The sequence below is a fragment of the Etheostoma spectabile genome, chromosome 17 (assembly GCF_008692095.1).
Source record: "Etheostoma spectabile isolate EspeVRDwgs_2016 chromosome 17, UIUC_Espe_1.0, whole genome shotgun sequence".
Lineage (NCBI taxonomy): Eukaryota > Metazoa > Chordata > Actinopteri > Perciformes > Percidae > Etheostoma > Etheostoma spectabile.
Genome location: NC_045749.1, coordinates 21,011,543 through 21,120,225, shown reverse-complemented (window position 1 = coordinate 21,120,225; position 108,683 = coordinate 21,011,543). Strand labels below are relative to the sequence as shown.

General features: G+C 41.2%; 5 protein-coding genes across 5 annotated transcripts in view; 3 read left to right on the top strand and 2 right to left on the bottom strand.

Moving 5' to 3' along the window:
- calm2a (calmodulin 2a (phosphorylase kinase, delta)) overlaps positions 1-4,014 on the top strand; it is a 4,536-nt gene extending 522 nt beyond the window's left edge. The window contains exons 2-6 of the mRNA XM_032542157.1: positions 772-802; positions 2,113-2,256; positions 2,348-2,454; positions 2,540-2,675; positions 2,784-4,014. Of these exons, the coding sequence (XP_032398048.1) occupies positions 772-802; positions 2,113-2,256; positions 2,348-2,454; positions 2,540-2,675; positions 2,784-2,812 (447 nt within the window). The 3' untranslated portion in view covers positions 2,813-4,014. The remainder of the gene's footprint in view (positions 1-771; positions 803-2,112; positions 2,257-2,347; positions 2,455-2,539; positions 2,676-2,783) is intronic.
- Positions 4,015-6,132: 2,118 nt separating this feature from the next.
- Positions 6,133-17,499, top strand: stpg4 (sperm-tail PG-rich repeat containing 4). Its single transcript, XM_032541696.1, has 7 exons — positions 6,133-6,222; positions 6,341-6,433; positions 8,544-8,798; positions 9,624-9,688; positions 9,951-9,996; positions 16,736-16,840; positions 17,311-17,499. Exons 1-7 carry the CDS (start codon positions 6,133-6,135, stop codon positions 17,416-17,418), a joined length of 762 nt encoding a protein of 253 aa, XP_032397587.1. The 3' UTR covers positions 17,419-17,499.
- A 9,630-nt stretch (positions 17,500-27,129) lies between these two features.
- ttc7a (tetratricopeptide repeat domain 7A) lies at positions 27,130-87,255 on the bottom strand. The gene is given in 21 exon segments (XM_032541694.1): positions 27,130-28,028; positions 43,297-43,499; positions 47,762-47,896; positions 48,656-48,768; positions 49,835-49,869; positions 49,871-49,949; positions 58,847-58,916; positions 58,919-58,939; positions 60,276-60,393; positions 63,651-63,755; positions 64,809-64,892; positions 68,747-68,884; positions 69,106-69,169; positions 71,465-71,634; positions 71,944-72,022; positions 72,988-73,115; positions 74,060-74,190; positions 80,301-80,469; positions 80,633-80,796; positions 85,627-85,813; positions 87,124-87,255. Coding segments are annotated over 21 exon segments (2,469 nt in total). The 5' UTR covers positions 87,181-87,255; the 3' UTR covers positions 27,130-27,809.
- Positions 87,256-88,846: 1,591 nt separating this feature from the next.
- On the top strand, positions 88,847-91,773 carry mcfd2 (multiple coagulation factor deficiency 2, ER cargo receptor complex subunit). Its single transcript, XM_032542154.1, is given in 4 exon segments — positions 88,847-88,932; positions 88,935-89,028; positions 89,160-89,319; positions 91,018-91,773. Coding segments are annotated over 4 exon segments (471 nt in total). The 5' UTR covers position 88,847; the 3' UTR covers positions 91,150-91,773.
- A 4,486-nt stretch (positions 91,774-96,259) lies between these two features.
- prop1 (PROP paired-like homeobox 1) lies at positions 96,260-98,386 on the bottom strand. The gene is made up of 3 exons (XM_032542160.1): positions 98,270-98,386; positions 97,234-97,463; positions 96,260-96,648 (listed from the first exon to the last, which is right to left on the bottom strand). Exons 1-3 carry the CDS (start codon positions 98,355-98,357, stop codon positions 96,277-96,279), a joined length of 690 nt encoding a protein of 229 aa, XP_032398051.1. The 5' UTR covers positions 98,358-98,386; the 3' UTR covers positions 96,260-96,276.
- Between the last annotated feature and the right edge of the window lie 10,297 nt (positions 98,387-108,683).

Below are 108,683 nucleotides of genomic sequence, written 5' to 3'. Positions count from 1 at the left end.
CTCTTTTTTTTTTTTTTTTTTTTAAGTGCAGTCATACTTAGCTAATACAGCATCAGTTAACAGTTAGGCAAGTATCCTAATGTCTGTAGAAGCCTATCAGCATTCTATCTTTCGTCAGCGTTGATTTTTGGCTTTGCTAAATTGTGATGGTGGCCGAAAATTCGTCATTTTTGTCAAATACTTAAGCTACTAACGTTACCACCTTAGGTGCTGATTGGGAAGTAGCGAATGTTTTGATTATCTGCCAACCGATGCCTTGCTTGTGAAGACTGCTAACGTAACTGCTAAATTTGTGTGTGTGTGTGTGTATATATATACACACACACACACTTTCTGCTGAACGCGTACGTTGTGTTACTTTAAACCAGCATATAACGGTAGCTAGCCTTTCCCAGCTAACATTTACCGCCAAATTGTAAGTCGACCATTATAGGTGACGTTGGCGTCATCATTCAAATGTAGCTAGATATCTTCCTTAACGTGCGAAAGGCACGTCGTAACGTTGATGTTTCCCTTTTTGATATTTATGTGGTCCTCCAAGTTCAGTCACAGTTAACAAGATTGTTAGCTAACCCACACGAAAACGCCTCTTTAGTGTAACGTTAGTTACGGATGGTGACATAGCTAACATTATTGCAACCTCCAGAATAATAATTACCAGCGTAGAAAGCTGTTTGAAATTAGTGGCGGCCCTAACTTTGATGCCATTGAGGTTGTACTAAGATGGTAAAGCTAATTATGGATATGTGTACATCATCTTGTATTTTACAGGCTGATCAGCTTACAGAAGAGCAGATTGCTGGTAAGACATCGCTACCTTGATCTACTACTTTCCCCATGTCCTGCAAAGTGGCCTGCGTTATGGATCCTTGCATCCCTTGCAGTGGATTTATACTTTTTGCCTTTTAAGGCGTTCCACTGGACAGCCTACTGGTCATAAAACAGGAATGAATGAAACTGCTGTTACTTGTTGGCTCTGAAGTGCAGAAGGACTCCCTCATGGAAAACTTTGCATTTTCATGGTTGCCATGTAACATATGATGTAATCTGAAATGGTAGTGTATTCTGGCTGGATGTTGGCAGTCACCTTTTTTACATACTGTGCATGATGTGACCTTTGCCCTGGGTGTGTTCTCATGAGACGGAATAATTCAAGAACTGCAGTAGCAACGTTGGCTTTGTGTACTGAAATCTCACAATATCCCAACATGAGACCTAGATGTTGTAATCTAAATCGCACAGGAATGTGTGTCAAGACATTACGCCACTATGTGATCAGGGCCACTTGCTGTTATATACATCTAAAATGTAGCACACTTGTAGTGGTTTCCCAGATTATATCTCTCGGCTTTTTACTTCAGTTTAGGTCTCAGGTTTCACAATGTGCTGATAGAACTCTGTGTGCTGTATTTCAGTGAGATCAGCTTTTAGTTGCTTGATGTTCTGCTGACATGTTTGTACAAACTGCATGACATGAACATGCACTACAGTGATTTTTAAAGTGCAGTAAGTGACTGCAGTGATGTGGAGTTTTAATGGCCTGTACCAAAGGGATTAGCTGCTCTGCTGCAACCCCCCCCCAACATTTTCTGTAGTTGATGCAGGCCTTTCCTCATAACAACAAAAAGGGTGTTGCCCTTTGTGTTTGACCCTATAAATTGTAGGGCAGGTTGTAGTTTTATGACACTTGAGCTACTGCATACCACTACACATTGCCCATAGGTCTCATCACATTTGATGTGTTATCGTTCCTTGTCTCTTACGGCTCCACCAAACAACACACTGCCATGCTGCTTGATCTTGTTGTTGCTACCCTTGTTTAGCCAGAAACGACTACAGTTGAAACTCAAAACAGAAGGCCTGTACGCTGTGGCTAGTTTATAACTGAAACATAAGTGATGTAATGCCCTGGACTATTGAGCCAGTTCAGGGTTTGGTTCAATTGGTTGACTTCAGGATGAGAAGTTTGTTATGCAAGAAATGTAGTTGACTCTGCCTTTTGTCTTAGTGTTTATTTTACAGCCACTATCTTGCCACTTCTTTTTTTTAGCTATAGGTTTGATACCTCTGCCTAAAAATAAAAGAAGCCATCTACTTTTTTTCAATCATCAGAGTTCAAGGAGGCATTTTCGCTCTTTGACAAGGATGGAGATGGCACCATCACCACCAAAGAGCTGGGAACTGTCATGCGCTCTCTGGGCCAGAACCCCACAGAGGCAGAGCTGCAGGACATGATCAATGAAGTGGATGCTGATGGTGAGAACTCAATCTAGCTTTAAATCGCACACCAATTACATTTGCTGTTCTAGATGGCAATCCCTCATTAATGTTGGTTGCTTTTCTTCAGGAAATGGAACGATAGACTTCCCAGAGTTTCTGACCATGATGGCCAGGAAGATGAAGGACACAGACAGTGAGGAGGAGATCAGAGAAGCATTCCGTGTCTTTGACAAGGTAAATCCTGTCTGCGCTCCTACTTGCACATTTGCATGTATGCTGCAGTTTTTAAAATGTGCTTACTGACTGATGTCATTTTCAGGATGGCAATGGCTACATCAGTGCTGCTGAGCTACGCCACGTGATGACAAACCTTGGGGAGAAGCTGACTGATGAGGAAGTGGACGAGATGATCAGAGAAGCAGACATTGATGGAGATGGACAGGTCAACTATGAAGGTTGGTAGATGTTTTTTTCTATTTTTAATGTTTTGGTCACTCATTGGATACAATGTCACAATATATATATTTTTTTCTTCCACCCCCCCCCCCCCCCCCCCCCTACAGAGTTCGTACAAATGATGACGGCGAAGTGAAGGGCTTGTACAGATTTCTTATATAAATAATTTGCCTTTTTTTTCTTTGTGTAATTTATCTGTAAAATCTTAATAGCCCCCTTCGTCCCTGCCCCTTCTGCTGTCCAAAGGAACTGCATGTAAACTGCATAGGCTCTTGTCCCCATGTCCCTTTCTTTTGCTGTCATGGTGTTTTGGAGTGACGGAATGGTCATACAACCAGATGCCTGTGGAGGCCCTTGGGAGCCGGGGAACTTTGAATCTTCCCGTCTTGTGTGCTCAGGGCCACTCCACGCATGGCGACATTGGAAACCTGTCAGCTGGTTGTCACTTGGCAACACTGTTGGCATGGAAACAATGTAGAGGAGTTTAAACTCTGCATGGACTATGGACAAAGTATATATGGAAATCTCTCAGCATTGCACTACTGCAAAAAAATGACACGGGTGTATCTCCTAGGTACTCGTACAAACTCTTTTTGTATCTGCTGTTCTATATACCAGAAAACAACTAATCTTACCATGCTTTTTAATGTTTTACTCACTACTTTTACTTATTTTTTATTTTAATGACTTCTGGTCATGCCTCAAATAATCCATTCCAAGTTGTATATTTTTGTTTTCCAATAAAAATTACAATCTACCCGGTTTTGAAAATTGTCTTTTCTCAGTTATAATGGATCCTTGAGTTTGTATACCCTGTAATAATTCCCATTTTTGTATTGAGAACAGGATGCTCCATTTTTGATAGGAATTTTTTTCTTGTTAGAATACATTTGAAATGTTTACCATTTTTAAATTTAAATGTCCCCCTGTTAATTTCCAAAAGCACTGAGGAGCATCAGCCAATGCCTCTTAATGTTCAGATAAGCTCAGATCAAATCTGTATTGTCATAAATTAAAGCACTGAGTGGGATCAAAGGCTTCTCTTTGAAGTGCACACAATGGTTTAGCCTTGTACTGTCCATTCTGACTACGTAGGCCATGTGTTGTCTGCTACTGTTGGCACAGCACCATGTAGAAGCTGACTGCCTCATGTCTTACTTGGCATTTGCCCCCGAGGTGCGGGTGATTGAGCGTGCATCAGAAACCATGGTGTAAATAGAGGTGTACCTGTTTTATTTTTTGTTATCTTCTGATTATTGAGTTTGTTACAGTAGCTTGCAGAGATACTAAGTTTGTTATTTTGATGAATGACAAAATAAAGCTCTATTGTGGACCTCAGCTCTGTCTTGTGTGAATGTTTGCTGCTTTTAGGTCGTGCTCTTGACACTACGCAGTGGTTGGACTCGTGCTTTGTGAAAGTTCTGTGTGTTGTCTATCCATTGGGAGTAACCAGGGCTGCAGTTGTTTGTGGCTTGGTCACTCATGCATAGCTAGGTGTCCCTGTGGAAACACCTTGAAACATTTAGAGCATTATAAAAGCACAAGTAACACAATGGCCTATATTGTAAAGAGTGCAATCTACTTAAGTAACCCAGATTTGATTCTCAATCTTGTGTGTAGTTAAAATAAATAATAAATCTCTTTATCGGAGTCTGCGTAGGAACCGCTTCAGTTTTCAAGACGGAACACCACGATCCAGAGCAATTTCAGGTGTGACTCGATAAGTTATCTTGTCAAAACTAATTATCACAAGACTTTAAAAAAAACAACTCATAACTGTTCATCACAGTCTACTTATAAAAAGCTGTTAATTGCACAACACATGTAACACACTAGTCTTGGCTCTCCTGCGTTCATATTGTCCAAATAAAAGTGTCAATGTACATCAGGTACTTTGTTTCCAGTTTCTAGAATCGTTGAGTACTTTTAATTTTTACACTTTAAGGTACATTTTCATGATTCCACTTTTACTTAAAGGATCTGAGTACTTCTTCTGCCACTGATGAATTCTTGGCTCAATCGGACCATGTGTTCCATGTAGCCTAGCAACGAGGCCGAATGTTGTGCTTTTGCACCCAGAGCGTGATGTTCACTTCAGGTTATGGTCTTTAGTTCTGCTCAGAGAGACCCTGCGTTCCAATACCCATACTACTATACTAGCAGTATGCCAAAAAGACATTTAGTATACAATACCTAGTATGTCAAATGCAGTATGCCGCAGGTCCTACTGCCTCTGTTCTGATTTTGCAGTAGGCAAGAAGGCCCCCAAGTGCACCGGAAGCCAATTTGAAAAGAGACATCTGTCTATCAGTGGACTTTTTTTGAAAAGATTTGTTTCATTATCAGAATTTGATCCATTCGGTCTGAAACATTTGAAGAGCTGCACGATTAAATCATTTAATCCCCATTCAAGCTAGCGGAGCGCTAAACCTGAAGTAGCATACGGGTCGTTTTATACGAGCAAGTTGAACTTTTTTCGGCTTCATGCTCTACTGAGCAACGAATGAACGGGGCTCCGCCTCAAACCCTCTATCCATGTTGTAATACATTTCCATAAATGCAAGCCGGCATTCTTTTCTGGCTCTTCTGACCAAGGGGGTAAGCTCCTATGGCGCCATTTTGATGCTACAAAGCTCTCACCCGCATTACCATTCCATTGACTGCCATTCATTTTGGCACTTTAACAGCGTGTGTGTGTGTGCTTGTACCTCACACTCCAGCCTAGTATACCACAAGAGCTAAGAAACTTTAAACGTCAGAGAGAAGGGAGTGAGTTTGAAAGAAATTCTCAGGGTAACTATCGCACTTTAAAACCTGCAATGATCCTTAATTGCCTTATTTTCGGAACCCACTCATCCTAGATATTCATAACTACACTACACCTGGTAGCCTCGGCCACCTCTGTATAAATGTGTGTGTGAATGTGTGTGTGTGTGTGTATGGGCCAACTTGTGTTGCAAAGCGCCTTAAGTGGTTGCTGAGAGTAGAAAAGCGCTTTATAAATGCAGTCCATTGACCATTTACACACACATCTACACTGGAGGTGCAGTACTTAGAAGAAGCCGAATGATGGTATTTTATGTTCTCTTATAATTGAAATATTCCTCACTTCTCACCCTGGTTGGTCCTTAGACACTAGTTTGTCAATTGACATGTATTCATGTGTTGTCTTGCACTCTAATGGCAACTTTTGATCTGCATATTCTAATTAATATCATAGTATCTCTCCAAATATCAAATGCTGGTGGTTGAGGATAACGAGGACTAAGTACCTCAGCGTGCACCTTGGTGCTTCTTACTCTCAGTCAAACTAGTCGGCGAGTCTAAACTTAGCCCTCCACTAGGCCAGCTTGTTTAAAAATTGATCGATGGTGGAGTTGCTGCCATGGTAACAATCCCAGTTTTAATGGTGGTCAGGTGTCACTGGATCTCCAGTCGAGCAGACAGTGAGCGACAATGAGTACGGTGCAGGACACTGCCACATGGAAAAACAAAGCTGTCTCTAAAGTCGGTGACATGTCCAGGGGTGGGAATAAAACAGATAAGGTAAGGTTCTGTACAGCCCTCGTATCTGTGTGTGGTTAATGAGGACATGCTGGACTGGTAAAGAGCAAGACGACACGTGGAGGTGCATCACGTCGTTGGCATTGCTGTGTCATCATAGCCGAAACAATCAACCGTGTGTTGTTCTTATCTGCAGGGTGATGACAAGGTGGACCTGTGTGGCCGGGGGAGCTGGTGGCTGGGGACACTGAAAGTAGGTGTCACGCGGTATGGTTTCATAGCGTGTCTACGGAGGACAGGCTGCTCCATTGACTTCCATCCAGACCCGAAAAACTGGCTCATTAGCTCATGTGTAAATACAGTAGATTTTCAGTTAATGGCTTTTATTGCATAACACCATCCCATTGTCTGTGTCCAAAGTGTGCTATCTGCCCGAAATATATTCAAACACTTACAGTGCAGTGAACCCACTCTCTAAGTGCCTCACAGTGCATTTGTGGTAATAACTCATATACCTAATTAATGATCAGTTTATCTTAATGTAATCCCAGCTCTCAGGCTCCATTAACTGAAATTATAGCTTGTTTGTGGTACATTTGCAGTACAGTACATTTATGGAACACTTACTTGCTCTGCTTATAGAAACCGACATTTGGTTATTACATTGTTGTACCATCACCAAGATATTGCTTGTGATTCAGTCAAATTGGTTTTAGTCATTTTTTATGTATATAAAAAAAAAAAAATATCTGATTCCAGCTTCTTAAATGTGAATATTTTCTATTTTCTTCACTCCCCTGTGCTGAAACAAGAACTTTGAGGACGTCATCTTGGGCTTTGGGAAGCACTGAACGACATTTTTCACCATTTTCTGGCATTTTCTAGACCAAACAACTTTGACTAATCAATAATGAAAATAACCGTTAGTTGCAGCCCTAATTAGAAATAACCATTATATGATTGTAATGTAGATTGAAAAATAGAGTGAAACCCCCAATGCTAGTGTTCCAGTTGCTAGAGCTGATAGCCAAGAGCTGATTTGAGCTCTCATGGCCAACAGTCCAGGCTACAACGTGCTATTCTCGCTTTGCCAGACCTTCCTCCACAGCACTGCGGAGGAGGGGCTGGCTAGTCCACACAGCATTCCAACATGGGAGAGAAATGTGGTTCTCTGGTTTATTGGAATTTCTAGAAACCAATCACAATTGTCTTCTGCAAAATGCTTCAGGAAGGAACTTGTTTTTGTGGAACACGTGTACAAAGGACAGATAGAGCTAGCTGTCTGGATTCACCCTGCAGAGATCTGAGGAGTTAATCATATCATATTAATCAAATCATGACATGATGCTTTTTGGATGCTTTTATATATACCTCAGTGGTCCCCTAATACTGTATCTGAAGTCTCTTTTATATAGACCTTAGTGGTCCCCTAATACTGTATCCAAAGTCTCTTTTATATAGACCTTAGTGGTCCCCTAATACTGTATCTGAAGTCTCTTATATAGACCTTAGTGGTCCCTAATACTGTGTCTGAAGTCTCTTTTATATAGACCTTAGTGGTCCCCTAATACTGTATCTGAAGTCTCTTTTATATAGACCTTAGTGGTCCCCTAATACTGTGTCTGAAGTCTCTTTTATATAGACCTTAGTGGTCCCCTAATACTGTATCTGAAGTCTCTTTTATATAGACCTTAGTGGTCCCCTAATACTGTATCCAAAGTCTCTTTTATATAGACCTTAGTGGTCCCCTAATACTGTATCTGAAGTCTCTTTTATATAGACCTTAGTGGTCCCCTAATACTGTATCTGAAGTCTCCTATATAGACCTTGGTGGTCCCCTAATACTGTATCTGAAGTCTCCTATATAGACCTTAGTGGTCCCTAATACTGTATCTGAAGTCTCTTTTATAAAGACCTTAGTGGTCCCCTAAGACTGTATCTGAAGTCTCTTTCCCAAAATTCAGCCTTGATCCAGCCACTAGAGCCAGCCCCCAATGAGCTTTCCTGAGTATGTGCCATTTCTGGGTCTGTAGCTTTTGAGGAGGGGGGGGGCCTTGACCAACTGCCACTTTGCTCGTTTGAAAGCCATGATGTCTCTCTCTGATGGGTGGGCCAAATTCTCTGGGCGGGCAAAGCAGAGAAAGGGGAGGTGACCTTGCCCCTTATGACCTCATAAGGGGCCAAATTCCAGATCGGCCCATCTGAGCTTTAATTTTCTCAAACCCAGTGCTGGGTTTACACCTATCTCCGTTTCTAGCCACAGGGGGACCATAGGCAGGCTGGGGGAACTCATATTAATGTTAAAAAACTCAAAGTGAAATTTTCATTCAACACATCCCCAACCTTCTCTCCCCTTCTTTCAGGACACACCCGTCCCAGGTGTCTATCACATCCGAGACTTCCTCGAAGAGGCGGAACTGAACCCGGTGAGGAAGACCTACGGGTTCAAAGGCGTTGGCAGAGAAGCTCACCCTCTGGGCGTACGGAAGGGGGATCTGCTTCTCCCCGGGGCGTATGACTACCCCGACTCCATCCAGGAGGTCTTAAAGCACCAGGCGTCCTATTCTTTCAAAAACTGCCCACGACCCGACATCATCACCCTGGGCATCAGGGACAAGGTGGGATTTACTTATGACCACCACTGACACATGCAATCGACCTAATATTAAAGAAATAGTTCACCATTTTGAAAAATAACCTTATTTTCTTTCTTTCTTTCTCAGTTTGTTTTTCCAAAATCTCAAACGTGTTATGCCATTATTAATTTGTCGCTTTCCAAACTCAATGCTATTGGTACGGAAGCATTCACAAAAGAAAAAAAAATTGACACCTTATCTCCTAAATGACAAGATCTTTTCGCATAATAGTAACTACGACATAAGGTGTCTTATTATTTTTAGTTTGTGAATGCAACACGCTTCCATAGCATTGGTCAGCGTTTCCATCTGTCTGTGGGATTTACAAATATTGAAACAGTGACGAGGCGATTTCGTTCGACTTTGTCTGAGGTAAATAGAACAATAAAAAAAAATTCAATTTTTTTTAATTTCCTGAAAAACAACAATTTCAATAAAAAAGCGATGAAAAAAAGCTACAATGTTATTTATGTTTTATTCAGAGTTATTACTAGCATGACGTGTTGTTAACTCCTAGCCCTCTACACCACCTATTTAATTATGCATTTCTTAGCTAAATGGTGTAACTTACTCATCAACACAATATCACGGGGCGGGAGGTGCAGGAGGTGCAGGAGGTGCAGGTGCTGCAGCAGGCTAACTGAAAACACAAAATGTGTAGGAAACACAAGCCAGCTGTTGGTGATGTAACCCAGCCATAGCCTGTATAGATAGAACACCGCAGGCAAAAAAAAGAAAATAACAAAAATACTCATGCTGACAATCATAGATATTTAATTCCTTCTTTATCTTTATTCCCTGTGCCAGCATATAAACACTTCACCGTGCGACTACGATGTGACAGCGAAACCAGTGGAGAAGATTCCCTGCAAGTAAGCCCTCGAACAAACAGCCTCTCTTTAACTCTCAGATCCCAGCGGAGCCCATGAATCACCCCTTGATCGCCGAATCCTTCCCCTTTCAATACAGCGTGTCCTTCCCTCTCTCATCTCCTCCCAGCACAAAGATGGAGGAGCAATCACAAACCCGCTCTCTCATTTTCTCGCCTCAGATCATGCATGGCCTTCTTCTTTTCTTCTCTCACTCTTTTTTTTCTCTGACAGCCACTCTGTTTTTTTTCTCCTCTCCTTGCAGGCACGTGATGTTTCGGTCGACCGTGCAGCGGATCGGCTTTCCTCCTGTAAGTATCTGGTCACCAAGACTAGTTATTAGGACCGTTCGGTCTTTCCATTGCCCGCAAAAAGGCTTCATTACAATACACTTACAATAGGTTTTAGTTACAAGCTATGACCCTAATGAGTATCAGTTGCTGAACAAGAGCTAGTTATGACAACCACAAGGGTCAAAGAAAACCGATCCCACAGGCTGTCTGATTATATCATTTTCTCCATTTGAGGACCTGTTATGGCACTGTACTAGGCGACCCGTCAGCTGGGGTTCATATTGCAGCGTTGCAGCCATGCTGACGGATATTTGAGCCGTGCTGCTGAGTGTTGACACAGAAGGAGAGGTGCTAAGAAGAGGGTGTTATTACGGCGGAGTTGGGAGTAGTTTTTCGGCTGTTAGCGGTGTGACGGCGACTCAAAGACAAGTTGGTTGTCAAAGGTCAAGCACCTACACCAATCCTACGGCGCAGTAAACACTGCTGACCTGGCGTAGGCCGGCAGATATTAGCGGATCAGGATTGAAGCGTCTCGTGGTTTACACTGGGGACTCCTGGTCCACCCTGAGACGGCAGGAATTTCAGATTTGGCCAAGAATGAAAAAAATAGATTATGAAAGATATGAAGCAGATTTTCACACATCCAACAACCTCCAGTAAGCGGAAGATAAGAAGAAGAAGATGTACTGTGTATTCTCTTTTTCTGATTTGACTTTAATTTCTCCATCCTGGGGCTACTTTGTGTCCTAGAGTTACATGTTTTTGTTGCAATATCAATTTGTTGCACATGCTACCCGGAAGGAACAAATCCTCCCATAAAATTCGAGCCCGTTTGCATTAAATTTCAAAATCCCAGGACTTTTCAAATGAATACATGTCCTCATCTCTGTTGCTTCAGCAAAGAAGTGATTCAACCTGTAACTATTGCATCAAAACTAGCTGCATGGCTCTATGGATGGCAACTTCGGCCTGTCGGTCGGCTCATATTGAAATATCTCTATTGAATCATAAATATTGGAGAGCCACAGAACTGTGAAGGGGCATCCGTGGTCCCTGAGGATGACTCATAAGAAGAACTTTGGTGATTCCATGACTTTTCCTCCATGACTTTTTTAACCCTAAGGAATACCTCCAGAGAAATACCTCTGAAATACCTCCAGCGCTTGGCTGCGGACCTATATTGGTGTCAAAATAATATATACTGTATATATATATATATATATATATATCCCTAAGGGTAGACATTGGTTACAACAACAGTTATTGGATATATTGCCATGAAACGTAATACAGATAAGGTCAAGATCCTCACAGGATGACTTGTAATATCGTTGGTCATATCTTCACTTTTCATCCAGTGCAGCCTTTAGCTCAAAATAAAAATCTGTCTGGTTCTTTGGTTTGTGCTAATTTGCATATGTTGCATTAACAATCTGAACTAAAATGACTAATGTGGTAAACATTATGCCTAGCATTTAGCTCCAAGCTCCGTGCTAGCTCCAAGAGCAGCTAGCATGGCTGTAGCATCTTTTTGTTTGCTCCCCTTTAAAATCAATGTTTTCTATTTGTGTTTTTGGAGGCAAAAAGAATATGTCAAGTTTCAATTTGATTTAAAGAGAACTATATAGCAAGGTCTTCTTGGATGCACCAATTAAAAACAGGTTAACGTTTTCACAGACATTCCCAGAATGTGCCAGTTACCTCCGCCATGCAGGTGAACGTATCTGATTTGCTGTGCCATAGTAGGAAAGTAGGCCAGGTGCTTTGGCTCAAACACACATGCGCACATACAGTCATGTGTAAGAGAGTTTCACCACTGTGCACCGGCTCCCCTGAAATACACCTGCAGCACCTCTGGGAACATCAGGCAAGCGCGCGGGGGCCAAGCAGGCCAGTTGCCCATGAGCAAGTGGGATCAAACGGCATCAAATGGCACGTAATGGTAGCAGTCATCCCTCCAAGGAGCAGAGGAGAGGAAAATACATCTTCCTGCCTCCCTCCCCCCCCCTCTGTCAGAATCAGAGAGCAGATGAAAATGAAAGGCTGGTGCTGTGTTCAGGGACAAGGAGACAGTTTTGTGTCTAAAGGAGGAGGGTAAAGGAGGGCTGATGCTATTTCTGCATGGCACGCCGCTGGTGATGACCAGTATGTGTGTTACTGGGTAAGAGGAAAGGAGAAGTGAAAGGCAAGGAGAGAGAGAGGGTGAGAGACTATCGCCAGAGGCTAACACAGATCACATGGGCGGAAAGAATACGACACAACCAGAGACCAGCAAAGGCCATAAAGACAGGAGTCAAAGGATATGTCATAGGTCTTAACTATATGGGTATGGGGTCCTAAAATAGATCTAATGTGTAGCCTATTGTTGTATCTTACAGATGACTTGGGTATCAGCAGTATAACAGTAGGTTTAAATGAGCTTATAGGTCCATAGGGGAGAGAATGCATCTCTCACTTGGCTCTGAAAATGTTAGAGGTCATGATAGTTAGATTTGTTAGAGGTAAGATATATGGGGGGGACAGTGGGGGAATGCTTACACCATCACGTTTGGCTTGACTGGACTCGGTAGGGCAAGTTTTGTTGGGACGCTTAAGAATAATACCAATTGAACTTTCATGACATCATAAAAATGAAGGTCTAGGTTCTCCTCCTGAAAAACAGGGCTGTTCTTGAACCCTTGTGTTGTCTTCCCTTCAAGAAAAAAAAATCAACCCTTTTGTTGAGACAATGTTTTCTACTTTTTCTTACGTTTTTGTCCCTTTTTCATCACTTTTGATGCTTTTCCCCCCAATGTTTGTCACTTTTTTAGACGTTTCCAACACTACGTAAGCCTAACTTGTTGAGTTAGAAAAGCCGAAATTAGGAATTATTTAGACAAAAATGAAAGGAATGGATGTTGATGGATAATCACGGACTGGAATATGTCAACTTTTAATCAATACTATTTCAAAACCACTTCAATTTGTTTTTCAAATGCTATAAAATTGAGTAAGACGCCCCAAAATGAATGAAAGTAGAGAAGAGTGTTGTGTGGAATAAATCATGTTATTTTGGGTAATAAAAAGAACATTTATACAGGTCAAAGGGTCAATTTGACCCGAGGACAACATGAGGGTTAAAGGTGCTTGTAGTAATCCAAAATAACATCTTGACATTATCCATCCATCTTCATCCGCTTATCCGGTATCGGGTCGCGGGGGCAGCAGCTCCAGTAGGGGACCCCAAACTTCCCTTTCCCGAGCCACATCAACCAGCTCCGACTGGGGGATCCCGAGGCGTTCCCAGGCCAGGTTGGAGATATAATCTCTCCACCTAGTCCTAGGTCTTCCCCGGGGCCTCCTCCCAGCTGGACGTGCCTGGAACACCTCCCTAGGGAGGCGCCCAGGAGGCATCCTTACCAAATGCCCGAACCACCTCAACTGGCTCCTTTCGACACGAAGGAGCAGCGGCTCTACTCCGAGCTCCTCTCGGATGACTGTGCTTCTCACCCTATCTCTAAGGGAGACACCAGCCACCCTCCTGAGGAAACCCATTTCGGCCGCTTGTACCCTAGATCTCATTCCTTTGGTCATGACCCAACCTTCATGACCATAGGTGAGGGTAGGAACGAAAATTGCCCGGTAGATCGAGAGCTTTGCCTTCTGGCTCAGCTCTCTTTTCGTCACAACGGTGCGATAAACAGAATGTAATACCGCACCAGCTGCTCCGATTCTCCGACCAATCTCACGCTCCATAGTCCCCTCACTCGCGAACAAAACCCCAAGGTACTTAAACTCCTTCACTTGGGGTAAGGACTCACTCCCTACCCGAAGAAAGCACTCCATCGGTTTCCTGCTGAGAACCATGGCCTCAGATTTAGAGGTGCTGATCCTCATCCCAGCCGCTTCACACTCGGCTGCGAACCGATCCAGAGAGTGCTGAAGGTCACAGACCGATGATGCCATCAGGACCACATCATCTGCAAAAAGCAGCGATGAGATCCTAAGCCCACCGAACTGCAACCCCTCCCCCGCCCGACTACGCCTCAATATCCTGTCCATAAATATTATAAACAGGATTGGTGACAAAGCGCAGCCCTGGCGGAGGCCAACCTCACCTGGAACGAGTCCGACTTACTGCCGAGAACCCGGACACAGCTCTCGCTTTGGTCATACAGAGATTGGATGGCCCTAAGAAGGGACCCCCTCACTCCATACTCCCGCAGCACCTCCCACAGTTTCTCCCGGGGACCCGGTCATACGCCTTCTCCAGATCCACAAAACACATGTAGACTGGTTGGGCATACTCCCAGGCTCCCTCCAGGATCCTTGCGAGAGTAAAGATCTGGTCGTTGTTCCACGACCAGGACGGAATCCGCATTGTTCCTCTTCAATCAGAGGTTCGACTATCGGCCGAACCCTCCTTTCCAGCACCTTGGAGTAGACTTTACCAGGGAGGCTGAGAAGTGTGATACCCCTGTAATTGGCACACACCCTCTGGTCCCCCTTTTTGAAGAGGGGAACCACCACCCCAGTCTGCCACTCCTTCGGCACTGTCCCAGACTTCCACGCAATGTTGAAAAGGCGTGACAGGGAAGCCGTCCGACTGAAGAAGGAGTCCTTCCGGGATATGTTATCCCAGAGGACTCCGGACGCAGTTGCAAGGTACCGACGGGCCCGAAGGGCTGCAGCCTCTGCCGTGACAGAGGCAAAGCAGCGGGTGTGGGAGAAGTTCGGAGAGGACATGGAGAAGGACTTTCGGTCGGCACCAAGGTGCTTCTGGAAAACCGTTCGCCACCTCAGGAGGGGGAAACGGGGACTCATCCAAGCTGTATACAGTAAGGATGGGACGTTGTTGACCTCAACTGGGGAGGTAATAGAGCGGTGGAAGGAGCACTTTGAGGAACTCCTAAATCCAGCTGACACGTCCTCTGTGGTGGAGGCAGAGCTGGAGGATGATGGGGGATTATCGTCAATTTCCCTGGTGGAGGTCGCTGAGGTAGTCAAACAACTCCACAGCGGCAAAGCCCCAGGGATTGATGAGATCCGTCCAGAAATGCTGAAGGCTCTGGGTGTGGAGGGGCTGTCTTGGTTGACAGTCAGTTGCATGTCAGTAATCCTGACATTAGTTACAACAAAACTGCTCATATTGTGTGCCCTACCCTAAATAACTATGAGTGCACAACACCTGTTTATGAAGTCACAGGGACTGTTAAGCAGTTGATTTAACTGATGTGTTACCTGCAAGCTAATGACACAAAACAATAGAGGGTAGAGGGCGTGACAATGAACTTTTAGGTGGCAAAATACAGTTTCCTACCTAATCAAAGGAAGGAAATCCCATTTATTACATGCTATTAATTTCATGCTAGCCTTGGCCTGCAACATAATGACGGTAAGGTTAGCTAAAGTTATGGTGATTACTTGTTTTAACCCGCTGCGTTACCAAACGCCCATCCAAAACAAGCTACTTGCTACAAGCTAAAGGCTACTGCTAACTGACATTTTCAAGGTGGATAATAGCTAGCAACATGCTCAACATACAAAAAATACAGCAAAAAATTAAAAATACGACATGCTAATTACGACATGCTAGGCTTGGTCTGCAACATGTGAGGTTGAGGTACAGCATGGTTCAGTCAGGAACACTCTCGTCATAGATTTAACCATTTATTGCAACAAATGGAAATGCAGTTATACTCGGCGATGAAGGCTCGGTTCTGATGAGGCTCCCTGGATGAGCCAAGCCGCATGCTAAGATGACACACTGCACACTGCTGAGACCCTAGAGTAGGCCCAATCCGATAGGGTGACCATATTTTGATTTCCAAAAAAAGAGAACACTGTATATGACCTATTCTTCAAAATCCAGCTCCAACTAAATACCTCTTAAAACCTTTTCAGTGTAATAAGATGAGGTTTTTCGGTGTCCATGTGAGCTTTGAGATCTCCAGCACTTAGACGCTGAAACAAATGTTCAAGGCAAGGCAAGGCAAGGCAGCTTTATTTGTATAGCACATTTCAGCAACAAGGCAATTCAAAGTGCTTTACAGAAAATCAGTTAAACAGATAAAACACAAGTAAAAACAGTTAAAAATCACAAGCATTAAAAACCGGTAAAACACATGAATAGACAGTTAAAAACAAAGAGAAACATAAAACACAAGAATAAAATTTACAGTGCAGCATAAGAAATTTAAAGAAATGATTAGTCATTTAAAGAAAGGCAGCATCAAGGCAGCATTCAAGCATAATATATAATAAAATATAATGTACAAGGCAGCTTCTCTGGAATTTCGTCACGCAACAAAGTACAGTAGTCTTGTGTGCATAGCGCTAGTCAATTGAAGTACACACTTAATGCTAATGGTCCCCTGAAAAACAGTGAAACTAGATATTTTCATGAATTTATAAAAATATATATATACAGTATATATTTATTTGGTTGTGACTGGCTGGAATGATAATTCAATTAGTGTGCCTATGACTGCTGTGTCCTGCATGAGCTTACGCAATGCTTAATTTAGCTTAAGTTTATCCAGTTGTTTTTTACTTCCAATAGTGGGTTACCAAACCTCTGTCCAATAACTAAAGTGTGTTTTCTTTGATATTTTCTCTTCATGTCTTAACTGACCAAAGGTAAGGAACCCAATGTGTGCACATTATCACATGATAATGATTACGTGCTATCCTTGGTCAACAGCACATTAAGGCCTGATCACAAAATCCATAAACCAATCCATCCATCAGTACTAGCTTCTGTCTCTGACCCCCTTAGAAAGACGGACCTGCTCCATGCCACTACAATCCACAGACCAGACCAGGAAAAGGCATCACTTCCTGCTTCAAGTCCACATTGCCTCGGCTCCATAGTGTGCAATCTGTAAGTCTAGTAGGCTACTTCACAGCTGCATCATGTCCTCTATAGCACACAGGTCGCAAGTGAACATGGCCAACATTACCATCATTATTATTATTAGTAGTATTTTACAGTTTTATACCCTTTCACTTGAGAAGTGAAATGCAATATAATAATGTTTCCATGGATTCAGTTGTGACCTCATATCGGTTTTGATGAGAATCCTGCAAAGTTTAAAGAAATAAGATGATTTAGTTATGATTAAGATAATTCCTGTAAGTGAAATGGAACATCACAGCATTACATAAGAGAATGCAGCAAAGAATAATAATAAGCACAGATATCCAATGGCTGTACTTTAACAATGCGATTGGCAATTTCTTAACACTAAAGCGAGAACTAAGAAGCAAATAAACGAAAGGGGTCTGCCTTTTTCATAATTTAAATGAAAAGTGCGTGTGTGTGTGTGTGTGTGTGTGCATTGTCTTCCACAGAAGACCCCAGGACCAGGGGCCTACGAACCTTGCTGGAAGTTGGGCGATCCTGTGAACACAGAAGCCATAGACCCATCATTCAGCCTCTTTTTCCGCAACATTCTCTAGTGTGGACTCACTACATTCCCTCAAAAACTTGATCCCTGCACCATCTCCCCATCCTGTCAGCTTCATGGCAGATCACTACCCTATTATTAATAAAAAAAATTGTGCAAAAGAAAGAAATATTCCAGTCTCTTGCATGTCTTGCATGTCAGTGAGGGATTCTGTGGTCTGCCAAAGACATAATAAGCTGCATTTGTTGTGCTCAAATCGCTTTAGTGATGCCGGCCAGGGGAGCAGAATGATCTTATCTGCAACAAAGGGTAATTCATTCCACTTAACTACATGTTCCCGGTATTGCTCTCTCCCTTCATCTCTCCTCTCCTGCTCCTCTTTCCCTCTCTGTCAGCAGTCAAGTTGCTTTGCCTTCCTCCTATCTCTGCCCCGCGATGCACTCGGAAGGAGGAATGCTGCTCAGCCATGCGTCACATGCACATAGCTTAGCGTGGCATTCTGCACCCTCAGATAACACGTTCAGTACCGAGGCAGTGGCACACAATAAAGCAGCTATTCTTATCGCTACCTACTCCACATGCTCGTTCTTTTCGCCAAACAAACACGGCCAATGATGTAGGGACACAGAGAACGGCAGCGGTAGCAATCACCTCCGTGCGGAACCTAATGAGGTGGTGTAGATTACCGTGCTACAGATGATAAGTCCACATACAAACACAATGCCGATTTGTGTGATCCTGGACAGGGTTTCTTTTGTCATTTATTTACTCAGAGAAGGGGTTTGCTGAGCATGCATGCACTTTGTCAGCACTGTTTTCTAGTCATAGATAGATAGAGATAGAAGAGCAGCCAATTAGACAGTTGTTGATGGAGTGGAGACGTTTATCCGTCCATTATGCCCAGCCAGAGGATGGAAATATGTCCAATGATAATTACAGCCCACGCAATCCCTCATAGCAACAAAGAGTTGTCATAACATTAACAAACAATAGCACAGCATCTTCATTGATCAGAAAAACCAGTCGTATAACTTTGATGGATGCTTCTTTTTAGATCATTTGGATGGAGACACTCAACTAATGTACTGTATCTACAAATGCCCTTCTTCATCAGTGGAGCAGCTTGTTGTATTAAAGGCACATCTGTGACCTGTTTTCACTACAAACATGGCTCAGCTCGCCTCCTCTTCTTCTCTGGATCATTAAAGCGGCACCAGCAGATGTTGCACTTCCTGCGACAGCTAGTTTAATCTGCCCGAGGAGCTGCGGACCGCTTTCTACTCAGGCATCACAACGGGACAGGGCCAGACTGCAACGGACAATTAGGGCTGCAAAGAGGATCATTGGGGCTGACCCGCCCTCCATCCAGGACCTGGGTCCAGGGTCAGAAAAAGGGCCGCAAAAACTCTGCTTGCCCCATTTCTTTCCCCTAGCAGCCTGCTAAACCCTTAGAAATAGCCCCCCCCCCCCCCCCACACACACACACACACACACACTAAACAAAGTCAATCAACACTATTCTGCATCTCTACCTCACGTATATTTCAATCTGACAATTACAATATTATTTATATTTTACTATTGCATCAAATGGCCATTCATTTGTTTATTTATATTTAAATCTTAAATCTCTGACTAAATTTGTTAATTCTTTGCATTGTTCTACAGTACATATATTTTCATATTTCTTACTGTCCTTTCTGTTTTTACTCTTTATTTGTTAAGTGAGTGTTGTACTTTGAGACTTAAGAACAACCAAAGGGAAATTCCTTGTTTGTTTATGCACACCTGGCCAATTTTTCCCTTCTGCCCTATTATCATTGCACACAGTCTACCATAGTACCTCACCTTATCATGGTCAATGCATTTCTGGGGTGAATTTTATTTTCAGTGTTACGTATGTGTGAAATGTGTGTATATGTGTTTGTTGCGTTATGGTTGTCTTGCTCCTAAAATGTCCTTCCGGCCATAACAGTTGACGTAGCATAAAGCTCGTACAGTGGACATAGAGAGACAAGCGGGGCCATGTTTGTTGTCATGTTACTAAAACTCCTGGGGTGTTTTGTGGAAAACACCGGGTTAGATGCTGGTTTGAACTGTGGAAAACACTGGCTCATTTTGGACAGACGGTAGTGTATACATGCTGCTCGGTAACAGGTGCCTCTTTTACACAGGTTTGAGTTGGGAAGCCATGTGACAGAATAGTGGAGTGATGAGGTCACAGGGACTGGATTTTGGCTTTGGTGAAGACCACCTTTGCTGAAGTGCCCTGTTGAGCAAGAAACCGCAGACGCCATATTTTTTGTTTTCTGTTATTTTGAAAGTGTAAATGATGGAAATAAAATCGTACTTTTTGTGACATGTAATATAAATCTGTCATTTGATGCCTTTTGAGAGATTTTTCCATCTATTCTTGGCTTCTTAATGCACGTTAATAGACATTTAATACCTGGGGTGCCCATATTTTCGAACCCCACTGTAAGCAATGTTTCCATCCACACGTTTTTATCCGAATTAAGTGATATCGAAGAAAAAAATGCCTTATGGAAACAGTCAAATTCAATGGAATTTCATGAATGTTGACTCACATGAAATATCGGTCCGGTCTCATCTGATTTTATCTTGATCGATATTTGGCTTATGCGATAACTGCTGATGGGAATGTCATTTGCCAAATAAATGATGAATTACGATTAAGTTTTAGGTCATTTTATAGTTGCAACCCGCCACAAAACAAAGAAAAAGAAGTTTTAGTTCATTTACGCCCAGCATTTCCTCTCTGTGGACATGGGGGGCATCAACAAAGACAGATGGACGTGGACGGACGAGGAGACGAGAGACTTTCTGAATTTAATTTATCAGGGACTCGCGAAGGAAATGGCCGACAAAGGTTAGGACAAGCCGTGGGACGTCCTGCGGAGTCAATGGAAGGCACTCAAACAGCGAGACATGTCTCAAAAAGGGTCTCTCAGCGGTGTCGGAGGGACAATAAAAGACAAGTTGAATCTGCATCGTCCTAGCGATGCGTTGTTTTCTTGTTATATCTTGATATGACGCTATCAGCTGGCACATAAGCACTTACTTGACCGACATTAATCACGTGTTGGTAGACTAGAAAAACTTCCCAAAAGTTAGCTTGAATGTTGTGGGATTCAGTGTGAAAATGAATGGAAACACTTTAAAACGTCTAAAATCAATGTGATGTACCAATTTGATCGCAAAACAGCATGTGACGTCATCACCACAGGTTTTATTGGCCTTAAAGCCGTTGGATGGATTTTTACAGAAATTCAGATAATTTGATTGAAAAGGGGATGGAACCTTGGTATGGAGGATGGAAGCTAAAGGCTCAACTACAACTTCTCATTTCAACGGTTTGTTAGTGATAATGGGATTGTGGAACCCGTGACATACTGCACATGTTGAGGCATTTACACTTCCACGCATTGACATCAGTGATGTGTTCTGTTTGGTGTTACTGTACGACGTTATCTCGACACATCGACATGGCCGACCTTCAGCAGTCATCCCCACCAGGCCGCCACTCTGTTTTCCTTAAGTTGCAGACACTTAAGAGCTTGAGGAGGTTCAAGAGCCAAGCTTTTATTCTCCCTGTCATTATTCTGGAGACAAAGGAGGCGGACACTCCCACCCGGAGAGGAAGGCACTTCATATTAACACAGGGCTTTACATGCATCCTCTGGAGAGCTGGGCATGAGTATCCATTTATTGTGAGGAAGACGCAATGAGATGTGTGTGTGTGTGTGTGTTTGTGTGTGGGATGAACAGCCATTCTGCCTGTGGTCAAGGCACCAAGCCCCCCAGTAATCTCTGTCCCTCTCAACCCTGCAGCCCTCTTCCTCTATTCTCATCTCAGTGATCTCCGCAGTCCAGCACTGATCTCCGACATATGCCTCATACTGACGACTTAACACCATCTATCTCCCACAGCCTGCCTCCACCACAGGCACGGCTAGGCACCTGCTCTTTCGCTGTCAATCAACCCCCCCCCCCCCCCCCCCCCCCCCCTCGTTGACACACATTGCTTCGAATACGCACGTAGCCGCACAGTTAATGCATTTGTAAAACTTAAAGAGACTACTACAACAAAACCCTTCATTTTTGTATGGAAGAGGATTAGGGCCAATATGCAAAATGTATTTGAGTACTAAATTTAAAGTCAGAATTCTGACTTTTTTTCTCAGAATTCTCAGAAATCGGCATCCCCAAAGTTGACATTTGTATTTTTCAGTGTAAAATTTTAACCATTTGTAAATCTATTGCCATGAGATGTAATACAGACATTCTCATTCCTATTTTAAAATCTGAATGTTAACGGAAAAACACAAAAACCGTCCGCTAAATTCAGCAGACTTTCACCATTGAAAACTGTAAAAAAGAAGAAGAAAAAAATAGTATTAATAATCTGCAGATTTCATTTAGGTCTGATCATTACTTGACTTTTTTACATTTGTCTGGTACTTTTCTCCATGTTTTGTGCCAAACTGCATGTGTTGCATTCTAACAAACTAAACTATTGAATGTGGTGTTTATTCCCAGAATTCTCACTTCTTTTCAGAATTCAAATACATTTTTCCCATGCGGCCCTAATCCTCTTCCATATTTTTGCTATGAGTACGAATAATTAAAACCTCTACTGAAAGATGAAAGTGGACCTTTGGTGTCAACGCTCTGCAGCGAAAATGAACAGGAGGGTACTCCACAAAGCCTACACACACACACACACACACACGCACACACACACACACACACACACACACACAAAATCTTTTCATCTGTGGTAGTGTTTCAAGTCAAGAGTGGTAAGAGGGCGGCTTAAGTGCGATTTAAGATGCGAGTTGTGCTGGCACAGTGGAATTATATCATTTAAAGGTCATGGGAACATCTGGTGTCAGGACAGGTCAGCCCAAATATCAACTTCAGTTCTCGGGAATGGCTTAATGAGATCCGGTCAACATTCAGGAAGCAGTGGGGTCGGGAGTAAATCTGTGTTTCTGGCAGCTTAGAACCGAAGCTACTGACCCTGCTACTCAGCGGTACAGCCGGGCCACAGTCAAAGACGTCAAATTAACGGCTAACGCGGTGCAACATGCTGAGAAAATGTGACCCTGCTCCGGAATGATGACGAAGGCAGGCTGCTGGAATTTCCTAAGAATGTGAGGTTACCCAAAAATACCCTTAATCAAACACTGGTGTGGGACAAATGCCATTATCAGTTGCTGGGTCCCAGCTGAAGGTTGCCAAACAAACAACCCCTCAAACAGAGAAGCCTTTGTCATTGACATTGCGCTGAGCTAAAATGGCCTCCCAGTATCACACAAGTGGCCAAGCTGTCTCCCTGTCTCCCTCGCTGTATCACATGAGCACCTTGACAGACTCCAGCCGGCCGATAGGGGGTCAAATAAAGAGGCGACAGGTTCAGAGGTGCTGCTTCCCTCGTGTCCCCTTTAAGTCCCGGTCACATTCACTCTCATCGCCACATCCCACACTAAGCGTGATGACTAGCCAGCTGAAGAATTTAGCAGGCGGTGTGACACACCAGGATGTTGACCAGGTATCCCTTTACCCCCCCTCAAGCTGCTGACAGATGCATGGGAGCAACATTACGCTTCTATTAAATGACATTTAAAAGTTTAATCAGCTCCAATGAGCGACTGTTAGCGAACACATGGGTCATTGTTTAAGTGGGTAATGGTGTGTATGTCCGTGTGTGTGTCCGTGTGTGTGTGTGGAAACGGATCAGGAGCGCTGGAGTGATTGATGAAAGAGAACACACCTGTTACAAGGCATGGTGCTTGACCATGAACCTTATAAATGAGCATCAGAGCCAAAAATGATGGTGGTGTTTATCAGAGCTGCGTGTGGTTTGCACAACAAACGGCCGCGTTTTGTTTTGGAAAGCGTGACCTTTTGCCCTTATTTTGTGTTATTTACAGTTTAAAACTAGCTGTTTTTCCGTTTGTGCTAAGCTAAGCTAACTGGCTGTAACTTTATAGTTAATGTAAATGAACATGGAAAAAAGAAGCATTTTCCCACAATGTCAAAAGATTCTTTTCTATTATTTTTTGCTATTAATCAATTAGTTGTGTTTAATGTCAAACAATAGTGATAAATGTCCATCAGTGTTAAGTCCAAAATGACGTCCTCAAATGTCTCGTTTTGTCCCCAGCTCAAACGTATTCAGCTTACTGTCCCAGATGAGTGACGAAAATAGAAAATATTCACATTTAAGAAGCTGGAATCAGAGTCATTTTTACTTTATTCCCAACCGATTAGTCGATTATCAAAATAATAACATCAAAAAAAAATATTTTTTGGATATGTTTAAGAAACACAAGTGACAAAGAATACACTGAGCAAAGACCGCGTCTCAGGGTTGTTAATTAAATAGCTGATCTTGAATATTTGATTCATCTTTGCAGGTGTAATTTCACATGCATGCAAAATTACATGCATATTATTATGTATTAAAGTCTGTATCGATTAAGGTGGAGCAAATATAGCCATAAACATCGGCTATAAGGCAAGGCTATGAAATTACTGTGAAAAACATTTGACTTCAACGTCAATTCCCGTCAGATTATAAATCTTAAAATAAAGTATTTCTGGGAATACACGGTATTTACGCCTCACTTCAATCCTTACAGCATTTTGAATGCATTCTTTCATCAACATGTTCTTTGAACTCTGCTGGGACACATTTGCCCCTTGGCGATGAATTATGTATAGGTCTAGCGTACCAGTCCTTTTATTTATACATGAGATTATGGAACCGCATCTGATCCTCATAACCTCCGTCGCACCCCTCGCCCATCCGTGACGCTGTGGCCTTGTTTGGAAATCACAATGGTGGTTTATGGTTTCCTTGTTGGCGCCGCGCACCGTCAACACCCGGCCCGTGCCCTCCATGTGCCCCTGCAGGGTTGGCACCCACGCACACACCTGGCCGTGACCTGAATACCAGGCCCACACACACACACACACACACACACACACACCACCTTTGATTGTCAGTTGTTTGTTCATTATTGATGACTTTTGTCCCAGTACGGCTGATTTCATGATGCTATGTATGGAGTACAACTTACAATTATTTCCAATTGTTTGGTCTATATCTATTACAGATATTTAGTGTACTGTCATAGAGGAGTGAGGAAACATTTTCAGGAGCTGGAATCATAATTCTTTCCTTTTTTCTCTCAAAATATGACTTGAAACAAGTAATCGACTATTAAAATAGTTGGCGATTGATTTAGTAGCTCTAGTACGGAGGGTGTGTGTGTGTGTGTCTACGGCAACCATAAATGTACAGTAAGGGAACACTTGACACCAGTTGCTCTCCCCCCCCCCCCCCCATCCTCAAATATCCCACACACAGACGGTCTTAATGCTCGGGCGTAACCAGAGCGACACGCCTGGGTGCATTGACATCAAGTTGACGCAGACGCTAGTACACGACAAGACCTGCTCATTGATCCCAGGTGTATATAGTGTACACATTTGTGTGTGTGTGTGTGTGTGTGTGTGTGTGTGTGGTGACACTAGGCCAATGCTTGCTGTCATTAAAGAGGCCTTACATCAGGACGCACCCTCCATTTATCTTTCTTCTTTTGCAAGAGCTGTCAAGGATATAGAACCATGATGTGTGTTGTGGTGTGTGGTGTGTGTGTGTGTGTGTGTGTGTGTGTGTGTGGTGTGTGTGTTGTTTGTGTGAACCAAGAGTACTGTCCCACACAATGTATTCATGTGCCTATTATTCCCGGTGTGCGTATGTGCGAGCACACCGTGTAATATTTCACTTCTTACCGACAGGGACTAGACCATTCATCTCCCGAAGCCCCTGTGTAGGTGTCACACACAGCGCTAATGAGGAGAGGATGGAACAAGGGAGAGCCGAGGTGGGAAAAAGTAAAATTAGATTTTTTTTTTCTTCTCTCGGACAGCAGAAAAGAAGCGATAGTGATCGATAATTCCTACGCAAAAATCGAAGTATTGATGAACGGGGCATTTTCATGCCAAGCGAGGGGAATGTGGGCGATTGTGGAGTTTTGAGAAAAGACAGAGAAGGCCAGGATTAGTGTTTGTAGCTGTGCAGGAAGGGAAAGGGTTAAGAAATAGGGGGGGCTGAGAGCAAATGCAGTGACTCTTCCCATATCACAAATCAATTTACACCATCCTGAGACATTGATTATAGCTGGCTCATACCTCACATGGTAACAGCAGACATCAAACAGACACTGTCAAGCCTGTAAAACCACACAACGAGGGCATTATCTGCCTCTCACTGTGTGTGTGTGTGTGTGTGTGTGTGTGTGTGTGCATGTGTGTGTGCGCGTGTGTGTGTGTGTTGTTCGGCAGATATCTCTCCGCTTCCCCAGTTACTCAAACAAGGGGCTGGCTGCTAGGCAACCAAGCCACATCACATCACATCAGCCAAGCTGGGAGAGAGCGAGAGACATAGAGAGAGAGGAAAGAGAGAGAGAGAGAGAGAGAGAGAGAGATAGGAGGAGGAGGAGGGAGTTTGGAGGCAGAAAACTGTGCTGGCAGTATTACATAAGCCGGCAGCCCAGTCCCACTGCTCACATTAATGTGGTTAGACACTCGGAAGTGATGTCCATTAGTCACAAGTGACAGGGCAGGTGAAGACGCGGCGTCCAGCTGGGACTTTTTAAAAAAAAAGCCATTGTTGTTTATAATGGAGAGCATTACAGACAGATGAGTCAAAAAAAACAAAACACACACATTATGAGCGGATGAGCCGCGTACTGTACTGTTCAAACAGACAGGGACAGAGGGTTAGTTTACAACACACACACATGCATGATACATAACACAAAGACCTTCTGTATGAAGACATATATGCATGCACGTATACTGTAGGTACACAAATACATAATAATGATATATGGAATGATCTGTAAGTGCCCCTTATAGAAAATATATGGGCTCTCTTTTGAAGATGAGATGGTGGGGGTGTTTGTGCGTGCATGTGTGTGTGTGTGTGCATATGAAAGCTGCGTCAATCAACATGATCATCAAAAATACATCAAAGGCTAAAGTAAAGATGAAGTGGAGCTGCTGGCGTTAATGACAGCCTTTACATAATCTATGTGTCTGCAGTTTCACATAATAACACACCAACATACATTCTATCTCAAGATGTAACCAGCACATCTCTCGGATTTATGAATCATTACGGCGATAGCCAATGATTCAGATTTTTTTTTAAAGGTGCCCTGCCACACATATTTTATTACTTTGTGGTAATGTCTGAAGGCCTACCATGGACTCTGTAACTTGGTTACCTGGGTTACCTTGTTTCAAGCCCTTCTAGCGAGGTATAGAAAGCCTGCAAGAAGACTCCGCTCCATTTGGGCCAGTTCTCATTAATATTCAATGAGCTAAGCTGCTTGACTCTGATTGGCTAACAGCTAGCCAATGAGAGCCTGGCTACCAGTTTCCTTTACTCAACGCAACTGGGCGAGCTCATGAATAGTAATGAGCTCAGGCAACATGACATCAGACTGACCAGCTGTTGTGATTGGCTGATTTCTCCTCTTATTTTTTCTTAGTGGCTAGAGCTGACAGAGGACCACATAACACACACACACACACACACACACACACACACACACACACACACACACACACACACACACACACACACCACACACACACACACATATGGACATAACATATTTCCAAAAATGCAAGTTAAAATGGTTTTGTGTACCAGGGCACCTTTAAATATTACTAATTTGTCGCTAATTGCCAAATAGCTATACTTCTGTACTTATAACTCCATAGGAGATGTACAGTACATTGTTACAATACAGTATTATAACGATATTCTAATATTATCTGCAATAATCTGAATGCCTCTGTTGCTTCTTTTGCACAAAAACAGCGTTGATTCCAATATTAATGCCACTGTTTTTACGTAAATATGCAACACTGACAAATAAAAAAATTTTTCTACATTTTTTTGATCTGATAACTTATCAAGAATGGATGCTAGGCATGCTCATTTATATTACTTGGACAATTAGATAATTAAGAGGGTGATAACGAAAGTCACTGACATTGAGAACAATAGTTAAAGGAATACTTATTAAAGAGATACTTTAGATTTTAGGATCACTTTCTTGCTAGAATTTAGATGACAAAATTGATACCATATTCATATTAGCTTAGGTTATCTTATCTTAGCATAACGACAGGAGACAAGGGGAAAAAGCTCTGTCTAAAGATTACAAACAAAAATGTGCCTACCGTAAACTCTTTTGTTCACTTATTATATTATATTTTGTTTGTTTAATATGTCCAATGTATGAAATAACAATTGTAGCTTTACAGAGGGTTATGAATTAGACTTTTCCTTATGCTAAGCTAACCATCCCGAGGCTGAAGCTTGTGAGCCCCTCAAAGCTCCCTGGGGATGATGGTGAAGGGCCGGATGGGGCAGGAGGCCTCCAGCTCCAGGGCTGTCAAGAAGCAGTCGGGAGCCTGGCTAGAGCCCCGAGACTGCAGGGCCTCGCCCAGGCCGCTCCACGCCTCGTGGGAGGTGCTGTGGACCTGAACCGCGTCACGCAGGACCTTTTCCCCAAGGTGGACACGGCCGGTTTTCACCAGCAGACAGCCCTGGATGGACAGATGGATGAAAAAAAAGAGAAATACAAATGGTCATCAAGCAGAATTAGCCCCAAATTCGAATCCGCTCCGGAATGGTGTCAAGGTGTGCATTTCCACAGACTGCGGAACGCCAGCACCGGCGATCCCCTACCCTCCAGAGCAGATAACTAGAGCTTCTATTTTTGCCGGACGCTGGGATTTTCGCAACTATCTGGACATGGCAGATAGTTAGATAATTTTTAAAATAAAGTAGAACGTGCTCACGGCGGATCATATCTCCCTGCACTACACCTTGAAAACACAGCGCAGAGTTGTTTCCCCTCTACTTCTCTGGATGGAAACAAACTGTTGTCGGTTTTGGGGTTCTATTCTACGTGATCTCGCGAGATCTCGTGCGTCCTCGTGACTTCAGTTGTCAACCATGGCCACAGCCGTGCTGCATACCGGGGAATCCCTGGGTTACAGTGTGAGTAATGTTGGTAACTTAAAATTTACAGAACAACACTCGTGGCTTCTATCATGAACAGACAGGCTAGCTAGCTAGTATATTGGCGACGCCAATTTGTAATTCATGTCCCTCACGGTGGGCGGAACTTGTTACAAAGTTAGCTCTAGTCTATATCCACGATGTTCCACTTCCACATGGAGACAGTAATTCCGCTACCATCTCCTTTACCTACCGCTTTCTTTGTGTTGCAATGTAAAAACTCAAGTGGTTTTATGAAGACTATGGTTGACTGCTCCTCCGAAATCCAGACAGCTAGCTAGACTATCTGTGTGGACTATACAGACCCGCCTCCACAGCGCTGAGAAAGAGGGTCTGGCACTGCGAGACTACAGCCATAACAAAGCCCGCCCATTTAGAGTGAAGATATGATCGGTCATTTGAAATTAGTCTCTTATTTGAAAATATTGCTCGGCCCTCTGTTGATTGACAGCTGGACCACCGATCACAGAACTGAGTCTTGTTCCAAGCTAAATTCTGTTTGGTCGACAATTTATTTAACCCTTCACATTCCAACACAAACTCAATAGGCATGTTTGATGGGTTTTTATTTCCTCAAAAACGTTTTGTTTAGATGTTCATTGTCAAATTCTGAATTGACATAATACAATTACAACTGATGACTTAAAAATATATATTGTTAGAGCCCCACTGGGGTCAGGAGGTCATGTAAAGTATTTTACAGAAGAGGAGGATTTATGTAGTTCTTGAAGAGTAATAAGACAGACTGGGTTTAACTGGAACAAAGTGTAAATTATTGATTAATGATACTTGCTGGATTAACCCAATTTCTGAGGTAAATTACAGGCTAAAGGTTGACCTACTTTTGCATGCTCTCATTTTCACTACACAGAATGGGGATATTCCATTTAACTTCAGTAACCGGTCCCTAATATTGTTTTATCCCAAATATCTACTGTTAAAACATGGCACGATAACATCAAGGAAGCAGATGGTGGCTTTTTACAAAAAAAAAAAAAATCAAAATCTTGGATTATAATGCCTGCTGTCCTGTGGACTAGTTTAGTATGACAAAAGAACAACAACAACCAATTGTACTAAGGTCACATTCAACAGGGATTGCACAAATGAACTGAGAAAATCCACAAATCGTGAGATTAGGAGCAGTTCTCTGCTGTAAAATGATGCAGTATGTTTCGCAGTAAGAAAAGTCGATGCTGTGTTTAACCTGCAGAAGAGAAGGGACTGCTAAAGGAACCATTTACGCGTAATCATGTTTTTTTCCCACCTTCATACAAAGGGAAAGGTTTCTGGTTTTAGGGGCTCAACTGATGAAAAGTAAATAGAGAATAAAAGTCAACTTCCAGCGACTTAAATCCTGTTATTGCTAATGATATTACACTGCACTCTCTTTTTGTGTTACAGTTCTGTTATTGTTGCACTAATCTTGTTGGGAAAAGAGGGTCAAAAAGCAGCTGCAAGCAACACAATTACACGCAACTGTCGCAGAAAGTCAAACCCAGAAGATAGACATTCAGCTTCCTGCTGTTTGGTTGAAATTTTATTATTAGCCCCATTTTTCTGTTCTAAATATGTTTTGCTGACCTGGAAGCTTGTTTTCAATCTGTATGATCGCCTCACTGCTCGCCAGCTGGACCTATCTTTAGCAATGTTGGCCCAGATCTCAGGAATGAACTTGGTTATCATAACCGATAGACCCCAAAGAACAAAAATAAAACCCAAGGGACATCAAAACACAGGAAAGTGTTGGGCCAGCTATTAGTCGCTGAGAAAGTCAAAGGTAATTTGCTAAATTACATCCCTGGAACATAAAGGCCTCCACACTCACTCACACATACAGTATTCTTATTTCACATCAGGTGTAAAAAAATATAAAATGACACTGGTGCAAGCAGCCAGGACATTTTCAACCATCGGCAGTGGGTGTAACATCAGCCACAGCGACTGCACACATCTTTTCAGAAGCTCCATCCTCGAAGTGAACACGTAAGGTTCACACCTCCAACTGAACCAAGCGATTCCATTGGCTTACGTTAGCCAGCCAGCTAAGAACACACACACATGTACTGTAAATAAGACAACTATGTGGGGACCTCAAGGTGCATTTAACCCAAATAGTAGAGGCTAGCTGTATGGGGAATACTTAATTCATTGTAATTAATGAATTTCAAATTGTAATCCATTACAGTATTCATCACTGAAAAAAAGCAATTGCATAACTTTTATGAGTTAACTAACGTGGTACTGCCTTACAGCGCTCATCACTCTTGTCAAGCCAGTTTCAAAACTGAAAATGATTTTTCTTAAATATTGAAATGAATTGCAGTAACTCAACAGCTATACTGGAAGACAGAGACATCTCCTCAAATAATATAAATTCGGTTGTTACTAATGGGTTTACACAGTTTGTGCAAAAAGCCCAAAACATAAAAAACATTGGTATGTTTTTTTTTAGAGGACATGTTATATCAAAGTCTTCATTTGCAGTGAGTACTGCCCTGGGCTCGGCCAGCAAGAGTGGTGGGTATGCATGTAATCTCACTCACTGATTTATATATACTATATATATATACTGTACATGTACTATATGTGTGTGTGGCATAAAAAGCTGAGGAAGGAGGGACTGAGAAGTAAGTAACTGGCATTTCATGTACACTCTATGAATGTATGAATTGAATAAAGCTGATGTGTAGAAAAAAGTAAGTGTACGCTGTTAGTGTGTGTGTGTGTGTGTGTGTGTGTGTGTGTGTGTGTTCTTGTTTAACTACATATGTGGTTTCCAAAAACCAGGAATACAGTATACTTGTGGGGTCCGGACAGCTTTGCTGGACCCCACGACTTTAACGGGCTGTTTGAGGGTTAAGACTTGGTTTTAGGATCAGGGTTAGAATTAGGTTATGGTTAGGGTGAGGGTAAGGGTTAAGGTTAGGCATTTAGTTGTGATGGATAAGGTTAAGGTAAGGGGCTCTGGAATGCATTATTCCAATGAAGGTCCCCACAAAGATAGTGAGACGAACTATGTGTGTGTGTGTGATTGTGAGTGTGTGTAAAAACAGTGTACATGTGAGACAGAGAAGGATATTATGGATGATATGTGCTGTCACCATGTTAAAGGTCATGCAGAACTATGTGTGTGAATGTGTAAGCGTGTTTTGTCTCAGCTCAGCTCAGTTGGGGTGCGGTGAGTTTGAGAGCCCAGCAGAAAAGGCTGTCATGCAACTGACACACACACACACACACACACACACACACATACATACATACAAGCGACAGTGTCACATGCACACTCAAGGTGACAACAGACAGCCTCTCTTGCACAATATCATCCCCTTACTTTGACTACCTGTTACACACACACACACACACACACACACACACACACACACACACACACTGAGTAGGCCTGAGGTCAGACAGACGAGTCTTGTTATGCAGTCGCTGCTCACAAGCTCCAGATTAATTGGGCTGAAATTCACATAGCTGGCTAGGGGCTCTGATGCAACTTTCAATAAAAGCACACCACACACACACACACACACACCACACACACACACACACACACACACACACACACACACTGTGACTCTCTCTCTCCCTCTTTCTTCCTCCCTTCCTCCGTTCTCCTTTTCCTCACTGCTGTTGTGAGGAAACCACAGAGGAAGATCAGAACTCTTGGGTACGGAGAAAACCTGTCACAGGATGTGCAAACAGGCTTACAAGCTTGTGTGTGTGTGTGTGTATTGTATGTGTCTATAATAAGTGTGTGTATGTGTGCACGAGGTGTATGATGTATTCCTTGCAACTAGTTTGACCACAAGCTTCAACATCTTACTGTGCTCCTATTGTCTCCAGAATCATAGGGGTTATATTGTTCCAATGTTTCTAGCATAAACAAGTCGGCTCCTGTGATAGCACACACACACACACACACACACACACACACACACACACACACACACCACACACACACACACACACACACACACACACTTCCATCTGTGCCACATGTCAGTTATGCCGGTTACCATGGAAAAGTTTATCCTTCTAGGCCAGCAGCTCAATCAAATAAACACTACTGTATATACTGGGGTCTAAACAGGAGAGGATGAACAGACAAGCTGACAGAAAGACCACACACCACACACACACACACACACACACACACACACACACACAACACACACACACACACACACACACACACACACACACATTGGCTAACATTTTCTTTTTGAGAGTGAGATGTTCAGCAATCTCACATCTGTGCATTACTGTAAGTACAGCTGGTTAAGGGATGTGGTTAGCCTAGCTTAGCAGGAGGAAAACAGCTAGTCTGGCTCTTTTGTTAGTAAAAAAAAAAAATTAAAATAGTAAAAAATGATACAAATAAAAAATAAAATAAAATAAAATAAATAAAATAAAATAAAATAAAATAAAAAAACAAAATAAAATAAAAAATATGAAAATAATAATAATAAAAAAATTATATACATATTTTTTTGCAGCACTATAATTCCAGGGAATCACTGCAATTATTGGATTTGGATTTGGATAAAGATGTTAACTAATAGCTCACCCTTTTTAACGGTGCTGACCTTTGAGGTAATGAATGTCCCAATGTCCAAAATGGAGGAAGCTCTCACAACTTAGGTGTGTTGCGCCATCCATTTTTATTTAACCTTCTCTGTCAAAGTATAAACTTCTCCGCAAAAGAGACATGGTTAAAAGACAGTTATGGGGCAGTAGTCAATGATACAAACCAATTATGTCTTTATGGATAAACTGTGTTAACTTCATGCTAGCCTTCACGTGACAGTTACAGCGGTCGAGACAGTTAGGGTTAGCCACAAAAACGTGACTATGAAACATTTGAAAAGAGAATTTTTTTTGTGGTTTTGGGTTTAAAGATTAGTCCCCGGCCTGAGTAGTACTGTCTGGCTGTCTGGCTGTGTGGGGTCCGTGCATGTGTGAAACTATAAGTCCCTGTCCAAGTTTTACAGACCTTAGTCTTTGACGCAGTGGCATCCATGACGTCACATTATGTCCTTCATGTACTGTAGTAGTCTTGACTGACACATGTTAAGCAAATCCTGTGTTTTTACTAACCCAAACTAAGATTTTTTCTTATTTGCTAATCTTAACTAGTTCGTCTTATCTCACCTTTGGGACCCATTTGCCACCATGACCTCCTCCCTATGCATGTCATATCTAATGCTCCGGCCATAAGACTATGGCCATTAGCTGTTGCTGCCTTAAAGTGGGGCTTACAGTAAAAATATGCAATAACTTTGCAAAAACATGCAAATTAATTTGCATGTCCGCACATAAAGAAAAAGTTCTAGCATGTGACGTCTCCACGCCAAATGTATGTTTTTTCCATTTTTTCTTTTTGTACTGGATAAATAAACTAAATACAACATGTGAGTAAGCTTTAGAGGTTTTGATGGGTGTTTTTTTGATTTTGAACATAACCAGGATAGCTGTTTCCTCCTGCCTCGAGTCTTAATGCTAAGCTAGGCTAGCAGCGTCCTGATTTTAGCTTGGTACCTAACCCACAGACATGAGATTGACATCAGTCTTCATATCTAGAATAAAATAGCAAAAGTGTAGGTAAGGAGGTAGCAGTTCATTTTTACAAACACACATATGGACCTAACATATATTTTAAAAAAATGCATGTTTTGTGTGGCAGGGCACCTTTAAGACAAAAGGGTATCAGAGAAAGTTAAAAAAAAAAAAAGACAAAGAGGCATTATGAGAAAGATGTTGAACGGGTATGACAACTGAAAATTAGTACAAATAACACAACAAGGAATGAAATGTCTGAGGGAGAAGGAGGAAGAAGGAACATTTGAGAGTTTCTGGCATTACGCTGATAATACTGGTGTCGGTTTTTGCTTTAATTACTCCCAGCCATCTGTCTCCAGTTTTACCTCAGCTGATCCCATGGTGCTTGGCAGCCCAGGTTTGTTTCTTGTCATGCCATTAAAGCGCAACTGAGCCGAGCCGAGCCAAACGGAGTGAGTGGGCAGTGGTGTTGTCGTCCATCTTTCAAGTTAAAATGAAGCAAACTTTTTGAAATGCTGCGAACAATGAACGTTCAATCGAGTGGATTTCCATCAGCTGGACTGAAGAGACTGAGGAAAGCTTCCTGGATGTAACACCCAGCAGAGATTTGATTTTGGAATTGATTAGCACTGGGGAAATTTTGTTTTTCAGCGTGAGCTGACATTATTCAAATGGCACACAAAAAGAGAACTTTGTAATATTTTTACACACATCTAAGCAGCCACCACGGAGATTTATTCCTAGGAATAATATTCATTGAACTTTTTTATTACCAAAAACATTTTTCAGCTTCAAGCGAGCATTAGTATTTTTATATAGTATTTTATCGTCATGGATAACCATTTGCCACCACTTGCATTAATTTTGGGGTGTCTTATTCAAAAATTGAAGTGGTTTTGAACATACTTTCCTTTAATTTTAGTCTAAATAATTCCTAAATTCTGCTTTTCTAACTCAAACATTAGGTATAATTTCCTATAAATGAGGTTTATTTACAATAAATTCGAAAAGTAACTGTAAAACTAAAGTTAATGAGTCAGTGTTACGTAGTGTTCAACGTCAAAAAAAGTGACAAACATTGAAAAAAGCGTCAGAAGAGTTGAAAAAAGGGGACAAACACATAAGAAAAAGTTAAAAACATCGATAAAAAGCATCAAGAAAAGTGTTGATTTTTAATTTTAACGGGAGGACAACACAAGGGATAATTTGTATGGCGTTAGAACAGTGACAGTAACCTGGAAAAATAAAATTTGGCTCTGAAAAATGTTGAACTGATATGTAAAACACAAACATCAAAAAGTAAAAATCTCAAAATCCAATGATATTATTACACTTTGACATTTGCATTATGATAGGTTTTTCAATGTCAATATTTTCTTGACATCTGTGTCTTTTCAGTGGGTTTTTTTTTAGGCTGTTGAGATTTTTTAGGCGTAATATCAACTGCCAAAATATACATTTGGCGAAAGACACGTAGAGATTTTTCTATGTTAGGACAGTAGGAAACTGTAAAATCATTGTTATTGTGCTTTTTGTATTCAATTTGTTCAATTAAAGAACATTTTCCTTTCATTTGTTTTAAATTCAACAGCAATTTGTTGTATTTTATCAAAATTCTGACAGCAGCTGTATTGAGTTCACCTTAACATGTGGTTATTGGGGGCCCGGGTGGCTTGGTTGGTAGAGCGTGCGCCCATATGATGCATAGGCCCAGGGTTCGGGTCCGACCTGCAGCGGTTTCCTGCATGTCTCCCACCTCGCAAGCAAGTAAGTATCGCATATCGCACATTCTCATATCAAGCAGCCCTACTTTTTATTAGGTCAAAATTTGCATATTAATACTAAGAACCAAATCCAGCCAATTAAAAGCTACAGTATAGGCTTTACATGACTGTGGGATTCTATGTTGATGCAAAGGGAACTGTTCAGCTATCGACCAGACTGCTGGTTAGCTAGATACACACAAACACAAAATCAATGGGTGACAAAATGGTCATATGGATTAGCTCCCAGAAATGGATGTCTACTAGACAGAACAGAGACAGCTGAACTCTAAATTTAGACTTGCAATCTGCTGTTGTCAGCCATGCTGCCTAAAGAGCTGAAGAGCTACATGACCAGACGAACTTGAAAAATAAGAATAAAGTTATAAATAATGAATTGGAGCTACCAAGTTAGAAATTGTAATTGTACAGTAGTTCTAGTGAGTTTGGAGTGATATGGTGCATGTTATGGTTCAGGTCCATAAGGGTCATGATTATGCAACGCGGAAGCCATAGGGCATGTTATGTCATCCAAAAATGCTGTCTATAGGCCAGCATCTACACACAAACACACAGTGTAACCCAGTGGCCTAATGCCCAGCTATTAAAAGAGTAAGAGTGGCTTTACCTGAACCTTTGGTGAACCAAGGCTCTTTACCTCGGCCATGTTGGCTTTGGCTGTCTCTACTTACCCACTCCTTACAATACAGATTCCCTTTTTTATTAATAGCTTGATATTTTAGGAAGTAGCCTATGCTAAGTCACGTCAATTCTTAAAGTTACTGTAGATAGCAAAATCGATACAACGCAAAACCTTATTATCAGTTCACGCTGAAATCCATTTTGTGTTCCCGAGCAGCTCCACTCATGAAAAGAAAAGAACACACAACGTGAGCAACAATCACAAATATAGTACGAAACATGAAAACACATCAACAGCCATGACAAAGAAACATGTGTCATGATATCCTCGGATCCAGATCTTAACCCTCATGTTGTCCTCGGATCAAATTAACCCGTTTTCCTATATCAATGTTTTTTTTAATTCCCCAAAATAACATGATCACACTCTTTGGCAAGTACAAATCTCTACTTATCTCTCCTTGCATTAATGCTTGGGTGTCTTATTCAATTTAATGGCAAAAAAAACATACTTTCCTTTAATTTTAGTCTAAATAATTCCTAATTCCTGCTTTTCTAACTCAAACATTAGGTATAATTTCCTATAAATGAGGTGTATTTACTATAAATTCCAAAAGTAACTGTAAAACTAAAGTTAATGAGTTAGTGTTACGTAGTGTTCAACGTCAAAAAAAGTGACAAACATTGAAAAAAGCGTTGAAAGTGTTGAAAAAAGGGACAAAAATGTAAGAAAAGGTTAAAAAAAATCGATAAAAAGTATCAAGAAAAGTGTTAATTTTCAATTTTTATGTGAAGACAACACAAGGGTTAATTTGTATGGAGTTAGAACAGTAAAACACAAAAATCCAAAAGTAATAAGCTCAAAATCCTATGATATTATTGCACTTTGACATTTGCATTGTGATAGGTTTTTTCAATGTCAATATTTTCTTGATGTCTTTTCAGTGACAGTTTTTTTTTCACGCTGTCAGGATTTTTACAATGTCACTGGTTTTCAGTTTCAACTTTCTGTCACTGTTCTGGCGTAGGGAGGCGGGGCCTGAGGGGAGGGACAAAGAGGGTTTATGGGTAATTTACACAGGCTACTGACGAGAGACCGCACCCCCACAGGAATCCTCACAGATGTGTAAAAACAGTTAGGATCTCCACTAAAATTCAAAATAAAGTCCTCTGGGTGTGTAATGACTGACCCACATGCCAAAGTGAGATATATAATAAGAAGGTAAAACCCTTTCAATGAGCCAAATGTGTACAGTATGTTTTGTTTTTGTCAGAATATGATATTGACTATGCTGACCTTGCATGGTAAATAGTCTGTGTATATGTATATATGTATATGTACCTACAGTATTCTTGTGGTGTATGTGTGTGTGAACATGAAATAGCATATACAGTTTGTCTAGAATAAATTCCTCCATTGCAAAGATAAATATATAATATATAATAGTATAAAAGTCAACATGGCACATGCACACACATAATTGCATGCATACGCTAACAGGAAGGAAAAGGAAGAAGGAATGAAAGAAAGAGGTGATAGAGGAGCCACAGAGGAGTGGAAAAGGAAGAAACGAGGGAGAGGGTGTGAGTGAGCAAGAAAGAGCTAAACTGGGACCAATGAATAGAAAGAGAGAGGGTGGGGGGGGTGGAGAGAGAAAAAAAGATAGAGGTGTCAAAGAAAACGGAAAAAATAAGTGAGCCCAGATGAGCCATACATAGCAACGGAGGCACCAGCCAACTCCCAATCGTCTTTTCTTCCTCTTCCTCTCTCACACGCTCCTTTCCTCTCTCTCCATCTCTCTCTCTCTCTCTCTCCCTCTCCGTGGTTATCAGAGGTCTTGCTCAATAGAATATATTTCCCTGGTTGCTAGGCAATCCAATAAAGCAGGCAGAACGTGCAAAGTGTTATAAATAATGTATTTGCATTATCTAATCAGCTGACAACCACCCCCATCCACACAGAGGAGAGAGACAGAAAGAGAGAGAGCGAGAGACACTATGAGACACTAGCGATTTTACTGTATATTGATACACTGTTGTTGCTTTCCTGTTTTATGTTTTTATTTTTAAATGTATATATTTTAGCTTACTCAGTGAATTGTATGTATGTATTTCTTCTCACTGTATTATCCCTGATGCTTTGGCAATATTGTTATTTCTGATATTGTTGCCAATAAAGCAATTTGAATTGAATTGAACTGAGAAAGAGAGACAGAAAGAGAGAGAGAGAGAGAGAGAGGAGAGAGAGAGAGAGAGAGAGAGAGAGAGAGAGATGGAGGGCATTTGATAATTAGAACGTGATTAATTTAATGAGCACAAGTCCTCGTCCTTGAGAGTATACATGCATATGTGAAGCGGTGTATGAATATGCTTCTGTTGTAGAGGAGAAAAAGTAAAATGTGTGTTAACCGTGTATGTGTGTTTGTGTGTGTGTGTGTGTGTGTGTGTGTGTGTGTGTGGTGTGTGTGTGTGTGTGGGGCTGACTCAGAGCAGGAGGGATGAGATGTGGAGGATGTTGGGAGTGGGTCAGATTCATTTCATGCCATCGCCAGAAGCAAGGCTGGGCCGTGTTTCAGGATCAGCTACCCGTCAGAACACACACACACACACACACACAAACACACACACATGCATACACACATGCACCACATGCCACACATACACACACGTCAACCCAGCGCTTAGCATAATGAGGTTAACAGCACAGACAGACAAATGTGTTAAAGCTGACATTGCTAATACTGTGATAGATGAACAAAATAGACACTTAGATTCACCCTGTGGACTGCTAACCACACACACGCACGCACACGCACACGCACACGCACACGCACACGCACACGCACACACACACACCAAAATCCTATACTGGGTTCCCTCACTAACACACCCTCATCAATCCAAAAATACTCTGAAACCAGCAGCTGACAGCAGAGCTGTGAGTCACTGTCTGATCACTGCATTTCTCTACCTCTTTCACACACACGCACGCACACACACGCACACACACACACACACACACACACACACACACACACACCACACACACACACACACACACACACACACACACAAAACCATGTGGAGACGGTTGAAGCTAAAATGTAAATTGAGTAAAGTGCTGTGTGGTGAATAAGGGAAGATGGTGCTGGTGTGTTATTATGAACCACACAGCAGGGCCTGCTGAGCCCATAGTTTTTTTTCTTTAATCACATTTCTTTAAACCTCATCTGCTGTGGCTTCAGTGGAGAAAATTACAACTCCACTCCACTCTGGTTGGCTTGAGTACGACCATGCAACGCTGTCCTACTGTAGACCTCAACAAATGATTGGGTCCTAAAACAAAGCACTTTCACCTGTGGTGTCCCAGAAGTACTACTGGTGTTTTAACTGTAACCATCATTTTGTTGGCTTTACTTAAGTGTCACAAAGGCCTTGCCGTCATTTCGTAAGATCGCATACAAACTCGTTGATGTGAATTTATTGCAGTAAAACAACAAATTGCTCTCCATATAGACAATGACCCTGGTGTCTAGGCAACTAGAACCCCCCCCCCAAGCAGTAGCTTGTAGCAGAGTAGCTGTTTTGTTTGTTTTCGTTTTTGTTGTTGTTGGTTTTACATGATTTTATTATTATCAACATATTTTATTAGTTTTATTTTTGTATTTTTTTAATTATTTGTTTGTCTTTGTGAGCATGTGAGCATTCATGTTCCGTGTGTTAGTGTAAATATGTAAAGGCATACACAGCCTATATCAGACTATTATTGCCCTCCTTACCTGTATCATGACCATTTTACCTTATTTCATTTAACCTCAAGGATGTCTCTTTAACACCTGTTAATACCTTGGGTCACAGATTGACTCTCTGCACTGGTTTCATTCTATAGATGAGGTGTATTATGTATCTGTTATGTTCAAAATCCCATAAATAAATCATGCAAAGGAAACAACAACAACAAATTGCCAGGCCAGCGGTTTCCCAGTACTTCCATAATCTAAACAAAATGTCATTATCTAAAGCTCTGGAGGCTTCACATTAGTAATACTGTCTCATACTATGTCAAAAATATTCCAGGATGTCATTGTGAAGCCACATTAGGATCTTCTATTATGCCTTCACAAAACATCTTAAGCACATTCAGGGAAAGTACAGTATGTACTGTACTTTTTCAGAATAAGAGCTCAAGTGTAAGAATATCAACTATGAATACCATCAGTGTTCTCCTTAAGGCAGAAGCATAATAAATGGGCCACCGGCACACAGTGTCCACAGCAGATACAGTGTAAAAAGAAATGGCTGAATCCAGAGCCACAGAGTAGCAGTAACTGTAGGTTGTAGTCTGGCAGGCTGATGCGAGCCAGAAATATAGGTAGCGCTCCAAATAAAAATGTCCCACACAGTGTCCCACTTAGGCTCCATCACAATGCAAAGATGCAAGTATTTACAACACTGATCCATTAGCATGTCTAATATTCACAGTCTTCTGTATTTGGGTCTATTAGTGCATACTACATGTGCTTTCATCCAAGTACATGCATACAAAAATGGTCCGAATAGTCCATATGTGCGCCAAATCCATGGAGGAAGGCAAAACCACTGCACACACACACTTTCACACTGAGAACACATCTGCCCTGTAAGAGACCCGGAGTAGACGCTGCCAGCTGGCTTCGGTTCAAATCCTCACCCCCTGGGATTGGTTCTCCCACAGGCCAAATATGGGAGAGATGTGGTACCTCTGTCTGCCCCAATGGGACTGCAACACACACACCATACACACATACACACACACACACACACAAAACAGTAGGAGCCAAATGGTTAGCCTTATGTGGTCACAAGGTACTTAAGCTAAAGAGATGTCAACCAGCACTTTTATAGTCACTATGGAGACCACGGACATTGGGTGTGTACTACTATGTAAGTTAGGAATATCCCCCTATGGTCCCTTCACCATGACAACAGAGAAAGTTCAAATGTTAAAGCAGCTGTGGATAATCCAGTGGATCATCCGGAAGACAGACTGAGCGAGGGAGTGGGTGGAAGTGGGTGAGAGACAGTTTTTCTACTGTGGAAGAGAGAGAGAGAGAGAGAGAGAGAGAGAGGATATGCTCGGATGAAAGAAACGTGGGGGAGTGATGGAAAGAGAGAGAGAGAAGGCGAGTCTTTGAGCAGTATTTGTCATTTGTTGGTCATGGACCAAGGTTCATTTGTTTCTATTTTCTGAAATTTGAAGTTTGCCCACAACAAATAAATACATCTCCGAATGCCACTGAGTCATAATGTGATAATTAAGACTACAATAACTTCAATCCTGACACAGACACAACATCATTTAATCTGAATTCTAATTTGATTTAGTACATTTATGAAAAAACATTCACGTTTATTTGCATTTATACATCCTTCTAAAGTTTTGCATCACATGCAGTGCAATGTAATTAAAGGTCATTTTTATATAGACCTTAGTGGTCCCCTAATACTGTATCTGAAGTCTCTTTTATATAGACCTTAGTGGTCCCCTAATACTGAATCTGAAGTCTCTTTTATATAGACCTTAGTGGTCCCCTAATACTGTATCTGAAGTCTCTCTTATATAGACCTTAGTGGTCCCCTAATACTGTATCTGAAGTCTCTTTTATATAGACCTTAGTGGTCCCCTAATACTGTATCTGAAGTCTCTTTTATATAGACCTTAGTGGTCCCCTAATACTGTATCTGTCTCTTTTAGATAGTCTCTTTTATTATAACCTTGGCCCTTATGACCTCATAAGGGGCAACATTCCAGATTGGCCCATCTGAGCTTTCATTTTCTCAAAGAGTCAGGATACCCAGGGCTTGGTTTACACCTGTCACCATTTCTAGCCACTGGAGGGACCATAGGCAGGCTGGGGGAACTCATATTAATGTTAAAAAACCTCATAAAGTGAATATTTTATGCCATGGGACCTTTAAGTTAATACAAGTTAAGCATTTAAAATGTGTAGTTCTGTCAGTTAAACACCTTATTAACGCAAACCCATTTTAACGGCGTTCATATTTTGTCCGTGAGATTAACGTTATTTTTGGCCTAGCATGCATCCTAGCCTTTCAAATGCTGTAGCAACACCTAGTAACGTTAGAAAAACTACATCTAGCTAGACCGGAAACAAAACAACAGGCACACCGCACACTAGTCATTTCATTACTTACTGAACCGGAATCCCCCCCCGAAATGACCGACAACTGAACCACTGAGCTGAAGGAGCACCATGCAGCTAATAGGCGGTGTTGAGGAACTCTTTTGCAGCTCAACACATCACATTTGTTTTTACTGCTAGTTACAACAAAGGAGCTTGCTTCAGGTATTCTACATTCAAGGGACCATGGGTTGTCAATGTACATTACTCTACACTTACCGGGTGAAAATAGGGCCAAGGTTGCAAAGTAACGTTAAAATGATTTTTTAACTTTTCACGCAGCCCTAACATTTAGAATACGTAAAAATGTGGGATTAATCACGATTGATTGTGAGTTAACTATGACATTAACGCAATTAAATATGTTAATCGTTTGACCGCATTAAAAACCTGTGCATTGATGTGTGTATGCAGTCATATGTAGGTTGCATCTTTGTGTATGCACATGTTCAGCCTGCATCTTACATCAGTGGTAATTGAATAAGATTCAAGTACAGGAATTAAAGTGTATTAGTGTAGCCATGCATGATGTGTGTGTGTGTGTGTGTGTGTGTGTGTCTCAGCATACTGACCACAGAGCATAATGCAATATTACTTCTAATTTAGGAGCCTCTAAAGCTTTCACTGCCTCTCACCATGTGCACAAGTATGCGCTCTCCCGTGGGATGGATGGCCAGGGCCTCGTCATACAGGTTTTTGGCTTCATCCAGTTGGCCCCTGAGCTCAGCCAGGTGGCCCCGCTGCAGCAGCACTGAGTGCGAGTTGGGGAAGAGCGCGCTGGCCTCGGCTATGCAGAACTGGGCCTCCTTTGGCCGACCATCCGCCATGAACAACTCCCCTGGAGGAGGAGACGGAGAAAGAGGAAGGAGGTAGAATGGTATGAATGGTGAGAGGGAGGAGGGGATGGGAAGTAGGGAGAAAAAGGTGATAAAAGAGAGAAGGAAAAGAAAGGGGAGGTACAGGAGGGAGAAAGGAAAAGACAGCGATGCAGGGAGGATGGAGCAAAGGGAACAAGGGTAGTAAGGGGCATAGCGCAGAGAAAGGGAGTCAAAGGAAGGAAAAGTTGATGAGAAAATGAGAGATGAAGGACAGATGAAGAAAGGATAACAGGGAGGGAGGGAGAGAGAGAGAGAGAGAGAGAGAGTGAGAGAGAGAGAGAGAGAGAATGGAGAGAAATGTATTAATCCCATTGGCACATGAGAATAACAGAGAGGACTTAACGGAGTTCAGCAGCATTATGTTAAAATGTAAACTGTGCAGCGCTCAAATAATAACACAAAACACTGTACTTGGATGAACCCCTCCAACCCACGTGCACGCGCACACACACACACACACACACACACACACACACACACATACACACACACACACACACACACACACACACACACACATCATGACATTGTGAAAGAGAGCGTTGAGTGGGAGCAATGAAGTTCCTGGGAAGTCATGAAAGTCTTGCCTAAATATGGCCATCGCACACTAATGCTGCCTGCCTCCTTTCTTTGCTGCAGCTGGGAAGACGAGGACAAACGCCAGACACACACACACACACACACACACACACACACACACACACACACACACACACACACACACACACACACACACACACAGACACACAATCACGCCTTTAAGGACGTCATTGTCCAATAAGCCTACACAGAGCTGACCAAAGGACCCGCCCCTGGGACTGGAGAAGACCAATATCTGGACGGGATGCTGACACAGGGAGCTGTCAATCATTCACATGAGTGGACGCTGGGACAACCCCCAGAGAAACCCTGAGAAAGAAACTCTTCAGCCCTAAACACTGACAGCCCTGTGTGTGTGTGTGTGTGTGTGTATGTGCGTGTCACAGAGAGAGAGATTGAACTGTGTGCAAATTTGTTGTACACACGCCGTCTGCTCCTGAGCGCTGTGTTAACCCATGTGTGTGTTTGGTAGCTGATGTTTTGTTTGTTTACCTGTGTCTCATAGATGCACAGATGGGAAATAGTTAGTGCATGCATGCTAGAGATGAAAAAGAGCCATTTCCCAGCCTCGGGCTTCCTTTTCATAGCTACACTTCGGGGAAAAAAGGATTCAGTGGATGCTCTTTGGTTATGTAAGGCCTTTTCCGGCTCCTCACCTGAGCTCTCAGAAAAATTGCTTATTTTATGTATGCATACAGTCCATTTATACATTTGCAGGTATGTATGTGTGTTTGTTTGTATGCGTGTGTGTTATATATCCATTTTAAAGAGCCCTGTTTGTGTTTTTTTTACCCACTGTGAGCCGATGAGGAAGTGAGATTGAGAGAGGAAGTGACCGATGAAAAGAGGAATGCTGGGAAACACCCCTGGTCTCTCACACACATACACACACACATACACACACAAACCCACTCACACGCATATTTGAGTTCAAATCAGCAGCGAGCAGATTCTATTTTGCCTGTTCTCAGCAGAGGAATAGCAGAGGTTAAAGGCTGGACTTAAAAAAATGACCTTTGAAATACAGTAGGCCACAGGGGACATGCCCCCCCGGCCCATCCAGCCATCCCATCCTGTACTGTGGCACACTGGTATGCACTGGTTGCATCATTGCATTCATTCGATTGCTGTACTGTATGGATTCCTGTTCCTGTTCTCATGCCTCATCCACTCCAGCTGAGTGGATGGATGGAGTGTTGTTTGTGCGGAGCATCTCTGTACTCCTCTCCCTTCACTTCCTGCTAATGGTCTGCTCTCCTGTAAACTCCAGCAGGCAGACTGAGGCTGAAGGGGCGGAAGTAATAGCGGTATGCATCACTGCCGTTCTGCCCTTAATAGAACAGTGGCCACATGTATGCAGGAACCGCACACACTCCTACATAAGGTATGCAGTCTTTAACAAGACTGAAATAGTTCTACCCACTGAAGAAAAATGAAAATGTCTGCAGTAATTACATTAAATGATGTTGTTTTACCCAATAACAAGCTTACAAATACATCATCTCCGGCGGAAATTGTTTTGTTATGTATCTACATCCTTTCATTACACAGGGTTTTCCAGCCGACTATAGGTGACCTGGAGTAAATTTGTGTGACTGCAGTGCTTAAAACGTGAAGAAAATGTGCTCTCACGTTGGACCAAGTGAATCAACGATATCTCACTCCCCAGAGGGATTAAAATTCAACTGAGCTTGTAAACAGGTTAGCAAGCTGCGTTAAGACAGCCAGGCTGCACAGCTTCCACAGCAGCATCTGCACAGCACATTCAGTGTGTGGAGAAGATTCTTATTCAAAAGTTGCTATCAGATATTCTAATTTGGATTCTAGTTTGATCTAAATTTGTTAAGGAGATTATTCCTAACATGGAGGGTTGAGGTTTCAATCGTTATGGAATAACTGTCGGGATAGATTTGATCAATAAAGTATGCTTAACCTAGCCTTAGATTGCAGATGCAAACCTCTCAGTTCATTTTCGATTTCCAGGGGGCGTCATAAATGGCCGTAGACCAAAATGCCTGATTACATGTTTCATCAGACATGAAACATGTAATGTAAACAGACAAAATTGACATCATCAAGCATTTTGCATAATGCGTCATCGTACTTCTCTGACATCTCTCAATTTAGTGCATGTATAGGTACTGAGCATGTGTGTGTAATTCAGGCCTGTGTGTAATGTGTGTAATAACAACAGAGTATAAATTATAATTTCCCCTTGTGGGACTAATAAAAGATACATTAATCTTAATACATTAATCTTAATTAAACTTAATCTTATCAAACCCCGGAATTGATCCATGAGGTACACCACATGTTTCCCCTCTAGCTTTACTGTCGAAATAAGGAGGAAAAGAAAGCAAGACCAGTATAAACTAACTAACTAAAATGTCAATCCTTCACATGGACCCAAAAATTGGATTCTTTCAATTTTTGTTTTAAGCATTTGAGGATGGCAATAGCTGTCCACTACTTAGCCAAGACTGACACCTATGATATCTTGTTTACACATTCCCAGTCCCCCCTGAGTATTCTTCTAGCGCCTTAACTTTTCATTTCATTCATCCAGTGAAATATCTCTACATTTGCATTCATGATTCCCAGAAGATAAATCCTAATGACGTTGGAGATGCCTTGACTTTTACCTCTAGAGCCACCATGAGGTTGACATTTGTTCTGACTATTGAACTAATTGTCATGACATTTGGTGCAGACATTCACATCCCCCCTCATGTTAAATTTGAATTACTTTGTCGATCCCCTGAGTTTTCATTAATCAGTTTTCCATCATCAGTTCAAAATTTAAAATACTTCAGTACTTTGGTTTCTGAGGCTCAGCTGCACTTGTTTCCATGCTATCACGCTAAACTCATATGGTTCAACATGGTTACTATTATAGCTGCTAAAAATGGTCACGTTAACATTTTACTGTGAGCGGCTGTGGCTCAGTGGTAGAGCGGTTGCCTGCCAATCGGAAGATTGGTGGCCCTGCAGTCCCGCGTCGAAGTGTCCTTGGGCAAGACACTGAACCCAGAGTTGCCCCTGGTGCTGCGCATGTCATGTGTGTGAGTGTTTATCTGATGAGCAGGTGGCACCTTGTATGGCAGCCTCGGTCACAATATGTGTGAATGGTGAATGTATCCTGTATGATGTAAAAGCGCTTTGAGTCGTCGTTAAGACTGGAAAAGCGCTATATAAATACAGTACATTTACATATTAGCATACGTCACTACGTCTTAAGTAGCATGCCTGTGGACTCTCAGTCTTGGAGAACTGGGAAGTTTTGATTGCCTGAAATTAATACCTTATCCATTGTGCACTTGCCAAGCTCAATGGTGTTTTGACCCTAACCCTAATTGCCTAATCCTAGTGTTTGCTAGGCAGCGCTGCCTGGAAGGCGACGTTGGGGGCTTAAAACACTAAACAAGACTTGCCAATAGGATTACTATTCATAAAGCTTAACAACAACGGGAAACACAAACCCATGGAATCAGATTACTGTCGATCACCAGTTAACAAAAACCCTTTTTTCATGGTCAAGTTTTTGGCGATTGAGTAAGGGACAGAACATAAAAATCAAATTTTCCAAGCAGTTTCAACCCCGATGTAGGTGCGGTTGCCATACCAGCCTGCAGCCAAATGCACTCCAGGGTGGCCCAGATGTAGGTGGGTCCTTGGCGACGGGAGGAGCTGAGGTCCGACACCTCCGAGAGCGCCGCTTCCAGACGAGACGCTGCAACTGACGACGGGCTCTGGGAACCTGTGAAAGGTAGGAAAGGGATCAGAAATACCAACAATTAGGGCTGAAAATTATCGTATTTTTTTAACCCTCATGTTGTCCTCGGGTCAAATTGACCCGTTTTCCTATATCGATGTTCTTTTCAATTCCCCAAAATAACATGATTGATTCCACACGACGCTCTTTGGCAAGTACAAATCTCTACTTTTATTAATTTTGGGACGTGTTATTCAATTTTATAGCATTTGAAAAAAATAATTAGAGTGGTTTGGAAATAGTTTTGAGTAAAAGTTGACATATTCCAGTCTGTGATTATCCATCAACATCCATTCCTTTAATTTTAGTCTAAATAATCCCTAATTTTTGCTTTTCTAACTCAAACATCAGGTATAATTTCCTATAAATTAGGTCCATTGACCATAAATTCCAAAAATGACTGTAACTGGTTCCAGAGCTAAAGTTAACAAGTTAGTGTTACATACTGTTGAAAACATCAAAAAAACATTGAAAAAAAAGTGTCAAAAGTGTTGAAAAAAGGAACAAAAAAGTTAAAAACATTGATAAACAGCGTCAACAAAAGTGTCGATTTTCAATTTTGACGGGAAGACAACACAAGTGGCTGTAACCCTGGTTAGCAAAGTGACTACACTTTAACACAATTACTACTTTGATAGGTTACAGATACTGAATGACAAACACATGGAAAAGGAAATATCCCAAATATGTACTGTACAGTGGCAGTCCCCAATTAGAAATACTTGAACCAGTGAGAGAGCAGACCTGTGGAGGCCTCCTGGAAGTCAGGCAGGGTGAGGTGGATGGAGGGTTTCCTGGCTCCAGAGCTGACCTCCACCCTCTCAGCCATCGGTATACTGCTGCTGTCATCTGTCTCACTGCAACACACATGGGCACAGTACAGTATAATATAATAATAATATAATCAACAAACAGAATCAGCCTTGGCAAACAAGGAATTTGACTTTGGTTGCAGTAATATTTGCTCTCAAAGTACAACACTCACTTACTGTGAGTGCTTACTTACTATAAAGAATACTGTAAAAACAGATGGTCATGCACTTGAAAGAATCTCAACAGCTGAGTGTGTTTCCTAGACAGGAATCAGCTGTTATTGATCTATTTGCAAAACTTCAATCTGCTGCTTTTCTTATTGGAATACATGTAAAATGCAGAGGATGTACAGTATTTGTATTTCAATTTATAATATGAACTGCTGTTCACTTTGACTTTAGCCTAAGTTAGGGATAGAACATGATGTTATCTGTTCTGACATACAGTGTGAAATTTCCATTGTTTCAAGCATTTCAAATTTGTGTTAACTGTATGCATTTTGTGTCATAGCAACAAGAAATGTGTTAATTGTATAGCCTGCTCAGACAGATGTTGTGCTAACTGCGTTAAGAGTTTAGGAAAGTTGTTAAAATTATTGTAATTAATCGTAAAAAACTGTAAAGAGGCAGAACTCGATATACTGTACAATAAAAAAAAAGGAAAATCACTGCTTTTTGATACGGCGTAATAGATGGACAGCAAAACTACTTAGTGTATATAGTATAGTATATATATATATATATATATATATATATATATATATATATAGTTTACTTCTGTTATAGTGTGGATTAGAGTGTCAAATGTCAGCTCACAAATAGAATCACGGTAATGATATATCAGAAATGCATTATGCATGAACACACACACACAACCACACAAACAAACACACACCAACACACACACACAACACACCACACACACACACACACACACACAACACACACACACACACACACTCTCTAACACACACGCACACCCAACACAAGGTTTCTCCTGCCTGCTTCATGCATGCATCTACAGTAAAAAGCGCTTGAGCAATGACGTTTATACAATACATGATAGGCAAGGTAACACATGCACACATCTCGCACACACACACACACTCACCTGGAGCGGCTGACATCATAGCGGCTCAGCCAGTGGTTGCAGCATCTCTTCACAGTCTGGAGGGCTGTGGCCGGGCGAAAAGGGCTCTTCAAGCTTCACCTTTGTGAACAGCAGACTGGACCAGAAAGGAAAAACACAACACACCACACACACACACACACACACACACACACACACACACACACACACATTACTCCTCTTAGTTTACAGTAATCTCATGCTGCTTTTCATGTTTTATTACCACACCACATACTTGTGTACCCTCGTTACACATGAAAGTGGACCAAAAACAGTATTTGCTGTTTTTGTACCTGTAGAGATATCAAACTGTAAACTGAGTAGCCTGGAATAATGAATGTTTATGTGGGCCCAATCCCACTCTAACCTGTTCTTATTATCACTGATCACATTCACTACTGTGTCAACACACACCATGATATTCAATTGTACTTTATGACCTATGGCTTTCAATACTATTAATAACTCTCACCTGCAAACTGCTCTGTGGAAGGCACTGGAAACTACCTGATATTATGCCAAGCAGCTGACAGTTGCTGACATGGTTCTTATAATAAAGAGACTTATACATATTCGTACATGAACACTCATGTCCATGCGTAAGGGTTTGACCTTCTAAAGTATAAAATCTCGCAGATGCATGAGGACTGAGGCACACGTGGATCGATTAAATAAGGAGGTGGTGAAGATAGTCATCAACAACAAGCTCTGTGTGTGTATGTGTTGTGTGTGTCTGTGTGTGGGTGTGTGTGTGTGTGTGTGTGTGTGTGTGTTTCTGTGTGTGAGAGGTTGACGAGTAGGGACTATAGACTGTTTCCGCTCAGGCCTTTGTTGAAGACAATGGTTAAGTGATTTCGGGGTCTTGGTAGCATGTGAGCTTTGGGTGGGTGTGTGTTGTGTGTGGTGGGTTTTGGTGGAAATTGCCAAAGGGCTCCAGAGGATTAAATTGCAGGGGCTTTTCACTCTCCCTTTGGGTGTGAGAAGGGAAGGGGGCGGAGAAGACCCCTCCCAGGGCGGGCTGTCCACGGCCTCCTTTTAAAGGGCCCTCCAGTTCCGGGGGGGGGGGGGGGGGGGGTTAGGGGGGAAAAGGGGAATTTTTTAAAAAAATCGGGCTTAAAGGGGTTTGGGGGGAGGATGAGTATAAATGGGCAGACAAGGGGTCAGGGGGGGGGGAAATGGGGCCTCTTTCCCGTCAGGGGTTCGGTGGATGTTTTCGGGGGTGGGTGTGTGAAAGGGGAGGGTTTTTGAGGCAAAGATGGAGGGAGGCGGGGAAAAAAAGGAAAAAATGTTTCCAGTTTTGTGGGGGAGGAAAGGGGGTTGGTTTTCTGATGTGCGGATGAAAATTTTGTTGCTGAGGGCCGGTGGCAAGGGTTTAAGCCTGCCAGTAGGGGCCATAGAGTGTTTTATTGTGTCTTTTCTCTGGGCTCCCTTACCGTGGGGAAAAAATTTCATTTAGAAGATTTTTGTGGATGGTAAAAACCCAAATCATGAAAATGTGACAAGGTATATGTGTGTGGGTGTATTTCATGCCTACAAGGTCTTTTTGTGCAGTTTTAAAAAACAAAACCTCCAAAAAAAACCACGGGTTAAATTTACAAATTTAATTAAAAAGAAATCAGCATTGCCGTTTTTTTCTGTGTTCCCACAAAAGTCCCGTAATAAATTAAACAACTTCCTGTGTTTTGTTTTGTTTCAAAACTTTAAAAGGTGAAAGCTTGTTTTAATAAACATTCAGTTTAGGCAGTTAACTAAAATTTTTCCAAGGGGTTTTCGGCAGAAATAGCCACCCGGGTTTAAAGGGTTAACGAGGGGAGGAGGAAAAATTGGGGGGTTTGTTATTGACCCCTAAAGAAAACTGGTTTTAATAAAAAAATGTGCCTGCCTCCGGGGAAATTTTAACTTTGTGTGTGTTACGGCCCCCTGTTTTAAAAGGAAAGAAATTTATTATTATATTTTTTTATTCCCCAAAAAAAATTTGCTGCCCAAAAAAGGTTGGTTTTTCCTTATTTTTTTTAAATTAAGCCCTTTAAAGATAAATTTTCAAAAAGGTTGTTTTTTTTTCCCTTTTTTTAAATAAATTTATCCTGGGTGTGTAAACTTTCTCAAGCCACTGTACATAATAAATTTGAGGAGACAGCTACAGCCATTATTAAACTTATGCAGGTGTTTGGTCCCTTGTCTTATGTCCGTCTGTGTGTGTGTCTGTTTGTTTTGTCTCCCTCCCTCCCGTCTTTCCTCTCTATGTGTTTTGGCCCTGGGACGCATTTGTCTCTGTGTATTGTTTGTCACTGTTTGTAATTTCTAAATATATAAAAAAAATATCTTTATAATAATCTTATTGAATCGTTGACGGGATAATCGTAATGAATTGAATCGTGAGACCAGTGAAGATTCCCACCCCTAATGCCAAGTGTAATAGTGGACATATGGAGGAAGACTTAAGTTTGCATTAAGTATTGTCAGGTAGCAAATCCGAAAACGGGTTAGGTTGAACTAAAATGTATCATAATGAGATATACAACTGGAATAATTATGAATAAAGCTGGATCTCTAATTTAAGGCAGTTGCAACTAAAGCCCTATTCTTATCATGCTATTTAAGCAGTGGCACATTTTTGTATTCCCAACTAGTATATATTAAAATATTTGTTGTATTGTATCCTATTATTATTGCATGTATATTGTATGTATGTATATTGTATCCTAGTATTTCATTTGCATTTATATCCTGTGCTGTGTGACTGATATTTTGCTGCTGTAACACTATTTTTTTAACACTATATTTTTTATAATTTCCCATTTTATTGGGATCAATTAGTATCTATCTATCTACTATCTATCTATCTATCTATCTATCTATCTATATCTATCTATCTATCTATATATATTCTCAGTGCAAGTTAGAATAGTGGTTAGTGGCCACTATTTAAGAATGTACACATTTGCAATTAAATCCCATTTGAAACCATTTTGAGTCTTTATAAAATGGTTTCACTGTGTACATACATTATAGTAAATAATAGCAAAGTGATCTATGTGCTCCAGGTATAGAGTGTTTTCCACCTTGTTATTCCCCACTTGATCAGAGACAGCGTTTCCCTTGCATCTTCATAAAAGACAGATTTCATTAAGATTACAGCATTCAGAACTACACATCAGATATCAAACGATGTCATTTCCCGGCTCCTGGGAATCAGCTCGGTGTGTGCAGAGCGTAGTGTTTGAGGAGGGATGGCAGCGAGCGGTGGAGCTCGGTGTAAAAGTTCAGCGGCAGCCAGCTAAGAGCGGTGAGTGCCAGCGTAAACTCCGTATAAAAATAGCAAATAATGTTTGCTTGAAAAAAGTGCTACAGCTACAGTACTACTCCTTCTGCACTCCCACAGATCAGTGTGTGTATTCTCTCCAGGCACATGGCAGCATGCAGACAAACAAGTGCATGCACACATTATACTTGAGTACATTTAAATATATACATTATACATGTATATAGTATATACTGTATATACAGTATATATAAATACATCTATATTACAGTACATACAGTGCATGCATAGATTACCACACACAAGCCTGTGCAGAAATGCCTGCTTTGTGTAGCAAGGCATAAGCCAGGCATGCACGTGCACGCTAATACACACACTCATACAGATGCACACGCACACACACACACACACACACACACACACACACACACACACACACACACCACTTGCTCATGCTACAACATCCCATTAGATGAATGCAGAATCAAGGGCTGGGATCAAACATTCCCTTGTACAAACTGCAAGAACACGATCACTCACTCTCTCTTTTTATAACACACACACACGCACGCACGCACGCACGCACGCACGCACGCACACGAACAACCCTCCCCCTCTCTCCCTCTCTTGCCTCAGCTCTCTCAATCTGTAGAAGAATCCTATTTCCCATTAAAATGCATGCCTGTTTACTGGGTGATTAAAATTTCAAATAAAAGGGAGAAATGGAGACAGAGAGATAAAAAAAGATGAGAGGCAAGGAGCGAAAGAGAGGGTGAGAAAGAAAGAGTGAGAGGAGAAGAGTTGGAGAAGGACAGAGAGAGAGAGAGAGAGAGAGAGAGAGAGAGGAGAGAAAGACAGGAGCCGGGGGTAGAGGATGTGGGAGAAAAGGAGGAAGAAGAAATCCAGTGTGCTACAGTGAGCTGACAGTTTGCTCTGGTGCAGAGACGCAGTGGCTAACAAGAATCACATACATGCACGCACACGCACACACACACACACACACACACACACACACACACACACACTCACACTCACACTCACACACGCACACACAAGCACATACAAATATACACACACACACAGTGACACACAAACATGTATGTGCCAGATTACGATCTGGCACACACGTACACCCACACAACCCCCATTTCAACATCACACAAGTACACACACACACACACACACACAAGACACACACACACACACACACACACACACACACACACACACACACACAACACACACTGGCATGGCATGCCCAGCTCCATGCACGATACAAGCTTTGATCTGTTATGCTCGCTCACACGTCCAAAGCAAATGATATTCACTGAGCTTGTTACTGAGAGAAAACACCTCTCTCTCTCTCTCTCTCTCTCTCTCTCTTTCTCTCTTATTCTCTCATTCTCAGAGCTCTGTAACTCAGCTTCAGCCCAACAGGTCCGGAGGGCATTGATATATTCATTTTCACGTGCATATCGGATGTATCTCCCTTGGAACATTCTTCTCTGTTTGCATGTGTTGCTGACTTGACATCTGGGAAAAACTGACCAAGTCAATTGATGGATCTCATGACATCTTGCCAAAGGACTACAGTTGAAAATTAGCCGGCTGGCTAACACTGGCACATTTACAGAAATGTTAATGAATGTGCGCTGTCCTTATAAATAAATGAAATGAAGCAACCATTCCCAGGTGTCTTTTGCAGACCATTAAGTAGCTGTTTTATGCTATACTTTAGCATAGGAAGTTGTATCAACTAACTAACTAGCTAACGATGTTGAGTGTGTGCTGTTAAGAGTCTAAAGAATAATTAAAGAATAAAGATTTGTCAGTTTTTACTGTTCGAGAAAACAGTCAGCTGGCAAAGATTTGAGTAACTATCGCTCAATATTGTTCTAGTGATCTTCTTAATAAAAGGTGCATTATTTGCTAATGGTTGATGTGTTGGCAAACATTTTCCTATTGACACAAATAGCAGACCCAAAGCAACATAGGCACTAATTAAAGTTGTGCCTATATCTATCTTGAGCTTGCCTCTCACCTAATGAATGAGACATCATTTATGTACTCCTTTTGTTGCTCTGTTTTGGTCTCCACCAACTCCTGAGGGAAAACTCTGTCTCAGAAGGTGCTGTTTGATGATTCATGCTGGGCATGAAGTGTAAAACGGGTTTGTTCCAGTCCGCTGTTTCCGACAACGAGGTTGATAAAAGCCTTGAGAATGCTAGAAATCTAAAACAATGAGCTGAAAGATGCTAAAACACACAGAGTCCAATTATTATTATGCATGGGTTTCACATTACACATTTAATCCATTGCTAATATAAAACTATTGATTAGAGCAGCTTTGAGTGCTGGGAACCACATTTTTATGATCGATTTCAGGCATCCTTAAGGAGAGATGTTTGCTAACTAACACTTGATGAGAACTGTAACATTACCCTGGTTAGGTTTCCATATTATACATAACAATATCACGTTTCCAGTAATATTACTTCATTATTACGGGTCGATTGGTATAGCATCAGGCTACGCTGTGTGTTTCTTACACTGCTACACTCAACCCAGCACTCCTACTTTTTGAGAGACTGATAGAGGGATGAGTGTGTTAGCTGCCGGTCCCAGGCCACTTGGGCCCAAATGAATTGGGCCAGGTCAGGCTAGGGCTAACATTTCAGATCGGTGTAGAACACTACGGTCTGTCTCTCTTTAGCTTTTAGTTGGCTCAGTTAAAATATGCTTTACTGGCAGCACAGACCAACAAAAGTATTATTGAAAACATAGATCAATAAATATCAGAGCAGTAAATAGACATTCAGTAAGAATCCATTTTAAATCAGCCGTTCCATTCAGTAAACTACCGGGTTATTTATTTGTATCTCACTTTCTCTCTGAGACAATGTCTCTCTACCGCTCCATAACAACAGTTTAGGAACAACAACCGATGCTGTCTGCGCTACCCATATGACCTCATGGTTACCGGGGCGATGGGGATTCCTGGCGCAGAAAGCTATGTGATTGGCTGAGCCTGGAAAGAGCTCTTAAATGGGTCAAAGCAGTCAAGCGTCTCTATAGAGGAGGTGTGTGTGTGTGTCTCTGAGTGTTAGCATCTAAACATAGAGACAACATATTTCATCTTCAAATTGTACATTGGGATCAGTAAAGCTTGTGTAATTATAAAGTCACCGTCTTTTGAACATCCACCCACTTTTCCTGTCCTTGTCAGGCTCTTACATTCTTCCTTCCCTTCCCAATTTTTTGTGTTTTTCTGCATTTCCTCTCTCTTCCTCTGCCTCCTGATGTATGGATGTACCCCATCTGTTTGTACCGGGACCATGGAGGCCAACACTGACCCCAAATGGCTGTGTTATGAAATGCTTTACAACGCATTGAAATGGAGAGAAAACACATCAGAAAGCTGATGTAACATGCTACCATGGTTAGTGGGAAATAATTGGCCTGGATAGTGAACGTTATGCAGCTTCCTCCACAGCTAATGCATGTTTTAATGTGTTTGTTCAGGACGACAGACTGGAATCCTTCCTGTACTGTAAGCTAATGATTGCAATGGTAAGCAATGATTTTGGTTGCTGCTGACCTATTTTATTTCATTTCAAGCTGGATTCTTATTAAAAAGATTTGGGATGTCAAACTTGAATTCTTTGTTGGCTGAGACAAGAATCATTTTTGGGGGGAACACATGTCAGGGTCTTTTTTGTTATGAAATTAAATTCAAAGATAAAATTGTAAGATATCACAACAAAATGTTAGTGTAAGTTCGAAAGTCTTTTGTACATTAAAAAAAGCAATAAATCATATCTTGTTAGTAACTCTGATATATTTAGAAAGAGTTATCTAATAGGAAGTGCATTATAAAGATAGAGAGATTGATAGATAGATATTTATTGATCCCAAAAAATGGGAAATTACGGTGTTACAGCAGCACACGAAACATTAGTCACACAACACAGAATATAGATATAAATGAGATACTAGTAAAAAACATGCATACATACAGTATAAAGTGCCCATATTATGAAAAAAAAACCCTTTTTTTCTGGATTTGGGTTTTATTTTGGTCTTGGGTGTTCCCCCCTAAAAGCTTGGAAAAGAAACCATCCTGGTTTTCAGTGAGTTGGGTTTTTCTAAATGTCCCTGCTTCATCTCCGGGTCGTCTTTAAAATCGCACGGGTTTTACATCCCAGCCAGACAGGGTGGCTACCTAGCTGCTACTCGTTCTCAATGGGAAAACCATCTACAACACCCCCTAGTTGACCAAATCTCCCAAAAAACTTCCTGTCCCCGTTGTGAGATATTTCCCAAATGGCCCCGGGCTAGAAGAATCCCCCACTGCCTGCCTTGGGCTGACCAAAGCTGGGAAGGGGGTTTTCTAGCTAGGGGTCTTACCCCCTGACATGGCAGCTCCCAACCAAAAATAGGATAGACCCCTGAGATGTCTCACTCTGGGTAAAAAAAGATTAAAAAACCCCAGGGTGAAAAAGGATCTGCACAAAATTTCGTACACCAAAAATAGGTTTTTTTGAAAATTAAACCATGTAAAAACCCATTCTGGTACAAAAAAAAAAAATCAGAAAAACAAATTTTGAACCTGAAAAAGGCATGATAAAGGGCGCTTTAAACAGGTCATGCTTAACCCCTTTTTTGTCTTCCCGTCAAAATTTAAAAACAAAAACTTTTATTGAGCTTTTTTTCAAAATTTTTCAAAAAAAAAAATTTTTTTACATTTTTGTCCCACTTTTATTAACTTTAGTTTTACATTTTTTTTTTGGAATTTTAGGGTTTCATAACCCTCATTTATGGGAAATTATACCTAATTTTTGAGTTGGGAAAAGCAGAAATTGGAAATTATTAGACAAAATTTAAAAGGAAAGGGAAACGTTGAGGGTTAATCAAAAGACTGGAAATGTCACTTTTACTAAATAACATTTCAAAAAATTTCCCTTTTTGTTTTTTAAAATGCAAAAAATTTTAATAAGACGCCCCAAAATTAAAAAAGTAGAGTTTGGGATTTCCAAAGAGCCAATCATTCTTTTTGGATCCTTAAAAAAAAATTAAATGGGAAAAGGGGCCCTTTTTGACCCCTTTTTAGGGAAAACCCTGGGGTTGACAAAAAGCAAAAGGGGTTGGTTTATTGGGGAAATTTGGTAAAAATATGGAAACCCTTTTTTAAACCCGAAACATTTCCCAATCAAATCAGGGGACCCCCCCAAATTGATTATAGTGAAAAGGGCCCGGTCAGGGTTTTTAAGTTTAATGTAAAAAAGGGGGGGGGTTATGTTTTGGGGACAAAAATTTAATTTAAGGGAAACAGCACTAGGGCTCGGGGTCGAGCTGCAGTGTTAAAAGGGTAAGGGGTATTAGGGATGGGTACCGAAATCCCAGACCTCCCTCTGGTACGTTAAAAAAAGGCCCCAAAGGGGTTTGTGGGGTTTTGTGTGTGCTGCGTGGGCGTGTGGTGTGGGTGTGTGCGTTTAGGCCTAAAACCAAGCCCAGTTAGACCCCTACCCCTATAAAGAGCCCATTTTTGGGCGGGGCCCTGGGGGCCATCCCCTGAAAACTACTTCCCACCAAACCCCCCCGCCACACCACCCCACCACCCCCAAGAACTCCCAAAGTCATTAAAATCTCTTCCCCAAAAAAAACTTTTCCCCCCCAGATTTATTTTTCCCTGGGGAGGGGGAGGTTTTGTAGGGGTTTTTACTAAAGGTTGCGGGGGGTGCTGGCTGAGAGCCAGGCAAAGGGTTTCCAGGGCTTTGAGGTGGTTTTTTCTGGGCATCAGCCCAGAGTCAGCAGGGGAGGGATTGTAAGTCACCCCCAGGGGAGATAAAGTGCCTGCAGGGGCTCAAGGCTGTGATACCTGCCAGACACACACCTTACTCGGTTTAAAATCTCCCAAAATTTTTCTAATGATTGTGTCGGGGGTGTTATTAACAAAAAATAGGACACCTTCCCTTTCCCCCCCCCTTTTACCGGGGCCCCCAATTTCCGCTGCAGACCGGGTTTACTTTGGCAATCTGGCATCCGGGGGTCAAATAAAGGACCCTGTGCAGGAGAGAAACAAAACCCAAAGGGGTTTTCACATGTGTTTAGCCTGGAGATCCACACTAGCAACTCTTTGATGCTGTTTGTAGGCCCCCTTGTTGTTTTTACTAGGGTCCCAACCCAACGTTAACACCTAAACCATACTTTTCCAGCCAAATGCCATGTTTCCCCCTTTTTAATTTTACCCCATAGCACCCAAGCTAAAAAAAATTTAAATGTTAAGTGCTACATTTTCATGTATTTTCATTGTTTAGGGGCCCAAAACTAAAAACAACCATAAAACAGAGAAACACATGTGAGGGGGAAAATAGTAAAGCAAAAACCTCTTGTCAAAGCTTTATGCTTTTTTTTTTAAAAATTCACCCGATCCCCTTTAAAGAGGGCTAGAGAGAGGGGAAGAGAAAAGAGAGAGAAAAGAGGGCCCACAGTTTCAGCTTTGCTGTATTTCAGCAGCAAAAGTATATGTCTTCAAATAAAATGTCCAACTGTGCCCTTAAGGTCTGGATAACTTTAGCAAAAATACTTCAGATCGCGATTATGAAACAAATAGTGGACATCATTCACCACATGGTTCACCAAGAGGTTCAATCCACAACAGGTTTTACCGGCCTCCACCTTTGCTTCTGAGTGTCATTAATCGCATACTCATTGTCAGAAACGTGGAAAGTCTGTTGTGTTCAACATGTCAAAAAATGCATGATACACTGTAAATAATAGCTGTGAAATCTCCAGTTATTTCCTTTAGATTTCACAGTAACACTACTGTATATTTGTACAGTAGAATGCTGTAAAGTTACATTACAACCTTGTCGACATGACAAAATCACTGAGGATTACAGTTGAAATCACAGTAATCAAAGCATTACTGTAAAAAGAAAAATCACAATAAAGCCACAATAAATAGTAAAGTAACTACTGTATCTTATGTTTAATTGCTTTGTATTTTACAACGAATACATGAAATACTGTAAATGGAAGTACAGTACCTTTACTGTAAAAAGATTTCACAGTATCTTGCTGGCTAATTGTTGCCAGTAAGTTACTGTAAATGTGATGTTAAATTTGTTACAGTGTATATTTGTCCATTTGTGTCCTTACCATCAGAGGCCTGTAAACTGCAGCAGAGTCCCAGGGACAGGTAGGCCCGAGGTAGAAATTCTTCGGCTTCTTCGCCCATGGACACCACAGTCCGCGACAGAGCCTCGGCCTCCTCAAACTGGACACACACACACACACACACACACACACACATATACACTCACATCAGAGATTCTCACATCACTTAACCAGTTGTCTTCGGGCCAAGTGGAAACAGTCTATAGCCCCTATTTATCAACCTCTCATCACACACACAAGAGTCCATACACACTTAGAGCTTGTTGATGACTATCTTCACCACCTCTCTGCTTGTATCGATCCACGTGTGCCACAGTCCTCATGCATCAGTGAGATTTTGGAATGAAGAACTTTTATTGTTTATTCTTCAATGGCCAGGTGCAATACTGAATTATTCTGCTCATGAAACCAATGAACTATAATGTAAAAAAATTAGAAGTGTGAGGGTACTGTACTGTAAAGCAGGACATCCTCTCTTTTGTGTGTGTGTGTGTGTGTGTGTGTGTGTGTGAGAGGAACAACTTTGCAGCCCTGAGACGTAAATGAGGCTGAGGTGCAGCAGGGGAGTGGAGTATTGATGGCTGAGCCCGCTGTGAGTTTAGTGTGAGGACAGTCCGAGTAGATTCAAGGACAACGCAGAGTTTTCTGAAGGACACACACACACACACACACACACACACACACACACCACACACACACACACACACACACACACACGTTCACCCACACATGCTGCAGGCAGTGTGTGGCTGAGCCGAGGTGCACTGAGCTGAGTGAAAGTGTGTCACTCGGTGTGAGGTATGGCTGGTGGCGGGCAGGCAGGCAGGTATGCGTAGAGGGGTAATTCCTTTGACGGCACGCCAGCGTAACAGCAAGCTCTAACACCCTCCCCCTCTTCTTCTTCTTCTTCTTCTTCCCTTCATCCTCCCCCTCTGCTCTCTCTCTCTATCTCTGCCTCTGAATCCAGGCCCTTGCGAGTTCAAAGCCTGCACACAATAGCTAGTCATTTAAACACACAGCCCCTCCACGCACATCTTAGGAGGATTACGTCTTTTTTTTTTTCCCCTCTCCCTTGACTGATGTAAAAGAAAAACGTGTCACTGTTGTCGGGTGAAAACCTCGCGTTTTGCAAAGGCAGCTTTGCTTTCAGATGGCCAGTCGTGCAGTTAGCGATGCCGGAATAAGTTTGGAGAGGATTTCATGTGCCCTCAGATCCTTTTTTTTATCAACATGTATAGGAACTCTCTTAAAAAAATTTGAAGCCATTGTCATGACATTTTGGTCTGGTCTGTGGGTTAGTCTTCCACAAAAAATAAAGGTTCCTGGCTAAAAGATAGTTCAGACTGTCCAGTGGAACTGATAGTGGATGATGGTGGCCCATTTATGTAATGCTCCACTGCACTATGGCCATAGCGTCCCATTGTGATTAAGGCTGTAAGCTCCTTAGTGTCTCCGGCCTGCCATGATCTCCAGCCACCGACAGATGTGCGCTCTCCATTCGCTACTGTTAACTCCTCTTTTCTAATCTCTGACCCCTTTCTCTCTTTCTCTCACTCACTCATTCTCTCTCTCCCCCTCCATTCTAAATACCACTGTTGATGGGACTTTTCCCCTCCTGCCCGGATCAGGAACAGCAGGACTATCCAAGCTGGCCGGCTTCACAGTGATGCGTGTGCGCCACCTGGTCTACCACCAGTGACACCTGTGTCAATCCCGAAACATTAGCGACACAGCTCTATTATGACTCTCTACGTTAGCCTACACAGTAAATATTCGACAAAGCTACTGTGCAGAATATGACGACTTTCAACCTTTCAACTTATGATTTTATGAGTGTTCGCTGAAGCTGAGGGGGCACGTGTGACTGAAAATAAACATGCATGGATTACAAAATTGATTGTCCGCTACACTGCGCTCTGATGCAGATGTGTGATATCTCATTAGTTCCAAATGAAGAATGAATCAGACCGGACAAAGAAAAGACTTTTTTTTCCCTAAGTGTTGCAATCACCCACCTACAGCTCATAGCCTACTAATGTCATACACCTTGAAACCTACGCCCTCTAATTTGCAGATAGACTTTAGACCTTGATACCTCCACAGTGGCTGAATGACATTTACAATTTAAAATGGATCTGACACATATACATACATATACATCTGCAATACTGTACTTTAACTGTAATATGCAATTACTTTCCACTGCACTTTAATTTGGATAGCTTCTGCCCAAACTTTATTTGTACTACCTTTAAATCCATTGTTATACTGCTCATTTTAGCCTAACTTATTACATAGATCTATCTGTAAAAATTCTGTTTATAGTAATAGCCATCTGTATATATATTCATAGTGCATATTCACCTGTAAATCTTGTTCAAAATATTTGTTGTCTATATATCATATTATAGGACAAATCTATCTGTAAATTCGGTTTATAATAGTATTCATTTCTATTTATTCAGTACATCCAGTCCTGCACTTATGGAACTATTGTTATCCTGCCTTACTGCTATTGCACTTCTGTTAGACCTAAATGCATTTCGTTGCCTTGTCCGAAAAGTGTAATGAAAATAAGTTGAATCTAATCTAATCTAATCTATCTAACATCCATCAATCTGGATAAAGAGGTGAACCAAACCAAGACCACGGACAGACGACCTGCCCTATTAGGCCCTAGGGGCTGCTGCATGGCTAAAAAAGAGCAAATATTAGATAAATAATTAAAAAGAAATGACATGTCACTCATCATCTCATGACCCTAGGTCTGTAACCACTGCTTTACGGGGTTAATGCACATGACTTGTGAGCAGTTTAAGCAAATATTGTTTCATTTGAAGGATTACAGAGGGATGAAGAGGTGAAAGTGTCATTTCAATTTTAACATTAACAAGTCAGAAATGTTTTTGTACTGCAGCAATAAATATTGTCCGTGTAATCATTTGGATCGTCACATGACCCCTCGAAATGATATAGAGACCTCTTAATGGGGATGTAAACATCTGCTGCTCTGGATCGACTATATCTCAAAATAGAGGAGTTAGCAGAGAGTCAAAAGCCACCACGTGGCTGAATCGACAAGGAAAACAGCTCCACCTACAGAAACTTATCCATAAAAAAATTCAAAGAATTCACTGCAACAAGAATCTCTGGGAAATGACGAGAAAAAGCATCACAGCACACGAGCAATAAAAGCATAAAAAAATATCCATAGCTAATCATTCTACTCCTAATGTCTGTATTTCTTCAGGCTCACAGACCTGACTTCATGTGTACTGTTTGTATTTGAGTCCAGGTGTGTGTGTAATGTGTATTACGTTGTATACAAGTGCATGTGAATGTTTTGTGTGTATTCACCCAGTGAAGTTGACCAATGCAGATTTTAGCAGCCAAAAGGGGCAATGAAGGGTCCTCTGGTTTCATCCTGGCACACTCTTTAAATACAGACACAGCACCAACGCCCTGGAAGGAACACACACACACACACACACACACACACAGACACAGATACAAATGTCACTGACAAATTGTGATTCATGTGCACGCAGCCGCCACAGATGACATGGATCGCTTCAAGCGAGTGAATCAAACACGCATCAACTTCCTTACACAGCCTTAATAGACTAATTTAGGCACACAGTCCTTTACCCTGTAGGTCAATCATTATTGGGCCACGTGCACATGCGCTCACACCACACACACACACACAACCACACACACCAACACCACACACCACACAACACCCCACACACACGGCTGGCCTAAATAGAAGCGGATCTGACGAAAACCGAGGCGGCCCCTTCTCCTTCTAGGGAACTGCCTATTTCTAGAGCTCCCATTGTCTGCAGTGTCACTTATCCTGCAAGCCAGATCATTTTTGTTTGTGTCACACATACACGCACGCACACACACACACACACAGCCACAGAGAAAGAGAGACTAAGGGAGTAGGAGGGAGGGAGAGAGAGAGAGAGAGGAAGAGAGAGAGAGTGGTGGTGGGTGGTGGGTGGGTGGGTAGGTGGGTGGGGGGCGGGGGTGTAAGCTATTCCAGCTCCTTTTGAGGACTCCCATTTGAAGAATGTGCTTTTTTTTTTAACATGACACCAATATGAATTAATTTTTATTTAGCGGCAAATGAATTCCTGAGGATTTCCCAATCTTTATTTTTGTCATTTTGACATTTTGTACTATGTGGTTTGGACTACTACTGTAGTTGCATGGCCTTTATTGTACCTTTGTTGCAATTACTTCACTTAAATATTATAGTATCAAAATCTATATTCAATATTTGAATTGTCCACATTAAATACAACTCAACCCCTCTGCTCTTCCAAGCAGACTGCACACCTACAGTATGTGTGAATACTATTTGTAGCATGTCTGGATGTGAGGGAGAGGAAGGAGCGCAGCAGTGTACAGAGGATAGAGGTATGGCAGGAGATGGATGTCGCCTTTGGGTGGGGCACGTTGCGTACGGGGGGGCCGTTGCTGGTATAAAAGCAGAAACGAGCTCACCTTCCCAGCCGCCATGAGTGACAGGCCCAGCTGGTGCCAGAGGTGGAACTCGTTGAAAGAAAACTTCATGGCTCGCTCCAGACACTGCGAGGAGAAATGCAGACACACAAATATGTTCAAGTGGTATAATTGATACAAGTGGGATGCGTTCAGGCAGAGTCTGGCCAGTTTGACCCAGACTGTGCCAAAAAAAAAGATGAAATGGATGAAAAATATTTGCTAAATGCTTCACAGCCATTACAGGAAACAATTCAATAATGACAGAGTTGGGAACAATAAATGTATTCCCTTATTTCCTTTTGTAAATGATGTCCCTTAACTGAATGGCCGCTCTCCTTGACTTCATTTTTCTAGCTTGAAATGACTGTCAGTCACCTCTCACCACCCACTCAGCGCCACGTCAGTCCATAATGATGTGATTGATGTGTGTGTGGATGAGCAGAGGATGGCGTCAGTCGTGCACTTGTGAGCTTAACCGGGAAAAAGGTCTGCCCAATGGTCTGATTCAACAATGTGCACTTATAAGAAAGGCTGCATTTACTGCTGTCCTGCTCATCATAGCTAATTGTATTTCAATCAGGAGAGACATGTTTGCAGATATGTAAATAAGATTATTGTACAGCTCAGATAAAATGTACAAAGTCTTTGGCAATTAGACTCCATCGCTATATGAATACTTCTATATCTATATAGGGGTAGAGAACCATCATAACCCTGATGGAATCTAGACACTGGTGGACTGGAGGTGCAAGGGGGGGTGGAGGGTTGCACTCTTTGCCTGCAATGACAGCCGAATAGCAAAGAGAGAAACGATTATTTAAAGCGGGGTTGTGACTCTGTGATTGGCCCTTGCCATTGTGTAACAATGCTGATTGGTTAATCTCAGACACTTGAACACTTGAGACACCTGAAAAAACATGCTTTTCTTGCCTAAAAAAAAAAATGAGACAGTTCCCATATACTTTGGCCCTCTGGGATGTGCCTGAGGTCATTGGGAAGTTCACACTCATTTTTTTGTTCCAAGTGTCAGTGTAATTCTAGGCCTTAATCAAATCACGAGACGTTAAGCTTTCAAATGGTGTGCTGCATGAGCGTGTTCATGAAGATTTAATGCTTGCAATTTATGAAAACTTATGAGTGGAGAAAATAGCTTCGCTGCAGTGGAGAAAACGTCCCGTCACCGGGATGGTGTCTCTAAAGAGCAGGAAGGTGAACGCCTCCAACAGCTGATTGGAGTCAGGTAGAGCATTGATTAAGAGTGCTACTTTTCAATCAGGAGAGACTACTTGCAGATATGCGACAGTTATATACACAGCATGATAAAATATACATTTATTAGGATAACGGTTGAATTGATTTAGGAGAGCATTGATTACAATCACAAACATACATACATACACACATACATACATACATACATACACACATACATACATACATACATACATACACACATACATACATACACACATACATACAGACATACATACAGACATACATACAACATACGACATACACATACATACATACATACATACACACATACATACATACATACATACATACATACAGACATACAGACATACATACATACAGACATACATACATACACACATACATACATACAGACATACATACATACAGACATACATACATACATACAGACATACATACATACATACAGACATACATACAGTACACATACATACATACATACATACATACAGTACACATACATACATACATACATACATACATACATACATACAGTACACATACATACATACATACATACATACATACATACATGCACACCTGGACGTAAATTCACACCTGGTCACTTTATCACTTTAACACTGGACTAAACACTGTCACTTTAATAATAATGTATGGTCTTTTCTTTGTTTATTTGACTAATGTTCTTATTGTTGTTATTATTATTATTGTTATTTTGTTGTCTTTATACTGTCTTTTTTATCTATTTTTTATTTCTTTTTCTTGCTAAAACCGCTGCTGGAACTTTCAATTTCCTCGCGGGAGTCATCCCAAAAGGATCAATAAAGAGAAGTCTAAGTCTAAGTCTATTAATAGTTAGGTCTTCCTGAAGGAATTTACGCTGAGCTACTGTACATTAACAACGCCATGAATGAACTAGGATGAGCATCAAATACGGGAACACTTGTAAAGTCGCTATTTTAAAACTGCAACTGTCACTGCTGCTGCTGCATATGTAATAGTGCTGACCCTTGTTAACCCTACTAAATTAGGCCGCCACACATAACAATCCCAATTTAACCCCTGGTTATGGAGTTAATATAACATGCAGAGCTGGCGTTTAGACAAATTGGCATGTAAGAAACTGCTAAGCACACTGACTCGACTACCGTGCTTGGTGTAAGTATAATTATATATGCTTCTGCCCCACTGATTTCAGAGGGAAACATTTCACTCCATATTTTACTACCATTATACTTCTTACTTTCCTGATTCAAATTTGAAAATATAATGCATTTCCATGGTTTGACAACCCACAACTACACAGTTTACCATGTTAGCATATGCATTTATATGTTAGCTAATTAGGTTTTAGAAGAAATTACAGCTTAAGCTGATGGGAATGTCATTTGTTCTGCAGGTATGTAATAAAAATAATAATAATAATGTATCCTTTATTAGTCCCACAAGGGGAAATTTCAATTTACACACTGTTGTTATTACACACACATGCTCAGTACGTATACATGCACGAATGGAGAGATATCAGAGTGGGGGGGGGCTGCCCACGGAAAGGCGCCCCCAGCAGTTGGGGGTTCGGCGCCTTGCTCATGAGCACCTTGGCAGTGCCCAGTTGTCATAATTTATGTGTTCATAAACCTACATATTGAACAAATAGAAATGTTGCCCTGAAGATGTCGCTAGATTTAGAGAACATTTATGGGATCTCTAAAGTTATTACATTTGAATTTGTAGGAAACATTAATGTGTGTACCCAATTGCATGGGAACCTGTCAAGTTACTGTAACACTATTGAAATCAACGGTGAAATTCCAACCTCAGGGTGGCGCTGGATAAAAAGTAAAAGCATCACCCAAGTCATTAGTTGTCATTTACTGGACAGGTTGAATATCTTTATAAAATGTCATGACAATCCATCCAATAGACCAATAGATAGTAATATTAATCCAATCCAAAAATGTCAAATCATTGAATTTTTTTCCACACAAGCCACTTTTCCGGGATTATATTCTTACAAAGATGTAAACTGCAACCTGTGTATCCTCCAACTGGAATTTGATATTAGGATTGATTAATGCTTCAGTAAGGCTGTAATCAATCAATGGGAATCTTATTCATCCCATCAGAGATGGATGGCGCTGACCGTCTGACGTCTAATTCCTAATAAATGGCCCATACTGGCCTCATATATCACCAAACTGATCCACTGGTCTGAGTGGAAATACCTCAGTTTGTATGTGTGTGGGTGTGTGTGTGTGTGTGTGTGTGTGGTCCTCCTTATAAGATGACTGATGCTATCTATGAATCAGTCAGACAGGTAGACAAACCTAATTTTAGACAACCCCTCTAACCTCCGCCTCCCCAACTTCCTCCACCTGAGGTCACATTTGCGGAGTAACAGAGTTTGCAGGACAAAAAAGAGAAATTAGAGCAGGCATTTGAAATGTGAGATTTGAGAGAAAGAATGTAGGAGGAAGAAGAAAAAGACAACAAATCCCTTTGCCCAAAGTGATAAAGACATTAATTAAAAAGTTTTGCAAAGGCAAAGCTCTCACTAACACATCTCATCTCTTACACTATTGTTCTCCTCCCCTCAGACCTCCATGGACTGTGTCTCTGTTTGTATGTGTGTGTGTGCATGTGTGCGCGTGTGCGTCTGTGTGTGTGTGTGTGTGTGTGTGTGTGTGTGTGTGTCACCACACCTCAGATAGCATGCCGTACTGCCCTCTCCTGGCCATGCCAATGGTGAGCAGGTCATAAACAGAGGTGGCATCCTGCAGGCTGGCCTGACGAGCTTCCGCCTGGTCTGGCAGACGGCTGATCACCGCCTCGCCGCTGGCCTGGAGGGACAGAGACGCTGAGTGAGGAAGAGGAGGAGGAAGGAGGAAAGAGGAAAGAGGAAAGAGGAGAAAAACTAAGGGAGGGAAAGGTGGTGATACTGATACCGTCAACAGCAGAAAGGACCTCTGTTTAAGGGAGTATACAAGAGAACGCAAGAATGTGTGTGTGTGTGTGTGTGTGTGTGTGTGTGTGTGTGTGTGTGTGTGTGTGTGTGTCTCACCATGGACTCTGTGATGAGCAGCAGCAGCACAGCTTCCTCCACCACGTCCTGAGGACAGAAGCAACTGCCAGGACACAGGAAACAGGAAATAGCACCGGGAAATAATACCAGGAAGTCTACCCTTCTCTCTCACACACACACACACCACACACACACACACACACACACACGCACGCACGCAAACAACACACACGGCTTGTCCTGAGGTTGATTGCCTGATTGCTGGGAGTGTCCAGTTTCTGTCTCACTTGTGGTGCTGTAACACAACACGGACCACCCCGAGTGTATCACTACACAGCACCATCTCAGATGTCTCTCACACAAACACACACACACACACACACACCACACACACACACACACACCACACACACACACACACGTTCATTTCTTCCATCTCTACCTGTTCCATCCCTCTCATTCATCACTTTCTTTGCTTCTCCTCCCTCTCGACACATTTACCACACACTGTCGTGACCTTTTCAAAAGTGGTAACTGATGACAAAAGCCATGAACAATACTAAGCGATTCCTCAGGGTGAAGTCTCCTGTTCCTCCTTTCCTTCTAATCTCAGACACAGTACAGTAGTAGATCTTCACTTATGATAGTGTGGGCAGAATTAGTCATGTGGCGGTGACTAAGTATGCTTCGCAAGGCCTGAGCAACGAGCGCAGGATCCCTGGGCACAGGGAAACGCAGAATATGTTGAAGTTTGCTGATGCAGATAACCACATTGTCATGTCAACGTCAACCTTTTCTGCCTTTCTGTATGTTACAGTGTCTTACTTGACATGATAATGATTGTTTGTAGGACCATAATTGAAAAATCATTGCCCCATGCACATTCACAGGTGTATTACAGTAGGCGGGCTGTTTAGTAGGTTTGTTTTCTGCTTCTTCAGATGAGTTCGATTCTAGACTACACTCATAAGAGGAGGAGAGGTGTGTGAGATCATTTGGGTACGCTGGGATTCCTCACATTAAAAGACCCGGTGTAGCCTACGAGCACCCTCAGGGAAAGTCTGTTACCTGACTTTCCGTGTGAAAATGTGTCCTTTCACTTTGTAGAGACGTGACTCAGATTCCCGCCTCCCTGATGATGAGTCAGTCTCTAGTGCAAAAAAAACACTTGGACACTTGGCCCCCGACTGCCAAATGCTACAGTTGTTGGGAGGATAGTATCTTGGACAAAAACTGATACCACATTGGCTGAAAGTGCAACTGTGACAATGGAAATAGACTCCTAGAGATAACTGGTGTGGGCACAATGACACAAATAAGTAAGAAAACACAATCCCAGGAGGCATAACACTTCTTGAACTTGAGTGTAAATGCCCTTACTACACGGACATTTGGATCTAGAGTGACTAGATAAGAATGGGTGAAATTAAGTATAGGGGGAGTTGGGGATGGCCGTGGCCTCCAGTACGTTACTTAAAAGTCACACAAATTACAAAAGTCAACACTAAAATGGGAGCATGAAGTGTCTGTCAAAAGACAAAAATACATTGACTGTTTTGAATGTAAGAGTGATGGCTCCCCACCATGCAAAAATGCCAAATTCTTTCCTGCAGACTTTGCAAAACGCTTTGTTTGGATCTTGTAAGGCATCTTACATCTAAGGGTATTTCCTTCTCCACTCCTCCCAGTACCTGCAGTAACATTTTGGCTTTTTGGCTTCCCTCTGTACATGTTGTAATTCATCCGTCATAGCTATGTATCAATTCGTGGCACTTCTCTACACGGGCTACCGAAAAAGAAAAAAACTACAACATTCATGTAGGCAATGGATATAATCAGTCTAACTTTCAAGACAAGCAGGACAGGATTTGGGACAATTGCTTGTAATTCAGGACTGTCCTGAATGTTTTGGGATAGAATAGAAAGCCTTTATTGTCATTATACACAAGTGCAGTACCTGTGCAACCAGATTGAAGCAACCCCTTTACGGTGTCAACACAAAATATAAAAATATACAAAATATGCTAAATATACAAAATTTAAAATCTAAAATGTAAGTAGAAAAAAAAGAGAAGGAGGAACGTGGTGCATAGTTCCTGACAGTAACTATATACTGTACATATATAAGATAGTAAGAAAGATAAAGGGTTTGTATACACAATGCAAATATATAGTTTGGTGTATCAAAAGTCCAGAGTATTAAATATTGCACAGTAATGAGATTAAGTGATTGAGTATTAAATATTGAACTGTAATGAAATTAAGTGGTTAAATATGAAATATTGCCTGGTTAATATTGGCCTGGTAACCCTAGTTGGACCGCATGGATAAGAGAATCGAGAGGATTAGGACAGGTAAAGTGAAAAACGTTAGTGACGTAGAAATGAACCAAACGAACCCGTCGGTGCTGTAACGTTGGGGGGGTTTAACAGTGGGGTAGATGGCGTCTTTGGAGGCCGCGGCTCCCTCCCTGAGAAGCCAGGCTGAGGGTGGGGGGCCCAGCGGGGGCCAGTAGCTGTCCTCACTGACGGAGCTCAGCAGCACCTCAGCTAGCTTTCTCGCTGCAGACTGAGGAAACAGGACACTGTAAATACTGCTTGGATGGGCATGAGCATACAGATGAAAGTACATGTAAAGCTATAATAATCTAATCTCAAGAGTAGTCCTAAGTGTTCAAAGCAGTATTAGTATTAATGTAGTATGTATTATAATTATTCCATCCTATTTTGTAGCTACCAATCTGCACTTGCGCTGCTACACTATAGACTAAGGACTGCTAAGCAGCTAGCAGTACAAACTACAGCAGCTATGTGTGTGTGTGTGTGTGTGTGCGTGCATGTGTGTGTGTGTGTGTGTGTGTGTGTGTGTGCACCTCACCTTCTTGAAGTTCTGAGACCCTCGTGACTCCACCACCCTGAGGACCCTACGCAGCTGATGAGCACCCTGTGCTAGATGGCTAACACACACACACCACACACACACACACACACACACACATGCACGCGCGCACACACACACAGACACACACACACACACACACACACAGTAGGCGTATGTACCTGTGATGTATAGGTTGTGAAGGTGCAACATTGAAAAAAACAATATGCAGAAGAAGAAGCTAACATACACATTATATTATGGATAGAAGAACAAATAACCCACCCATATCAAACTGGTTACAGTAGTATGTGAAAGATAGCTCTGATATTCCGACTGCATACTGCTTCACATACCCAGGGCCACATAGAAACAACAGAGAGACGGTACACCCTGTTGCAAGTGTTTCTATTATTTTGTCCACCCTATTTACATTAGCTATGGTAGAAAAAAAACGCCACTCCGTAACAGTTCTATGAAAAACTCAACATTGCAACCTTTATGAATTGGTGAGTTACTGCTGCATTAGTTTCAGCTATTTGTACCTAGAACTGGAAACTGAGTGTATTTTGTTCAAAGACTACTTTGCTTTCCTGACACTGACACCTGCTGGTCACAAATTAAAATGCATCTCTGCTGCACTGAGGTCAAGTGGTGCTTCAAAGCTTTTCCTTGATTTCCCCTCCTACACACTTTTCTAAAACAGAAGATAAAAGCTGATTTCTTTTGCTTTCTAAAACAGCAGAAAAGCCCAAGGTTTTCCTCCATTACTCCATGTCAGATTAGCCGAGACTGCAGCCATTAATCAGCCATTAATCAGTGCATAACCAGTGAATTAGGACTTCCAGGTGGAAACTATAAAAGGCTAACAACCAACAATGTAAAAAAAATATCAATTTGAAGACTTTCTTTTACAACCCCAGGTGCTTTTTTTGCTTTTTGAGTACCTTTAACGGAACATGCCAATGGTTTACGGAGCAACTTTGCATAAAAGAAGCCAGGCACTGTGTATGAGTTATGTGTAAGTAAGGTAGGTGGACTCACCCCCTCTGCAGCAGACAAAGGTAAGCACTTTGTAAGGAAGCCTGTAGGAAGTAGCCCAGGTCGATATCCACTGGTGATGGAGCCAGACTGGCTTTGGCTGTTTTGGTGTGGGGTGTTGTCACTGAAATCTGAAAATACATGCACAACAAAGTGTATTTTCACTGTATTTACACCTTTCAATTCATATACATAAATACATAAATACATACATACATACAGTACATACAGTACATACATACATACATACATACAGTACATGCATACATACGTACATACATACATTTATGCATGCATGCATGAATGCATGCATGCATGCATACATCCATGCATACATCCATGCATACATACATGCATGCATACATGCATACATGCATACATACATACATGCAAATATTACAAGTAAATGCCCTGCATTCAAAACTTTACACCAAGTAAAAGTACAGATGTACAACAAAACATACAGTGTCAATTATGCAGAATTACCCTTATTATTATGTTATTGGATCATAACTATAGCATGTTAATAAGGTAAAGCTAATTATAACCACTCTATATTCTTTTGTGTCGTTTAATCCATTAGAATGCATCATATTTCATACACTGATCACATTTTAGTCTGAAAAGTAACCAGCAGCTATACAGTACATAACTGGGATTTCATACTTGACTTCATGTATTTATGAAGTCAAGTTACAATGTGAAATGGAACTACAAGTAAAGTACAAGTACCAAATGAAATGTGCTTTGCTACTTTACACGACAGATACAGAACCACTAAATATGACCAAATACTACATACCGTATATGTGACGTAAAATGTTGAAAGAACTTAAAGTATAAAATATATTGAAATAAACAGAGCTGGGAACCAGTAAATAAGAGATAAATTGTAAACTCAAGCATGAAGAAAATAGGGGAACACACACAATCTCCTCTGACAGAGCTGTACTTCATTCATGCACGCACACACAGATTTCTACTTTCAACGCCAGTGACGTTATGAACACACACACACACACACTCATAAAGTATGCACACATAGAATGCATGTTCAACAAGTATGTAGTTCCACCTTATCGAGCTCCTGCAGGTAGGACAGGGCCGCGTCACAAGCCCTGAGGTAACAGGACAGACACTCCTCCTCCCTCTCTGACAGGCGGACACGGGACGATGCAGAAACTGTCTGGTGGTCCAGAGACAGACCTGGACAAGGAGAGACCATGGGCACCATCATACCCTTAAACCATTAGACCACTATCCAACATCAAACACATGGGGAATTGTGGGCTACTACATACTGCTGGCTAAGTTAGCATGCTGATACCAGGCAATGCAGTGAATGCACCAGATACAGAAAATCATGTACAATGTACAGTCTATGAGAACTATAATTTTCAGTTGATAGAGGGTTTATAGTCACGTGTAAAGGAAGATGTTTTCTTTCATTGAAAAGTAAAAGAGTTAATCAGGGGTCTGAATACTCAAAAATAAACATTTAAATAATAAATGTGTCTTTTACATGTCTTTTATGTACTTTCCCTACTTCCTCAGCATATTGTGCTGTGCCGATGGACGCACTGCTAATGCATGACTACAGAGGAAGAAGTGAGCAGGGCTGATGTCCGTTAGTGGACTTATTGGTACAAATAAACGGAACATTTTTAGACTGCAGGAGGCCTGGGATGGACAGCAGCCTCCGGCCAGACGCCAGACGCCAGGCTTAATCAAATGAGCAGACAGCTGCTGAAAGACAAGACATCATCATCCAAATATTCACATCTGACTTCATTCCCACAACAATATGGAATATGTACACAAGAAAACCATGGGAAGAAGCTTGGCAAGCCCCAAAGGATCTGATCTGTTTTCTCAAGCAGCATGTGAGAGTCGATCCATTGCAATTATAATTTAGTGGATTTCAAATCGAAATTCTTTGTCCTTTATTAGGAAACAGAGACTATAATGACACGACGATGATTATGACCGTAACAAGATTAACCAGAGCTCAAAGGAAGCAGACAGTTGTAATGCTGTGTGGATGTGACCTCTTACTGTTCATTTGGCTGCTATTCAATGAGTAAAAAAAGGACAAAATGCTAAAGATCTACGGAAGAGGATTAGGGCCACTGGTGAAAAAATGATGTTAGTTCTGACTTTATTCTCAGAATTCTGACTTTATTCTCAGAATTCTGACCTTGATCTCAGAATTCTGGGAATAAAGTCGAATTCTGAGAATAAAGTCAGAATTCTGAGAATAAAGTCAGAATTCTGAGAATAAAGTCAGAATTCTTAGAATAAATTCAGAATTTTGACTTTAATCTCAGAATTTAAAAACGTCAGAATTCTGAGAATAAAGTCAGAATTCTGAGAATAAAGTCAGAATTCTTAGAATAAATTCAGAATTTTGACTTTAATCTCAGAATTTAAAAACGTCAGAATTCTGAGAATAAAGTCAGAATTCTGAGAATAAAGTCAGAATTCTTAGAATAAATTCAGAATTTGGACTTTAATCTCAGAATTAAAAAAAGTCAGAATTCTGAGAATAAAGTCAGCATTCTGAGAATAAAGTCACAACTATTAGAATAAATTCAGAATTTCGACTTTATTCTCAAAATTCTGAGATTAAAGTCAGAATTTGGACTTTAATCTCAGAATTTAAAAACGTCAGAATTCTGAGAATAAAGTCAGAATTCTGAGAATAAAGTCAGAATTCTTAGAATAAATTCAGAATTTGGACTTTAATCTCAGAATTAAAAAAAGTCAGAATTCTGAGAATAAAGTCAGCATTCTGAGAATAAAGTCACAACTATTAGAATAAATTCAGAATTTCGACTTTATTCTCAAAATTCTGAGATTAAAGTCAGAATTTGGACTTTAATCTCAGAATTAAAAAAAGTCAGAATTCTGAGAATAAAGTCAGAATTCTGAGAATAAAGTCAGAATTTACATACATTTTCTCACCAGTGGCCCTAATCCTCTTCCGTATGTATCTGACTGAAAAAAACACATGTTTTAAGTGACCCCAAAATAACCTGCTATCAAAACTTCAGACAGCTTGTGAGCATGTGTGACTGTGAGTAACAGTAAAGGCTTCCATTACATATGACTCACAATCACACTGGTTTTTAAAACAGCATCTGTATGGAGATCTGTTCCCTTAAGGACTTTATGTTATTACTTTACTGTGAATCTATTCTTAGGTATATTATTAATTACGTGTTGTTACCCTACTTTTGACTACATTTATAGAGAAAGTAGGCCGTTTCCTACCTGACAGAATAAGCTATCCTACTTTTAATTTAATATATAGAGGTAGTAGTCCATTCTGAAAGATATTCCCTACCTGACAGACTACTTTAACTACATTTATAGAGGTAGTAGTCCATTCTTAAAGATATTTCTACCTGACAGACTACTTTAACTACATTTATAGAGGTAGTAGTCCATTCTGAAAGATATTTCCTACCTGACAGACTACTTTAACTACATTTATAGAGGTAGTAGTCCATTCAGAAAGATATTTTCTACCTGACAGAATACTTTAACTACATTTATAGAGGTAGTAGTCCATTCTGTTAGCTAATTCCTTCCTGACATAATGAGCTACCCTACTTTTCACTACATTTATAGAAGTAGTAGTCCATTTCCTACCTGAGAGAATAAGCTATCCTACTTTTAGTTTAATTTATAGGAGGTAGTATTCCATTCTAATAGATATTATGACAGAATACACTTTGACTACATTCATGGAGGTAGTAGTCTATTCTGTTAGAAATGTCCTACCTGACAGAAGACTTTTAACTACATTTACAGAGGTAGTAGTCCATTCTGATACATATTTCCTTCCTGACATTATGAGCTACCCTACTTTTAACTACATTTATAGAGGTAGTAGTCCATTCTGATAGATATTTCCTACCTGACAGAATACTTTTAACTACATTTATAGAGGTAGTAGTCTATTCTGTTAGATATTTCCTACCTGACAGAATGCGCTTTTAACTACATGTACAGAGGAATAAGTCCATTCTGATGGATACTTCCTTCCTGACATTATGAGCTACCCTACTTTTAACTACATTTACAGAGGTAGTAGTCCATTCTGATTGATATTTCCTACCTGACAGAATACTTTTAACTACATTTACAGAGGTAGTAGTCCATTCTGATTGATATTTCCTACCTGACAGAATACTTTTAACTACATTTACAGAGGTAGTAGTCCATTCTGATTGATATTTCCTACCTGACAGAATACTTTTAACTACATTTACAGAGGTAGTAGTCCATTCTGATTGATATATCCTACCTGACAGAATACTTTTAACTACATTTATAGAGGGAGTAGTCCATTCTTATAGATACTTCCTACCTGACAGAATGCACTTTTAACTACATGTATAGAGGAATAAGTCCATTCTGATAGATATTTTCTACTTAACCAAATGAGCTACCCTCCTGTTAACTACATTTATACAGGAAGTAAGCCAATCTGATAGATACTTCTACTACTACTACATTTATAGGAGGTACAAAAATTACCCTACTTTCAACTGCATAGGTGAGGCAGCTGGAGACACACTGCTTTGTGCACCACATTTTTCAATTTCACATCTTTAAGTGTTATAAACAAGCTGAGGTTAAGACTCTAGCGGGGTTTACTGACATAACTATCCAATCATGCTGATGTTTTCCATCCGTGTTACATTCACAGTCCATCCCCCTCCCTTCCACTTCCAAACCCCATACAAGGTCATTATGATTTTATGTCTGTGATAAGTTCTAGCAAAGGGTTTAGGAATGGAATCATCAAGGAAATGTATGCAGGGAGCTGTTCAGTCTTGCTTGTGTTTTTTTAGGGAAACATGCCAGTCTTCAGTACTTCCTCAGCCTACCTAAGACTCTGCTTAAAAAGTGAACTGTGCAGCACTAATGGACTAGTGGCTAGTGACCCCACAGTGTTGTCTAATTTTAGACCAGTCTGCCTTTTCTTTCAAAGGTTTTGGAAAAAACAGAACTTACAACAGAACTCTGTTTGAAAAATCCCAATCTGGTTTCACAGTACTGAGTCTGCACTGTTGGGAGTACATAATGATATTGCCTTTTCTGTAGATGCACACTGTTTTAGTCCTTTTGGACCTCACAGCGGCGTTTGACACAATGGACCATGCAGTCCTCCTCTCTCGCCTTGAGCATTGTGGGCATTAGAGGCTCGGCACTCAAATGGTTTAGCTCTTATTTGGCAAATAGGAGCTTTTCTGTCATAATTGGTGACCTCTCCTCGTTAGTTGCTCCTCTTCCTTGTGGGGTACCCCAGGGATCCATTCTTGGCCCCATTCTGTTTTCTTTATATATGCTGCCTTTAGGGGCTATTATAGGAAAGCACAACCTGTCTTTTCATTGCTACGCAGATGATTTACAAATCTATTTGCCTATAAACTCCCTGATAGTTGTATCACTGGCATTAAGTTGTGGCTTTCTGACAACTTTCTTAATTTGAATGAAGATCAAACGGAGTGTGTTATTTTCAGTACTTCAGACATGCAAAATAGTCCAGCTTTGAGTTTGGGAGCTTTGGCATCTTACACTAGTTCAGCTGTCAAAATCTTGGGTTACTTTTGATTTCAACATGAAATTTGACAAGCGGATCAGTAATGTTGTAAGAATGAGCTTTTTTTCAGCTTCGTCTGCTGGCTAAAGTTAAATATTTCCTGTACAGCAGGGGTCTCAAACTCAACTTACTTGTGGGCCGCTGGAAGTAGAGTCTGGGTTTGGCTGGGCCGCATCAAGTATTCCAAAAAACCCCTCTATTTCCTCCAAAAGGGCGCGGAACTGCCGGTGCTTTAAGCCCCTAGATCTGATATGGTTGGTGCATTTCACAACAACAGACATCACATTGACAAACCTCAGGCATTTGCCGCAAAGGGTACTTAGCTAGCTTGACAACCATTACGCTGCTGTCAACTACAGCAACTACTTATGGGCTACTACGGTAGCCCATAAGTGACAAGCGCAATGACAAAAAGTTTCAGAACGTGCGGGCCACACTAACACTTAACTTTGATGTCAAGTAGGGGGCCACAAAATATCATCCCGCGGGCCGCAATTGGCCCCCGGGCCGCGAGTTTGAGACCCATGCTGTACAGGCATGACCCAGAAAAGGCCATTCATGCTTTTATTAGTTCAAGGTTGGACTACTGTAATGCTCTCTATGTTGTTGAATCAGACGTCCATCTCACGCCTTTAACTTGTGCAAAATCTAGACATGCACATCTCACCCCCCTTAATTACACCCTGCATTGGCTCTCGGTGCGTTTTAGAATAAATTTTAAGATTTTATTGTTTGTTTTTATGGCTTTAAATGGTCTGGCCCCAGAGTATTTGTCTGAAATTCTAACTTTGCGGGAGCACAACCGGTCATTGCGGTCTTCAAACAGTTGGTTTTAGAAGTCCCAAGGTCCAGGTATAAACGGTGGGGGGGTCAGGCTTTTGCAGTTGCTGCACCTGGAAAGTTCCCCACTGATATTCACACTGTTGCAGATGTAGCTCTTTTTTGGTCCAAATTTAAAACATATCTGTTGAGTCTGGCTTTTAATACGTAGCAGTGGTGTGACAATTTCATTCTTCTGTTTCTTTGCAACCTTTTCTGATTTTACTGTTTTCTATGTTCACTCTTTCTATTGAATGCCATGTGTTTTTACTCTTGGTTTCTGATGTTAAGCACTTTGGATACCTGCTGGTTGCTGTAAAGTGATATATGAATACATTTTGACTGATTGATTGATAGAGGATGTCCAAAAAGACGGAAATCCCAGTGACAGGTAACAAAAGGCTTTGGCTTGTCTTGACATTCAGTGTTTCTTACCAGAATGTATTGAATATTCTTTAGGCCTATTCACAACCCTATATTTTTTCCCGAAATAAGGTCTCATGGGGTCCACCGGTAGGGGAGGGACTTTGCCTCTTTATCAGAGCAGACTAACCCTTGGTTTATGGTCCCTGTGGTGTTCCCTGCACAAGGTGCGCTAGCCATAAAATGACCTCACTACCTCTATCGTTTCCAGCATGAACGCTTCGTAAGTATTGAATTTTTGTAACTGTGCATGCTGCATGGTTTTTATTTCAGCATGGTCGGCTGGGGAGACCACCAGGCAGATATATATTTAGACACACAGCATTAGAAAAATAATGTGTTTTTTGAACATTAAAAAACACCCAATACGTATGAAGATGTACAAACCCAATACAATACAAGTATGAACTTGAAAACAAGCACAATGTGTCCCCTTTAGCTCTCTAGAGGTGCCTGGTACCTTTGATCACAAAAGCCTCGGCCAGCAGGCGGAGGTGGTAGGTCGGCTGCTCGTTCTGGGTCAGCTCCTCCAGTCCCACCCTGGCACACATGCCCTGGGCGTCGCGGTAGCGACCCTGCACAAAGTGCACTTTAGCCATCAGCAGAAGAGCCTCGTTCAGATACCTGGGCTGGAGGACAAGAGGAAGGAAATGGTTAGGCAAAAACTGAAGCAACACAAAGGAAGATATTTGTACAAATTGCTTCCTGTGCACAGTGCCATAACAGTTTCAGCAGATAAATAAAGAAAATAAGTGTTACTGGGACTGTAGGTTGAACCCAGATTAGACTGACCGTGAGACGGCCTCGGCTGAGGACGGTGTTAAGGTGGCTTTTGGCACGGCCCAGTCTGGGCTGGGCCTTGTCCATCAAAGGGGTGGAGCTCCGTAAAAGGTCGAGGTTTTCCTGCAGGCACTCCTCCAGCAGCATCTCGGCCGTCAGCAGCATCCCGTAGTCATCTAGGGGGTGGGATTGAAAAAGTTAAAAAAGTCAGTTCGGGTAGGTCTGAGCTCAGGGTCAGAGGTCGTTTGTTTCTGTAGCCAAAGCAAACCTCCCTCGGTCCATTAAAAACAGCAGCTCAGGGAGAGGAGGTTAGCATGCCAGAGCCCTGAAGTGTGTTCACAAGCTACAGTTTCTATTTCAGTCAGGAACACTCTCATCATAGATTTAACCATGTATTGAACAAATGAAAATCCAGTTATGCTTGGCACCGATGGCTCCACTCTTGATAATGCTCCCTGGAGCAGCCAAGCAGCATGCTAAGCTGAAGCAGGGAGCACCATACAGAACCCCCCCGGGGTAAAAAGAAGAAAGAAAGACATTGAAAACTATTTTTTTTTCAACATCTTGCACTTTATTGTTCGTTTTTTTCCCCCGCTTATTCACTTTCTAAGCTTCACATTTCTTATTATTGTCACATTATTTTTTTCTAATTATTTTTAAGTAGTTTTTTTCTCCTTTTTTGTTGCTTTTTTGACATTGTGTTGTGCTTTTTGACATTGTGTTTTTTTTCCTACGTGTTTGACCCTTTTTTCTGTCATTTTTGTCACTTTACATTTGACGCTTTTTTTCCACTATACGAGTTTTGCACATATTCTTGGAATCCACCTATTCTTGGAGACTAAACCTCAGTGTTGAGCTATATGCTATAAAATTGACAGCCAAAATTTAATGAAAGTAGTGTACTGGCCCTCATTTTACTTAAGAAGAGCATTAAATGGAACCATCCATGTTCATTTTTGGCAATTTCTGACATAGACATTTTTTGAAAATGGGTCAAATTTGACCCCGAGACAACAGGACATTGAGTCATGTTAGGACTCTGAACTAGGAAGGTGGAGGCTGTGGTGGAGGTATAACGTTGCCAGCAGCGGCAGTGTGTGAAGCAGTGATCAGTGAGACAGGAGTCACATTTAAAAGGACGCCCTTGATGTGAGAATGGCTGTGATTGGTGTGTGTCTGATAGGAATTCAATCAGCGGGCATATGAATTCCACGTCCTGCATGACTAACGTTAAGCTTAATTTCCCGGTACTTTCCTTTAATAGCTTTGACACTGTAATCATACCATGAAGTTCAGTTTTTGTGTATACACAAACACTCGATTAAAGCCTCCCTGTTTACCTTTTCCATTCTGTGTGTGTGTTCCTCCTCCAACTCCGTGGGCAGTGTTTATGTCCTGAGATTCTTGACATATTTGCTTAGTTAGTGCTTAGGTAGTTTCATCAGCACAGCCAAGGCTAAAGCTATAGGGTTAGGGTTAGGACAGACAGACAGACAGACAGATGGACGGACACACGGACAGACAGACTGGCAGACAGCTTAGTTAGTGGACAGACGGCTAGACAGACAGACAGACAGAGAGACAGAAAACGGAAGGACAGAGGCACAGACAAATAGACAGACGGATAGACAGAAGGACAGATAGACAGACAGACAGACAGACAGACGGACAGACGGACAGAAGGACAGACGGACAGAAAACGGAAGGACAGAGGCACAGACAAATAGACAGACGGATAGACAGAGGGACAGATAGACAGACAGACAGACAGACAGAAGGACAGACGGACAGAAAACTGAAGGACAGAGGCACAGACAAATAGACAGACGGATAGACAGAGGGACAGATAGACAGACAGACAGACGGACGGACAGAAAACGGACGGACCAAGGCAAAGATAGATGGATGGACAGACGGATAGATGATGTCTATGCTTCCATACCATCATACAATTTTGACCAGATCAAAAAATTATTTATGGAATTAATAATAAGAAGGGGAAATTACAATTTACACTCTGTTGTTATTACACACATATGCTCAGTACCTATACGTGCACTAAATGGAGAGATATCAGAGTGTGTGTGTGGGGGGGGGAGGGGGGGGTCACACCAAGCCGTTGGGGGTTTGATGCCTTGCTCAAGAGCACCTAACCCAGGAGGTGAACTGGCCACCAGTCCACCACCATGCTTTGGTCCATATAGGGACTTGAACCAGCAACCCTCTGGTTCCCAATCCAACGCCCTACTGACAGAGGTACTGCCACTCCAATTTCAGCTAGATTCAAAACTTTAAAAAAACCTATCTATGCATATGTTTATGAGAAAGGAAATGCATTTATTGGACCTTAAGGATACGCATCATACAAGAAACGCTGAATTCAAAATGTGTTTTAGTTTACAAGTAAATTCCACAGGGTACTTTTTAAATGTAGAGTGTAAAAATACTAGCTCATAAAATAGCCACCATGTGTTTTAATTGAAGAATGTAATTCCCCACAGGTCAATAAAAAACCACATTCCCAGAACAAATACAGAGGACTGGAACATATTAATGTCAGTATCCTACATGGTGATATACTCTGGGTTCAAACCTTGCTCTTTGACATCAAATTAGACTCTCACATCTTTATCACTATATCACCTTACTTTTAATTATCCAAAGTCAAATACTTTCAACAGCAAGAGACCAAAAAATGAAGAGTCTGCACCACAATGGCTTTTTTCAACCCTTGTGTTGTCCTCGGGTTGACCCATTTTCCCAAGTTTTTTTTTTAAATCAAAAATATGGGTTTCTTACTACCAAATTGCCCTAAAATAACATAAATGAACATTATATGGATCCCATACAACATTATTCGCAGGTACAATAATTGATTACTTTCATTCAATTGTGTTTTTGTTCAATTTCATTACATTTGAAAAGACGTGTTTACATGGATTTACATCAGTATCCTGTCTAAGCTGTGAAATGAACCAGTCTTAGTCAAAATAATTAATAATTTCTCAACTCAAAGAGTAGGTATAATGTCACATAATATAGGTTTATTGATCATGAATAAAACAAAGCCGCAGTAGACTGGATAAGGCATGGTCTATCTAAGCCTTATTTAGTGTACAATGTAATGTATATTTGTTTTTATTTTACTGTAAGAACGGTACTTCTTGACACTTGTACACTTGTCTATCTCTGTTCTTTTCTTGGCTGTTGCAAATTCCGCAATTTACCAACTGTGGGACAAATAAAGGTTTTCTTATCTTATCTTATCATAACCCTCATGTTGTCTTTGGGTCAAATTTGACCCGCTTTCAGTTTTTTTATCACAAAAAATGGGCCGGCGAAATAAGTGCTGAAAATGTCAACATTAAAAATATCAAATAAAAGCACCCAGAACATTGAAAAAGTGACAAAAATCTCGGAAAAAGCGATAATAGTGTTTTGTGGTCGACGGGAAGACAACATAAGGGTGAAAACGTAAAAAAAAAAAAAAAGCACAAAAAAAGTTCATTTTCAATTTCTTGGGAAGACAGCGCCAGGGTTAAACTGTTATACAGTAAATTGGAATTTTCCCCCCTCACTGTCAGATCGGCTCCTGTGAACCAACGCACGCACACCGTAACACCACATCGATTTAACACTTCAGTGCATGTGCAGGCAGGGAGAAAGTGCTGGTGGGCGCTGGTCGGCCAGTTATGGCCACAACAACAGCCGACTTGCAGTCAAGTCACCTGAACCCATGTTTGCTCTGCTAAGCTGAGAGGTGGAGGCAGGGGCATTAGCGACTTAGCAAAGTAATGCTTTATGGGGCACACAATGATAAGTGTGTTTGCATTGAATTTGAGCACATGCACAACCTGGAATGATTTCAAGGGTAAAGGCAGGCGGGAGTTGTGCACAGGGAAATCTTGGTTTGCATGAGATATTGCTGGGGGATACCAGATCTGTCCTGTAGGAGGGGGGTTAACACGGCAGAGGGCCATACAATACCCTTGATTGTGTACACACTCTGTTGTTGTATAGACTGTAAAGTTCCAGGGAGGGGCATTTGACTGTTGGAGCCATCCGACAACCCCTCTCCGACCCCTGGCCTGGCCCAGTAGGACAGATTTAAGCAGTGGTGTAGTCTAATGTATTATAGTGGGTATACTATACTATAATATATTCTGTACTATATTGGCCTGATTATGCCTTTTGGGGAGGGGGGCATATCATAGTGGGGTGTGTGGATGTCCTCCACTTAATTTCCTGTATTCTGATCAACTTTTATACACCGATTTATGGTGGAAATAGCTTTTTTTAGCCTATGTGAAGAAGACAAAACAGACGATAATTCAAAATATATTCAAATTATAATGGAAATTATGTTGGTGCATGACATTGTGCATTTTTTATTTGGGTATATGGAAATCATGGAGCCTTTTTAGTGGGTGGACAGCGTATATCTGTATGTCACGTAGACTACACCACTGGATGTAAGCAAGTTATTATTATTATTATTATTATTATTATTATTATTATTATTATTATTATTATTATTATTATTATTCTCATTATTTTGTGGAGAAAAACATTATGGACAGAGTAACCCAGTCTATCTCTAAGAGTCCAAAGTCCAACTTGTGTACAGTGCCACTCAGGCAATGCAAATCATATCTTTAGCAAACACTGAAGATTGTTACTAGAAGTATTCAAATCCTACTTTTTACAGATCAGTGGAAAAAATGATATTAGAGACATTAAATCCTCAGTGTAAATCAACTCAATTCAAAATATCTCGAAGACACAATCTAAGAGACACTTACTCTGGAGACAACTTCCTGAAACTTCCCTGAAAACAACTGGAATTTGGGCACTTATTATAGCAGGCATGACGTTTGGCAGGGGATTTATGGAACCCTATAACTTTTTTTCGCTATTTAGTTTTTTTTTTTTTTTACAGTGAGGGGTTAAAATCAATCCGGAAGCGACAGGAGACAGCTCAACTTTTCAGCCAGGTGAACACTCACCGTCCTCGTGGATCCGCGCCACCTTCATCTGCTCGATGATCATCGGCATCTTGTCCCACTGGCACTCGGCCCGGTAGCGCTCCAGCTCCGCTTCCACCCGGGCTTGGGTGAAGGAGACCCGGGATGCCATCACTGCTCTGTCCCGGTGGTGACTGTACTCGCCGGACACGATGGGAGTAACTGCACACTTCCAGGAGAAAAAAATGTGTAATCTTTGTGCGGGTGTGTGTGTGTATATGTGTGTGTGTGTGTGTGTGTGTGTGTGTGTGTGTGTAGGGGGGGGGGGGGGGCATCAAACACAACATCAAGTTTCATTGTAAGGAACTAGGTCTAATTGTTATTATAGGAACTAAATAATTCATTTGTAATGAAATATTAACCCTCCTGTTGTCCTCGGGTCAAATCTGACCCCTTTAAAAAATGTCTATATCTGAAATATGGGTTTCTTTTTCACAAAATTACCACAAAGAATGCATGGGATTCCTTACAGCGCTCTTTGCAAATACAATTAATCACTTTTATTCCTCTAATCTTAACTATTAGTCAAAATAATTCATAATGTCTTCTTTTTTAACTCAAATATTAGGTATAATTCTGTATAAATTTGGGTTTAATTGACCATTAATTCCAAAAAGTGGTGTAAAACTAGTGGCAGTAATTTTTTGGTGTTATTGAAAACTAAAAAAAGGCTGAAAAAGGGACGAAAATGTCAAATTTTGGTCCTTTTTGACCCGGGAGGACAACACAAGTAGCCGCCTGCGTCTTCATTTAACAAAGAAAACGTAGATATTTCTTTGTTAAACGAAGGGTTTATTTTGTGTATATTCCAGATCTGCAATATATAGAAAATAAATGCCTTGCACACATGCATTAGACTGCAGTAAAGGTGCATTGACTGTGATGACTGTGGCATTTTGAGAAGGCTTGATCTGTAGCTGTTGAAAGTAAAAGGAAGCTTGCATGGCCTCCTGTAAACAGCCATGTGCTTAATCTTTACAGTTAACACTTTAACTGGATCAGGGAGGGCTTATACATCCACTGTCCTACTCGTCTGCAGCAAAGTGTGGAACCCCAAACAGACAGAATCCATGCATAGGTGCTGTTGTTTTTTTTTAAATTCTTTGAATAGTGTTTATGTCATAAATGAGTTCATTGGAAACATCAGTTTAATTGCTTGCTCCCTGATCTGGGTTCAGCACCATTGGCAGGCCGACATGGCTAAGCTCCTGGCTCAGGTACAAAGCCTACATCTGTCAGCTATAGCACTGCCATGTAATTGCACTGCATCGATACAATACACAACTTTTTTTGTATCAGTGCTCTTAAATGGTGGTGAACAAGTTGAGGGAGAAAATCACATTAAGTAATTTGAAGTTAAACAATTATTAACATTTGTCCTACAATCCACATGGGTGTATAAGGAGAGACAAGGGTCACAGACTACTGGGGTAAATAGGCCTATCGACTACTTTATGACAGTAAATTTAAAAAAGAAACCTCAAGTCTTCTGAACAGAGCTTTAGCAGCGTCATTTTCTCTCTGGAAACTTGACATTTGCTCGAAATCGACGCTTCTCCTTCCTCACCACAGCGTGCATCTGTGTATGTGTGTGTGTGTGTGTGTGCGTCGGACATTTGACAGCTGAGCGGCTGCTTCACCCCCCCCTGCTGACGAAAGGAAAGAGTCACCTCAAAGGTATTTTCTCTGTCAAGACAAGCCACTCACATCGTAAAATACTTTGTCCTTCTGAAAAGTGCCATGTGTGAAGTTCTACAACGTGAGAATGCCAATATGTTGTCAATAAAACGTTAGCTTGTATCATTGTTGGCTAGATACTTATCGCATACTCAAGATATTTCGCAACTTAATACGATTTTACCCGGCGTAAGGCCAGCCAATGAAACAGAATGCATGTATTTGTTACCTAAAGGTGTTTCTAAGCGTAATAGCTGTATATGTATCTTACTATAACTGTACAGAATATCATAATTCAGCCGTGGACAGCTAATTCAGTGAATACGGAAGTTGGTGCAGTGAGTCCTCTCGCTTCAGTTGTATACTCTTTGAAATATTTTAACCAATCATAATGAGCTGTCGTGTCCAAGTGGAGCTACGGCAAGCCTGTTGGTCCTTAAAGGTAGTGATTAATCGTTGTTGCCAGCCAACGACGAGTCGAGTGAAGATAGTCGAGTGATAAATAATTCAGGTAAGTATTAAGATAGCCTTTAAGGTAGTTATATTACTAAACGTATTGTATTGGTTGTGCATTATAAACAGGTCACGATATTTCAACGCAGTCCTGAAATGAAGCTTCACGCTAGCAAATGTTTTTTTCCAGCTAACGTTAACTTCTGCACTAACATTAGAATACCTAGCGTTAGCTAACTTCATGGTGCATACAGTATCTCTATGGGATATTTTCACAGCAATTAAACATTGCTAATTAGCCCATTGTTTTACTAAAGTATTCCTTTATCATTACATAAGGCTATCCAACGTTATACAATTTACAATATGTTTCCTCTTTTAGCATATGGCGTAACAGTTAGTTATTCGATAGATCCAGCTCTTTAAAATGCTTATCTTAAGCTAATTTAGCTCTAATATGATGTTAAAACCATTAGAGGGACAGCTTATCTGTAAATGGAGGGCATTTATTTGAGATGTATACTTAAAATGTGTGGGGAAAATCTGAATTACAGAATATTGAAAAGGTAAAAAAACAACAACAACAATGTAAATTTAGTGTATATGAACAGGAAATGGGATATCCATAGATTAATATAACAGCACATGAGTCTTTGATTAATTTGCTGTGTGTGTGTCTGTATGTGTGTCTGTCTCTGTATGTGTTTGTCTGTTTCTGTATATATATATAGTGTGTGTGTGTGTGTGTGTGTGTGTGTGTGTGTGTGTGTGTGTGTGTGTGTGTTTCTGTCTGTATGTGTGTGTGTGTGTGTCTGTCTGTGTCTGTCTGTCTGTGTGTGTGTGTGTGTGTGTGTGTGTCTGTCTGTCTGTCGTGTCTGTCTGTTGTCTGTCTGTCTGTCTGTCTGTCTGGTTGTCTGTCTGTTGTGTGTGTCTGTCTTGTGTGTGTGTGTGTGTGTGTGTGTGTGGTGTGTGTGTGTCTCTATCTGTGTGTGTCTGTGTGTGTGTCTGTGTGTGTGTGTGTGTGTGTGTGTGTGTGTGCGTATGCGTGTGTGTGCGCGTGCCTGCCTAGCAGAATGAGTAGTGGCAGGTGTAGTGTGCAGTGGGGGGGCCTGCTCCTCCTCCTGTCCTGCTGTCTGCTGTGTGTTGTCTCTCAGGTGGAGCCCAGCAGCAGCAGCACACGCTGCCGGTCATAGAGCGGGCAGCCTCCATATCCGGTCACGGCCGCCTGGACAGAAACATGGTCCAGGACAAAGAGTGAGTGATACCCCCCCAGTCCTGCAGAAGCACCCTTCAGGCCGTATTTGCACAGAATAGTGAACTTTGAACACAGTTGACACCGGCGTCTGTGTACTCTGTGGCTTAGGACTCTGTCTTTTGTCTTCCAGCCACATCATGGAGCATTTAGAGGGAATGATAGACAAACCTGAGAAAGAAATGACACCCCAGGAGCTTCAGCTGCACTATTTCAAGATGCACGATTATGATGGCAACAACCTGCTGGATGGGCTGGAGCTAGCCACAGCTATCACACATGTCCACAGAGAGGTCGGTATATACAGTATATGTGTATACATTTATATATTTTTGTTCTCTTAGGTGTGAACGTCATGGCTTCTAATGTACTGTAATGTAAGTACCAGTAATCATTTGTATTTGTCATCAACTGCTAAAGAACGGATTAACCCTTGTGTTGTCTTCCCGTCAAAATTGAAAATCAACACTTTTGTTGACGCTTTTTATCGACAGTTTTTACTTTTTCTACACTTTTGTCCCTTTTTTTCAACCTTTTTTTGACGCTTTTGTTTTTTAACACTACGCAACACCAACTTATTAACTTTAGTTGTACAGTTATTTTTTGAATTTATTGTCCATAAACCTCATTTATAGGAAATTATACCTAATGTTTGAGTTAGAAAAGCAGAACTTAGAAATTATTTAGACTAAAATTAAAGGATGTTGATGGATAATAACAGCCTGGAATATGTCAACTTTTACTCAATACTATTTCAAAACCACTTCAATTGTTTTTTCAAATGCTATAAAATTGAATAAGACGCCCACAAATTATAGCGATTTCTACTTGCCAAAGAGCATTTTGTGGAATCAGTCATGTTATTTTGGGTAATTAAAAAGAATATTGACATGGGAAAACGGGTCAATTTGACCCAAGGACAACATGAGGGTTAACAAGGGCATGAGTGCGTATAGCTTTAAACTCTATACTATATGATTTACTATTTTTCCAGCAGCTGGAGTTCATGGAGTCTCAAGTTTGTGAAAGTTTTATGATTTCACAAAAAGCATTCCACAACTAATTGTGTAATTCTGTCTTTGTGCGTTACACCCCAAGTTAACATCTCACGTCAGAAACATGTCATAGTCCAGAAGCAAGACACCTTTTTAAATGCTTGCTGGATCCACATTGTCTAAAAAAATCCTCCCTTTCCTTTCCTAAACACCTTTCATTCACTCTAAAGGAGATGTCATGGCGGCGGTACCTCGTTTCATTGAGAGTGTTCCTGTGTTCTTTAAGCTAAAGGAAATGAAGCTCTAACGCTGTTAACTAATTTGCAACAGGGACCTAACTTTAGAGCTGTTTCCTTTTTAAAAAAAGCTGTTTTTGTAGGGTCACATGCTTGTCCACAGATCATGCATGTTTTGATTCAGACGCAATGTCTCAGTATCTAATTATTGAAATAAATGAGAGGAAAGAGAGAGAGAGAGAGAGAGAGAGAGACAAAGAAAGAGAGAGGGGTGAGCATAAAGCCAAACTAAACGGAAAACCCCAAACTGTACTTGCTTATGGGGTGATATGGAGAAAATCAAATATCACGATATTTTTGACCAAATACCTCGATATTGATATTGCAATGATATTGTAGTGTTGACTATTGGTGCTTTTACAAAATATTGACACAACGAGATTTTTAATAAATAATCACCTGCAATGTGAATATGATGACTAAGTGGGTAAAGGCTAATAATAGAACAGTTGCAACAGTCCTAAGTTCCTAACATGACATCACTTAATGTAATGCAGCCTTTAAAACCAGGAAAAGACTTATGCAATATGACGATATTCAAAATCTCAGACGATATCTAGTCTCATATCACGACGTCGATATATTTCCCAGCTCTGCTTGTATAATTAGTGTATCTAAACCAATACTATCTGTTGTTGTAACACATAAATAATATGTCTACATGAACAATGTTTGTGTTTGTCTCTTGTTTCTTTGTCAGGAGAGAGGAGAGAACAGCCAGCCGTTGAAAGAGGATGACCTCATCACCCTGATCGATGACGTTCTGAAGGACGATGACAAGAACAATGACGGTTACATAGATTACGCAGAGTTTGCCAAATCACTGGAGTAAGATGTCACCTGAGAACTTCCATGCTTCACACCCACAACGACAAATCTGCAGAGAAGAGAAGGCCAGCCGAGTAGCCACCAGACTGCATTTCTCTCTCGCAGGCGACCAGTCAGGGTTATTGATAATTTAATTAAGGTTTGGGAAATTTTCCTACTTTCTAAGCAGGTTTTTTTTGTTCATGTGATGTCCAAGGGGGTAGCAGAAAAACCAGGAATGGCCGGAATTAATAAGCAACAGAAACAGGAGGAAAACAAAATGGCCTTTTGGTTAGTTTGGCTCTTGTGGAGCTACAGTACACTTGCCGTGACATTTCTGCGCCATCTGTTTTCATAGGTTCCCTGAAATTATGCCTTTTTCTTAAGGGTCAGTTCACCAAATATCAATTTTTTTTTCTACTTAGCCCCTCATTGTATCTAACCATGGATATATACTTTTAGTTCTTTTTGAAGTTTAGACATCTTTGCAGTGACTTCTGCCAAAAAGCCTGTCAAATAAAAGCCCAAAACCTTTATTGGGAACTAGTACAGCTATCAGTGAAGTGGTAGCAGAGGTCTCAGTGCCAGGTATCATGGCAAGTAAAACCCAATCCATCTGCATAGCTGCCTTAAGGGAAAGTTAGGAATATATATGTTTTTGTAATTTTGTATGATTGGCCCTTTTGTATGTACAGCAGCCCTATAGTGTGTGTTCTGCTTTTAGTGGTGACAGTGGTGAGTTTCTTCTGGTAGGCCAAAAGCATCTAAACAGAATGTCATCACTTGAAATGGACCGCTCTGTGCATACTGGACTCAAGCAGACAGCAGACACACCACTTATTTACAGTAGCTAACACACTGTCCCTGTGTGATTCTCAAAATGGTGGACCAAATGGTGTGTGTGTGTGTGGTGTGTGGTGTGTGTGTGTGTGTGTGTGTGTGTGTGTGTGTGTGTGTGTGTGTGTGTGTTGTGTGTGTGTGTGTGTGTGTGTGTGTGTGTGTGTGTGTGTGTGGTGTGTGTGTGTGTGTGTGTGTGTGTGGTGTGTGTGGTGTGTGTGTGTGTGTGTGTGTGTGGTGTGTGTGTGTGTGTGTGTGGTGTGTGTGTGTGTGTGTGTGTGTGTGTGGTGTGTGTGTGTTGTGTGTGTGTGTGGTGTGTGTAGAAAACACGTTGAGTGTGTGTGTGTGTGTGTGTGTGTGAAAAACACGTTGAGTGTGTGTGTGTGGTGTGTGTGTGAGAAAACACGTTGAGTGTGTGTGTGTGTGTGTGTGTGGAAAACACGTTGAGTGTGTGTGTGTGTGTGTGTGAAACACGTTGAGTGGTGTGTGTGTGTGTGTGAGAACACGTTGAGTGTGTGTGTGGTGTGGTAGAAACAGTGTGGTGTGTTGAGTGGACACTGGTGTGTTGAGGTTGTTATGAGATACGTTGAAGTGTACGTGTGTGTCTGTGTAAGTGTAAACACGCTGAATGTTGCCAGCAGGCTCCATGCAGCAAAATGGCACCACATGTGTTCTTCCTGAGGTTGTTTTCATGAAGATTAACACGAGCCAATCACCTCCATCTTCACTGTAGTCGCTGAGCCAGCTGATTTTAAAATCTAACGTCATGAAGTGAATGTAAAGCAGCGGCGTACTACTGCTTCTCTATCCCTGGATAAGCTAGACGTAAAGCCCACTGGTCGATGCTGCGGGGTCTCCAGGAAAGTTCTAGATAGAACCTCAACACGTTGGGATCCAATCATTAGCTGCCTTTAAAAACAGATACACGTCACATCTGTGTGTGTGTGTTAACGTTTGTTAAATCCATCTGTGTGAGATGGATGGATGAAGTCTATATTTTTTTGCCATCTAGTATTAATTCTTCAATCTGTTAAGGTTGTCGATTATAGGCTATTAAAAAACAAACAAATCTGAAAGCATAGCAGATGCAACTGTGTTGTCTCTAGAATGTGAAATATTAAAAATCTATCTACAGACTTGTGATGTGTTTTTTTTAATAGATCGTGATGTGTGGAGTTGCATTGGTGGAATCACTTTTAAAAGACAATGGGGAATATAATTGAAATCTTTATTTGTTATTATTCAGGTGTACTCAGCAGGTTTTTAGACTTCCTGTTTCACGTACAGTATCAGTACATTTCAGTACATCGCTCAAGATATTGTGTAGACCAACATTGGTCCTACCATGTGTAGGTGGTTCGCAGTTCAACACATGTTAACTTTTGAATTTTTGAATCAACGTATATAAAACGTGAATGTGTGTGTGCATTATGATCTAATAAGTAGATCCGCTGACATGTAAAGGCTGTGACACACCAACCCGATAATCAGCTGTCGGGGGGGGGGCCGTCGCCTTCATTTTGGCCGACCTGACATGCTCGGTCAGAAGGCGGGCACTTCTGGCAGTCAGACTCAAATGACCAATGTGATTGGTGCAAACCCGGAAATTACGGAGTCTCAAAATCTGACGAAAATCTTTTTGATCTGAAATTGTCTAATCTTCTGAATTTTGTCTTTGAAGAAGGAGGCAAAGTCATTGCAGGCCTTGGTAGATAAAAGTTCAGATGCTACACGTTGCACAAACTGTCTGCACTCTGAAAACTGACACGCTTTAGCGTAGACATAATAAAGATAAACCCCGTCCGATGTATCCTTGTGTGTGTGTGTAATAAAAAGACTGAGCTGCAGAGAAATTGTTGAAGATCCTAGGAGCAATGCTGGTGATGTCTCCTTCCCTTTTGCGGCAAAAGTATATAAACTGCTCACTACCGTCTGTGTCTAGTTTTGTTTGCTTTGTCCATCATTAATTTAGTAAGTTGAAGTGTCCTGAACCTGGCAACATGGTTAACGGGACGACAACACAAGGGTTAAAGCTCTAGTGTGTAGTTTCTGGCGCCCCCATGAGGAAAGTAACGACAAAAACAAACAAAACCGTCCGGGTGTCCACATGACACGAGTACCACGTGATCGCGCACGCGCCACCACCCCTCCTCCTCGCAGTTGCTAGTAGCCAAGGAGGACACGGGGGATTAAAAAAGCATTATGGACTCCACAGAAGAGGTGATTATCTTCACTTGAGCTTCTGTGCGGGAAAGTCACCGGCAACGCAATCTTGTGAACATAGTCCTGCTGAGAGAGTTGTGTGGAGCGGATAGTCTTCCTTAGCTTTGTATCAACTCAGTTTGGCGATGGATTAAATGGAACAGCTGTTCGTCAATATCAAAAAGTTACACACTAAAGCTTTAATACAAGCAGTGGATGTGGAGGAGAATGTCGAAAGCAGTTTAACCCCTGTGTCGTCTTCCCGTCAAAAATGAAAATCAACACTTTTATTGACGCTTTTAGTCGAGGTTTTTAAGTTTTACTTACGTTTTTGTCCCTTGTTTCCAACACTTATGACACTTTTTTTCAATGTTTGCCACTTTTTTTGACATGTAACACTACATAACACTAACTCATTTTAAACGTTTTACAGTTATTTTAAGTGTTTATGGTCAATAAACCTCATTTATAGGAAATGATACCTAAAGTTTGGAATTATTGAGACTAAAATTAAAGGAATGGATGTTGATGATAATCATGATTTATCAACGCTTTTTACTTTTTCATACACTTTTGTCCCTTTTTTCAACCTTTTTTTGACGCTTTTGTTTTTTAACACTACGCAACACCAACTTATTAACTTTAGTTGTACAGTTATTTTTTGAATTTATGGTCAATAAACCTCATTTATAGGAAATTATACCTAATGTTTGAGTTAGAAAAGCAGAAATTAGGAATTATTGAGACTAAAATTAAAGGATGTTGATGGATAATAACAGCCTGGAATATGTCAACTTTTACTCAATACTATTTCAAAACCACTTCAATTGTTTGTTCAAATGCTATAAAATTTAATAAGCCACCCCAAAATTAATGAAAGTAGAGATTTGTACTTGGCAAATAGCGTTGTGTGGACTCAGTCATGTTATTTTGGGGAATTAAAAAGAACATTGATATAGGAAAATGGGGCAATTTGACCCGAGGACAACATGAGGGTTAAACTATAACACATGTGTATAGTGTCTCTCAGATTTTGAGCTTGTGAAACGATTTTTTAGCAGTTATTTATAACCTGTTTAAAACTGAACATTTGAATACAGATTGAAAACTGCGTGACACTGAAGTTCTTTTTACAGCCATAAATCAGGGCCAGAATTTGTACTTGGGACTTAAATGTGTGATTTTCACACAGACACACACAGTTTTTATGCTTCAAATCTGTACTCAGAGTCTGTGAAGCCTCACCGCCAGGGTTCATCCACCAGATAAATGATAAACTATAGTGCATTTTTTTTTTAATTTTACCAGCCACTCAATATATTATTACCATGATTTTTTTTAGCCGGTGAGGGAAGCAAAACTACCAGCCACTTGTATATTTTCCCTGCATTATGGTGGATGGTGCTAATTTTGAAGCCTGCTCATTACTGATATCATGTGTGTGCAAATATCATTGTAATTGTTTTCCATGCATTCACAAACTTGATTTTCTTTGTGAGTTATTTCTACATGCATAACCCTATATGCAACCAGAGGCTGTGCCCCTGTTATGCTTTTATGATTTTTCCTGACTTTTAGCGTATTATGTAGTTGTTTGTGTGTGTAATAGATAATAGTTAAGGTACAAAACATACATTTCACTCTAAAGGGATCTTTCTCTCCCACAGACGGCATTTATTCTCAAAAATATATAAAAAACATGTCGCCCACGTTGCTATTTGACATTCCTCAATCAGTGACATCTCTAATTGTGGCTTGTTTGAAATTGGTTGACCTATCCCAACAGAGTGGGCCAGCTGACCAATCAGAGCAGACTGGGCTTTTTGGGAAGGCGGGACACAGAAACAGAGTGTTTCAGGCAAAGGAACTGCATTAATATGCAGCATAGTAGGATTTTTGAACACCAAAGCATGTAAACCTATTCTAGTAGACCCCAAGAGTACAAATATGATGCTGAGAAGGAGTATAATAGGGGCTCGTTCAAATGAGTGAGAATACGTGTGTGAAACAAGGTGAAAAAAGGACATGCATGATCACCTCTGCAGCTAAATAGAGATTAAAAATTCATTTTAATTTTGTAATTGACTTGTTTCCTTATTGACCTTGTTACTCCTTAGCTCCAGTGTGAGGCCGGGTCCAGAGGCTGCATGGAGGCCAGGGAGAACATGGGCGAGGTGAGGTTGCTCCTCAGCGGGCTGTACCAGTCTTCATGCTGCCGCTGGGAGGCCGGCTGCGGGGGGACGCTGGGGCACGGGCACTGGCCCACCGGGCCCGGGTGCCGGGAGTAGGCCCCGGAGGGCAGCATGGGGGGGAGGCGGGGGATGTGAGCCAGGGGCTGGGTGTAGTACTGTCGAGCCATGCCGGACGGCTGGACGTGCACGCCCCCCAGCAGCGCCCTGTGGCCCGGCATCACGCCCACGGGGAGAACTTTCTGGGAGGCCCGCTCCTGCTTCCGCTGTTTGGCTCTTCTGTTCTGGAACCAAACCTGCAGAGACAAGGACAGATCAGCTGGCCTGGACACCTTGAGACAAGTAAGACACCTGCCATTATAAGGTAATTCGAAAAGGTTCGGTTCAGCAAAAATGGGACATTTATGCATTTATGTGTTCAGTGTGTGCAGGCAAGGTGCACCCCCAAATGAATTTAACCCCAAAAAGGGCTTTAAAGAAATATAAATTGTCTAAATATTGCAGATCTTGTCTCTGTTCACATTTCAAAATAAAATGCACATTATTATATTTATTGCCCAACCACATGTTAGCAAAACTGATTTTGTAAGCATGTTTCATGCAGCATTTCTACAATATTATACATTCAAGTCAATTATGGAGAACAGTGATATAGTTGCTTGATAAAAGGGCAATTAATACATTATGAAACTTATAAAAAACTACTGGATTGCATCATGTTGCCAGGTGTAACGTATGATATGATGTGAGTTCAAATCCACTCTTCAGTTGTACTTTTTCTAAATATGATAAAGACAAAAAGTAAGGGAAATCACGGTTCTATTATAATAGACAATTATATATTGGGGACTTCATAAAGTCATAATCCTAAGCAGTCCCACCTGTATGCGAGCCTCGTTGAGCTTGGTGATCCGGGCCAGCTCCTCTCTGTAGTAGATGTCAGGATACTGGTTTTGTCCGAAAGCCACTTCCAGCTGTTCCAGCTGCTTGTGGCTGAAGGTGGTGCGTTGGCGTCTCCTGGCCGGGGACGGGTAGGCTCTGCTCCGCCTGCCGAGGCCGACACCCAGGGAGGTCTCACCCAACGCCCTCTTCCTCCCCGTCTCCCCTATATCTGCTTTCAGGAGGAAGACAACGCTGAAAAGACTTTGTCTCTTTTAGAGACAATTCTCCAGCTCCTGTTTCTTCAGTTACTTGGCGTGATTCGAAAAAGTGGCCTAAACGTGTAAAGGCCCATTTCACCAATGATTGCGGGGGGGATTACACTGACTTTATGGTTCCCACTGCCGCCAGGCAACCTGAGAGCTCCAGAGCTTTAGCTGCCAAAGACGAGCTCGTGAGAAAAAGACACCAGAAACGGAGGGATTTGACTTAAGATAATTACTACAGAGTGACTACTCTGGCAAATTGGTGCACTGAGCTGACTTTGGGGGTTAGAAAAGACACCGAGGAGGATGGCTATTGAAATTGGATTCAATTTCCAACTCCCAAAGACTTTTTATTCTCTTAATTCTTTTTGCCAAACCAAATGTTAACAGCTGAACTGGATAAAACTATCCCAATAACTACTGTTATCAAAGCACTAATAAACTAATAAAGGGTTTTTTTAGGGCTAAAAAGCAGCTACAAGTGTGAATATGTGCTCAAATTAACTGACAAATTTAACATTAATGTCCATATTCTAAACGAACCCCTGTGTAACAGCTTTAAGACTATTACACAACATAAGTCTGACACTGAATTAAAGTTACTCCAATAATTTAGAAATGGCTGAAAACATGCAAACCAATGGCGAGAAAGAAACACTGTCTGTATTGTAGAGGACACTCCATCTCCGTCATTGGTGGATGACATGATGGACTAATAATAAACAGACTAATATGATTTTTCAAGAGCGTGGGGGGGTGTTGTTGGACTCACCTGCACTGGAGCTGACAGTCGCCATGTCAGAGTAGACCTCTGCACAGTCCTGGTGGCCCCTCACCGCGTCCTCCTTTACCTGGGCCATGGCTGCAGCTCTGCTCACTGACGGGACCCTCTGCACCGCGTCGATCCCCCCCCCCCCGACACCCACACATAGCCCACCCATGTCCCACCCATGTCCCACCCATGTCCCACCCACCTGGTTTACCTCAAACTGCATCAAAAACTGCCATGGTGGAAGGACATTTACTCAAGTACAAATTTAAGGTATTTTCCTTTCACATTCTACTTCTACTTCACTACGTTTAAGAGAGAAATATTGTACTTTTTACTCCATTACATTAATCTGACATCTTTAGTTACTTTACAAATTAAGATTTTTTTTGCGTTTATAAAATATGTTTTATGGAAAAAGCAACTACCCAACAACGTACAGGCCTATCTACAAGTACAACTGAATGATAAGCCAAATAATTAAACACTAAAATGTGAGGATTTTTCTGCATTGAGTACTTTTAATACTTTAAGTACATTTTCCTGATGATGCTTTTGAGTTATATACTTTTACTTAGGTAACATTTTTAATGCAGGGCTCTTACTTGTGGCGAAGTATTTTTACAGTGTGGTATTAGTACTTTTACTCACGTAAAAATGGAACTTACTGGAACTTCCTACATTTCCTAAGAATGTCTTTATTATGAGAAGTACAGAAGAAGAAATACATTTACCGGGACGAGTTCATAGAACCAGGGGCGATTTTAGACCAACCCCCATAAAGATTATAATAATAAAAAAAAAATGTAAAAAGATTATTATTTTTTTTTTAGTGCTTTAAGGTTCAATGTCGCCAATGCTAATCACCTGTAACCCCGTCAAGGAAAGTTTTTTTTTTTTTTTTATTCCTTGTTTACACCTCATCATTATTTCAATTGATTCTGGTGGTCCATAAAGGAACTTTCATAGTTTTTTTTCATGTGTTCAATATTTTGCATTTATCCTCTGTTATAATAATAAATACATTTATTCATTGTTATCCAGTGTGATCACTGATTTAGTAGACCCGAAAGATCTGATCCTATATCCCGCTAGAACATTGGGCCATGGCTGTGGTCAAGACCACCTTTGTCGAGTCCAAGACAAGACCAAGACCAGGACTAGTCGAGTCCAAGTCAAGGCCGAGTCCAAAATGGTTTGAGTCCGAGTCAAGACCGAGTCCAGGACAGGAAAAAAAGGTCTAATGCATGATAGTATCAAGACAATCATTTTGGGTTTAACTTTCCCTCCAATATTATTATCAACATAATAAAGACACCTGGACTCGGTCCAGACCAAAAGCCCAAAAGCCATATCGGGCAAGACCAGTGGCCGACACCGAGACAAGTCCGAGTCCAAATACTAGCGAGTACGAGACAAGTCCGAGACCACAGAAAAACGGTCTTGAGTCCTGACTCAAGTCCTAGACTGGACTATAGCCCTGCATTGGGCTGTGTTTAACAGTTGTGTATAAAGTACTTGAAAGCAATACTTGAGTAAAAGTACCAGAAAATGAACTTTGGGGGGAGTTAGGTAGAAGTTAGAGTCAGCTTTTAGAATATTTCTTAAGTAAAAGTCTTAGAGTATCAGATATTTACTGTACAAGTGCAAAAGTATCAGCAAAATCTAATTCAAGTATCAAAAGTAAAAGTATTGATGGCAGAATGGGTTCGGTCATGGTGGAATTATTATGTTCTTATTAAATGATAACACATAGTAACTTTCCATTTCTGACAAAGACAGTAACAATACCATACATTCATATACAGTATGTATCAGACGTGTTGATATATCCTGGATAAAAACAATACATATTAACAAAATATACTGCTATTGTGACTGTTTCTACTACCGCTTGCATATAGACAGCTCAGAGATGTAGTTCAGTTTATTTTTTAAATTTATTTTTCAATGAAATGGTAAATCATCACATGGAATCATACGTCAACAAGGGGTTTACCAGCAGAGAGAGGACTGACTCAGTGGGCGTAAGTATGTAAGTATCATTAGAAAAATGCACATCCACACTTTTGGAAATGATCAAATCAGTTCAATTAAGTGTTTAATCTGCTAATTATTTCTGCTGTACTTGTAGGCATATACAGTGGCATGAATATGTTTACACATCCATGCTAAAATTGATTAAAAAATTGGAATAAAAAAACATTTTAATTCACAAAATTTAGGAAAATCCAACCTTTTAAGGACACCAATTGTCTTTGTGAATGAATAATGTTTTGTGAATAAATATATGTTCTTACTTAAAATACAGGGGGCATAAGTATACACCCCCCTATGTTAAAATACAGGGGCATAAGTATACACCCCCCTATGTTAAAATACAGGGGGCATAAGTATACACCCCCCTATGTTAAAATACAGGGGCATAAGTATACACCCCCTATGTTAAAATACAGGGGCATAAGTATACACCCCCCTATGTTAAAATACAGGGGGCATAAGTATACACCCCCTATGTTAAAATACAGGGGCATAAGTATACACCCCCCTATGTTAAAATACAGGGGCATAAGTATACACCCCCCTATGTTAAAATACAGGGGCATAAGTATACACCCCCCTATGTTAAAATACAGGGGCATAATATACACCCCCCTATGTTAAAATACAGGGGGCATAAGTATACACCCCCCTATGTTAAAATACAGGGGCATAAGTATACACCCCCCTATATTAAAATACAGGGGCATAAGTATACACCCCCCTATGTTAAAATACAGGGGCATAATTATACACCCCCCTATGTTAAAATACAGGGGGCATAAGTATACACCCCCCTATGTTAAAATACAGGGGCATAAGTATACACCCCCCTATGTTAAATACAGGGGCATAAGTATACACCCCCCTATGTTAAAATACAGGGGCATAAGTATACACCCCCCTATGTTAAAATACAGGGGCATAAGTATACACCCCCCTATGTTAAAATACAGGGGCATAAGTATACACGCCCCTATGTTAAAATACAGGGGCATAAGTATACACCCCCCTATGTTAAAATACAGGGGCATAAGTATACACCCCCTATGTTAAAATACAGGGGCATAAGTATACACCCCCCTATGTTAAAATACAGGGGCATATTTATACACCCCCCTATATTAAAATACAGGGGCATAAGTATACACCCCCCTATGTTAAAATACAGGGGGCATAAGTATACAACCCCCTATGTTAAAATACAGGGGCATAAGTATACACCCCCTATGTTAAAATACAGGGGCATAAGTATACACCACCCTATGTTAAAATACAGGGGCATAAGTATACACCCCCTATGTTAAAATACAGGGGCATAAGTATACACCCCCTATGTTAAAATACAGGGGCATAAGTATACACCCCCCTATGTTAAAATACAGGGGCATATTTATACACCCCCCTATATTAAAATACAGGGGCATAAGTATACACCCCCCTATGTTAAAATACAGGGGCATAAGTATACACCCCCCTATGTTAAAATACAGGGGCATAAGTATACACCCCCCTATGTTAAAATACAGGGGGCATAAGTATACACCCCCCTATGTTAAAATACAGGGGCATAAGTATACACCCCCCATGTTAAAATACAAGGGGGCATAAGTATACACCCCCCTATGTTAAAATACAGGGGCATAATTATACACCCCCACAATGTTAAATTCCCATAGAGGCAGGCACATTTTTATTATTAAAGACCAGTTATTTCATGGATCAGGATACTATGCATCCTGATAAAGTTCCCTTGGACTTTGGATTTTCCTGTTGTTGTTTTTTATTAAGGTATTAAGATCAATTTCCAAAAGATGTTTTTTTTATTCCTATTTTTAATAAACTTTAGCACGGGTGTAAACTTATGCAAGCCACTGTATATGGTTAGGTAGTTTCATTTGTAATAAAGTAACATTGGGTTTTTATAAAACTACACATGTTTTAATTTGTGAAGTAAGAGTAGAAGTAGGAAGTGGCATGAAAAGAAAAGACTCATGTTGTCCTCATGTTTTCCTATATCAATGTTCTTTTTAATTCCCTAAAACAACATGACTGATTCCACACAACGCTCTTTGGCCAGTACAAATCTCTAATTTTATAGCATTAGAAAAAAAACCTTGGAGGAAAATTGAATAAAAGTTGACATATTCCAGTCTGTGATTATCATCAACATCCATTCCTTTAATTTTAGCCTCAATAATTCCTAATTTCTGCTTTTCTAACTCAAACATCAGGTATAATTTCCTACAAATGAGGTTTATTGACCATAAATAACAAAATTCCAAAAATAACTGTAAAACTAAAGTTAACAAGTTAGTGTTGCGTAGTGTTGAAACCTTCAACATTTTTTACAAAAGTGTTGAAAAATAGGACAAAAAACCTAAGAAAAATTTAAAATCACAATCACAAAAAAGTGTTGATTTTCATTTTTGACGGGAAGACAACACAAGGGTTAACTAAAGTACAAGTACCGCAACATTTGTAGTACAGTGTTTGTGTCTGTATTTTCTTCGTCTTCAACAGGATCGGGGGGGGGTAACGGCGGTACTTTTTCAAAATGGCGGGTGACTTTGCCTTGTATACCCGCCACAGTGCCGGGTGGAGTTTTTTTTCTCCACTTTTTATTTGCTCTATTATAATTTTTAATCATACACAACATGCATCTAAGCAATTCAAAATAGTGTGTGGCTGTGGGCAAAAAAGTGTCATTTCCCACCCAACAGAGTACTGGCATAGTGCATTTAATTCTTCCAAAAAAACCAAGAACTGTGAGATCCTTCACAGCTTTCTTGGTTTTTATTTGAGCAATTAAATGCACTACTGCAGTACTCCTCCTGTTATCTCAATCAACCTCAACCCAAAATAACACGAACTTCATCCAAAAAAACCCAGAAAAATTGTTCATGTTTCAACACGGGTCAACATTTCCAGTAGCATGGCGACCTTTTGCCCTCTCACCTGTTTGACCTGAGGTCCCCGACGGCTGCACGGTTTTCCAAATCCGAGTTAAAAGTGGCATGTTTAGCAAATTGTAGAAGCAGAAGAGCGAGTTCCCTTTGCGTTGTGTGTGTGTCTCCTATCAGAACAGGTGATACTGCAATGATTTTCACTCCTAACTCATGAACCTGTGTCATTCAGTTCTGTACTTCTGTTGCGGGATCAGAAAGAAGGGTTCTGGAATGGGAATCCAGAATGTTCTCGGACACATATGACAATTCTAAGTGAAAGTCAACATTTGCATGATGTCTCTCTCTCTCCTTCTGTCTGTCTCCATCCATCCGTCCATCCATCTTCGTCCCCTAATCCGGTATTGGGTCGCGGGGGAAGTAGCTCCAGCAGTGGACCCCCTTTACCGAGCCACATTACCCAGCTCCGACTGGGAGGTCCCAGGCCAGGTCGGGATCCAATCCCTCCACCTAGTCCTGGGTCTGTCTCCCCTGCTGAATTGTTAGGTCTGTCAATTATACTTTGATCTAGACCTACTCTACCTGTAACGTGTCCTGAGATCAATTTCTGTTATGATTTGACACTATAGATACAATTGAATTGAAATATAACGGCAACTTTTTCTTTTCAAATGAGTCAAACTGCTCCACAATCTTTCCAAGTATTTGGTGTACAAGTACCTCTGGTTGGGAGTCAATGCCCTGTGACAAAGTGACTAAGATCGTGGAATTCTTCAGATATATTGTTGCTTTGTTTTCTTTTCTTCCTTCTTTGGTTTTTTGGTCCTGTCTTGTCTCGTCTCCTCGCGTTTGTGTCTTGTGTTGCTGTTCCTGTCTTGTGTCCCCCTGTGAGTGTCTGTCTGTATGTTCTGTTTCCTGTTTTCTTTTGAAGTCTGGTCTCTGTCTCGTCTGGTCTCCAGTTTAACTTCCTGTCTGTCCGATTGTCCCGCCCCTTCCCTGATGTGATTCACCTGATGTATCACCTGTTCCTCGTTACCTCTTGTATTTAACCTCTGTGTTCCCTTTGTCTCTTGTCAGATGGTTTTGTCCTGTCGACGTGTGCCTGTCGATGTTCCTGATCTCCCCTGTGAGTTTTCCCCTGTGTAGTTTTCCCAGTTGCTGTTTTTTTGCCTTTTTTACTCCCCTGGGCCTTGGTCTATTTTTGCATTTTGTTTTTTGTGACGTTGCATTTTCTTCCGTCGCTTCCTGTGTTTGTGTTATTTTTTCGGTGTGTGAGTTTAATAAAGCCTGCCTGCTCCTACTTTGCTTTTGGGTCCGCCTTCTGTATCATCACATATACAGTATAACAAATGCACACACCTGCCCGATAATGCAATCCAGTGTATTAAACATCTCTCCATAACTAGACTGGATGTTGTGGGATTGGTGGAAACAAATGGAAGCTTTACTGTAATCTGAATGGATTTTTACTTCTAGAAATACAGGTAGCATATTCATCCATTTTTCAGTCAGGTCATTCAGGTGAGACAGTCTTTGGGTACCTTTCACAGAAAATGATAACTGAGGTTAACATTTTCTTTATGTTGGAACTCATTCGTTGCTGCATTTGCGGTTATGTTGTTATTTACAGTAGTTTTTAGTCAGGTAATAGTCTTTAATCTCATTACTGTACAATATTTAATACTCAATCACTTAATCTCATTACTGTGCAATATTTAATACTCAGGACTTTTGATACACCAAACTATATTTCTACATAATGTGTTTACAAATCCTTTATCTCTCTACTACTTATTAAATGTATATTGTTGCTCTCAGGACTGTGCACCACATGCCCCCCCCCCTCTCTTTTTTTCTGCAATACTTACATTTTGTATTTAATATTTTAATATTTATTTTTTATTTTAATCTTACATTTTTGTATTTTGTATTTTGTATTTTATATTTTGAATTTTAATTTTAATTTTATATTTTGTTTTTATTTTTATTTTTTGTTTTATATTTTATATTTCCTGTTTTTATTTGTTGTGTTATATTTTACATTTGGTGTTTTATATATTTTATTTTATGTTTTGTGTTTTATATTTTTATCTTATATTTTTATGTTTTTGCATTGACACTGTAAAGGGGCTGCTTGAATCTCCTTGCACAGGTACTGCCCTTGTGTATAATGACAATAAAGGCTTTCTATGCTATTCTGTTCTATTCTTTTCCATTCTATTCCATTCTATTCTATTCCATTCTAATTTTGCTGACATGCAGCTGCCTGTGTGACCACTAGGTGGCGGTGTTATGTCAGTCAGAGATCAACTGAAAACTGAATGATGAAACCTTGCTTATGCAAAATGCATAGCCCCATCTGTCTATATTTTGACACAAGGTTTGAGTGTGGAGACCACCCACCTGAGTACACTCCCTGGTCTTCCACAAACTCAACCCCACTCAGTCCAGTCCCTGGATTCGGTCCGCTGTACCTTGACTGACGGGGCACCCTGTCGGCTGGATAAACTCAGCTGAACTCTTGCGTGACCTCTTGGGACCCCGGCTGCTATCAGCAGTTCCCATGATGCTAAACGCAGCTCTGAACCACTGCAGGAAGGAATGGCCCACTCACACTGCGCCGGATCCTAGGAAGAGACCCACTAATGTCCTACTCAGCACTGAGTCACTGCAGGACAGCAGGGACAGCGGCTCACTCAGCCGGAGAGCAGCAGTCGGCTTTTCGTCAGGTCTGAAACAAGACAGTAACTCATCATGAGCTATATTTGTCGAACAATGCTATTCACACTATGTGTGTGTGTGTGTGTGTGTGTGTGTGTCTAAATCCATATAATGTGTACATAAAACTGCTTTGTGTGATGCTTGTGCAAGGAGTAACTAGGTGAAATTTCTTTTTTTAGGATTCTTTATTGGGCTTTATTTGATAGAATAGCTGAAGATATGAAGGGGGGGAAGGGACGGGGGGAGGTGGGGGGGGGGGGGGGGGGGGGGGGGGATGACATGGCAGCACGGTGTGGTTGGACTCAAACCCAGGCCACTGAGCCATAGTGAACCAGGTGAGCTACCAGGGATCCCACTAGATCAGATATCTATAATTTACTACTGTCTAATAGTTTTGTTTAATTCTCAGTAATTAATTTTGACATGTCTGTGATATCATTAGCCTTTTGGCCTGATCGATGGCATGGGATTCCCAGGAAGTAGACCAGAAGTTGAAACGCAGACTGATACAGTAGATTGTAGATTTTACTAAATTATTCTTGAGATTTTACTAAGTTTACTGTAGATTCCATGAGAAAACCTCTGGCCTTGTTCGGGCCGCCCAGCGCAGCAACATCTAATTTGATTCCTTGTGACACTTTGTCTACAAGAGCCAAGTTGTGTGTGTCCTGGAAGAGTCCGGCACTGTGTGTGTGTGTGTGTGTGTGTGTGTGTGTGTGTGTGTGTGTCTCTCTGTGTGTCAGTGCTGCCAAGTCCTCTACAGATCCCATATTCAGCTCACATATTTCCTGTCCCAGACAACAACTCTGCCACAAAATCCCCCAGCAAAGCACACTGAGCCGGTCTGTTTTCTGTCTGTGTCTCCACTTCTGTTTGTCCCCCTAATAAAAACCAAATACAGCCAAACGTCAATAATTTAAAAACTCATGAAATGTAGTCTCTTCTTATTCATTTTTAAAGTACAAAAGTTTGGATGAGGTTGATTGTGAAAGTGAAACTATCTCACCTCACTAGGAGAGTTTTGCACTTCTTTGAGGACAAATGAGCTACGTTGGTTCAATGTATTGAATTTCAATATCTCAAAATCAACACCATATTTCGCAGAAGCCCCAGACTTCCTGTCTCACAGAGGATGTCACCATATGTCCCTTTCTTTGCCTTAGCTGTGCGTCTACACACTGCAAATTATTTGGTTGTTACCAAGATAAAAAAAAAAACTTAGATTTAGAAGTAATAGATCATTTATCTTGTTTTAAGAGTGAATTTCTTATTTTAAATCGTCAAGCTTGTCAAGTGAAATTATCTTGCTGCATGGACAGATAATTTCTTACCTTTTTCCTTAGATTTCGTGTTTTTATCTTTTTTAGACACCCCTTTTTTGCAGTGTATTTTGCAGGAATCAGGTTGAAGGTACAAAAAGCAGATATGCAATACATTTGTCATTAGAGTAGTGGAACTAAAGGTAATATTTGGATTTGTGGCTACGTAAAATGAGTTTTTGTTGAGTGCCATAAAGCGATTTGAGCTAAAAGAAGAGTGAATCTTAGACTTTCACTCACCAAGTCCTAGCAACTTAAATTTCTAAAATTTAGCGACAAAAAAATAGAAAAAAAGCGAGATGTATTATATTGTAATTCATTTCCATGCATGCTGCTCAGAGTAATCACAGTCCTTGGCTCTTCTGTCACTAAGCTTTATGCAAACAGAGGTGTAGGCATAGACAGTTAAAGAAATGGACCAACAGACCCTGTTGTACTGGACGGAGACCAGGGAAGTCTACGGAACAATGACGTGAGGTATAAGACAATGGAGCCTCTTATTCATCGTTGTGTTTCTTTAGAAATGAATGGACAACTTAAGTTTTAAAACACTTCAGATGTAAAGTTATTCGCTGTCAAAGTGGCTATTCAAAATGAATGGGAGTCAATGGAGCATTAAAATGGCGCCAATGCTTTGTAGCATTAAAATGGACCATAGGAGCTATACGCTTCGTGGACGCCTGCTTACCCCGTTGGGTTTAGGTAGCCGAGGAAGTGAGGAAGAGAAGAGAGAGGAAGTGATTTGTTGCAATTTTCTGGATTCTGATTGGCTGCCATCTACAGGTTCGGCATGCTCTTGACGGCATATATACACGGGTACGTGTAAACGAACACTTTATGAAAATGAAAGCCGGCGCAATGTTATTTTTGAAAACAGAGAGGTTGAAATAGACAACCACGTGTTAACTTAGCCTCACTCTCCAGCGTTAACCCTCGTGTCACCTTCCCAGTGTTTTTGTAGACTTCGAGCACGTATTTTGACCTGCAGATATTATAACCTTCGACTGTGATTGAACTCGATAAAGCTCCATTACCTTTTAACCCTCTGCTCTGAGTCGTGTTTTTGGGTCCACTGTGCTTCGTGACAGTGGAATAAAAAAAAAGTGAAATCAAGGGCTCAAAAAAGAAAACCCAGAACAAGAAATTGAAGGAGCAGAGAGGCAATGGCCACATTTCTGGACAAAAAATAGTAAAGAGGCACCATTTATGACAAGCGAAGCTGAACCGGACAAAAGGTGAGGAGCTAGGCAAACAAGCTATAAAATCCGCTGTAATTATAAAGTCAAATTAAAGATACTGATATTATATGAAACCAGACCTAAAGCATCCATTGGCACGGAACATGTCATGATATCTTGTCTGAAGGGGCTAAATACCAATTGATTTTGACTTTGAAGGGTTCAAATGGCGTTTCCATCCATCCATCTTTGT

Coding starts and splice junctions, on each gene's coding strand:
- prop1 (XM_032542160.1), bottom strand. CDS start 98,357: ATGGCCCAGGTAAAGGAGGACGCGGTGAGGGGCCACCAGGACTGTGCA. Junction 97,464..98,269: donor GACTGTCAGCTCCAGTGCAG/GTGAGTCCAACA, acceptor TCCTGAAAGCAG/ATATAGGGGAGACGGGGAGG. Junction 96,649..97,233: donor TCAACGAGGCTCGCATACAG/GTGGGACTGCTT, acceptor TTGTCTCTGCAG/GTTTGGTTCCAGAACAGAAG.
- stpg4 (XM_032541696.1), top strand. CDS start 6,133: ATGAGTACGGTGCAGGACACTGCCACATGGAAAAACAAAGCTGTCTCT. Junction 6,223..6,340: donor GTGGGAATAAAACAGATAAG/GTAAGGTTCTGT, acceptor GTGTCATCATAG/CCGAAACAATCAACCGTGTG. Junction 6,434..8,543: donor GGTGGCTGGGGACACTGAAA/GTAGGTGTCACG, acceptor CCCTTCTTTCAG/GACACACCCGTCCCAGGTGT.